Source organism: Mercenaria mercenaria, chromosome 17, assembly GCF_021730395.1.
Source record: "Mercenaria mercenaria strain notata chromosome 17, MADL_Memer_1, whole genome shotgun sequence".
Taxonomy (NCBI): Eukaryota; Metazoa; Mollusca; class Bivalvia; order Venerida; family Veneridae; genus Mercenaria; species Mercenaria mercenaria.
Window position 1 is genome coordinate 23,559,826 of NC_069377.1, and position 106,753 is coordinate 23,666,578.

Below are 106,753 nucleotides of genomic sequence, written 5' to 3' on the forward strand. Positions count from 1 at the left end.
TTTAATCCAGATAATCATTCTGACCAAATTTCATGAAAATTAATTGAAAAAAAAAACAGCCTCTATCGCATACACATGCTAAATGTTGACGGACAGACAGACGACAGACGGATGCCGGACATCGAACGATCAGAAAAACTCACCTGAGCAGCTAAAAAAGAAAGAAAAAGAAACAAGAATTTAAACTTAATTTGTATTTATAGGAATATCAAAAGCGATGTAAACCTTCTAGAGTTTAAATTAAGTGTATGCGACCGTTTCATCGCGGGATACTAAAAAGATAACCAGTGTACAACTTTGGTATTCTCCGTTCACCAATCATTAGCCGTCATTCCTATAGTACAAACCCGTAGATTCAGGAAGTAAACAAACTTTACAATGAACTGGCATGTCATATCAACAATTAATATTAGAAAATCATAACATGTCATGATGCGAACAATTATCTTTGTTTTTATAAGTGTTATTTTAGAATCAAGGGGATATGGGAAAATTGTTGGAGATTGTTCACCACAGGTAAATTTTAATTTCTTAGTCCAAAATATTAGACGTGTACATGTATGCTCATTTTACCTTCAGCTTTCATTGTTTTATTATTTTACATTTTGTTTTCAATTTGCATATTTTTTTTCAATCTAAAATAACTAATAGACGTCAAAATGTAAAAATACGTTATGTCAGGCCTTAGTCAGGTCGTTTTTTAGTTCGATGCTATTTTTGGGACACATGTATACGTATTTCAAAAAGGGGGTTTATTTTCTCCATATGTCAACTTGAATATTATTCTTCTACATCTACATCTACAGTGTACTACCCAACAATTAATTCTGATTATAACTGGGAGGCGGTTGTCTGGGGCTAGCCTTACTCATTTGGCTTATCGGGATGACATATTTTATGATCTGAAATTTTATCTCTACGGAGAGAGAGACAGCGACAGTCAAAAGTTATCACGCTGTCTCGAAATGTCCTATTATTTGAAACAAGTCTGGGACAGACATTCTTCTATATATGGCACCTTGCAAAAATCCCTAACATACAAAATTGAATGAGTACAACGATCTACAGCTCGATACGTATGTCACACACTATGGGTAACAAGCAGTGTCACTCAAAAAGTTAAATGCATTAAGATCTCATACTGGCAATCTCTTGAACAACGTCATATCAAAAATTCCCTTATTATATTTTTAAAATGAAGTACATATAGATATTTTTGTTTTGTTTTGAGTGAATATGGAATATATCTCACTGAAAAATGAGAAAATTTCAAATATTTTCACGAACGCGTAGAAAATTTTCTCACTTCGAGGTGCGATATATTCCATATTCACGAAAAACAAACAAATTTTCTTTTTATTTTATGCTTAATTACGTCGAGATGTGCATTTTGCAACACATTTAAATCTTAACGCGGGAAACAGACGCGCGTAAACAAAATAACGTCAGACGTGTTTGACGTTAGAAAGACGCACACAACATAAAGTTCCATTTTATTTTATTTTTGCTGCATACGTTATGAAATTCCATTAAGTAAAATAATTGAATCGAGAAATATACTATAAAAAACAAAAGAGCGACTATAATTTCCATTCTGTTTTAAACAAATAATTTGAAATTCATACACAAATTTACAAGTAGATCGGCATTTTAGGCTACAGTAAGTGATATGCAGTGAGTGATATGGATTATATCTCACTGATAAAGCACAGTATTTAATCAGTTATCATAAAAGTCTTTGATCATAACCATCTCACACCTACAAGTAACCTGAACTACTTGATACCACAATCTGATACGCAATACCATTCCAACTCCTTTTTTCGAAGAACAATTCGTTTCTGGAATGGTCTCCCACTACATGTATACAGTCCAGCCCCAGCTTGATTCTATTCATGGAGGGGCTGGCAACTTTAACTTTCTAATCTATATCTATGTTTTTAATCATAGTGATTGTAGTTCTTTATAACTTTGCACCTAATGAGCGCACACATCTTTTAATAGTCTGTCCTGAAAAACGCCTCCTAGTTAATAGCAGTATTGATTGTTGAGCAGTAACACTGTGAGTAATGTAGAAGAACAATATTTAAGCTGCCATAAGGAGAAATAAATCCCTTTTTTAAATATGTATACATGTGTCCTAAAAATAATAGATAATGATGTCTTGTTAAAAGGATATGTTAGAAATGATTCTTAATGTATGTCTGTCTGAGCTGAGAAAATCAGGTTACTGATCATCATTACCATATTGAGGCTCTTGTAAAATTATCTGGTGTATATGACAAGTTATCTTGAGTGTAGGACATATTATCTCGAGCATTTAACATCTTGTCTCAAGGGCATGACATCTTATTCTTGAAAATGCACAACATGTTATCTTGATAGCTTGACATCTTTAGTCTGTCTGACAGCATTCAACATTTTATTTCAATCACACATACAACATCTTATTTCAAGTGCACATCAACTTACCTTGAGAGCACAACATCATATCTGCAGCTCACAACATCTTATTTAAATCGTACAATATTTTATCTCGAGTGCTAGGCATCTTTCCTCAAGCACATTACATATTATTTGATTGCTCAACATCTTTCTTCCACGCCTGACATCTATCTTAAGAGCATGACATCTAAAAAATTTCGATTATTTCAAGTGCTCGACATCTTTTCTATAGTATTTCGACATCTTGCTTTGAATGCATGACATCATACCTAGATTGTATGACAACTTATTTTGATTGTAAATCATCTATTGTAAGTGCTCGACATCCTATTTTAAATGCACAACATCGTTATTTCTAGTGCAGAAATTCTTACCATGAGTGCACAACATCTTGATAGCATGAAATTTATCTTGAGCCGACAACATTTATGTTCATACTAGTATGATAATTTAATCTAAAAAGAAAACTTATAGTCCAAAACATATACCGCCATAGTTCAGGGATATAATTCTTTGTGAATAGATAAATAATAGCCAGTTTAGTAACGTGACTTTTATTTGAAGGTTCCATTCAATCTAAACAAATGTTTCTATTTCACCTAAGCAGTTGTTTGCATGTACATGTACTGACAAATAATATGTCATCTCATGATCATTTCAAAGTACAAAAAATAAGTCATTTGCTTACTTATGTTATCGATTTGTGTTACATCATTTGATTTCACAGCATTATTGCATCACCATTGCCGGATAGTAGTTGTTGAAAAATAGGTTTCAGACTAATTCTATATGCAGTACCGTGCTATCAAAAATGATATCTTTATAAGGGATATTGGGGCCTCCGTGGCCGAGTGGTTAAGGTCGCTGGCTTCAAATCACTTGCCCCTCATCGATGTGGGTTCGAGCCTCACTCGGGGCGTTGAATTCTTCATGTGAGGAAGCCATCCAGCTGGCTTACGGAAGGTCGGTGGTTCTACCCACGTGCCCGCTCGTGATGAAATAATGCACGGAGGGGCACCTGGGGTCTTCCTCCACCATCAAAGCTGGAAAGTCGCCATATGACCTATCATGTGTCGGTGCGACATTAAATCCAACAAAAAAAAATTATAAGGGATATCATTTGAATACACATTTTTTGTGGAGAAATATATCTCCATTTGTATACCTTTTCTTTGTTCTTTTATGAATGAATGGAAGCTTAGATGGACAAATCAAGCAACTCTGTACACTGAGCTACAACTGTAAATACTGTATGTTAACAACTGTTCTTCTACAGATTTCTACAGAAAAAAAAACAGGTTAAAGAAGAGATCTGCGTGCAAGATAGTTGTTAAATATGTGGCAAAGTAAAGTTTAGGGTATCAAAACACAGAAATATTTGATAAACGAACAACATCTTTAACAACAATGTACCTTACCATTACATGTTCTGCCTCACTGTTCCATACAATGGATACTTAAGATACTCTGAAAAAGTTGTCTCCTTTTAAAAACGAATGCCATTGTAAAGAAATGAATATAAACAATTGCGTAAATTTTACTACGTTTCACAACGTTATGTGAAATTTCAGCACGAGGACGTTATTGCAAATTCATCAAAATCAAACATAATTCGCAACAGTTCTTTGAAAATTAATGGTGAGGTTTAAAAGGAGTTGAACTGTCCCAAAGTGTGACTCCTTTATGCAGTCCTTTTTCGGGAATTCAATGGATAAAACAGTATACTGACACTTGTTTCGTAGAGTAATATACATGTTTTATATGCTGTTCAGTTTTCATGTTAAACAACCCTTTCTTTCTATGATTTGGTGTGTTGTTTGAAATGTTTTCTCAGAATGTAAGAGTAAACATTAATATGTTAATCTTCTTGTCTTATATTTTGAAACTGATATAAATTGATGTTTCGCAATGAATCTGACACTATAAATGATTAGGCCAGTTTTCAAATGTGACCAGGCTGGACTGTGTATCAAACTGAAATGAAATTAAACAGAACGATAATTCTGCCATGAGCTGAACTAGTGGACTTTAAGTCTTTAAGTCATATGGTATCCATTCATCTTATCACATATCTTCAATTATGTACTGTCATGCAATATATGGTACCCATATGCATTATAGATTAACCTTGCAAACAGTTTATGGCAATAACACAATACTTTGATAGCACCAATAGGATTCTGACTAGTATGGATGTAGAGAATTTCTATTCATTCTGCAAAGTTAATACTTGTCAGGCAGGGTACATGTAGGTTAAGAGGCAGAGCTGTATAAAAAATGTTTGTGCACTCAATATCTTACAAAAAGCTAAAAATGCAGTGTCATAACCCTAGACAATAGCGTTATGGTTTCAGTGATGCCTTTATTGCTGGTCACTATTCTCTTATGTCCTTAATTTGTTTTCTTTCAGGTGGACATGCCATGCACATTACATAAGCTGACTGGAAATGGTATGTAAGCCTTGAGTTTTTCATGTGAAACCTATTTACTGTCAAATCATTTAATTTTGTGGTCACAAGAGCACAAAAATTTGTGGTTTGCGTAAAACAGATATTTTCATATTGATATATTTGAATTTGTGTATTTCAGTTTTTATATAAATTAATGGGATCTATACTTTAACTTTGGCATTAAATTTCATGGTTTGACTCAGCCACTAAATCCATGAAATATTAGTGCCCCACAAACATAGATGATATCACAATATATTATAATATCAATCTGTTGTTGGGCATTTAACTCAAAACAGACATTGGTATGAGGGAAAATGGATTTATGTTTTTAATTTTAGACGTGAAAATATCTTTTTTTTCAACACCTAGATCTTGTGATGATATGTACTAAGTGAAATATATATATTTAAACATTATTATTATAATATAAGTTATTACTGTCCTTTCAAGCATCTTTCACTGTTTTCTTTTTTTTTCATCTTTAGTTGGACTAGAAAAGTCGTTCCCTAGTGTTCCACACCTAAGCTTTTTTCGTTGCCCAACATTTTATATCTTGCCTTTTATAGAATTGACATACTGTTATCAAACTTAGTGGAAATATTTAAGTTAAGTGTAGATCAACATTATGTATCGAGGCGTGCCTGCACATTTAGCTCTTAACAATACCACAGGTGGCAGTAACGTACCTAGGATACAGTATGGGTCCATGAGCCGTATGCATTTAAATTTACTACAATTATAATGTTTTCTTAGGAAAAAAATGACAAAAAGCCATTTTGAAAAAAATTTTGCTCCTGTGACAATGAGCAATGAGAAAGGTGATCAAGAACAGTTTGACATGTGCATTGCTTCCAGGTCCGTATTTTTTTTTTCAAAACAATATTTCCTTATCAATGATTGGCCGCCTTTTCGAAAAAAGATTAATCTTTCAGAAAAACATTACTTCAAAACCCAGTTCCAAACCGTTTACGCATCACGAGCGAGCAACGGCGTACGAAACGATAGTGATTTCTCCACCCGAATAAATCCCACACATTTTTCGCACCAAAGTCTCCCCCCTAAAACAAATCAAGTACACGATGTCAGTTAAAAGAAGCACTACAAGCAGTCAGAATAGGCTTAATGTAAACTAACAAGACTAAAAGTAAGGTTCAATTCTACTTAATTACTTACCAGTTGTTATTTATTTGAATTTGGTAAATAATCCTCGTGAGCCATCGCTGCTTGTTTATATTCGGGTACTCTTTGGATTTTATCGCTACGTTTGAAATACGTAAACTGTCTCCGCCAATGAAAACGTTCTTTACAACCGCCGTCTTGTCAACGGTAATCATGGCAGGCGAAGGTAATTTCCGAAAGCGAAAATGTTAAATAGCGAATTTGTAAGTAACAAAGTAGGACTGAACCTAGTTTTCGGTCTTGTTAGTTTGTGTTTAGTCTGTTATGAACGGTTATAACGTTATTTTAAACTCGCACTGTGTGCTTGATGTGTTTTAGGGGGGAAACTTCGATGCGAAAAATGTGTGGGATTTATTCGGGTGGAGAAATCACTATCGTTTCGTATGCCGTTGCTCGCTCGTGATGCGTAAACGGTTTGGAACTGGGTTTTGAAGTAAGGTTTTTCTGAAAGATTAATCTTTTGCCGAAAAAGCGGCCAACCATTGATAAGGAAATATTGTTTTGAAAAAAAAATACGGACCTGGAAGCAATGCACATGTCAAACTGTTCTTGATCACCTTTCTCATGGCTCATTGTCACAGGAGCAAAATTTTTTTCAAAATGGCTTTTTGTCATTTTTTTCCTAAGAAAACATTATAATTGTAGTAAATTTAAATGCATATGGCTCATGGACCCATACTGTATCCTAGGTACGTTACTGCCACCTGGGAACAATACTGCGGTAAACGACGAGGATAGCGGATATGTCACGCCTCGCCTATTGACGCTGAATTATAAAGAAGTAGTTTTTTAATGTATTTTGGGTCACTGTTACTAAAAATAGAAAAACGATTTCTGCTCAGTAACTTATGGAACTTGGAATTTAGCTAGCCTAATCAGACAGACAAATTTTGTGGCCATGTCAATGTCACTGTTAGGTCAAGGATTATTTTAACCTCCTTTTATCCAATGCTTTAACTACATGTAAGTTGCGGGGGCCTCCGTGGCCGAGTGGTTAAGGTCGCTGGCTTCAAATCACTTGCCCCTCATCGATGTGGGTTCGAGCCTCACTCGGGGCGTTGAATTCTTCATGTGAGGAAGCCATCCAGCTGGCTTACGGAAGGTCGGTGGTTCTACCCACGTGCCCTCTCGTGATGAAATAATGCACGGAGGGGCACCTGGGGTCTTCCTCCACCATTAAAGCTGGAAAGTCGCCATATGACCTTTCATGTGTCGGTGCGATGTTAAATCCAAAAAAAAAAACAAAAAAAAAACATGTAAGTTGCAGAATAGTAAAAATGTTCGGAAACTTAGCTTTTTGTGGAATTTTAACTGGTCTTTTGCTATGTTTTCCATGAGGTTCTGTTTCATGGATATCACTGTATTGAATAGGGTAAAACATCACATTGTTGCAAAAAGAAATTCTCTAATTCATTAATTTAGTTTCATATCTATTTTAGGTGTCTTGTAACATTGATAATATGTGTCACAGGGCTTTTATTTTTTTTTAATTAATAATTAAAGCTTAATTAAATGGCATGCCGTTATAAAATGGAAAGCAATAGCATGTGGTTTACGAAAGGTGCACAACGAATCAAAAGAGTTAACCTTAAAAATTATGAAGTTTGATGATTTTTTAAAGAATGGATAGTTATATTAAATTGACATTTCTCTTGAAGATACAATACTGATCAAAATATTTCGATATATTTAAATGATTAAGTCCTTAAAAGATTTGTAATGCAGGCTCAAGAATTTAATCTTTTGGCTCCGCCCAAGAGTCAGTGCAGTGTTTTTATCATGTGAGTGTTTTTAGTTGATGCAAAGGATTTGATCTGATAGTTTCATTGCCTCAATATATAACATTTGACCTATTCATAAATAAAACTGTAAAGAAGAACAGATGCAGTTGTTCAGTGGTAACACTGTCTGCTTATGAAACCAGGGGTTAGGAGTTTAGGCTGCTCTGACTAAATAATGTGAATTAAGGTCAGTTAATAAAATTTAGAAATTATATATTTTTATCTTATAAACCGGTACATTTTTAGAATCTTTTAAATCACTTTACAGATAAAACACAATTGATCATTTAACGCATACATGACTACAAAAACTTTATAGGCCTCTTATATGGACTAATATTTTTTTTTGTCTTACTTTTGAAATTTTTAACTTTTATACAGAAAAGTTTCTAATATCCAATTTATGCACTTAGTCCTGGCATGTGGATGTTTCACAGCTATTTAAAAAAAGGTTTGTTTCCATGTTATGACAATTATTTGTAGTAAAAGGGTTGTAACTCTGTCTCAGCACAATTATAAGGGCAATTAAAATATATTTGCAGACAAATATCAAAAGTAAGTTTAAATCAGATTTCACCGTCCCTGGTGTGTATTAGCATGCTATTTGCTTCTCCAGGAAACATGTCATTTTTCAGAAATAAAAACGTTTCTCCGCGCTTTGTTTGGTGTATGTAGGGGGAGCGGGGAGGGGCTTGTATTGGAGGGTAATAAAGAAAGATATATATATGTTGTGAGTATTACTGAGTGCTTTTCCTTAATGTTACAAGTGAGGATATAATTATTGCTCATAATCTTACTGTATTTATCAGTTGTTCAACATAATCTATATTAGCCAGTAAGGTGTGTGGCTGTCACAATTATATTTTATCAAGCAAATATATCGGTTGGTATGTCTTACAGATAGAACACATAACACCTTCGCTATGTTTAAACAGTAGAGTAGAATGGAATAAAGAATTCAAGTTGGTGGCCAGACTTTTAACTATGCAGCACAGCAACCTCTCCCCAATATAGTTACATATTTGATGTTGTATAATACTGTAAATGTCTGTTATCATACACTATGTAAAACCCTTACCCTACTGAATTTCTATAATGAATTTGCCCATTTTTCAATGTAGACAGTACTATTCCTTAATACCAAAAGATATTGACTGAATGGCAAAACAGTGAAGGCCATGATCTTGGTCTGCAGTAATCGCAAAGGTAGAATCCATTTCCACCAGTAGGCTAAAGGGTAATATTGATAGGAGATAACTCCTGAAACTGATAAAATTTTATATAATTATCTCCCCTTTTCTTAATCAAAGCCAGGTTGAAATTTTTGAAATACAAATCAAGTTTAAAACAAAACTCCGAATAATCTGTGAGTATAGCATGTCAAACGTTGCTTAATTATACATGAATGTTATTATTATTGTATGTTTGTTATTGTTATTCAATGTCGTGTCATTCATATTCTATGTCTTACCACTGTTATTGTATATGTACGACCATAAGAATATCGAACATACAATAAAAATAACGACATATACAATAACAATGTTAATACTTAGAATATGAATGACACGACATTGAATAACAATATCAAAGATACAATAAGAATAACGAAATATAGAATAACAATAATGACGTTTACTATAAGAATATCGAACATACAATAAGAATAACGACATATAGAATAACAATGGTAAGACTTAGAATATGAATGACACAACATTGAATAACAATATCAAAGATACAATAACAATAACGAAATATAGAATAACAACAACGTTTGACCTGCCATATGTGAGCTTTAAAATGAACAAAAAATTTATTTAAGGAAGTGACTTTTACCACTCCATGTTATTAAAGTTATAGTACGATAGGCGTTATTAAATCTTTTTTCGGGGACAGGGGGTGTGCTCTATGGCAGGGTAGTTAGTGGTTCTGAATTTAAATCACTTGCCCCCATTTGATGTGGGTTCAAATTTAATACTTCGGGCATAGAATTCTTCGTGTGAAGTCTAATAGGGAAGGTAGGTGGTTCTACCCAGGTGCCCTCCATAGATGAGAGGCATTTTGCCGTCCTTCATGAAGAAAAGTTGAAAAGTCTCCATAAATATTACCTATAAATATGTCAGTGTTAATTATTAATGTTATAAACCTGTTAAAAATCGTTTTAGTGCATTATTGCAGTGAATCATATATGATGAGTTAACAGTGAAAAACTATAAATTCTTATTCATCTTTCAAAAGATGATAAAATATAATTTTTTCCTGGCAAGACTTTGAACATTATACTGTAAATGAGCTCTGCTGAGTGAAAAACAGTATACCCTTGACGACGTCCATCAATATATTTGCCTTTTATGTTGGTTTCTTTTCCCTCGGGCCTCTATGCCGTTTTACTCTATGACGTAATACTTGTTGAATACGAAAATGATACAAGTCATGTTAGAATGTTTGTTTATGCATACAACTTGTAACAGTATGGGCCCAGATCTGACAGCACAGACGATGACAATATTACAGTGTTTATTCAAGTGTTACATGAAATAATGTTTAAAAATACTTTTTTTCCCAAACATACTTGATCGTACATATATCCAAATTAAGTATTTGTAAACATTATTTTTGATATATACTATTAAGTATGTTTAGGAAAAAAGTATAATACTGGTACAAATGATTTTTGTTAGGGTAACATACTAAAATCAGACAACACTGATAAAACTGAAACAACAATGAATACCATTAAATGTTGTTTTATCTTCCATAAGATTCTAGAATTCATAGGTTGTCATAAATTACGGTTCCCCCTCCCCCTATAGCCCTCCATGGAAATATATGGGGACAGTGTGATAAAAAGGGGACTAGATTAAATTGTCTCGTATTTATTATAATGACCCCACATGTTTCCATTTAGGGTCACTAACAAACCCAGTAATTAAAACTGATATACCTGCTACAACAAATAAAGAAATCTTTTTTGATCCGTTCATTTCATTTTCAGATTGTTTGCCAGTGAACCTGAGAACAGAATTTTCGTTTTTTGAAACAAGCACTGCGAAATTTCCTGGGAAGCCTGGATCCTTGGATGCAGTGGGAAGTTATAGAATGCACCCAAATAACAACTGGTATCCAGAGGTCAATTTAACGTTTACAACGCCGCAAAATGGTAAGAATATGGATTATACAAAGTCATTTGACTTGAAGTATCATACTCGTTATTGTATTAATTTAAAATATTATGTCTCCCACAGTGGTGTGGGAGATATATTGATTTACTCCTGTCTCTGTGTCTGTCACAAACATTGTCCGCACTCTCAGTCGAACATTTCTCATTCGATCTTCACCAAACTTGAACAAAATGTGTTTGCCAATAAGTCCTCAGACAAGTTAATTAACTAGCAAAATCGGTCAAGGCACCTCGGAATTATGGCCCTTGAATTACCGTAAAACGCTCAGGTCTTGGGACCTAAAAGGGCCACTATACTACTAATCATTAGTAGTACAGGAATCCTTTTAGGACCCTTTATGTGTGCTCAAAATCCAATCTTCACCAAACTTGAACAAAATGTGTTTGTCAGTAAGTCATCGGGGCACTTCAGAATTATGGCCATTGAATTACTCAAAATGGGCCTGTTTACTCTTCAAAGGTATATTTGTAGTGAGTAAGCAGTATGTAAAGACTGACTTACAATTTAGATGACTAGGCAGTTGTGGGAGACATGCGCTTTTCTCAAAAGCAGTTCTAGTTCTAATATGCTTTTCTCTGTTAAAACACTCTTACACTAGAATGACGTCACATAAACGTGCAGCCCGCCCGCTTAGCTCAGTAGGGAGAGCGTTGGTCTACGGATCACGGGGTTGCGAGTTCGATCCTCGGGCGGGGCGTATGTTCTCCGTGACGATTTGATAAAAGACATTGTGTCTGAAATCATTCGTCCTCCACTTCTGATAATTCATGTGGGGAAGTTGGCAGTTACTTGCGGAGAACAGGTTTGTACTGGTACAGAATCCAGGAACACTGGTTAGGTTAACTGCCCGCCGTTACATGACTGAAATACTGTTGAAAAACGGCGTTAAACCCAAAACAAACAAATAAACATAAACGTGCTGTGACGTCAATGTTTTTGTTGCGACCAAGAAAGAGCGCCACTTTATTTTATCTACTGTTTTAGATAAAGGGCATATTAGAATCGAAATAATTTATACCAAACCGTAATTTAACACTATTTATACACTCGGGTGGTAATACGTCGTACAAATAATTGCACTCGGGCTATGCCCTCGTGAAATTATTACATCCGACGTATAGCCGCCCATCGTGCATAAATAAGTGTAATACACTCTTTTGCTACAAATTATTTCTTAAGTATACTATACTGGTACTGATGATAAACTCGAACAGGAAAATGAGGTTTTTTACCTGTTACTTTTTCATTTCTGCACATTGTTATCAATGGTTGGTATCAAATTAAAGCTTAGCTCTTACTGAATAGTTTACCTTATTTAAATTTCTATTTAGCAAGCAAACTCACAAGAAGTGAGGCCCTGAAAGGGGTATGTAAAATGGGCACTGTACGAACGTTGACTGATGATAAATTCGACCACTTTGTCGTTTAAAAAAAATTCTCTATAGTATTATATTGAAACATTCCCAAAATGATGCAACAGTCATTCCCTATCAAGTAATGAAAAGTGACCCAATGTCAGGCCTTCATGTATTGACAGTGAGCATGCGCAATAAAACATCCTCTTCCCCAGTAATTTTGGGTAAATATTTTTCAAACAGATAAATGTAAGTCATTTATTTATACAGAATATTTACCAATTTTGTTTTTGTTTACACCAGTTGGTGTTGTAATGAGTTGCTATTAGACGGCATGATCAGTTATATATAAAACCAATTGCGATTGAATAATTTGAAGGTGGCCAACTTGTTCGAGTTTATCATCAGTACCAGTATAGTTTTGAAACAACACTACTTCAAAGTCTAGTATTTGAAAAATTATTTTGAAGAAACTTTTCGAATTTGATTTATGTGAGCAGGTATCTCATTGCTGACTAATGGGAATGGATTGAAACTTCACACAGTTTTCCACTGTGATGAGCTTACATGCATTGTACAGGTTCAGTAACTCTTTTTTTTGCAATTTTACAAAATTATGCCACTTTTTGTTTTTCATGGCCATTCAGTTAAAGCTTTCTTTAGTGGCAAGACTGTTGAATAATAGAGTGTTGCTGTCCTCTGACAACTCCTGCTTGATGTACAAAATTATTCAACTGACACAAGTATAGAAGCTATTAAAGTGATTTTATTTATTTTTATGTCACCCTTCGAAGAAGGTGGGGTGTATTGTTTTGCAATTGTCGACGGTCGATCAGTCTGTCGGTCGGTCCGTAGACCAATCGGTTTCCGGATGATAACTTAAGAACACTTAGGACTAGGCTCCTGAATGTTTATAGGGAGGTTGGTCATGACCAGCAAATGACCCCTATTAATTTTGAGGTTAATTGCTCAAAGGTCCAGGTTACAGTGATCCGGAACAGTTAAATGGTTTCCGGAAGATAACTCAAGAACACTTGGGCCTAGGATCATGAAAGTTGGTAGGGAGGTTGGACATGACCAACAAATGATCCCTATTGATTTTGAGGTCAGTAGGTCAAAGGGCAAGACCACAGTGACCAGGGACAAATAACCACACTTTCAGGACTATAACATGAGAACGCTTGGGCTTATGATCACCAAACTTAATACTAATGTCGATTTTGACTAGCAGATGACCTCTATTGATTTTGAGGTCAGTGAGTCAAAGTTGAAGGTCACAGTGGTCCGGAACAATTATACAGTTTCCGGACTATAACTTGAGAGAGTTTGGGCCTAGGATCAATAAACTTAATACTAATATTGATCTTGACAAGCAGATGACCCCTATTGATTTTTAGGTCAGTAGATTAACGGTTAAGGTCACATTGACCCAGAACAGCACCTTTTTTGCCAAATAATTAGAGAAAGTTTTAGTCTAAGGGTCCTTTATGACTGGTAAATGACCAATATAATTGAGGTCTGTATGTCAAACATCCAGTGCACATTGACCAAATATTTTTTGTTCCTTGTGCAATAACTGGGCATTTCGTGTTCTACGAGCTCTTGTTCTATTAAATTTGTTAAACTTTGCTGTCCTTGTATACAATGGAATTATTATGTAACAATACAGGTAGTAAGTTAGTTTCATTTTCTGAGCCACTTTCAGTGTAAAATAAAAATCTGAATTTTATGTAAAAGATAGAGCAACATGGAAGCATATGTGGCAAAAAGTGACTCGGCCATTTGTTACAAGAGCAGTTTTAAGGTAGTTGACCAGTAGTGACACTTGGCAATTTCCACATTTTTACATATTCTTGCTGGACGATGCGGCATTCTTCAGATTTAAATGCACCTAAACGTGGCTTCTCATAAAAACTGGAGAATCAGAGGTCAACAAATCCACTCGTCCACGTAGAAATTGGCTCCAGGCGACTTGCTGCAATATTTGTCCTGCAGGACGAGTGCAATTTTTTGCCAAAAATACAATTAATCCAGTAAAAATGGAGCCATGAAGAAGCCGGATATCAAAAATATCTTAAATGAAAGTTAATTTGATAATTGTTCCTCTCAAAACAGCTCTATTCCGTTACTGTACCATATTATAATTGCATCAGCTGAACACTTGATAGTCAAGAGCAAGATTCCGGTAAGTGCCGTTTTAAAGGACTTTAAAATAAACTCTGTGCCCGTAAAAAAACTGTGTTTTTTTTGTGAATTGCCGGAGAGTACAAATTATAGAAGGACGAGTAATCATTCTTGGCAGCTCTTCCTGAATAATGAGTTGCTTTCAAGGAATTTGTCAAGCCCTGTGAATGTCAAAATCGCAATTTGGGAATACATAATTTGTCGATTGTCATTATCGGTTCACTACCTTAATTCAGACTAATAACGTATTTTTCGGCCGTCTAAATTCGTTTTCGTTACCTATGCCACGTGACTTCAGTTTGCAAATCAAATTACTTGATAACGCATTATAGATAATTTATCAAAATGGAAGATTTATGCAACACTCTGCCTGATTGGACGAGAGTGTCAATTTCTTTCACTCTGTTGATTGTGCTACGCTGAGTGAAATGTAGACAAAGCGTTTATCCTAAACGACGCTGTTCACAGTTTTAAAGCTAACTTTGGCTCAGTATATTTAGCAAGAATATTGATATATCTCAAAATGATAAGTAAGTTTAATAAATATGATAAAAACCTGTTCAAATACCAACATATATCAAATTAAAGAAAGAGCTGAATACGGTCTGCGTATCACATGAATAAGGGTGTGATAAGAGTCTCTTATGTAGAGAAGTGCTTTTTAAAAGATTTTCCTTGTTACAATTGTCGTCTGTATATGAAAGGTTTCTTGCTTTTGTGACTTATTCAGATCGCATATTAAAATGAGTACTTGTTTGCTTTGATATATTTGTTATAAATTATTTAACTGATTTATTATATACGAATATTTTTCTTTAGTATGGTATGCAAATATTGAACTCGGTTGAAATCTGTTTTATTATATATATGCTATATAATGACTGAATCTCAATACACTGAAATGAAGGTACGCTGCATACAGTTTATCTATGTGATATGACTACGGTCAAATAATTACAATTGTATGTTTTGCTTGACCTTCACATTTTTATAGTGTGACGTCATTGTCCAAAGATTCATGAATAGCGAATATGCATTTGTTAAAGCGGGATCAGTTGGCCTATTTTAGAAATAAATAAAAATAATAAATAAAAAAATCCTTTAATTGATTTTTTCTCATGTATTCTAATCAAACTTGATTTGTAGCATCTTTATTAGGCCCGCAGCCAACTTTGTTCAGCTGGGACATTTAACCCCTTTTAGCGGCTGCTAGAGCTAAAACTAGAAATGCCTTTATACAGCGTCTCGTGAACAGCTTGGTGGATCTTTGTCGTACTTGGTCTGGAGCATCATTATAAGGTCCTCTTCCAAATTTATTTATATAGGAACTTGGGCCCTATTAGGGACCACTATAGCTAAAAGTAGATATCGAGGGCTTGGTGCAAAACTATTGTAAGTGTATATAAATAAAGAACAAGATACAATAGTTTTGCGCCAAGCCCTCGATATGCCTTTCTTCGCATTAAGGCGTAAAAAAAATTGTTTGTTTCCGGTATCCCGACCTACCCTAATTTTTTGGCCCGACCCTAAATGTTTTTATGGCCTTGGAGAAAATGTTTTTCAACTTTTTAATAAAAACTTGCAAAACTGCACTTTTTATGCTTTAAACATGTCCAGTGATGTTAGAAATCAACTTACTGATGCTCTGAAGGCATTACCCTCTTATTTACATTCATTTTTTGACACAAAAATAATTTCCAAAGAGTCTCCCTTAATAAAAAAAAATCAAAAAAAAAAAAAAAATTCCGACCTACCTACCCTATATTTTTTGAGCATGTTACCGGAAACAAAGAATTTTTTTGTTAGGCCTAACCACTAAAATGTAATGGATTTTGATCAAACTCGATGTGTAACAATATCGTAAGGTCTGCTGCTATTTTGTTACAAATGGGGATAGTGACCAATTTAGCTAAAAATATAAACACGTTTAATGACCTCTTCTCATGAACCGCTTCATCAAACTATTGCTGTAATTATTCGTCTAAGGATAAACGAAACAAAATTGCAGCCCTACGAAACCTTTGCGAAAAATTAAGAGAACCATTTAAATTGTTAAAGTGCGGTGTTTAGTTTTGCAATTTGAAAAATGTTAGATGAAAGATGAATGTTAGATGAAAAGTTCATAAACTTCTTTCCTTATTACAATTCGCCGATCATCATTTTTAAAGATATTTCTCGTTTATTGTTATTTTAACCTTCCCATTTGTTTCAGCTGGGAAGAATTATGTTAAGGGTTTTGAAGTTATTCGTTATGCTGCGTCAAATAATAATAGGCCAACTTGCTACATACTAGATCTATCAAACGTAACTTGGGATGAAAACTCTGTGGCAGACATGCATGTAAGTATAACATAAGATTTTTTAAATTTGATAGTACAAATACATTCTCATTTCAGTGTCAAAGTTCACATATTTAAATGCAGACATGCTTTGCTTTAAATATTTCGATCCACCTTTAAAATTACTTCAAACATAGAATGGTAATGCCTCCTTAAAACTCACATTAAGTGTGACAAGGGCCATTACTCTGGCACCAATATTTCATGTTACTGTCTCGTCCACTTTTAGTGGAAGCGAGGCTAAAGCAAGGCTAAACAATCCACAATTCCGGCAACGGCAACGGTGCCAGCTATTGGGAAATGACTCGGAAATCGTTACATGTATTTCTATCAAACCATGTTTGATGATTTAAAGCCTAATTTTACACCCCAAGGTGATTCCTAGATCCCTAGTGACCTTTACCATGAAGAAATCAGCAATGTTTTCAGAATGTTTTTGATGCCTTTGAAAAATTTCAAAAATGACAGTTTCTCAAAAAACGTTTTATAGCTTTGAAATCTTGTAGGATGGTTAAAAAACTTATTTTACACCCACATGATGAGTCTTGGTCCCATTCTGAACTATAACTCTATTCTTACATTCTGACCAGCACTTGCAGATGAGCGATGGCACCCGTAGGCAGTGCTCTTGTTTAGATTTATTGATGTCTTTGAAAATTCACTATAATGACAATTTCTCAAAAAGGGTTACACAATATCATAAATATTATTGCTTTGAAACCTTGTAGAATGGTTCAAAATCATTTTACATCACTACAGTGAGTCTTGGCTCCCTAGTGACATTGACCTTGAAGAAATCAGCCTTTGAAAATCCACAGAAATGACAGTTTTTTACAAAATTGTTACAAATATAGTTTGAAACTTTGGAAGATGGTTTTGCACTTATTGCATGAGTCGAAGCTCCTGTCGGTGAGACACTTTCAGACGGTGGCCCTGTATATAATGTCACGTTGATGTTCTCCCACTATTAAATTGAAATTACAAAAAGTCGCAGAAAGAAGGATTTTCGTCAAACTTTGAACAATTGTTTTTCATCATTTGTGTACAAGGGATTATCATGTTGCTGGAATAATTTGAGAACGATTAATTGATGTGCATTTAATCATAGCTTTTACAAACTTTGAAAGACTTAATCCAAATGATTGTATTGTATGATAGATTGAACCTTATAGCCTAGGATATCGTGAACCCAAAATCTAATTATAAGAAGAGAAAAGAAAATATTTTTTTTCTCTTTTCAGACAAAGTTCAGACTGGACTTGTATCCCCTATATCCAACAGATCCTAGATATTTTGCATTTGAAGTATATGCTTTGCCGAAGCAGCAAAATATGGATGACAAATTTGATCAGTATTTACAAACGTTTATTCAGTTTCCAGGTTAGTGCCAGAAGTATATTCATAGAGAATATTAATTTGAACTAAATTGTTGTAATGTTTACAGTTAGCTCCATGCAGGCACTGTAGGTCCAGATCTAAATATTATTTTTCATGTTAATATCATTAGAGTAACAGAGTATGTTTGGATAGAATTTTTCATGTGAGGAAACTATCCATATGTAGATGGTTCTACCCAGGTCCCCGCCTGTGATAAAATAATGCTCGTAGGGGCACCTAGGGTCTTTTTCAGCCTTTAGAAGCTTGAAAGTTGCCATATGATATATAAATGTGTCAATGTGACGTAAGCATGCCTGTTTGAAACCAACTTTTTTAAGACATCCCGGCAAAAAATTAAGGACACAAACCTATCTTTTTATTGAGTTAGCTGTATAAGTAAATCTTGACACTTTGAAAAAATAAGCTTTCAAGTCCAACTCTAAATTGCAGGAAAAACCCTTAGCGAAATGTTATGGCTTAAAAAGCATTGAAACTACACTAAAACCCCATTGAAGTACCATTTTTTCAGAGAAATCATTTAAAACCCATTTATCCGGACTGATTTCAACGCCTTTTTCTCCATTAGAATAGCATTTTTTCAAAAAATGGAAAAATAATGGATGAAATCAATGATCAAAATAACACTTTACCATTTAAACACCATTGTTTTTCATTGCAGAATATACTTAGTTCTTTTATATCAGTTGGTCCATTGTTTTTCATTTAAAAACCATTGTTTTTCATTACAAAATTTGCTTAAAATTTGTTTAATCAGTTTGTTCCATTGTTTTTCATTGAAAAACCATTATTTTACCACTTCTAAATGTAGTAACTGAATTTCATGATCTGTAAATAAAATAGCACCTGTTTTGGCGGAAAAATGATGATGTAGTGTTTAAAATTCTGGCCCAGATTTATCTGAATAGCATGATATCAACTATAGTAAGTGTCTTTATAAATGTTGAATACACAAGAAATTTAAATGAATAATGAAATGTGATATTTTTTCTGTTCCTTTGATTCATATAATTCTAGTCAGATGCAGTCATATTTTTGTCATTGGTTTTCATGACTATTATTTTTATACACGCTTGATCAGTTCTTGATTTCCATGCTTCTTACTTTGCCAAAATATGTATTTTTGTCACCCCACTATGAGTGGTGGGGTCATATGATTTAAGTCTTTTCCGTGCATGTATGTGTGTCCGAAAAAAAAAAAGTGACGCACCTAGCTCAAAAAGTATTTGATATAAATTGATGAAATCTTGTATAAGTCTTTAACATGATATGAACTTGTGCACCTCCTATTTATACCCCAACAAAACGAAGTTTTGGGGTGATATATATAAATATAGGAGTGAGCTTGGCGGTTGGTGGGTCCTTTGTTTTTCATGGTTACCGGATGATAACTCATGAAAGGCTTGACCGATTAAAATAATTTTTGGTACACAGATGTAACATCAGAAAATACAGGTCAAGTTCGACTTTGGGTTCAGTAGGTTAAAGGTCAAGGTCACAGTGACGCTGAACAGTTAAACGGTTTCCGGATGATAACTTGAGAATGCTTAGGCCTTAGTCTCATAAAATTTGGTACACAGGTGTAACATCAAAAATACAGGTCAGTTTCGACTTTGAGCTCAGTAGGTCAAGGTCACAGTGATTCGGAACAATTAAACGGTTTCCGGATGATAACTTTAGAACGCTTGGGCCTAGGATCATAAATTGTGGTACACAGGTGTAACATCATAAAATACAAGTCAGGTTCGACTCTTACATCAGTAGGTCAAAGGTCAAGCTCACAGTGACTCAGAACAGTTAAACGGTTCCCGGATAATAACTTGTGAACGCTTAGGTCTACGATCATGAATTTTTGCACACATGTGCAACATGATAAAATACGGGTCAAGTTTGACTTTGAGGTTAATAGGTCAAAAGTCAAGGTCACAATAACACGAAACAGTCAAACATTTTCCGGATGATTAACTTTAAAACGCTTGGGCCTAGGATCATGAAAATAGATAGGAAGGTTGGTTTTGACCAGCAGATGAGACCTAATGATATTGAAGTCAGTAGGTCACAGGGCAATGTTACATTGACCCAGAACATTTAAACGGTTTTGGGACAACAACTTCAGAACGCTTGGGACTAGGATCACGAAACTTAATAGGGAGGTTGGTCATGACCAGCAGTTGACCCGTATTGATTTTGAGTTCCAAAGGTCAAAGGTTGGAGTGACCAGGAACATTTACACCTTTTTCGGACAATAACTTGAGAACGCTAGGACTGAGGATCATAAAACTTCATAGGGAGGTTAATCATGAGGTTGATTTTGAGGTCAGTAGGTCAAAGGTCAGGCATGTTCGGCTTTGACATTGGCTTTGTTCTGTGACAAGGCCATATTGTGGGGCTGTAATTCGTCACTCCTGTGACAATTCTAGTTTTTGTCTGTCTCTGCCCCCTATTTCTAGAGTTATGGCTCCTGAAATAGTCAAAAATGCTCATTTTCATCTTGTGGTGCACCAAGCTCTAAAATTAAAGTATTTGATATAGATAGATGAAAACTTGCAGGAGTCTTTATTATGATATCACCTTGTGCACATCCTATTTTCCAGCTGGCACCACGTCCCCCTTCCAATTTCCAGAGTTATGACCCCTGAAATAGCGAAAAATGCACATTTTCATCTTGTGATGATACACCTACCTAAAAAAGAATTTCATATAAACCTTGAAACCTTACTAGAGTCTTTAACATGATATGAACTTGGGCACCTCCTATTTTTCGTGGCTCAACCACTTATTCCCAGAGTTATGGCCCCTAAAATAGTAACAAAATGCACATTTTCACCTTGTGACTCACCTAAAGTCTTTATCATAATGTAAACTTGCACATCTCCTATTTTACACATGACATCAACATCCAGTTAAAAGCAACAATGCAAGATATATCATGTATATATTTACCTAATGCAATGATTTAAAGCTACTTTCAGTGGAATCGCATGGAATCTTATCATTTGTCTATATCTTCTTTATGGTTTAAGACTATGCAAATAGCAATTATTTTATTTAAATTCCATTTTGTTACTTTGTAATCGCTTATTTCCTGGGAGTTCCGAAACCTATTTTTAGAACGTGAAATTGACAAAACTAGCTGTCGCTTTTATTTTTAGATTTGGATTTTCCAGACTGTTCCATTTATTAGATAAGGGTTTGAAATATATTTGAAGAACACTGATAAATCGGAATCTCCAAAGTCACGCGAGGAACTGAAGTGTGCCATTGGGAATAAGACATACTTTCCTAATTCTATTTATTGTTCGTTTGTAGAGAGTGTTGAGTGCCATTTTCCTTGCCAAACTGAGTATGGCTATTTTCTCAATGTGGCAGAGTACGTAATATGCAAACGATAAAAAATGTTATCCTCGTAAAGTGCAAGTACACACAATGTTGAATAATTCACAATCACGAAGATATTTGAACCTATATTATATGCGAAAATAGCAAATTGATACTGGCAATGCAATTCAAATACATATTTAACATATCATCATTTTATAGTGTATGTTAGCAGAATATTAAATGAAAAAATATCAAATGAAAAAAAAAACCAGATTGATCTCCGTTGGAATTCGAACTCACAAAAGTTAGATCCTAGAGCCGTCACGCTTACCACTGCACCACGGCGTCTTATTATCGAAAGAGGCAGTCATTTAAATATTTATTATAAAAATAAGTTATAAAAAGTTAGGGTACCCCTTTGCTGAAGTGGTTTATTCCAGTAACCTTTCAAATCTATAAATAAAAGCCACAGCTAGTAATTGCTTTGCTATTTTTATAACTGTTAAGTGTCGTCGACGACAGTTTGTGGTTTACCACTGAAATCTTTGAAAGTACGCCAAATTTAACAATTATCAGTGTTTCACTATTTCACTATTGAAACCAGAATTATTTGACCACGTACAAGTACAATTACTTTTTTCTATAACGAAATTTAATGAGACTGTGGAAAGCAGCTTTAAGTCACTTGATAAATGAATATCCGCCGAAAGACAGGCTCTCTATATTAAAAGCTACAAGGGTTACTAAGGCCACCTGTCAGAATAGTCATCTGTCCAATGTCCCCTAATTGCCCGCCATGCAGTTGCAGTGGGAAAATGCTGTCCATCCAGTGCATTATTCACCATTGAATTTCATTCTAAGATATCATTAAAGTACCATTTGTATCCATTGATTTACCATTGATTTTCATTACATATATTTTTTTTCCATTGATGTACCATTGAAATACCATTTATTTTCCATTAAAATTCCTCCATTGAAATACCATTAAATATCATTGAAATTTCATTTTTTAAAGAGAGCTTATTTGTATATTTCGGCCCATTTCAATGGTATTTAATGGTTTTTTCTATGGTGTTTCAATGGTGTTTTGATGGTTTTTCAATGATTGCACTATAACCTATATGCGAATATAAATGGTATTTCAATGGTTACTTTCCCAAAGAATAAATGGTAATTCAATGATGTTTCAATGCCATTGCATTTCGCTAAGGGAAGTACTGATCCAATCGTACAGAACTATCTTAGGAAGGTGGACATTATCACCACATTATCATATTTTCCAAATCCTGGAAAACTAAAAATTTAAGGTGACTGATTTTACTACGGACAGTGATTTTGTAAATGTGTGTGAAGAGGGATGTACCCGGTTCATAAACTTGTTAAATGGTATTTGTTTAAATTTAAGATAAGTTGCATTATTGTAGAAAATAAAAAAATATGTTAAATGATACTGTTTTGAAAAGAAAGAAACAGTAACCTGTATCTTTATTGGCCATATTTTCTACTGTTACACAGTATAAATTAATTTGGCATAAGTTTGGAGGAGAGATGCTGGAATTTTTAAGAATGGAGCATTTATATGTTAGTATATGGTAGTTATGTACTTATTTCAAGTCATTCTATGAAACCATAAAACATTTTTGTTAACAGGCTTTATACCAGTAAATGAAAGTTCTCCAAGAAACTGGCTTGCAACAATAGATTTCACACAAGACAGTAATCTCGGAACTATAAATGTAACAATAGAACAACCACCAGCTGAGTATAGTTTCACCTTGTTTGAATACATTTTGGTTCATAGTGGATCTATAGTGCCTTTCATTCTGGAAAAATCAAAAAACGTAGGTATAGTCTCTGAATTAGTTTGAGATCTAGTGACTAACATTTACATTATAGGTCATACTACAATAAGTAATATTCCCTACATATACTACATAATAACTGACATATTTAAAGAGCCATGCCAAGTGAAAAATATAGTGTTCAAAAGCCTATCCGCCATTACGCTACACGTGACAGGACCTTCCTATACACCGGAGGGAGGTCATAGCCTGTATTCGTTCAGCGAATAGGAAGGTCTTATCACGTGATCATCGATCGTCACGTGACATCAGTCCGCCCTGAAGAAGGTTCCAAGATGGAGCCGAAAGCTAGGCAAAGCTCAACAAAAAGTCTCAGATAGGTAGCTATCATCACTCATCTACGAATGGCTGAGACAGGAATCAAACTACATTCCAAGTTTAGAAATCTTGGTTAAGTTTTTCGTACCAGTTCACATTTTGTGTAAAGTGTTTGACTTATGGATTTGAAACTTTTATTTAATTGTTTATTATAACAGTCTCTATCTGTAGACAAGAGTACATAAGTCTGTCAACTATTTTGGCTGAATTATGGCCCTTTCTGAACTTGGAAATCAGTTAAGTTTTTCATGCCGGTGTCGCGTGAATATCACACGCGTGGTAATATTACCATGCGTGTGATAATTACGCGGCGGCGTGAGAATCGCACGGTTCCGGGTATAGCCGTGATAATCGCACGGGCAGTCTTAGCTTTAGATATATATACCAATATGATACATAAAATTATTCAGGAATGATTTCTGCATCAATGGGTATAAAATAATTGGGTGTTCAGGCGCGTATCAATTCGGGGTTGTACATCAAAGCCACATACTTTGAAAAAAAAATGGGATTTTTTTTCATAAATATAATCAAGTCTTTCTTTTTAGAATAGTTTCAATATTTTATCTGAATTGGACTGATATGAATATTAGGAATCCGGGGGCGGACAATGATGGGGAAAACACGTGCGTGCATACTAAAATATAATAATATTTTGGTAAAATTTTTATTTAAGGGAAACAATTATATTCTGTATAAGCGGACTATTTATGTGCGTGGAAACATAAGTATAGCATTGCATGCTCTCCTTTTTTGAAAGAAATAAAGAAATCTACCTATCTTCGAAATCAATTATAAATATGTTTGTGTACTGCAATAAAACGAAATGTTTAATGATGAGCTTTATAGAAACCAGGGGCGGATTATAACTGACGCCTTTTTGATAGAGAAATATGACGTACAGAGTATGTTAAAATATACGGGTGTTGTTAGTTTTAGACATATATACAAAAACCACGTACAAGATTATCAAGAATGATATTTAATATTCAGGTGCGTAGCAACTCGGTGTGTGCATAAAAGCAACATAGTTTTAAGAAAAAGGAAAGTTTTTTTTTGTTTTTTGTTTTTCATAAACAAAATGATTCAGACCTTTTTAGAGTAGTGTTAAATTGTTAATACTTCTCCGTACATTTATTTTTAAACCGAATATTATGAACTGATACAATCTTTAATAATCCAGGGGCGGCTAGTAACTGATACGAACTTTAAAAAATCCAGGGGCGGCTAGTGAGGAGTATACTACGATAAATGTCTATGCGGGCGGCGTATATATGATATACCTATATAATGCAAAAATGATTCAGAATGGCTTCTGCATCTATTTTTAAAACTTTATTTTCCAGTGCGTGGCTTGAGGCCATCGCAAGGGTGCACACTAAAATGTAATAACGTTTTGATGAAAATATATTTATTTCTATTTAAAGAAAATAATTATTCTGTATTGAGCAATTATCTGCGTGGTAACAGAGCATCCTGTGGAATTAATTTCGAAGTGATTTTTCCGTGTAGTGCATTAAAATCAAATGTTTAACGACGAGTTGATTCTTAAAAGAAACAAGACAGAAGCGGTTACTTAGCATTTTTGCGGTTCGGCGTGTGGCCGTTAATATTAAATGGACGTTGTTAGTCTAAGTTGGAACAACTGATACGTATTAGACCTTCCTGGTTTAAGACATGTATAAAATACGAGTACGATGTATTAATTTTTTTCAAGAATGATTCCAGCATTTAATGGCGTAATTTTTTTAATATTCAGGTGTGAAGAAACTCGGGTGTGAGCACCAAAGCAACATATGTTAAAAAATGGAAAATTAATAAAGTATTTCATATTAAAATTTGTCTTAAAAGGTTTCCGTATAAGATAAGATAAGATAAGATAATCTTTTATTATAGTGACTTGTGTTTACGTACATAATAATGAACAGGCATATATACAATAATAGAGAACACCCGGTCCATATTTTGCCTAACCTGTTTGTCATATGGCTTTGAAACTTTGACCACTTGTTTACCGTCATAGTCTATATACCCACTAGGACAAGGACTTTAGTTCAGTTATGACTCTTTTTTGACATAGAAATTTATTAAATTTCACATACCATTTGATATTTTGTCTTTAAACTGTTTGATATATGGCTTTGAAACTTTGAACACTTGCTTACCATCATGGTCACACATTACTATATAGTGCAAGACTTATGGACTTCAGAATCCACAAAATAATGCCGGTACATGTACATTGTTTGTCTTATCCTTTTCCTTTTGTCTGAAAATCTCTGCTAATATTTTGACCCTATACTTCTATCAATGCTTCTAATAGTCTAGCGTGCTGCCGACAGACAGCCCTGGTTTACTTTATTAGAAAAAAATGCAACAGCCAACTGCTTTTGTCATTCATAGCTCAGTGACATAATTTGTAGGCTTGCAGCTGCCATATACAAAGGTGACTGGTTTCGTAAATTGTATAGCAAAAACTTAAGGAAATTTCATATTTTGGTTGTATTAAATTCTGTCTGCTTGCAATCAAAATTGTGTGAACTCGTTTTTATTAAAGATATTATTGTGATATGGATACATTAAAATTAGCAGAAAGTGAAACTGAGGAAGCTTTTAAGAGTCGTCACTTGTTAGGATGAAATCTAAGGAAAATATTTGAAGAAAATATGAATAAGAGTATAAACTTTTTGTATTTCCATCTCAGTGTCAAATTAATGTGAATATTTTTAAATCTCCATGTCTCTCTGACCAAGTACATAGTGGTAAGATTGTAGACATTGAATCACCTCCACCCTCCCTCCCCCTCTCCCCTGTCCTTCTAAGCTCTTTGCGTTTGGAGGGGTGAAGACTTCTATCATGTGGGGGTGCGGGAGGGTTATCTGAAGGTTGGTGTTACAAGTTGTCTGCTGTATCTGTAAAAGTGCTGCATACCTTCTCCTTCCAACTATTGTATTTGTTTTGCAGTTGAAGTATTTGTGTATTGACATTGATCCGTTATTCAACATGTTCTATATCATAAATCACCTTATCTGTAATGTTTACATACTAACCGTTGAACATTTTTGAAAAACAAGATATTAATAAAAACATTTGATTGATTGCGTTGTACATACCTCCTTCAGAAAATAGCTAAAGACTTTGGTCTTCATATGAAATAAGTACAGCTCAAACTCGACATGCGCAGGAATTTTTTTCCAGTTATCAGTAGTTTGAACCATCAGACAAAAAAACATTATATAGATGTGTGCTGGGACCCGATGGTGAGTTCAAGTAAAGGGTGGTGTCTGATTTATCCTTGCTTGTCCGAGTTCGAATGAACAAAAGTTTACTGTACACCCAATAAGTTTACTAGAAATACTTTAAATCTGACCAAAATGAAACGAATTCACAAACTGTCCATTCGGAATTGCAAAATACCTCTGATATTATAAATAATCTTCTGAAAGTACGGCTTGTATTTTTTAAAACAAATATCACACATGGGGAGTATATGGAAGATTATTTATGCAAAAATTCTATTATTGTATTTGATCAAACGCTTTATGATTAATGACAACTATTATTGCATTTGGTAAAGTGCTTTATTGTTGATGACAAACATTATTGCATTTGGTCAAATGCTTTATGATTCATGACAAACATTCAATTGCATTTTGTCAAATGCTTTATGATTGTAGACAAATGTATGTTATGTAACGCAATTTTGATGAATATAAACACTATATGCTTGGTGTTTGACAACATACTTCCTGCATAGCTCTATATCAAATGTTCGCATGCATATACTTCTATTAGTCTGATGCACAGAATAAATCAACTGTTTGCATGTATGACCATACTTTGATTTTGTAAAGTAGCTCTTCCATAATGCGTTTGCATTAATTACAGTTTTAAATAGGAAAAAAAGAAATTTCGACACTTGGCACAGCGACAATGCACTATCCACCATACACTAAGTTCCTTGACTTCAACGAAGCCGGGAACCGGCAAATTTTGATAAATTTTAACGCTAGGGGCGCCACATGTCCTAAAATTATAAGGACTGATCCCCAGGCTTGTTCAATTGCTATAAAGGAACAACAACGAACAAGTTCTTTTAAATTGCCAGTATGTTTTAAAAATAAAAATTGTTTCTTCACTAACTTGCTTACAATCTATCCAAACAACATATAGAGTACCTTCCATGTGAAAAAAAAACTTACAGAAAATGTCATAATCGTAAAGGAAAAAAATGTGAAAATGAAAGTAAGATAGATCTCCGGTTCTAAATTTAGCGCGTTCAAACGTGGTTATTAATAAAACCCGGCCCGGCCCAAACCACGGAAATAGCCGATTCTGATTGTACGGAAACCACCGGAAACTTACGGACGGATACGAATGATATCGTGTCGATATCAACTTACATATTTAGAATTTAGTAAAAAAAAAAAAACCACTGAACTTTATGATGCCCGCGAGGAACTTCTTTGATGAATGGGTTAAAACTGCGTGTTCTTTCTGGTTGCAAAAACGTCTTAATATAATTTGTAAACTTGTACACAGGAAATCGTTATACATAGCGTTGTTTTGAAGAGCCTTCTAATTAGTTCCCGATATTTTGTATCGTTATCATTATATACTATCTTATAATCACGTTTTGTCCAAAAAGTTGTTATATTTCGAAGAAAGGAATTCCTCTCGGGCCACAAAGAGTTTTTGTTTCACCTGTGCATTCCCAAAGCCTAAATAATTCTTTGTGTCCGGTAACATGCCTAAAAAAATAGGTAGTAAAAAGGCAGGACTTTTTATGGAAATTATTTTTATGTCAAAAAAAATGAATACGAATAATTTCTAATATCACGGACAATTTTTAGAGAATAGAATGAGCATTTTTTTAAAACTTTTTATTAAAAAGTTTTTAAAAAATCTCAAAGACCATAAAACAAATATATAGAAACAAATAGTGAGATAGGTTTGTTCACAGCAGATTCTGAGTATCTCTTGAACTAGTCGACATGAATTGACGTACGATGAAAGTCACAAATTGAATATATTGTGGTACATTGCAGTTTGTGGCATAATCGATTTCATATTCGGCAGGTTCCTATAATGTTTTAATATATATATATATATATTTTTTTTTTAAGTTTGCAAGTGATCTCTGAATAAACTGACTTACTTAAGTTATATTCAAATTAGTTCAAAACTATATAGAGTAGAATCGAGATACAAATTTTACCTTTTTTCATTTTTGTACAGATGTCTCCTAAACCGGAGGTCGCGGGGTCGAATCCTGTCAGCGGATTTTGACCATGACTCCAACAGTCCCTTCTTTCGGTGCGAGTACTGGTTACTTTCCAGGAAGCAGTCATCGAGTGTATTTCACATTAGTTGGTGAACCAAAACTCGACGCGAAAAAGAAATCTTTTAAATGGGAACAAAATTCCCATTAAACTGCACTCAATATACAGAACGATTCACACTGTTTCGTGAAAAAAGACCAAGTAAACTTGAACTTGTTAAGGTTCGTTTGGATATTTACCAATGCTCTACACTTTCAGATTATGAATTTAGATACTTCAAAATTAAAGTTCAATGGTTAGACATATCTTGCAAAACTTTGCAATTTATTTAGGTTGATTTGATATATTATTGTATACAGAATGCCTTTTCAGTCAGTTTGCTAGTGCTCGGCATTTTTGATACATAACAACTGAAGGATCGTTTGAGCCCGCTAATCATAATTTACAAATAAGTCTCGAAAAAGCAAAATAAAACTTTGAACGGATGTTGTTTCTTCAAATCTCACAAATTTCTTCATTAAGATTTTTTTTTGTAAATTTATCAATATCAAAATGTACTGCAGACGATTTACTCTAACACTGCTTACTTTACTATGGTTACGTGACCACACCGGAAGTGAACTGTACTTGGATCTATATTGAGCAGCTGTAATGCTGTCGCATTCTGAGACCTTACGTTTTGTGAGTTTTTCATTGGTAGAACCAAACCTATTGTAATTATGCAAATAAAACTGTTGCTCTTCTTTTGTATATACCGAGTAATTGTACGATAGTTTGCAGTTTTTTACGAAAGATCTGAGTGTAATTTTTCAGCTATAATTGGTTTGTTAAACTGCCCATGTGTGGCCAAATCCATAAAGCATCTCAGAAAAGTTTTAACCTTACACTTTTTTTTTTCAACTTTACGGTAAAGAAAGTGTAATGAGCGGGATTTTCCAGAAACAGGTTGCATCTTTCATAACTTGTTTAAATAATAGTAAAAGTTGATCTTCACCCGATATTGCATTGTATTGAAACTCCTTACGCAAATCGCGTCGAGAAATCACATTTTAGCTCAACCCTAAATATATATAGTTGTGACGGTTCTGTTTTACGGAGATTAATTTATTTTTTGGGTTTCCATTATATCCAAAAAGTAATTATGTTTCATTTGGTATAGCAGGCCCATTATTAAAACCTATATGTTTTCAAATGGAATGACTAAGTAGTGTGTTCTTTTTTCACAAAAAATAGGCCGGGTTCACACATGTATGAACACAAGATAAAGTAATTTAATCCTATGTATAAATAAGCGCATCGTCTTTTAATCAGTACGAAAGTATCGATCTCTCATAGGGAGACACGAAAATGTAATATCACATGCGCAGAAAAACAAAATAGCGTTGTTGCGCATGTGATATGAAATTATTGTTTTATCATTAAATCTATATTTATAGTCCTTTCCATTGTTCTAGATGTAGTCACATGTTCAACGATAAAAAATCGTGTTTTCTCGAAGGCGAAGCCAAACACACATATTGACCTCCAGCTGTGACGTCCACACGTTATTACGTTAAAACAATGCGACGTCGTATACAATTAACCACGAAAGATGACCTAAGGCTGCAGACATTTGTATCTAATGTTTATACTTATGAGTAGGCTGGATTTGATAATAAAACAATTGTCGTTTTTATGTGTGGTCGATATGTGGATTTATCGACCTGTTAAAGCGATATCAAGTCGATAAATTCGCTCGAGGTTGATATTGCTTTTATCAGGCCGATAAATCCACATATGAGCCAAGCCATGAGAAAACCAACATTGTCTACTGCGATTAGTTTTTAGTTTATACAAATTTGTTTTAGCTCGATTGTGATGAAAGCTTCAAGCTTATTGTAACCACTCTCGAGTCCGCTTCCTGGAAAAACCAGTACTGGTGTCATATGAGAAGTCATGGTCGTGACCCCAGTGGGGCTCGAACCCACGACCTCTGGATTGAGCGGCCAACACCTTATCCACTAGACCACCGCTCCCTATTGCGATTAGAGAAACCGTTAGCAAACAGCATGGATCCTGACCAGACTGGGCGGATGTTGGTTTTCTCATGGCGCGGCTCATATCGACCTCACCAAAAGGCAATTATTGTATAATATCACATGCGCAGAAATTGAAAATAACGATTTTGCGCACGAGATATAAAAACGCTTATGATATATTATTCAAGTTAAACTAATGGGAAAAGTGCATTGGACATTGTGTGGGGTATAATAATTTAACATCTGAATTGCACACATTTGTAATCCATGCTTTAAAATGTTCATTTTAAAAACAAAAAAGTTAACATTGTGTGAATAGTTGTATAAGCATATAGCAAAAGCATAGTTCGTAGTCCGACCGGACCGGTTTTTTTTTAATTCTGTGTTAAAAAGATATGCTAGTATTATTTCAAATATAAAAGAAAGAGAAATCAAAAATTAAATAATCTAAAAACAAAAATAACGTTAGCAGTAAATTGTTAAAACATGAAAGTTCATTGCTATCACTACCCTCCCATTTATCCGTATTAGATATTTACCGTTTTTTATTGTTTTGTTTTAAACAGACTGAGCGGACATGTTTCGGGGTGTGTGTGTGGGCGGGGGGGGGGGGGGGGGGGGGGGGGGGGGGGGGTCCGGGTTCGAAACTTTGCGACCGATCTTTCATATTTTATACTCCAGTTCATTTATTTCTACAACTTACTGTAACTCCGGGTATCATCTCCATACAAAATCACCCGGTTTTGTTTAAAGCTAAATCATATGATTTATCATTTGAGCAACATTTTGTGATATTTTGTTTTCAGTTTTCTTGTATTTCAGGAACAAAGACCTATTACATAGAGTTATACCTCTTCTGGAAATGTTTACTTTGATATTTTTTATGAAATTTTGTAATTGCCTCCCTTTAATATGAAAAAAAATGTAAAAAGTGGACTATGTTTTTAGATTTTGATATAATTTATTAGTTTATTTAGTTTTATATTCAAATTTGAATACTTCAACAACCTGAAACAAATGGCAAGTATGAAAACAGCGCATAGCTTCGTAGTTCATCTATTTTCGATCTATCTTGGTTGCGCAACCGAGATAGGCAAAAGGAGTATAATAATAATTTCATAAACTTACATTTCTAGTTAATTTTCGTAAAATGTGTACTTACCAATGCAAATCTTTGACAACCTTAATATAAGAGTGTTTATATTCATATCTTCCCTAAGACAAGATATTTTCATTAAATTAAAACTTAATATGCTAAAACGCTATCTTGGTCGGGCAACCAAATTTTATAAATACTTCCAGTGCACGGTATAGACCCCTTCGCCTTATGTCACATCGTTAGGTGTGAAATAACGACGTACATTTAACTAGCCTGTCCAGTTCTGTTGAAAGTATCCTGCAAACTGCTATCTCGTGTCTGTCCGGTACACAAAATGACACATCGACTGCCGAACGTATTACTTCTTTGATTGAGTGTGATTCAAATATCTTGTTATTTTAGGTCTTCGCTTATGTCAAGTGCAATACTTCATCAAACATACGTATCATCAATATCAAATACTTTGCTTCTACTTTTGTAATAATGAAATAAAATACACATAATGGCCTTGATAAAGATGACGGTATCACCATTCGTAATTATATTAGCCTTCCGTCCGTAAGTTTCCGGTGGTTTCCGTACAATCGGAATCGGCTATTTCCGTGGTTTGGGCCGGGCCGGGTTTTATTAATAACCCTGGCTACCTCTTTCTACGAGAGTTTCTTGAAGGGATCAGCTATTAACTGTATTCTCAAATAAGTAAGCTGGAGTTATCGTTCTTCATTTAAACGAAAATGGACCCAGCTAACAAAATATGAAGACATGAAATTACGTATATGAATAAGCATAAAGCGCAATACAGAAATCGTTGCTCTCTTGACATTACACAAGTACTTAATGACATTACAGTGTATGCATGTAATAACTGTAATAAAAACAGTTGATTAACAATGAGAGAACGTATTTGCTAACATTTAACTAGTCTCCAATAGCCCAAATCAAGTAAATGACTACCAGTTCTCTTTTGGCACTTGGCGTTAGAAAAAATACTTTGAAAAATTATCATGAAGCTATACATAAGATACTAAGGATTTTGGCATTTAAAGTATTAATTGGTTTACTTATATCCATATATAAGTGATCTAAATTGCAACATGTAGCATGCGTTTGTCATCAACAATAAAGCACTTTACCAAATGCAATAATAGTTGTCATTAATCATAAAGCGTTTGATCAAATACAATAATAGAATTTTTGCATAAATAATCTTCCATAGGAGTATCACTGAATCTGTGTCCTACGTCTGTAAACATAAAGGATATTGTGAAGTTTCACAGACAAACAAATTGAAAAGAGTTCAAATTTGAAAATCATCTATGGCGTTATTGTGTTATTTTGTGTAAGATGCATAAAGGTATATCGAGGGCTGACCGGGAAACTATCGTATCTGCATTTTTGTAAATTTTACAGGAGAAAGAAAAAACTGTGTATTTTCTTGAAAACACACCTTAGTAAATAATTTATTCGCTTTTAAAATGCAGTCAAATAATTTATTTTTAAGATTTATCAATAGTTTCACATTCAAAATGACATAATTGAATTTAAAAAGTTACCGTGAAACTATTGTATCTGCATTTTCACTAAAAACTATCTATAAAATTCATATTGCTTTATGCCTAGAATTATTGTTTTTACTTATAAATAACATAAATTAAAGATATACATAAAAATAGTGTATTTTTGATGACTGGGAAACTATTGTATCTGCACTAGTCTTGAATTTATTTTTTCATTGTTTTTTTTTTCATTATTTTATTGAATTATCTCTGATCTTTATTTATCTTTCTATATTCGTTGATAAATTGGTAAACATACCGTATTTGTTAAAGCTCTGAAAGTAACTAAACAATACTGTAAGCCAGTAATAATGGTCAAATATAATAAAATATGCTTGTCATTACCTTTAATCTTTTTATTTTTATTTTTTTGTAACCGTATGCATTCATTGACTGTACATATTTCATTACATCCAGATATACATTTCATACAACAAATTAATTTATGCTAAAATGAAGCTATTCAGCGAAAATTCAGTGATAAATGAGCCGCAGCATGAGAAAACCAACATAGTGCATTTGCGACCGGCATGGATCCAGACCAGCCTGTGCATCTGTGCAGTCTGGTCAGGATCCATACTGTTTGCTATTGCAACAGAGTTTGAAAACTAACAGCATAAATCCAGACTGCGCAGATGCGCAGGCTGATCTGGATCCATGCTAGTCGCAAATGCACTCTTTTTTTTATTTTCTCATGCTGCGGCTCAAGTTAACTAGATAAATTTAATACGGACCAGTTTCGCCCCTACCACACCTTTAACAGGAATTTAATTTTTCAGGACAGTCCGTGAATTCCACTTTCATTATTTCAGTAATGTTACAGAAATTTTGTAATCTTTTTTACCTATAGCCAGTATTGGTGTGCAGTGGCATGGTTCCAGAGTCCTGTTGCTTTTGAAGTGACTGTGGCATAAAAAAAGAAATTGTTTGTTTCCAGTATCCCGACCTATCCTAAATTTTTTGCCCGACCCTAAATGTTTTTATGGCCTTGGAGAACTTTTTTTTTCAAATTTTTAAAAAAAGTGGCAAAAACTGCATTTTTTATGCTATTAACTTGGTCAGTGATGTTAAAAACAAACTTATTGATGCTCTAAAGGCATAACCGCCTTATTTATATCCATTTCTTGACACAAAAATAATTTCCGAAAAGTCCCAATAAAAAAAAACAACCTAATTTATTTGAGCTTGTTACCACATGTTTCTTTTTTTGACGTTGCCAAATGTATTCATATACACTCAAAAATATGTGACAGAAGAGCATAATCAGGGAGGAGTCACAAAGGAAACAAGATAGGCCATTTGTCACATTACAGACTGACACATGGCTGCATCCATCTTCTATATTTTCATAAAAATATGTACAAAATTAAGTCCATAGCCATTAAAGTGTAAGCCATGACTGTATGAATTTACCTGGTTATAATAGAGCCACGTCACACTAACAAGTGCCTTTGGAAATCTTCAGGATGTTGCAAGCAGTGTGGGCCCAGATCAGTCTGCGCATACATGTATGCGCAGTATGATCAGGGTCCACACTGTTTGATAATAAGTCACGAAGGACCTATACTGTCTCAAGAATTTCTGGTCCTAATTCAACATCATAGATGCACAGGAAAACCTGGATCTACACTAAGTCTTGTCAAAAATTTACAAAATGTCATAAAGACACTTTTTGCGCGACATGGCTCAATTATATAATAGTATTCAGCATTAATTTTCAGCAAAATGGAAATAAGCTTTGAAGCTTACAAGCTGAGGTCTTTCTGAAAAAAATAATTGCAATTTTCCAACAATAAAAATAACTTGAGTATACACAGGGTGATGAAACGCTCATCTGAGTGATACAAAATATAGAAGCTCTCGGCAATTTGGTTTTAGACTATATTTTTAAAATCTTTTCCCACATAAATGTGGTTTGTAGAACAGCTTGAAATATCTTGGCAGAAACATTTTGGTAGAGGGTCACCTGTGAATCAGTTCTGGACAGGTTTTATTTAAAGAGTTCATGCCTAGCATCTGCGAAAGAGGACTTTGGCAAACAATGAAGACCAACATCAGACGTATCTGAACGCGACATATGTGACGCACCATGACATTTTGGGTCCAAATTCGGCGTTACGTCATTTGAGAAAACATCGATTAAAGTTACGTCACAAAAAATGGTGGACGTTACCACGTGTTCGCGGCAATTAATGCAGTATTATTTATAATAATACTCTACTTTGCCACAAGAAATACATGAAGTGACATATTTCCGTGTTTTGCAATTCCGTTTCTTTAAAACTTTTGAATGATTGATAATTTATCGCCCTTTGAATCGACACGCCATTTTTAAACATCGAAGGTCGCGGAGAAAATGAAACTACCAAAAACAGTTATTTGATGATTTATTTCGATTGTATAAAGAATGACAGTTAACGAATCTCAAGGTAAGTAAGTATTTAAGCGATGTGTAGGGTTTAAAAATATTATTTGAGTTCATATCGACTGTTTTGTCCGATATCTTTTCGAAAAATAGCCCGGATTTGACACTAAATTGACTACTGTAATGACAGTTTGGAGGTAGCCCAATTCACATTTTATTTACAAGTGGCACTGTATTGTAGACTATATATTATTTACTAAATCTGCCATGAATTATTATTCAGTAGAATCAGTAAGCAAGACAATTAGATTCTATGCAAGAAGACTTTGTCACAAGTTTGTGACTCTGGTGCCAGACAAAAACAAAACAGTCAGTCATAGTGTTTAGTTACATAATTAAAGCCCTGATCATTTCATATAGCCCTGCCATGAAAGTGACAGATCAGGAACAGTTGAAACACATCTATTGACAGTATTGTCAGCTTCAATTACTTATTTCTTACTTGTAATGTCAAATCAGTCCATACATAAATTTTCTACAAGGCATAAATATTGTTTTTACTTGGAATGAGACAGTTTTTTTTTGGTTAAATTTGCATACTGTTCACTTGGCCATTATGTCTGGATTCCTCCCCATTTTGTACTGTTCTTGGCAAGTCACAGACAACCACTTTGTAAAATGAATTAACTTTTATTAGATACATTTTGTTTTGAAAGTCTTGCCAGGGATTCAAACCTATTACTCTTCTTAAAGAAGTCTTCTTTGTGCTCAGTGTACTGAGCTAACTGCCCAGGGCATTTTTATCTTACATTTCAGCCTTTTTCAGTATTTTTTTCATTTTACAGATCAACCACTTAGGATTGTTTGGCTTGATGCAATGACCTTAAACAGTTAAAGGATTTTCCAGAAAGGTCTATACACCACAAGCTGGATTTTTTGGGGGTTAGTAAATTTCTTCATACATTTTTACAGTTACTATAAAGCTATTCTATCAAGATAAAGACATTAAAGTAACATAAACATAAATGATCTATTGTATTCATAACATTTTAAGAGAAAAGATTTTAATTATAGACCCATTCAACAAATATGTGTTAGTATATTAAGAAGTGAATTAGTAATGATGTATAATAATTAAATATCTCATGTATGTATGTTTATGTATTAAGTATGATTGCATGAATTGTATGTCTAGTCTGTCAGAATCTTAGCTAGCTTATGTATTCTTGAAAAGCTACATTTTCTGCTTGAATACTGTAAGATTCTTGGATGAGTTTATTAACTTATCAATTCTGCTTTCATTCAGCTTTTAACAAAAGGACTCTCTTAAGCTTAAAAAGATGCTTTACAGTCTTATATTCTGTAACCTTATACTAACCTTAAAATAAAGTTCTAATGTTGTTGAATTTTTGTTTTGCAGTGATACTGAACTATGAGTGTGTGAATGGGAATGGGAATGAAACAGAAGGAATTAATATTTTCTACTGATCATCCAGCTGAAATCATGCCTATGGAATAGAGTGCATGTCACAAATACTGATATGAGCAAATAACTCCATATTGCACAAATAAGGTCATGTTTTCTGCCCTCATGACCAGAAAAAGTTAAACATTCTAATTCAAATTACAAATGTATTTCAAGAAAAAGTAAAACTTAGTCAACTGTGAGAAATATTAGGTAAAAGTATTTTATAAGTGTTTTGTTGCCATGACAGCTGTGAAGTGGTTTGAAAAGCACTATCTTAATTGTTCTAACAATACAGAATTTAACTTATGAATTTTCCAAAACTGCATGCATGAAATACTAAGACATGTCTGCTGAATGAATCCTAGTTGTTTCAAAACTACAACATGTGCGACATTTAAAGCACAACCTTTGGATGAAACATTTTTACAATCAAAACTGCCTTGCCAGTGTGTGTGTATGAAGGATTTTCCCAGAAATCTCCAAGACAGAAAACTTCCAATATAGCAGAACATATTTGTTACTGGCTAAATATAATATATTTTATTTCAAGAATTAATCCATGGTTATAATTGTGTTAAACGATATTTTTACATGAACTTTGCAGAAATTGCTAATTTTTGTTGCAAAACATTGTGAGTTGCCATGGTGACACAAATTTGACTTAAATTTAGATTTGTTTGATTATGTAGACATCATGTTTCTTGTTTATCTCTGCTAATCAGTCTATGTTCTGCAAGAAAATATCTTTTATATGTAATCATTGCATCAACAAAACATGTCATAACACAAATCTGCCATAAAATGGCAGAGTTGTAATGCAGGTAGGCATATCAGGAAAATATGTAGTTCTCAAAGTCAAATTATATTAAATGAAATATGTTTTTTTTTTTTGTTTTGTTTTTTATAAATGATCACAATTGACCATTTGTGGTGTAAAACAAATGTATACTGAACAGATGCTAAATGAATGTTCTGATTCTTTCTGGAAAATTTACAAAATACTACTATTTTAAGAAAATAGTGCATTGTTGCCATGGAAACATTAATTTGACTTTTAAATTATTTTGGATATCATCATATGTAAAAAACATCTTTCTTGTTCATATGTTATATTTGTTAAGCTGTATTATGTTAGTGAATATATTTTCATATGTAATAATTACATCAGCAAAGCACTATGTTATCACATAAGTGTGCCTTAAAATGGCAAGAGTTGTAACTGAGGGAGGTGTATCCGAAAATTTTGTATTTCTCAAACAATATTACATTAATTTGCATGGAATGATGTCTCTTACTTTTAAATAAGAAAACAGACAGCTTTTGATGTAAATATATGGAAAAAACACTTCAAATATTCAAATTATTACAAAAAAATTGACAAAAATGTTAGTATTTTTGTAAGAAAATACCACATTGTTGCCATGGTAATGTTAGTATTTTTGTAAGAAAATACCACATCGTTGCCATGGTAATGATTCACTGAATAGTATATCTAAGTCTTCTGAAATTTTAGCAAACTCACAGTTGATAATAAAAGTCTAATAATTATATCTTCTTGCCTGATTTTCTTTCTTACTGTTTAATAGATAAGGTGTCTATAACAATAAGATTAATGTCCTAGTTTTTGGGATGTTGTCTCATTTGATATCAAATAAAGTCTGTATTTTGTTCAAAAGAATGCCATAAAACAGTTGTCTGTAAACTGTTTGCACACTAGAAAAAGTTAATTGTGTATTTATTTCACATTCTATGTAATGTATTGCTAGATTCATCAAAGGACTGTTGAAAAAGAGGTTAAACAACAGTGTTGCTATAGAAACGATTTTTAGAACATAAATATTTTTATACTACATGAAAGAAAGGGATAAAAAGAAATACATTCCATTAATTGCATGTTGCTTATGTTATTTTATCATGTATTTTATCTTGATATTATTTAAATATGGAGTCATTATTAAGATATACTGCCTCAATTTTGATACAGTTAGACAAAAACATGGTGTCCGAAAAGTGGTAATATCTCCATGACAACGGCTGATTTTTGTTGTCAAATTGAACATTTTTACTCAGAACGGGTCAATCTGTCAGATTAGCCCAAAACTCCATTTTTGACCAAAATTGCATTTGGACCCAAAATCTCATGCTCTGTCACATATATGATCAGGGTCTTCATTCTTTGCGTAAAGGTTTCACTTATTCTAAGTAAATCAAGACCTGACACCCCCATACAGGTCTGCGGATACAACATTTTATTTTATAACCAGTGTCTTTGCAGTTACCGTGGAACTATTGCATCTGTATCACATTTTGTGAAAATGTTAGTATACACTATTATTTATTTTAGTTCTTTAATATTCACATAAAACCTTAACAACAATTACAAGTTTTCTCCATGTTGGTGTTTCAATTACAGACCATAATGTCACAAATAATTTTTTTTTTCAAATTGAGACTGTAACAAGAAATGTTACCGGGAAACTATTGTATGTGCTAGGAGGCAGATACAATAGTTTCCCGGTCAAAAAAGTTGATGGTTGCAAATACAATATTTTCACATTATTAAAAAAGGAACATGATATTGTTGGAAAGTTTTTATAATATTTTTGCAGTAGATGCATGACAATAAAATGCTTAAGAAAATGCAATAAAACCATTTTTGGTCAGAATGTCAGATACAATAGTTTCCCGGGCAGCCTAGACTGCGCTACTAGTTATGATAAACCTCTTACATTAACTGTTAAAGTTACATGCCTCCAAATTTATGGTAATCTTTTTAAGTAAGTAATTATAATAGAAAGAAATGTTTAGGTGACTCCGTGAATATAAGAAACTTTTTACATTCTTTTAATCAATAAAGTGTGTAGAATACCCTCAAAAAGGCAATGCTTGAAATTTGCAACAAAATAGACAGACTGTATCCTACACATGACTGGCTATAGCAGCTCCCTCGCGTGATGTAGCAACTTCCTCACTGGCTATAGCAACTCCATCGCTAGCTATAACAACTCCTTTCGCTAGCTATAGCAACTCCCTCGCTTGCTATAGCAACTTCCTTTTTACCTATCCCAACTGCCTTGCTACCTTTTAGGTCCAAAGGAAGAATTTAATGCTGCAAGAGCCTGCAAATGATTTACACAAGCATGGTTTATTTCTGTAAAATCATTTATATTAATTTGTAGGGGACAAGTTTTCGTTGATTTCATGATTACCTCAATCCACGAAATTAAGTCCTAACAAACCAGTGATTTTATCTACAAAATTTGACATGGACAAATTCATATCCCCACAGAATACAGGTAGCCATTTTTGACAAAACCAAGACATTTCATACTCACGAATTTAACTGATCGCACAGAATTTAAATTTCAGAATGGATTAGGTTATACCCTCGAAGTAGACCTTAAATTGCACCAGAGCTCATTCTGCTATTAAAAGTTTTTTTTTTTTTTTTTTTTTTTTTTTTGTGGGGTGGGGAGGAAAGGGGTGTGGGGTGCAGCAGTACCCTTTGATGGTACTGATTTGTGAGTACAAAATGCCTGCACATACATTCGGCCTAGCTACATCTCTGTCTTAATGGAATTGGTTATATTTTCTGTTTGCAAGCCCTCTGATAGAAAGATATCTTTGTTTCTATTTATTTACTATGTTAGTTATTAATGTTTGACCTGTTTAGTTATCAGTAAAATGTATCATGACAGAAAGATAAGTAATAAAACAAATTTAAATACCGCTGATATATATCAATTCCAAAAAAAGTAGTTGATTAGACTTAACTCTAGCGCTGCACAAAATTCTTGGTTCAAGCCTGTAAGTATAGTCACAGTCATTAAAGTGAGCTCACAACATTTGCCTGAAATAAATTCAAGTATCAGCTTAAATGGAATTAGGGACCACAGTGGCTGAATGGAACAGATCATTGGCTTTGAATTACTTTTAGGATGCTATTCAGCTGGCTTGCGGAGAGTGCGTGGTTTAAAAGTGCCTGTGATGAAAAAAAATACCAAAATGGGCATCTTGGGTATTCTTTCAGCATCATAAGCTGGAGAGTCACTAAATTGTTAGCGCTTTAAAGTTGCTGTGACGTCAGATGCAACAAAACTATACGTCTTTATTATTTATAGCTGTTTTAACTATTGTCATATTGTTGAGTATAGAGGCAGAATAGCTTGTAAGATACGAAATTACTTTATCACTTTCGTGCGTTGAATTTTAAACCTGTTCAACATTTTATCTCCATCGTAACAGAAATAAAAGAACTTTACACAGTCATTAATTTCAATTTCAGACATGGTACCAGTTCACAAAAGTACCGACTGGCGTGTATCAAATTTGGGTAAGTTTATTGTAGAAAAAACTTTATTTTATACCTTTCAATGAAATTCTGGGAACTCAATTAGTGAGACAAGTCAAATGGTTTATCGCGGCCAGAAATTTGTACAAACCGGACAGAAGTTGCGAAATTGTCATTTGTGCAGGAAAGAAGCGTTTATCATAATGTCCAGTACTGGACAGGTATAGTGACCATGCACGGACACAGCCAATTTTCTCAGAGGGGTCCGATCCCCTGCCCCCCCCCCCTCCCCCCCCCCCTGGAAATTTTGAAATTTAGCACTTCATTTTTTGCATTCTGTGACAGTTTTATGGACTAACCTGTTAAATTTGGGAAAAATGATAAAATCAAGCTTTCTTGAAGGTAAAATTCTTAGTTTCTTTTAGATAAATAATATGAATTATGTCGGGGTCGTATGTAGCAGCAGCCGCATATACTTTACATGCGGTCCTAATGTTGCCTTTTTCGAAAAACATTTTCTTTCCTTCTTGTCTTCTTTCCTTTTTTAAAGATTTTCCAGAGGGGGTCCGGACCCCCGGTCCCCCCTCTCTGGATCCGCGCATGGTGACATATCATGCTTTCTGTTTATGCATGTAAACTTGTGTTTGGTTAAATTTCAACAGAGCACAATTGTCTGAACAGTGTACAAACTCATTACTGTTTTTTCAGGCAAGGGTGGAAAAAAAGTGGTAGAAAATGAAAGCAGTAACATTTTTATTAAAAAAAAATAAACAATGAGACAAACATTTCCAACATCTTTGGACGGTTCAAAAATCCCATGTTAAACATACGATAAAGCCCGAAACGCGTGAAAATGTTCCGAATGTAAATCGGGTGAAGTAAGCGCTCTATGTATGCGTCTGGATTGATTAAACTGGGCGAGTCTACTTACTTATTACTTGAGGATGAAACAAACGTGTTTTTTAAATGTTGCTCTTAAACAAGGGTGGCGGTTGAACTACTAAAAGTACAACAACAGTTAATTCACAACAAATCGTACGGTATGTTTTATAATCAGTAGAAGCTAGTCGTATTTACGCTTATGAGACCTGTTTCACCCACAAGTAAAGAATTCACAGGTCCATCATGAAATATTTTCCCCAGCACACATATACTTGTCCTATTCAAAATGATCGCGGCCTCATCAATAAGAATCCATATAAGTCATAATCTGAGTGATATAGCAACTTTCATGAAATTTGGATCAAATTTTCACCTTAACAAGACATATTAATGTGCAGAGCCCATGAGTCAGCTGTGTCGGGTCAAGGTCACAACTCATGGTCAGAGGTTTGAACCTTCCATATCGTGACTGCCCCGTATCTCCTAAACGACTTGAGGGAAATCATGAAACTTAAGTTAAATGATCATCTCATCAAAATAATGTGCAGAGCCTTTGAGTCAGCCATGTCGGCTCAAGGTCAAGGTCACAGTTCAAGGTCAAAGGCTTGAGCCTTCCATTTTGTGTCCGCTTTGTATCTCATAAACCCCTTGAAGGATAATCATGAAACTTGCTCATCAAGACGATGTGTAGAACTAATGAATCAGCCATATCGTCTTAAGGTCAAGGTCACAAGCCAAGGTCAAAGGTTTGAGCCTTCCATTTTGTGTCCGCCCTGTATCTCCTATCTCCTAAACCTCTCAAAGAAAAACATTGTATATCAAAAGTCCTTAATATATGTATTATAATTGTACATCCTGTAATACACAAGTCCGATAATGTCAGTGGGTAGAGCACATGCCTGTGAATCAGGAGGTAACTAGGTTGATCACTATTTGTGACTGTTTAGCATAAGACATTTAGTCTGAAGTCACTTGTCCTCCACATGAGAATCATGTGGGGAAATTGTCAATTATTTGTGTAGGAAAAGACTTAGTACTAGTGCAGAATCAAGAAAGGTGTGTCAGGTCATCTGACAGACACAATTTAACTTTAGTGAAATACAGTGTTGAATTCATTAAACACAAATAACCCTTTTCTGGCATTCTTATTAGAGAGGTAGTGATTTCATTTTTGTACAGGTAAGTGTACGTGTAATAAATCCCCGTGCATCAAAATATATGTGGGCTAACATTGTCAGATAAGTTTAATTAAATCACTCTGTACATTTCAAGAAGTTTAGGAAAAACCCCAGTTAAGGAAAAGAATATCCTAGACAATGCATTGAATATTTATGACTTTGTAAATATTATGTATAAAGGAGTACTGCCGTCATGTTCGCTCGCAATCGTCATGTCAATATTCACACAGCATCTGCTTAAGAAAGATAATTTTGATTGAAATTAAAAATGATAGAATATGTTCTCAAGTGTTTTATATTGAATGTTATCAGTATTCCATGATAGGAAGTATGATTAAAGTCAGTCAGTGGGTTGACATATTGATTTACCCCTGTCTGTGTATGTGTTTGTCAGTCTGTCAGTCTGTCACAAAATTTGTGCGCGCTCTAAGTTGAACAGTTCTCATCCGATCTTCACCAAACTTGAACAAAATGTGTTTAACAATACGTCCTCGGCCAAGGTTGATAACTACGCAAATCGGCCCAGGCACTTTCGAATTATTGCCCTTGAATTACCAAAAATACTGATGCCAGTGATAGAGGTCTTGCTGCATGGTTGACTCAGATACATGGAGAAGAAATGCCAATCTAGATGATTACAGGCAGATGTGGGAGGCATGCGCTTTTATCAAAAGCAGCTCTAGTTTTTAATACTTTTAAAAATTTGGGAAAACACAATTCAGAATCTTACATATTCAGTTCATGTATATATAGAAAAAAAAAATGGTGCCCATGTTACTAAGCCATTCCAGTAAGGAAACCTTCAAACTATCAATCCATCCAGGGATAGTCTGTTTGAGCCTTAGAATAGACAAAACTCTATACCTTTATAATGCTTTGACAGGAAGCAACTCTGTCCAAATATGTGGAGAACAAAAAATGTTCTAAAGACACTTTACAAAACCTGACATTCTGTGAAATATTGCATTTAACTTTTCTCAACTCAGCATTGATTATTTTTATGCTCCGTAATTTACACAGTACAGTCAAACCTATATTAAGCAGCCAGTTAAGCAGGCAACACAGTCTGGCTAAGACAGGTGGTTCAGATTAAGACAAGTTGAAATTACTGCTGCTTAAATCAAGTGGCTTTTTAATATAGTTGGCTGCTGTGGCAGGTTCAACACTATATTGTTAAATATCAATCATCAACATGTCATGTTTTAGTTATGAAAACTGTAAACACAAAATTTTTATTTTGTTTTCTAAAATAATCTGGTCATACATTCCATTATTATTAAAAGGCTCAGGCCACTGGCACCAGACCAGAAAGAAAATGACTCTGTACATGTTATACCCTACCCCTAGGTATTCTATAAGAACCATGGTCGTGAACGGGAAAATATACTAACCTATTTCAATCGAACATTTCTCAACTTAAACGCGCAGTTCGCTAAATGGGTACCTAATATAATGAACAAGCGATAATTTATCTACCATCGTGTACAGGTCACATTGTCTCAATATTCCATATTACTGAGATTATCAACATATTTTATGCTTTCATCAACGTTACAGAAAAAACTTGCTTGACCTTCACTAATGAACATCCGGTCTAGAGGTCATAGCAGTGTGCACATGTTTGGCGATATGTAAATAAACAAAAACAGAATTTAAAAAAAATCACAATTTTACACTAAAACTTGAAATGATGAATGAAATTCATCTTGTATATGATCTTTTATTTGAAAACGTACATTTGTCTGCATCTGTTTGTTTATTTTACTCATTTTACACATTTATGCTGCATTTTCACATTTTAGCAAACACGTAGTAAAATGACGATTGACATACATTTTCACAACAGCCAATCAAAATGGTTTTGTAATCTAGAACGGAACCTAACCAGGGAAGTTCAAGGACGTTTTTTGTGTAACGTTGAAATAACTATAAACTACGCGTTGTTTTTCTAAGATAAGATGCATTGAAGAAATGTGACCGGTACATAATGGAAGATAAATTACCACTTGTTTGATATCCATAGTACACATTTACTGAACTGCGTGTTTTAGATATGAAATGCGCGACTGAAACGGGTTAGTATCTGTTCCCGTTCATGACCATGGTTTTTATAGAATACCTATGGGTAGGGTATAACGTGTACAGGGGCATTTTCTTTCTGGTTTGGTGCCAGTGACTCAGGCCAAAGAGGTGAGAGCAAATGATTCTAAGTCGGCAACATAAATAATCATTCAGACAGTGATGTCCCCAAAATAATGCGTAAGAAATAATCTCATATTACCACTGCCTTACAATTGCTGGCTTTTCAGACCTTCACTTTTTGCCAGTTTAAGTAAACGTTGTTATCTTTGAATTTCATGTTCAAACTTCGTTCATCTTTAAATTGGTAAATCAATAATCATTAAATCATTGGCAAGAACTTCTGTTCTGGGAATATTTTTTCTCCGTCATATCAAGACGAACAAAATCACCTGAAGTTAAATCCGATTTTTCATAATCTTCCAAGACAGTGCTTCTGCGTTATTAAAACAAAAGGGCACATTTTATCAACCTTTGAGAGAAAAAAAATCATCTTAAAGGTATCACTAAATCGCTTTAAGTACAATTGTTTCCCCATGTGTACTTGCTGATGTCATTGCATTCATACAGTTTTTTTTCTAGATGAGCCCCCCCCCCCCCACCTAAAAGCAGCTCCTGTATTTCTTTAAACTATACTTATTCATCACAAATATAAGGAAATACACTGATATAAAAGTAACAATTACACATATTTACTTGCAGGTGAAACCTGCGAAGGATGAGGACCACTGTCCATGTAAAGATGTAACTGGCCTAGTCTGTGATCACTGCACGAATACGATGACAAAGAATTTCTCCTTTAACTACAGTAAGTATTTTACTATATCTTTGAATAAACCAGACTGAATACTATCTATTAAATAAGCATTGAGTACAATTTTGGCCCATACCTAGCATTCATCATCCTGAATTTAAAATTTCAACAAAAATGGTATGTTGCTTGATAATAATTTTAAGAAAACCATGCATTTTAGTGCCTACCCCCACCGCTTCCCATCTGGCTGCACCATGTCTCTCCTACAGCATTTCAAAATATCTAAGTTGGGCCATCTGAGAAACAAGTTTTTAAGCTTTCAACATTGTAATGAATCCTTTTGCAAAATATTTATTCAATGGCTGATAATTTCTTAAGGGCTCATTGTTTTTTTTTCTATTACACTGTTGCTACATGTAAGTAAGCAGTGCATTTGCATACTATTGTCTTTTTTAACTTTCAAACTTTATATCTATATTTTGGCCTGAAAATAATTGGTGGTTTCGAAAGCATATTTCTTGTTAAGGAAGCAGAAATTAGATCTGCATGAAAAAAGTGACAAATATAACAAATCTACACATCCACTAGCCTATTAGTTCCGTAAAGTTCAAGGTCAGCTTTATACACTATAGGCTTGAACCTCTAAAATCTGTAATGACTCGCAACGAGTGGCTGTCCAGATTTGTTAGCTCGACCATTCAAAGAATGTAGGGATAATACACATTTTTTTTGTATTAACGTCTGCAGAAGCCCGCGGGATTGTTTGTGACCGAGACCGAAGGTATGCAGGATTTAATACACAAAACAAACGTGTACTGTCGCTATTCTTGCATAAAATACATTACACGACGACTAAATGCATTGTTTCATATGTGATGTTTTTACGATTACGGTACATTTTTTAGTTACCATTCGGTTGTTCTTTGAAAATTTGATTAACAGGAACACAATTTTAAGAATAATAATTTTACATTCGAATTATTTTGAGTACGAACACATTTAGAGTACGGATGAGTACGAGGGTAGCGACTAGCTTTCGAGGTTTATTATATGAATTCTGCGAAAAATCAGGTAAAAACAAAAATCATAAATATAATACCTAAAAACGAGCAATAGCACAGGTTACACGCGATACTTATTTATTCACAGCCATTTACAATAACTGAACAGACGCTTTGTAAAGGGAGTAAACTCTAAGAGAAGCTGGTGCGTACATTGATCGGGCCAGTACGTTTGGGGTTGGAAACTGATACAGCTAAACATACTATTGATTACGTTGTATCTATAATGCTATTATGGAAGAAACAAGACGCAGATGCCAAATATCAGTCTGCGCAGAAATACATACATACATGTACGTCCCTGGCAAAGCATTTTAAAAATAAAAATCACATCAGCACGTGAATTGCCTTGTTTGCACACGATTTTCCTCCCGTTTATACATGAGCGGATCCAGTGAAAAATTAGTTTTATGCAAGAATGGACGTTGGCGTCGGCGTTGGCGTCCGCGTCCTGATTTTATTAAGTTTGTGTATGTAGCTGGTATCTCAGTAATCACTTATGGGAATAGATTGAAAATTAAACACTTATTCACTGTGATAAACTGACTTACATTGCACAGGTTCCATAACTCTATTTCGCTTTTTTTACAAAATTATGCCCTTTTTCGACTTTGAATTTTTTGTTATGGTTTTATATGTAAGCTGGTATCTCAGTTTCCACTAATGGGAATTGATTGAACGTTCACACACTAGTTTGTTTATTTGTTTTGGGTTTTAACGCCGTTTTCAACAGTATTTCAGTCATGTAACGGCGGGCAGTTAACTAACCAGTGTTCCTGGATTCTGTACCAGTACAAACCTGTTCTCCGCAAGTAACTGCCAACTTCCCCACATGAATCAGATGCGGAGGACTAATGATTGTAGACACAATGTCGTTTATCAAAAAGTCACGGAGAACATAGCCCCGCCCGAGGATCGAACTCGCGACCCCGCGATCCGTAGACCGACGCTCTACCTACTGAGCTAAGCGGACGGGTTACTCACACACTAGTTCACTATGATGATTTTAAATGCAGTGCACCGATTTCATAACTCTACTTTGCGTTTTTACAAAATTATGTCCCATTTTCGACTCAGCTGTTTATGGTTAAGTTTTTGTATGTAAGCTTGTATCTCAGTACCCACAAATGGGAATGGATTGAAACTTCACACACTTGTTCACTGTCATGATCTGACCTGCAGTACACATGTTCCATAACTCTACTTTGCATTTTTTTACAAAATTATGCCCCTTTTTGACTTCTTTTTTTTGACAGTTTTTTGTTAAGTTTTTGTATGTAAGTTGGTATCTCCATACCTTGTAATGGAAATGAAACTTCACACACTTGTCCATAACCCTGTTTTGTAATTTTACAAAATTATGCCCCTTTTTCGACTTAAATATTCAGTCCATTGACAAGACTTTTGAATAGTCAAGCGTTGTTGTTCTCGGACAGCTCTCGTTTGTTTGGCCAATAACTTTGTTTCGATTTTTTTCATGTTTTGAAATAACATGGCACATAATCAGAATATACATCGCATGCAAGACATGACCCTTAACTCAGAAGGACTTTCAAATAACATTGCACAAACATTCAAAATATATAGTGCAAGCAAAACATGACCCTTCCCTCAAGTCAGGGACACTTAAACAGAGTTTTTACTTTCCTGTCCACACTATACTTTTAAATGTATTGATGGACTGAGAGACGCTGACGTGTTGTGACTAAGATTAGAACCTCTCATAAGGTAGAACTTTGAGGTCAAAAGTTTTGTCAGTTTTCCGCATGCATAAATAGTCTTTCACTTGTTTTCTTTGTAATTTATATTCAGCTGGTCCGCCTTTCCCAAGGACTACATCCCGACAAGTGGAAATTGTCAATCCTGTAAATACGATAACAACAACTGGTTTGACATCAAAAACTTCTGGAGGTGGAACAACTACTGAGAGTATGGAAAGATTGTCAACACAGAGTCCCGAAGTCTCCAAGGCGCAGGTTGCCATGGCAGCAGTTGGTACGATAATGGGTATTGCATTGGCTTTAGTTGCATGATTCATATATTATCGTAAATGTAGGCATACTGAAGGTGAGTAAAAATTACAAATAATTCATAATTTCGGGTTTAGCCGATTCACACTTAAGATAGATCTGCACGTTTTTGATAAACCGGAAGTAACGGCGTAACGTCATTTATCATAGAAAACGTAGAATAAATCCTGGATTCGGCATACGGAAATGAAAATCATTTTAAGAATTAATCGAAACTTGTGAGTACATTAATTACAATGGCACTGTTGCTTTATTTCTAAAGTCAAAATATGATGTTATAACATATGACACGTTAAAATATTCAAACTAATGTCTTAAAATTAGCTTAAAATGTACGGATCTTTTTAATCATGGTCAAATATCTCAAAAATAAGTACACGGACCTATAAATTTTATTTCACCAAATTATAGGTCCTGTGTTTATTTACAACTGTAAGAGGTTTCATCAAAATCTATATTGTAGAAAACTTTCAATTCGCGAATATGTTATGAAAGTTATGATTTTCCCATAGACACCCATTATGAAATATTGTGTGAGGTCCAAATTTTTCAAATCAGTCTAGCAAAAAAATCAAGCTCACGATCCTATCATTTTTATTTGATAATTTTTCTAGGTATATTCTGAAGTTTTGAAAAATCAGAGTTTAATCAAATTCTACATTGTAGAAAAAAAATTCGTTCCAAACGTGCAGAACTACCTTAACAAAATTCCTAACGTCTCCTACCATAATTTCTCAGTGTCATTCATAATACATAAAATACATTTGCAGATTTGTTCACATGTGAATAATTAATAACATATTAAGTTTTGAACAAAATCAAATAATTCAATGATACCATTTTGTTCACTGATCAGCCTCTACCCATTCTTAAAACTGTTTCAAAAAATTCACATGAATGTGTTCTTTTTATTAAATGAACTTTTATATGGATACTGAATTTTCACAGAAACATTGTCAAATGTCCAATCATTTTTCTTTTTGTTTCAATGACGATAAATTTGAGATAAGTTGGTCTGCAGTTCGTAGTTTGCGTTAAAACTTTCCAATTGCAAACTGCAAACTGGTCTGCAGTTCACCTCTATGAGAATGCAAACTGTCGGCTGGTATGCAGCTCTAATTTCCGGTTCAAATTGTGATGTGCAGTTCTTAGTTCACGATTCGAATTGCGATTCAAAATGAAAGTATCTTGGAACGTTACCCTTATAATCTAAGTAGTAAGATAGTGGTTGCTAAATCATTGTTTATGGTATGCACTCCCTCCTCCTCTGTTAGAATTGCAAACTGTTGGCAGGTCTGCAGTTCTTAGTTTCCGGTTCGAATTGCGAACTGCAAACTGGTCTGCAGTTCACGATTCAGGATGAAAGTATATTGGAAGGTTACATTTATAATTTAAGTACTAAGTAAGTGACTGCTAAATAGAGATAATGGGTATTCACTCCCCCCACCCCCCTCCCTATAAGAATTGCATATTGCCGACTAGTCTGCGGTTCTCAGTTTCCTATTCGAATTGCGAAACTGGTCTGCAGTTCACGATTTAGAATGAAAGTATGTTAGTATAAGTGGTTGCTAAAAAGAGGTTATGAGTCTGCACTCCCTGCCCTTAATTAGAACTACAAATTGCCGGCTAGTCTGCGATTCTAAGTTTCCGATTTGAACTGCGAAAACTGGTATGCCATTCACAGTTCGAATTGCAGACTTCAAAGAACCATGTATGATAAGGCACAGTTTTAGCCCCCAAATTTCGAAGAAAATGAAAGTAAAAATACATCTCAACGATATGGATTATTTGAAAGATAAAGGATTAATCTTGCATTTTTTGAAGAGAAAATGTATCAATTTTGCGTTAAAAGTCATGATCCATGGTCTAGTTTTATGTCATCAACACAGATTTTGTACATTTTAGACATTTTCATGCACTTTTTCACCAAGTACGATACGAGCGCAGGGGAGAACAATTTTAGTTTTTGGATATGTGTTGAGGATTACAAAAACACGGAGAATGATACATGAGAGAAAATTGTTCCGAGATGCGCTCGTAGTAAATTTTGAACAAATACGGTATTTTGTCGGAACATTTTACTCTAAAAATAGCCATATAAAGGGACGAAACTCTTGATTTACTTGAAGAGCTTGGCGTAAAGGTAAGTAAAACATGTTGTGACGTCATGCGGAAGTGATTTCGTTTGCTTGAAAAATGGATTTTTCTCAAATTACAGGTAAATTAGACCTAGACAGTATTTGCATAGCACTTTAAGAAGTTGTCATTATTATATACCTATAATCCTCGATTTATTTCAATGCTGTTAGCGCGTCATAAATATTATTACTTGATCAGTCGGCGGAAATCTTTCGTCAAACTCGTCCAAGAAAATGATTCTGTAAATTATATACTAAATACGCGTAATATGAACCAGATCTAAATATTGCGGTACTAACTTGGTCACACAAGGGAGGAACTTGTGTAAGACAGCCATTCAATCAGAATGGGCTATTCAAGAAAATATCCGTCTCACCCCCGTTGGAACATTTTGAGGGAACTAGGGAAATGGGGGCGGGGGGGTAATTTACAGATAAAGGGAACAGGGAGTGGGGGTTCTTTGGAGTAACACAATGTGGGGGGGGGGGGGGTGTAGGGTATTTGGGATATTTTTAAGGAAGGAGAGGGGGGTATTTTGAGTTAAAACCGGGGTGTGGAAGGGGGAGAGGATAGGTAAAATGTCTTCGAGGGGCTGGGTACTTTTTTTTAAAAAAACTGCTTCCAAGGGGAGGGAGGGTGCGGTATTTGAATTTCTTGAATAGTCCAGTTATCCAAGATTCATCTTCGAGCCCCAGCCCAAATTGGTTGCACATTCTTCTCACTTTGAGCTTAAAATACCTTGTTTGAATGTTTGTGACGTATACATTTTATAGCACACCCAACATGTGAATGTGTCATAACTGCTTGTACAGTTTTACGACAGGACATAATTAATTAAACTATGTCACGTTAGAATATGGAAGTGTCTAGCTGTCTGGTAACCAGCGCCTAGCCAGTGTTCTAGCTGTGAGGTAACCAGATGTGTCTAGCACATCCTTAAGTGGTTTTCTCGTCGTCTGGTTACATCTGATAAATATTTTTGTTAAGAAAAGTGCTGCTTATGAAATTGTAATTGTCATTGTTTAAAAGCGTTCCAGTCATGTTTTTGTTGTTGTTATTTTACTACTTTTGTCGAATATAAGATTAAAAGATAATGTAAAGATTAAGAGTTGCGTTTGAAGATTTGATACACAGAAAGTAATGAGAATTGTGATAATATTCACTTTCACTTAGTTTTAAGCATGCTTATGACATGAGCACTAAAACAAATTTGTTTTTGTTTTTTATATAAAATGTCATTAAATATGATTCTTGGCAAAATATTATTGGTTCGTTACACTTTCACAATACTTATAGATAAGTATTTCTTTTTCAGTGAACAAGTTATTGTGAGATAGTCTGACTGTACTGTGGAGCTACCAGATTGTGTATGAATTCCTGAAGAAAAGCCTTTCAACAACTTTTTCATGAACCGTTGAAACTTCATTACTGAATTGTGTGAGTGTATACATTTGCTAGAATTTATTTTATGAACAAATTTGGAAGCATAATACTACGCATTCTTTCTGTAACTTCCGAGTGGGTATGCCACCGAACTGGGAAATATGTACAGACACACTGAATTTTGCGAAGCTACGTCCGTGACTGCTGGAATGTATTCTACAAGAAATGTGATGGTTTTCATGTCTATGACAAGATTTTCATATCGAAACCGAAAGTAGGCCTTAAATGTGTTGACAAGAGCCGATATATGCATCTTTTAAGGTAGCAGACCACCACGGACTAGCATTTCAATAGGAACTATTCAACTCCCTGGTTTCTTTCTATTTATTTTTGTCAATTTGTGATTGTAGAACTTTCATGAAAAGTCTGTGTAACAAGAAGAAGAGATGTTCACTAAAGATACATATATAAGATCTGAAATGTTTGTAGATTATCACAGGTGCCCGTCCAGTCTTGGTGCCCATACAGGTGCCGCCCCAGCAAAAAACAAAAAAAAAAAACAAAAAATATATTGTCAAAAACCACTATTTATATCTAAAACGAAAAAAAAAAAAATTTGAAAATTTTTTTTTTTCATATATACTCTTACATTGAAAAGGTACCGGTCTTGTCGTAACGCTATGGAGGTTTACTAGGACACGCTGTGGAACAACCGAAATGTGCAGTTCAGTACCAATGCAAGCACCCTGCTGCCGTTTACACATCGGGCATTTAGGAAACAGTAAACAATCCTATTCTACCTAGTTTACAGCCTAAAATAACTTACATTTTAACCCCAAGACACAAACTTGTTTGACACTTCAAAATAACTGTGACGATCGGCCATTTTGCTGCAAAACGAAAGTAGAAAACTTATGCCGTACTGTTTCCGCGCTACTGGTTCCCGATGATGACGTTTACTATACAGATGAAAACGGTAACCATTGAATTTTTTGTTTACTTTTTGAGCGCTTTTTCAGACAAAAATCAAAACCAAATATGAGTGCTGTAAATTGGTAAGTAATTTCTCTAGGAAATTGAATTTTATACCGAAATGTAAACAAAGGTACTCTTGTATCCAAGGGTGTTATAAGTAGCAATGTCAGTATGCAGGAAAGGGCCCAGGGCATGTCACCACGCTAATATTTCTTTTTGAGTAGTTGGGGGTGGGGGAAGTTTCATTTGACTTACGTTTTTAATTTATTTGAATAAAACTATTGCTATTAACGCTAGACGCAGTGGTCCACTGGTAACTTAAAGACTGTCTGTACATAGAGGATAGTATCCCCGTTCAGGATATAGCCAGCATTGGGAGTGAGGGAGAGGAATTGGGGGTGGGGGGCAGCAGCACCCCCCCCCCCCCCACACACACACACACACATCTTACATTATCAAAAATATGTTTTAACTTTTTTCTATGCAATTAAAAACAAAATTGAGCCGCATCATGGGAAAACCAACATAGTGGTTTTGCGACCTGGATTCATGCTGTTCTCTTTCAAAGCCTATTGCAATTAGGGAAACCATTAGTGAACATCATGGATCCTGACAAGTCTGCAGATGCACAGGCTGGTCTTGATCTATGCTGACCGCAGTTACTATGTTGATTTTCTCATGGCGTGGCTCAAATGGCATTAAAGGATTTATGTGCTAATTGAAATAAAAAAGAAACAATGTTCATGATAAAAGAAATTTATAAGACATGTGATGAATTATCATGAAACAGAAAACATATCGGTCCATATAAATGATGTACAAGTATACGCACCGGGTATACAAAGGTTTTACGCATCTACCTTGAAACTAGTGTTTCAAACCATTTTGACAAACAGGTATATATTAAAGTTACCCTATAGTTTTCTCATTCAACAGTGTTACTTTTTTCAAGAACAGTCAGAACAAAAGAATTTCGCGTTCGGTCTAGATATTTTTTTCCATTCAGAGTCAGACTTAATTTTGGCACATGTCCGATGTAGCCACCCGTCACAATTTGTGCAACATATCCAATCCGTACCGATTTCCCCTTTGAAACACACTTTACATAGTTCGTCAATATCACTGTCTTCCATTGAGTGCGATGTGGAAGGCTGTGGTTGGATGCCTACGCTACAGCCAGACGTGGACGGTTGAAGTTCAATATTATCACGGGAGTTAGATGTTGAGGGATGCGGAGCAGAATGTACAGGAGAACCAGTTCTTTTCGTACTAGGAATTCTGAGCGATGATCCGCTAGATGAAGATAATCCCGATTCTTGAAAACTGTGCATAGCAGTTTCTACATTGCTTGATTGTGATTTGTCAGTTTTATCTAGCACTGCTGAATTTGGCATGTAGTCGCACTTCAGTATGGCATTTTCTAGATCGTTTATCAAAATAGATTTTTTGCTGCTCGATTTAAATTTAACATTATATGCTCGCAAAAGATGTTGTATTTGCAACTTTGTCATTACGTAAAAGACATCAACTTTGCTTAAAGCTAGACCTTTCAGGATAGAATGAGACATTTCTCTGTTTTCCGTCTCATCATTCTGTATGGTTGAAAAAGTTACTGTCTTAACTGATGAAGACTCTTTCTTTTGTTTTTTTACTTGTATCTGTTTTCTGTGTGCCATAGTTTTTGCCACAGAAAACGATTGTAACATATCTTTTCTAAATTGATTGAACATGACCATAAAAAACAACTGAGCAATTTCTTCAAATAGATTATGAATCAACGAAGTGGGTGTGTCATGTACATCGCTGAATAAGACACTTGTACATTTTCTACTTCTCACAACGCACGAAAACTCCTCAAACAAGGTAGAACACTTCATTAGTTCAGCTAAGCAATAATTATGCATATTTTCTCCATGTACTTGAAAATTTTCTTCATTTAACACTGAAAGGCATTTATGGCTTAAATTAATGAAAAATTCAAATAAATCGTCAGATATGAGAAATAATCCTCTGTTCAGATTTTGCTTTCTCGTTATATCTATCAGAGAGCTTGGTACCGAAGTTACCTTTTTTAAATAATTTTCCTCTTCTCTTAAGCTGTTTAAGGTAGTTCTGCACGTTTGATAAACCGGAAGTGATGGCGTAACGTCATTTATCCGGAAAACGTAGAATAAAGCCTGGATTCGGCGTACGGGAATGAAAATCATTTTATGAATTAATCGCAACCAGTAAGTAAATTTATTACAATGGCACTGTTGCTTTATTTCTAAAGTCAAAATATGGTATATTAAACATATGACACGCTAAATAATTCAAAATAATGTCTTAAAAATAGCGTGAAATATCCGGTTACTTTAATCATGGTCAAATATCTTAAAAATAAGCACACGGACCTATACATTTTATTATATCAAATTATAGGTCATGTCTTTATTCACAACTGTGAGAAGTTTCATCAAAATCTACATTGTAGAAAAAATTCTATTCGCGAAAATGTTAAGAAAGTTATGATTTTCCCATAGACTCCCATTATGAAATATTGCATGAGGTCCATATTTTTCAAATCAGTCTTGCAAAAAATCAAGCACACGACCCTATATTTTTTATTTGCTGAACTTTCTAGGTATATTCTGAAGTTTTGAAAAATCAGAGTTTAATCAAATTCTACATTGTAGAAAAAATTTCGATCCAAACGTGCAGAACTACCTTAAGATATTTACCTTTTCGGCAGCATCATCAAATTCCAATTGCTTCTCGGTACTCTACAGATACGAGGAGTGTTCGATATGAATTGCTTATTGTCCTCTAGCTCGATATCCACGTGGGGCACTAAAAAAACCAATACCTACCTGTATAGGGTTATTCAATACCTACACAACGGTGTATAAATGTACATGTTAGACTAAGTGTAAGACATAAAATTTGCCATTTGAATACACGCAATCATTGACCACTGTAGTAAAAATGATTGGTAGAAGCGTCGACAAGAAAGACGAAATACGGGCTTACATCAAAGCTCGCTCAAAACTTGGTTGTTCTTTGAAGCAGCTGATGACTGAACTTTCTACTGCTTATGGACCTTCAGTTCGGCGGTGGAAAAAGAAATTTGAGTCTGGTGTAGAGTCCATCAAAAATGCACCGAAATCAGGTAGGCCAAAATCTGCATCTCGTAAAGAAATCGTTTCCAAAATAAAGGAAATCATTGAAGGAGATGCCAGATTTACAGTTCGTGATATTGCACGAAAGGTAGGCATATCACTATCAACGGTTCACCTTATTTTGAAGAAGCATTTGAAAGTCAGAAAGATTTCTGCTAGATGGGTGCCACATCTGTTGACTGATGAGCAAAAGAGGCAACGGGTTAAAGTGGCCAAAAAGCTGCTTCAAATGTTTCCAAAATATGACAAAAAGCAGTTTGCCAATGTCGTCACAGGTGATGAAACCTGGGTCCATTATTTTGAGCCCGTCAGAAAGGTTAGCAATAAGAGCTGGGCCACTAAACACAGCAAACGCCCAATAATTGCCAAACGTTCTTTGAGTGCAAAGAAGGTTTTGTATGCAATCTTCTTCTCTGGTGAAGGAGTCGCAATAAAAGTGCCGGTGAAAAAGGGCAAAAGCATCACCGGAAAGTACTACAGAAACTGAAAAAGTATTATCAGAAACGACGCCCTGCCACTGGTTTTAAACATGTCCGTCTTCTACATGACAATGCCCCCGCTCATACCTCCGCAATAGTTACGGCGTTTTTGAAGAAAGAAAAAGTAACTGTTTTGCCTCACCCCCGGTATTCCCCAGACCTTGCCCCATGTGATTTCTTTTTGTTTTCGAAATTGAAATCATTCCTTGCTGGGCGGAAATACCAGTCCCGACAGGCACTTGGATCTGCCATTCTTCAGTACCTTATTACTGTGCCCAAATCAGCGTACCGTGACGCCTTCAAGAAGTGGATACATCGGCTGAAACTTTGCATTTCTAGCCACGGGGAGTACTTCGAGGGCATGAAATGAGCCCTTTTGGGCTAACTTGAAATTTGAAGTCTCTAGATAGAAATAAGCAATTCATTTCGAACATCCCTCGTACATGCGCGATCGTTGCAATCTCAGATATTTTTGCGAGACCTTACTCAAACAATATCCTCCAACATAACGGATTCTTGCCTTCGAACCATCAGTCACGGTTCTGGTTGAACTTTGGCGGGTACTTACCGGAAATAATTTTGATTTCTCCTTTAACAGAAAATTCCTAACCGCAGAAGTTATTTTGAAACAGATATGCGAGTTAATTTTACCGAAGGCCTGAAATAGCATAGCGCATGCTATCCTGTATGAGTCACTTGTTTGGTGAATATGACATTGTCTATAAAATTCCGTCATGGTTTCTGCTTTAACATGCGACGGTTCGCGAACATCCATATCATCCACAAGTTTTCCAATACTTTTAAACTCTTTCTTACAAAATTCGTTCACTTTCACTTTGTCTCCCTGAATCATTTGATTTATAGCATCATTCATTTCTTTTTGCATAGGAGTTAATGGGTTTTCGAATATGCATTCCTTTAAAACAATATCTATGTTAAAACTTTCGGGAAGCTGGAAATTAATATCAGTTTCCTCTAAATTGATGTCTGCAATGACACGATCAAGTTCTTCGTCAAACTCATCATCCTCAATATCAATCATTTCTGAGTCTTCATCATCACCAATAACAAGAACATCTGGTCTTTCTTCGTCGGTCCTTCAAATACAAAAAAACATATGATTTGATCATTTTGAGAGGGGCATATAATTATATATACAATTATACACTTTATGAATGGCTTGACGGTCAATAATCAAAATCATTTAGTTTATACTAATTTGTTTTAGCTCGATTGTGATGGAAGCTTCAAGCTTATTGGAACCACTCTCGAGTCCGCTTCCTGGAAAAACCAGTACTGGTGTCATATGAGAAGTTATGGTCGTGACCCCAGTGGGGCTCGAACCCATGACCCCTGGATTGAGCGGCCGACACCTTAACCACTAGACCACCGCTCCACCGCCCGAGGTCTAAGTCATTTGAAATGTGATTAACTACATGACATCGAGATTAAGTTATCAAAGATATTTCTTATTCCTTAACCAAGCATACAGGTGCTGAATGTAGACCGGTCGTAAAACACAAGCACATTTTTTTTCTGTGCAAAATTCAAAACATGAAGAAGAAAAATTAGGAAAACACTTATTTCGGATGTCATGTAACAAAACATTAATATTGGAGATCAGTTTTTTACTATTGACTGGCAAGGCATTCAATAAATGTATATCATTACATGACATTTTATATAAAAAAGCCGGCCCATAGCTTACGCTAGTGACCCGTATATAGGTCAACACAAGTTTTCACTGAAGAAATGAAATGAGCCGCGCAATGAGAAAACCAACGTAGTGGCTTTGCGATCAGCATGATTCTATGCTGTTTGCTGACGATTTCTCTACTTGCAGTAGTCTTTGAAAGCGAACAGCATGGATCCTGACCAGACTGCACGGATGTTGGTTTTCTCATGGCACGGCTCAAACCTTTGAAAACTTGTAAATGATGTCATGTAGATAAAACACTTCATGATTGGCTTGTTGGTCAATAGTTAAAGAAAACGGATCACGGGCTATAACTTTGACTATTTACCGGCAAGCCATTCAGTAAATGTATAATGTATCAAAGTACGCTAAATTTGCATATGTAACGACGATTTACGATCATTTCCGTGCTAAAAGATGGTAGGGTTAGTATGCGCCGTCATAATAAAATTATCTTTTCTGTCTGTTTCAGGCTTCTTGATCGAGTTCTGGATGCCGATGGAAGAGAAGATATGACTATCTTATATGAATCGTACCGACTGGAAAGTATAGACAGTGGTTATGAAATTGAAATGGATAGGAGGTCCTTTGTCGATATTTTCCTAAAATTATTTCCAAATGCTATAAGAAAGAAGGTTCGACAAGGACAGTGTGTACAAAATGTGTATGAAGGCATCAAGCTTAAACCACTAGAACCTGTGCTTACTTCTACTGCTACGCACTCTTTCGAACAGTTAATAAGTATATTACCGTGTGATTTTGTAGTGAAAGAATATAGTGAAGAGCGTGTTCTATGCAACCTGGATACGTTCTTTAAATCAAATGGCAATACTGTACAGAAGAATGTCACTTTTCATAAAGATTTGATATTTTCTGTTAGTGTTGGACAACATGCAGTTGATCTTAAGCAGTTAGGTATTTCTAACAGATTTCTGCTCAACCAAAATAGTATAGACCTTGTGTGTCAAATTGTACGAAAAATTGAACTATGTCACGGGATTGAAATGAAAAAGACCGTCAAGTGTACTCGTTTTCATACGCTGGATGCTTGGAGAAACGAAAACAGTAATGAAACAACCAAGCGTATCAGATCGGTTCTGTGTTTAAGGGTTGCTAAGTTTACATCCAAGACGAACGTTTTGAGGATATGTCAGCATATGACCATGGAAGTAAAGACACCCGGAAAAGAAAATCTGCAGATAAACGATCCTTCAGGCAAAAACATTACAAAAGAGCAAGTGAAAAAATTAATACCCGGGGCTCCAGAAGAAATGGTGGATTTTTTAGTAGCCAGGCAAAGAATATATGTAAAACCCCGAAGGGCAGGCGATGGAGCCAACCTATAATGTCTAAATGCCTCCAGTTATACGCCAAGAGCCCTCATTTTTATAAGCAGTTAAGAGACTCTAAGCTGGTAGTTCTCCCTTCTCCTGGTGTGATCGTTTTGTACAAGAATCGGGTAAAACATGCAGTTGGATTTCAAGACGATATTTTCAGGTAAATAAAAATTCCGTTTCTGCTAGCGGTTACATACACTTCAAGACATTTCAGTTAGAAAGTTCAATCATTGTTTCATTTTTTTTTCACATTTGTAATTACTTCCCTTTAAATAAAGTCAAACTTGCTTAAGAGACCACTTGTATTAAGCAAAAGCCCGTGTAACAATACCATTTATTCTAAGCTTCAATTATGGTACATTTCATATAGATTTAACTTACTTAAATTAAAATACCATCTGTCTTATGAGACCACTATTTTGCTTTTCCTTAAGTGGTCTGTAAAACAAGTTTTACTGTATATACAGCTGTGTACATGAAAATTTTAATGACACTTCACGCATTTGAAAAACTGATATATTCTCCTTCTTTTGGTTTAATTGAAATGTATCCTTCCGTGTGCTTATTTCAAAGACCTGTGCTCTTGATTAAAGAGTCCCACTAATTTCAAGCTGTTTTTTATCACCTTTTTTTGGATTTTTTACGTGTCAGAAGTTTTAATAACATATTTAATCTAAAGAGATATAGAAACGTTGCCGAACTTTAAAAAAAAATCTATATAATTGTTGCCATTGCTATGGTTTTACTTAGTCTTCCTTATCTCGGGTCCGGGCTTTGTTCATGTTTTACGGATAAATGACGTTACTTCCGGTACCTTAATTAAGGACGTAGAAGTATATTTTTATGCCCCCGGCATCTACTGATGCGGGAGGCATGTAATGATTGTCCTGTCCGTCCGTCCGTACTAGGTTAACCAAATGGGACCGTTTCGTATAGCATCAATACCCCTTACTAGAATGACTCGATACTAATGCAGATGTAACCTGTGACCTTCCTCATCTTCAGACATCACCTGACCTCAGTTTGACCTTGAACTTGACCTCGTTTTGGACTTAGGTTGCTTTGTATCGACAAGGATGCCACCGGGGGCATCAAGCGTTTATTGAACGCAGCTTCTTGTTTTAAAATTTGTCTTTCTTCTTACAGATGGATGCACTGTGAAGCTAGACGTCTTGAAATACCAGAAGAAAGCTGGGATGGTGGAATTCTTGTGAATGAAATGGCAATACAAGAAGATATCCAAATTAATAAACATGGTGATATTATTGAACTCACAGGATTTTAAAACGTTTGACAGGAAGCAATGACATGTGGCATTCTAAGAAAGGGAAAAAAGGAAATTACACTTGGAAACCACGTGCTACAATTCATATTTCTAGGCAATAGCGGATTTCGTTTTCCGTTCGCTCATTTTATTTCTACAAATATCCAAGCGTATGAATTAGACACCCTTTTTTGGGAAGCCGTTTATCTTTTAAAAATGTATGGCTTTAATGTTTTATATGTATGCATGGACGGTGCACAAAGTAATCGTACGTTCATGCATATTAACATTGGGGAAAATGCCATATCTTTGATTGCACACAATCCTTGCGAACCCGAAAATCCAGTGATATTTTTAATGGACTCGTCTCATGTTTTTAAGAAAATTAGAAACAATGTGATAAAGAGTGGAATTCAAAAAGGTTGTACGCGACATCTTCAACTTCCCAATGGTGATATCATTAATTGGGAAATATGCCATTGGGCAGATGCATACACCTGGGATAAATCTAACGCTCTCCAGTTACACAGGAAATTGACAAACGAACACATCTACCCATCACCACAAAATGCGAAACCATCTCGCTGAACAGGCATTAAATACTGAAATGCTACATCTTATGCTACAATATCAGTTGTCTTTAGGTAATAAAGGTAGTATCTTAAATGGCGCAACTGAATTTCTGAAGAAAACTTAAAGACTGATTGAATTATTTCATGACACAAGACCAATACGACTGGTAACTGATGAACGTTTACAAGAGCTGAAATGCATCAGTGACTGGTTTGAAAACTGTACTGACGGTATAAGAAGTGGTCCCGGATCTTCTGCCGAGAAAGCACATAAACTTATATCGCAACAATGCTTAGAAGATATTCGGTCGTGTATAATAGGGTTTTGCGAATTGTGTTACAAGGTTTTGACTGGAAAAACCACGTACATTATTCCAGCTCTAATTAATTCAGACGCAGTCGAGAATCATTTCTGTCAAGAACGTAGTACCTACAATGGGGCAAACACAAATCCCAATGCACTTCAGTACCGGAACAATTTAAATTCTATAATTCTCGGCCAAAATATTGTTTCTCACAAGTGCAACACTGGAAAATCACTCAAGTCACCAGCATTGGCATATAGTCAAAGCAACAAAAAAACAGTTAAAAGAAAGAAAAGTGATTCCGCTGATAGCAATCCCCCAACATCAATAAAAGTCTTAAGAATGTAACGTATTATGAATATAATGCAAAAATGTAAGAACAATTTGTGGCTGTACATGCGAATGATAATTATATTGTACCTTTTGTGATGTCTACAACAGTTTAGGTTATTGTCCAGGTCCTGTGATTTCTGTGTAATAAATGCATGTATTTCATCAGGATGTGACAAGCATACGCTTGGGTGAAAGTTGACAATTCGTAATCCGTCCGGTTTTCTTACTCTTCCCATGGCGACACCAAGTTGACCAGGTTTAAAAATCTGTTGACAGTCGACCGTCACCCTGGATACATGTAACACATGTTTATATGATTAGTTGTTTATTTATTATATTGATTAGATCTTTTATAGCTAATCGATTTGGTAAATAAAATGATGATATAGATTACAGACATTCTAATAAAACTGCAGATAGACAATGCTACAGTTGTATGAATTTCAACTTTTTATTAGTTCCTTTATGTTTATATTATGATTATATATACTTTAGAATAAGATACAGACATAATATTGTTTACATTACCTGTCTAGCGTCATTCCTTGCGCCTTATGAATCGTTATTGCATACGCCAGCTTCAGTGGTACTTGCACTCTAGTAGCTACTGTCATGTTCTTATCAGGATTAAATACTGTAATACACAAAGACAATGATTGTAAACAAGAAATGTTGTATTCTCCTTCCATTCCGTTAGTGTTACAACTTATTCCTGTAAGAAACATCATCGGCACAACCGTAAAAAGATAACATTTATTTAAAGATGTGATATGATTTCATATACAACCTTACCCGCCTGACATAAAAAAACAAGCACGTAAATTCACAAGCACCCCCCGCCCCCCCCCCCCCCCCCCGTCAAAACACACATACAAAAATATGTAGAAAACGGCAGAAATTGGTGGTCTGTATGAAATGTATCGAAGTCGATACTTCTGTCATTGATAACTTATTGTAATCAAGTTAAAAAAAAAGTGTTTTTTCTTTTTTATTTATGAATTCAAGAGTATCGTTAGTAAAAATATATGAGAACAAGAGTGGCATACTGTCACAAGATATGCCCGTCATCAAACTTGGCCTAAAGTCAGAGGTCATTCCCCAAGAGCGTCTGGCGCGACTTGACCGAGATATTATGCCCACAAACATTGTCAGCAATTTTGATGAAGATCAGATAAAAACAGTTCGTCTTAGAAAGCGGACAAGGCTGAATTCGCCCGTTTCAAGAGATTCAAGGGCCATAATCCAAGATTTGGCTGATTATAGAATCTTGCCGCGATATTATACGCTCAGGAACTTTGTCACCATGTTTGATGAACATCGGATCGAAACTGTTTGACTTGGGGCGGATAAGGCTAAAATTGCAAATTTTTAGTAAATAAGGGCAATAAGTCGGGAGTTATTTATGCCCATAAACATTGTAAGTAAGTCTGATGAAGATCGATTGAGAGCGGGCATGCTTTTCGACGCCGACAAACCGCCCGCCACGGGTGTTCACATAATACGCCCCGTTCTTTCTGAGACGAGCGTTTTAAGAAGCACTTCTTTAAGCTGCACACGTCCAGTTTTATGCCAATTTGTACTAAAATTTAGAAAATTATTTCATTAGTAATGCAGTTGAAAGGACGCATATACCTTTAAAGGTACTCGTGTGCCTTCGTGGCTTAGTGGTTAAGGTCGCTGAATCCAAATCACATGCCCCTAATCGATGCGACTTCGAGTCTCACTCTTCATGCGAGGGCTTACTGGGTCTTCCTGTACCAACAAAACTGGAAAAGTCACCCTATGACCTAATATTTTGTCGGTGCGACGTCACCTTCCCCCTCCCCCACAAAAAAAAAATAGAGGCGCCTACTCGCTAACACATTTACGGCGGAAAATATATTCGCTCAAAAATCCATAAAATGCGAGTACATGTACTTAAAAAATGACTAGAGGTACAAACGTACTGACATGATTTTTGCAACATATCCAATAAAAATATTGTGCATAAGGTAGTAAACTGTTGCGATGCTTTTGAACAAATGCAGGAAAATCCTTTTTTCTTTCATTTCCCAAACCGTGGGTATTTTGCTTTTTTTTTTTAAATATTTGAAATACATTGCAACATGATATAAAATCAAAGCCTTAAGATGTCTGGTGGTTGCGGGTTTTGTTAGATTTATTTTCTGTTTAAATAGCAATCTATAAATATACATGAATGAAAAACAAATACAAATGTGCCTCATATCTAAGATGAACTCTGTCTGACCTAGCTTGTGATGTAACTATGGGCTTGAAAACCTATTCATTGGTAGATCTTATATAATCTTAAACAATCTATGAATGGATACAGATTGAATTAGAACTGCTTGATCATTGATAATCAATCCGCATTGTTCATGAATGGGACTATTTTATGTAGCACATGAACATCCTTTAATTGGATGTGATTTGGAATCAAATAAAGATGCTATATGATTGTCAGAATTACACTTAACTTTTGTAGCGGGTAAACCCGCAACCAATTATGTAATATTAATGTTCTTTTGCAGGCATACCCCTTTAATATCTACACTTTGCCTTTACCTTCATTTGACTTATTTATGTGTACATATCAATAGGTTCTTAAATTAATCATTTACCTGTGAAAGATACTTTCTCAAGTTTTGTTGTACAGCTGATGGAAGGGAAGTGGACTACGGGACAACCTTCTTCAAAATCCACAACTTTGCCTTGGAGTCCGTTGACAAGTGTGTTGCTGAGATTCCTGATTAAAATTACAGGGCATCCTTCTTTCAACCATAAACGCGGTGGCGCATTACTTTTAATGAGGACGCGTATGTCACCAGAATCCTCTGAAACTAATTCTCGAATTTGTCCAGGACATTTAAGAATTTCACGTCTATTATATACGTTGACTAAATCATTATTGGAAAATAACACTACACTACTGTCTGAGCCAACAGGAAAAGGTCTTTCTAATGTCTTGATAAATGAAATTGTTTCAGGGGAAACAGTGCCCTTGGACACTTCATGAATTGCTTTGATAAAACATTCATTGTCTTGTCTAACTACTTCTGTTAAAACCACTTTGTGTGACAGCACCTTTTCAAACAGAGGGCTTGTAAAGCACATGGCGCCCTCATCTTTGTACTCCTTATTTGGCACTGGTGCCAACTGGAAGAAATCTCCTGAAACAATAACCTGAATGCCACCAAAAAGTCTGGACGGATCTTTGATCGAACATATCGCACCTAACTGCTCAAACAGCTTTGCACTAAGCATCGAAATTTCATCTATAATCAAAACATCTGCCGATACTATACATTGAAGCGTTTGGCTGTATTTGGGTGAATGTTTTATTAAATTACAAATCTCTTTTGAAGTATATCTTCCATCTTCCAAGCCTGCCCACCTATGTATCGTTTGTGCATGGAGGCCAAAATTAGTACATGCAATGCCGGTAGTACATGTTAGGAAGACGGTTTTACCCTGTGCTTTGAGCTCGTGATAAATATTGTTAATTACATACGACTTCCCGGTACCTGCGGAGCCAACTAACATAAAATTATGCCCTGACAATGCCGTTTGCATGGCTTCTCGTTGCTTTTTGATAATTAGGCCCGTCATTGTTGATTGCTACGCTCAATATTATTGTTATTGCGCAATTTAAAATGGTTCCCGCATTTTACTTTAGTATACGTAATACGCCGGGAACCATTATTGCGGAACAGTACGTCATATGTTTTTTTACTTTCGTTTTCAACAAAATGGCCGATCGTCACAGTTATTTTGAAGTGTCAAACAAGTTTGTGTCTTGGGGTTAAAATGTAAGTTATTTTAGGCTGTAAACTAGGTAGAATAGGATTGTTTACTGTTTTCTAAATGCCCGATGTGTAAACGGCAGCAGGGTAGCTTGCATTGGTACTGAACTGCACATTTCGGTTGTTCCACAGCGTGTCCTAGTAAACCTCCATAGCGTTACGACAAGACCGGTACCTTTTTTTTTCAATTTTTTTTTTTCGTTTTAGATATAAATAGTGGTTTTTGACAATATTTTTTTTTTTGCTGGGGCGGCACCTGTATGGGCACCAAGACTGGACGGGCACCTGTGTAGATTATATGTCATGAAACGATGAAGTGATCTTTAACCTGTATATAGTACTCTAAAACTGGCCTTTACGGATTATCCGGACAATGAATTCATAAACATATTATTTCTTTTTCAGAGAATCAGTCATTGTGAGAAATTTTGATTACACTTAAGAGCTGCCAGAGCTAAAACAGCTAATAAAGAAGCTTTTGACAACTTCTTCTCATGATCTGCTTAATTGATCTTCACATTGAATTGTGTGAGTTATGAATTTTGCTAGAAACGGTATCATAAATTCTCTTTCTTATAAATCTGTAAGAACCAGCTGAAAACACAAATATTAAACATTCCTATGATTATTATTTTAGGTCATTTGACCATATAATTCTATTTTCATTTACAAGTTCGTGAAGCATATATTAAAAAATAAGTATCTATATTAATCATTTTAACAGATGGTTTCAAATACATTTCAGCTGAAGGGAGCAAATAATTTAATAACCAATTACATTAAAGAAAGTGAACAATTAAAAGTTACTTAACTACCTTGAATTTCAAAAGCAGTTTACTGAGCTGTAAATTCATTTTTCAGAAAAATATTGCATATTAAATTTGGTAACTCTTTTTGTTTTCAGCAACCTGTGTGCTACATTGTATGACTTTGGGCAAATAAAGATTCTGTAATCAGTGTTATAACTTTCATTAAACAGTATGATGTTTATGATAATATTATAAATTACTTTACATATATTTTTGTCAAGCCCGCTTGCGGAAGCGAAAACATAGTTGTCCAAATGGCTGTTCAGTGTATGTGCGTTCGTCCGTTCCTCCGGATTTGTTTGTGCGGCCCATAACTTTGACATGCATGGAGAAATTATGTTTATATTTGGCATGAATGTTAACCCCAGTGAGACAGAATGTCAAGCACAAACCTCAGATTTCTATCTCAAAGGTCAATGTCACAGTTGGAGGTCAAAGGTCATGTCAGATATTGTCCGGCCTATAACTTTGACATGCATTGAGAAATCTTATTTATATTTGGCATGGATTTTTAACTCACTGAGAGGGAGTGTCATGTGCAAAACCTAGGTTCCAGCATGGATGTTTAACTCAATGAGACGGAGTGTCATGTGCAGAAACCACCCAGGTTCCTATCCCAAAGGTCAAGGTCACAGGGTCAAAGGGCATGTTCGACCTGTTGCCCATGGGCATCTAGATAAGGAGGCTTATTGCACTGCAAATCTAGGTTATCCATGCAGAGTTCTGGTTGCCATTGCAGCCAAAAAGGAAACACTTTAAAAATCTTCTCCACAGAAACTGCCGGTCTGATTTTAAATTCTTTTTCTCTAAAGATTTGATATTTGGCATGAGATATAAGGGTTTGACTCTCTACCATAATTGTCCAAGTTATTGCTCTAAGGTCAAAAATGACCACGCCCCTGTGTGTGACATGTACTTCCTATAGGCTTAAGTTATATATAAGAAATTTTGAAAACGTTCTTCTCTGAATCAATAACAGATAGAGCCTTGATATTTGGAGTGTGATATCAGAATTGTACTGTCTACCGTAATTGTTCAAATTATGGCCCTAGGTTCAAAAATGTATGTGACATGTATATAATATAGGCTAACATAGAAGAAGCCCAACTCTGCACTTGTAATATTATACAAACACTTGAAGTCTTGTACACAGGTGAGCGCTTTAGGGTCAGTGACACTCTTGTTTTCTGGTAATTATTTTTGCAACTACTGAATGATACATACACTTCCAGTATTTGCAATTAACTGTTTTAATTAAACAAATATTAAAATGATAATGTGCACATCAGTTAATGTTTTTACTTTTTATTTCAGAGATGAATCGGTGTTACAGAAATGGATAACTTACAGAAATAAACAACTTCAGGCTTTCACAGAAACCACACATTGTTTGTGACTATGAAAATGTTTACCTTCATAAGGCCTAATACAATTCTTTGTTTCCGGTAACATGCTCAACAAAATTAGGGTAGGTAGGTCGGAAATGGTTTTTTTTTTTTTTGGAATTTTTTGTTATTAAGGGAGACTTTTCAGAAAATATTTTTGTGTCAAAAATGAATACAAACAAGGGGGTTATGTCTTTAGAGCATCAGTAAGTTGATTTTTTAACATCACTGAGCATGTTTAAAGCATAAAAAGTTTTGCAATTTTTTGCTTAAAAGTTGAAAAATTTCTCCAAGGCCATAAAAACATTTAGGGTCGGCCCAAACATTTAGGGTAGGTCGGGATACCGAAAACAAACAATTTTTTTACGTCTAGTGGAACTCATACCACAAAGAAAAAAACTTTATTTATCTTATTTCTTATAACAAGTCCTCAAAGACATACCCAATTAAACTACAACAGGAAAGCGAACAAAGTTGATTCAGGATTTAAAATGGAAAAAAAATTGAGTGAAAACAGTGGACAAAAGGAATTTAATTACAAGGATTTGAATTAGTGTGTCAAGGAGTGATTTGTTTTTAATTCATAACATGAGTTATTGACAATGCTCTAAAATATAAATAGAATGTGTGAATACAGGCTCTCATTAAAAAGCTATTGTATAATATTACTTGACTTATCAAATATCATTTTGTCAATTTTATCACGGTACTTATCACTGATAATAACTCTTTACAATGTTTCAAGTACTCATCATCTTCAGCTATTTTGAAAGAATTACAGGGTTTATATTATATCAAATGTGTTGTTATTAGTCCCCTTACTTTTGAAAGTGAGTTTTCTTAATACATATAGGATTCTGCTGTATCCGTCTGTCGGCCAGTCCAGTAAACATTAACAAAACAAAAAATGTCTAAGAAATGAAATAAAAAATAATAATAACAAAACAAGTTAAAAGTTTGAAAACATTTTATTTGTTTTGTTAATGATTGCTTTTAATTCATTTTAGGAAGACATTTTCATGAACATTTTCACTTTAAGTGATATAAACAAAACTCCATTTTGTACATGCCTTTATTATATTAAATTTATAAATATATCTGTTTACTATCCATGATGGTTTGTTTTTATTTTCTTTCTTTATTTCTTCATATCAATTAATTAACAAACAAAAGAAAGTCCTTATTTATATTTTGTATGCAATAAATCTGGAAAACTGTTTAATGGATTTACTAACTTAGAAAGGCAGCGCTTTTGATAAGCCATACCTACCGCCGCTTAACAAATTACTTTGGCAGGTGTCCTTGAAAGCTTGGTTGATTGGTAAGAAGTCGGTTTCAGCCATGATAGTATGAAGTATACTAATGGTCGAAAATAAGGATAACGAGTGATTTATTATTGATGCAATATGTTATCACAGAATGATGTCAGAGTAAAATTATAAAGTATGTAAAATCTCTTCATATATACATTGTACATGTAGATAACTTGTTGCCTGTAAAAAAATCCACATTCCAAATGTTTGGCCATTAGGCATTCCATTGGCCGTCAAGATAAAGATAGTTTCAAATGATGGAAAAAGTAAATGATCGGTGTTATAAAAATATAATATATTTCGGGGCGTAACAGCTTAAACAAAAATGAATAATATTATAAATAACCAAGTGGTGTCAGCAACAAATACAAATTAGACTTTTAATGAGTATTTAACTAGTTTACTTCGGAAAACCTCTTCTGCATCTTTATATCAGGAAATAAGATATTACATATTTTACAACATGCGATGCATCAAGAGCCAATACGTGATTTAAAAGTTCGTTGTTCCGTTCAAGGGAAACCAGTCATCTCTGTTGACCTTAAATGATACTTAAGATTCAGTATAACCAATATACAAATAAGTTCCTCAATATACTTCTTATATATCGAGAACAATTCACTAAATTTGGACTTTTTCTTTCGAAAAATTCGTGATCATTAACTGGAAGTAAGGGCTTTTAAACACAATGCATCTCAAGGGCTGGTGTCCTATCCGTATTTCAAATGTCCTTATGACTAATTATCTTTAACAATGACAAATAGTACGACAAGGAAGATAAGTGTGGTATTCTAAGGAGAAGAAAATTGAACAATTAAATATACTTAAAAATCGCGTCACGCGGCACTTGAATAAAATGAAAGACAATGCAGTATGTATTTACAGCAAGTCGTCTAGTTTCAGCCACTTATTTCAAACGTGAATTGCAACAGGAAGTAAATGGTAACGTATTTAAGTATGGTGTTTTACACCACAAGATGGGTCAAGTGTTTATTTTTTGTTTTGTTTTTTGTTTTGGATTTTACGTCGCACCGACACATGATAGGTCATATGGCGACTCAAATGTTTAAGTGATGTGTTTCAGTCTCATATTGTTTATGTATGTTTGTTAGATTATTGAGTTTCAATGTATAATAGGCAGAAAACAAAATATATTTGATACCTTGTTACTAATATTGTAAACCTTTCCTGTCTTATTTTTCATTTTATAAAACTACACAGCGCCAAGGGCTTGGATTGTTTAATTATGTCTATTTTGAAAAGTTAAAATTGTTATGTAAGATCTTGTTGTACCCTTGGATTTGTGTTTTGAGCGAATTTTGGCTAAAGTCACATGAACTCCTTTCATATTTTTGTCAGGTCCTGTTCTAACCGATCGTACAAACTATTTTCCGATACTATCTATCTTCCGATACTGACCAGCCCTTTACAGGGACGTAGACACTTTCGTGCGCGTCAAGCCCCAAAAACTGTTAGTAGAAAATAAAAGAAAATCGAGCCAAATAAAAGGAAAAGAAACATTTGTTAGTGATTAAATAAATAAAAACAGGGAAGATTATGGTGAAGTATGTTCAATGTTGCAAACAGCGGTATTGAACTGCTCAAGGGTTGGAAGCAAGGGAATGTCATGTGGAAGATTATTCCACAGGACTATAGTCCTGGGGAAAAAGGAATATTCGAGGTAGTCAGTGGTAACAGAGATAACCCTGTAAGACAGCTAATGATAATGGCGTTATTGCCTTGTTAAGGGGATGAGATAATCTTCTACGGGGAATGCAACCATTTGATTTGAGATTTTATACATAAGAGAGAGTCAAGGCGCCGGAGATCTAGCCTGCGCCATTGTAGACTTTATAGCTTATCAGTGACACTGGAGTTGCGGCCAAAGTCAGACATAGCCCAACGTGCTGCCCGTCTTTGGACCGCTTCTATTTTGGTCTATTTGGGTTTGTGTGTATGGAGACAAGACTTCGGAACTATATTCCAGCTGTAGTCTGACGAGGGTCTGATATGCCATGGGGTTTGATTTGCCTATTTGGTTGACCTATTTATATGGGCGTCCCACGACAGATCGTTTGAGATATCCACGACAAGGTATTCTGTTGAGGCGACAGATTTTAGTAATGTATTATGCAGGTGGTATTGTGAGGAAATAGAATATTTCCTTCTTTTGACGCGGATAACTAGACACTTGGAAGAATTGAATTCCATATCCAAGTCCAGCTGACACTTTTCGAGTGTTTTAAGGCCGTTTTTGAGGGTATTTGATTGTCTGACAGGTAAGAGACATGTATATTGCAGTGTCATCTGCGAATAAACGCACGTTAGACTGCGGAATTCCAGGAGAGACAGGTATGGGCTCTGAGCTTGTACCGTTTACGATTGTTGTCCAGGAAGCTCTTAGTCCATTTAAAGGTTTCACCACGTATACCATAGTTATGCATTTTAAACAGGACTTTCTCATGGCTTACTTTATCAAGTTTTGCTGAAAACCTAATATTATCAGGTCAACCTGCTGTTTGTTTTACACTGATTTGACAAGGTCATTTACAAGCATAATTAGTTGTGCCACACAGGATCTTTCGCGGAAACCATGTAAGAGATGGTACAGAATGCCAAGGTTTGCAATGTGTTTTGTAATTGATGAGGACACTATATCCTACATGGTTTTGCAAAGTACGCATGTAAGAAATATGGGCCTATAGTTGGCTAGGTCTGAACTGTCGCCCTTCTTGTATATGGGGGTTATATTTGCATACTATTATAAATGCCACAGTTTAGACGATTTTAATTTACATTCACAGAAGATTCAACGGATACACATTTGTTGGTTTCAATGCTTGTGGCAGTATGCAATGAAATATAAAAAAGGCAGTTTCACATTTTTCTAAGTAACGTGATCCCAGCCCGAAATATCAATTTATATGCATATGACACAAACCGTAACGAATCGTGCCACAATGTGTATAGCTCATAAGATTCTGACTCATAACAATACCGGGAAGCTAAAACTATATTGTATAAAGAAAAGGGGGATCAAAATGTTTTGTGTCTCCCTTTGTTTCAGCAGTAAAGAGATAGTAGTATTTTAATGTGCGTCGGCATCTTTCCGCGTCCGCACCTTAGTTAAAGTTTTGATACACTTTCTCTTTATCTCTGTAATTACTTGATGGATTTGTTTCAAACTTAAAATAGTTATTCCTCATCATCACCTACATCATATGGCACAAGGGCCATAACTCCTACACTATTTTTTCATGAATTATCCTCCCTTTTACATAGAATTTCATGTTAAAGTTTTGATGCACTTTCACTCTTTCTCAGTTATTACTAAATGGAATTGATTCAAAAAGTACAAATACAAATAGTTGTTCCACATCATCACTAACATCATATGACACAAGGTCCATAACTCTAGCAGCAATATTTCATTAATTATTCCTCTTTTTTACTTAGGATATAAGGTTAATTTCGATGCATTTTACTATATCTCTGTTATTACAGAGAGGATTTGATTCGAACTTAAAGTAGTTGTTCCACATCATCACTCACATCATATGACACAAGGACTATAACTCTAGCACCAGTAATTCATGAATTATCTCCCCTTTTTAAAAGTTAAAGTTTTGGTGCACTTTCACTCTGTCTCAGTTATTACTAAATGCATTTGATTCAAACTTAAAGTAGTTGTTCCACATTATCACCCACATCATATGACACAAGGTGCATCACTCTTGTACCAATATTGCATGTATTATGCCCCTTATTTGCTTAGAATTATGCTTATTTAATGTTTTGATACATATTATCTCTCTTATTTCTTAATACTTTTAACACAGACTCAAGCTATTGGCCAATATCTTCATCCAAATTGGAATATTTATACACTCCAGTGACAGCTCCATGGAGTTTCCTCAGATGTGCCCAGTTTAAATATCCAGCATCAAATAGTCGAGCGCGCTGTCTCCTATGACAGCTCTTGTTGATGTCTTTTCGATTACATTTTTGTGTCCACCGAGAGGCATATATAGTGTTTGAAGTATTGTGTACTTGACTCGTACAGTTAAAATTAAAATGAAACTTGGTATACATTATCAAAATGAAGTGTTATGTCTGAAAATTAGTTTTTAGCTTATCAGAGCATGTAGTGTTAGGATCACTGGATGTCAGTCCATAATTTCTTTAAAAAAAAACATCATTCTCTTGAAACCACTACGCCAATTTCAATTAAACTTCACAGGAATGTTCCTTGTGTGGTTCCTGTTCAGATTCCTTTAAATCATGCTGAATTCTGGTTCCTATGGCAACCGAAAGGAATAACCTCAGGAATCAAAGGCCCGATATTGAAATAATTTTACAGAAGTGTTCCTTTGGTGACTCTCTACCGACTTCAGATCATTTTGGTTCTATAAAGAGGGTAAGACTGGTTTTCCTATATGTCTTTATGGAAAAAAATTAAAATCTTATCCCTTTTCCTCTCAAATTGCTGGTTCGATATTAAAATAATTTGACAACAGTGTTCCTTAACCATGTACCAGATTTCTTCAAGCAAAGTTGGTTTGTTAAAAAACATGGCTGCTTAGGGATGGTGTTAGTTTTCTGTGTATGACTAAGGACAATTTTAAAAACCTTCCCGTCTGCTTTTTTTTTTCTTTTTTTTTTTTTGTTAAGTTTTTTTTTATATTGTCTCTCTTAGTATCATATGTTATCCCCTACACACACCATACCTGTCCATATCTATTTGGTGGAAACTTTTACAACCATCTTATCAGAAAAGGGTCTCGCCCTATTTCAAAACAAATTGACAAATATTTCCCTTGCATGACCATCTACCAAAACTGTTCAAGCAAGCAGTGTATTTCAGGTGAGCAATCTAGGACCAGTATGGTCCTCTTGTTTTTATTTGAACCCCACAGACTCCATATGACACCAACACATTTGTCTTACTATAGTTTACCTATAGAAGTTTCTTTTTAATATCTCAAACCAAACTTGAGTAATTGAGTAGAAATAATGGATGCTTTTAAAAAACAATGCATAAAAAATCAATCTGTTACCATGGTAACAAGTCAGTAGATTTGTAACCATGACAAGTTCTAAACTTACAAAATAAGATAAAATAGATATAAAAAAATTAACATTTCTTGATGATTTTTCTCCCTTTATATTTTTTTCTTCAAGCGTTATAATGGGTATTAAATGACAAAATGAATTGCACACTGTATTAGCAATGAATGATCAGGTAAAGTTCTAATTTAAGTAAATAATAACTTCAATATGGCACTTTTTTAAGCATACCCCTTCATAAACACACCTGGACGCATGTTTATATAAATCAGTTGTTTTTTTTTAAATACTGACTTTATTCAGATATTTGGCAACTAAATCAAGAAAATAGACATATTGTATAATCTAATGAACAAATACATTTAAAAACAAAGTTGGATCGGGGGCCCAAAACATTACCCCTTATCATACATGGTCCTTTGTCTACAATTTATAATTCAAATTTAAAAGAGCAGTCTGACAAGTACTGCCCTGCAAACTGCAGACTAGAATGCATTTCACAGTTCGAAGGTCATGGCTTTGGAATCGAATGGCACACTGCAGAGTAGTCAACAGTTGGCGGTTCGAACTACAAACTCCAAATTGGTCTGCAGTTCATGGCTCAAGTTGAAAGTACAAGGACTTGAACTATTATAATTTTAGTACTTAGTAAGTGGTTGCTAAATAGGGGTTGTGGGTCTGCACTTCCTTCCCGTCCATTAGAGTTGGAATATGCCGGCTAGTCTGGGTTTTCATTTTACGATTCGAATTGCGAAATGCAAGCTGGTCTGCAGTTCGCAATTCGCAGTTTACGATTCGAAATACGAGCTGCAAACTGGTCTGCAGTTCACAATGCAAATGAAAGTATATTGGAACGTTATATAAGTGGTTGCTAAATAGAGGTAATGAACCTGCGATTTCCCGTAATATTTGCGCACTGTCGGCCAGTCTGCAGTTCACTGTTTACAATTCAAATTGCGAACTGCAAACTGGTCTGCAGTTTACGATTTAAAATGTGACTATTATAGGAGCGTTACTCTTATTAGTACTTAGTTAGTGGTTCCTAAATAGGTTATGGGTTTACACTCCCTCCCCCTGCATCAGAATTGGACTGCCGGCTAGTTCGCGATTCGCATTTTCCGTTTCACGATTTGAATTGCGAACTGCAAACTGGTCTGCAGTTCACAATGCAAAATAAAAGTATATTAGAACGTTACTTTTATAATTCTGCACTTTATAAGTGGTTGCTAAATAGAGGTAATGAACCTGCAATTTCCCCTAAGAATTGCACACTGTTGACCAGTCTGCAGTTTACAACGCGAACTGCAAACTGGTCTGCAGTTCACGATTCAAAATGTAAGTATTAGGAGCGTTACTCTTATAATTTTAGTACTAAGTTTGCGGTTGCTGAATAAAGGTTATGGGTTTGCACTTCCCCCACCCCACCCTCCATCAGAATTTGAAACCGCCGGCTAGTCTGCGATTCGCACTTTCCGTTTCGAATTGCAAACTGGAAACTGGTCTGCAGTTCGCAGTTCACGATTCGAATTGTGAACTGCAAACTGGTCTGCAATTTGCAATTCAAAATAAAAGTATATAGGAACGTTCTTGTTCTGATTTTAGTACTAAAAAGTGGTGGTTAAATAGAGATTTAAAGTTATAACCTGACAGTTCGCGATTCATATTTCAAACTATTGTCTGTCAGCATTTCCCTAGTCGAACTTTGAATTGAAGAGTAGTATGCTGTTCACTGTTCGCCGGGCACCGTTCAAGAATCGCAAAAATATATGGATAAAGTTCAAGCTTTTTTATAGGTTAAAGAGTCAATAATATTTATTTCAAAATAATCAAAATCTGATTAAATAAAATGCCGAAAATAATCCTAGTGGAATGTGCCAACGATATGAAAATCTACATTATATGCTGGTCATTGCCTTCAGGTTGTAAAGACCCGCGCTTAAGAATTTAACAATAATTTGTGACAACCCGGACAGTAAGACAGTCGGAAAACAATGCATCTCCCTTGAATTGTCAGTGGAGACTAATAGTAAGAGGACCTTGATGGCCCTAAAGCACTCATCATAGTTTCACAATGAAAAGGGTAGCATGTGTGTCAGAGAGTCATGAAGGAGTCATTTCTGTACTTTGTTCTTTGGCCTGTAGATTCAGAGGAATTATACCATATAGCCAGAAAGGGAAATATAGCCATGTCTTTCACTAGTAAAGATGGCTTTAGTAATTTTGGTAAAGGTTCATTAAAGGAAATACCTTTGAAATGATTTTAAAATTTAGACACTTTCTGATGTTTCTGCCTATGTATGTATATAGGGAAATGCTACCACAGACTCTGAAGGCCATGCTTTGTACGAATTGGACTAATTTACAATTCTTGGTTAATGGTAATCTAACGAACCATGTCTGTATAAAATTATTTACAATCTGGCCATCAGACGAGGAGATCTTTCAAGTTACCGTTATGTACATACAGGAAAAAGTGATCGCGCCCTCTATCGGCCATGTTTTTGCGAATCAAAGAAACTTAACAGTACCGATAGAGGGTCAAAATTAGCAAACATTTTATTTGAAGACTTTTTTTCTTGCGGTAGACTTTACATTGAAATATGTAAATTACATGTCACAGGGCTAACATATATCAACTCCCGGTGTAGGTTCATTAACCAGGTTTTCAACGAAAACCTGAGCTATTAGATTGGGGTAGATGTCGGTCGGGCGGCGGCGGCGGCGGCGGCGGTGGCGGCGTCAAACTGGTGTTTCCGGTCAATAACTTTTGTTTCGGTAAAGCTATTTGAATAAAACTTGGTATGTTTGTAGCTTATATCAAGACAAAGGCTGGGATTGATTTTGGGGTTTCTGGGGTCAAGGTCAAGGTCACTGTTACTTAAAATAGAAAAAGGGTTTCCGGTCAATAACTTTTGTTTCGGTAAAGATATTTGAATAAAACTTGGTGTGTATGTAGCTTATATCAAGACAAAGGCTGGGATTGATTTTGGGGTTTCTGGGGTCAAGGTCAAGGTCATTGTTACTAAAAATAGGGTTAGGGTTAGGTTAGGGTTAGGGTTAGCATATCTTCTACATGCATGGAGGGATTTTGATGAAAGTTGGCACAATTGTTCACCATCATGAGACGGAGTGTCATGCGCAAGAACCAGGTCCCTAGGTCTAAGGTCAAGGTCACACTTAGAGGTCAAAGGATACAAGAATGAAAACTTTGTCCGGAGCATGTCTTCTTCATGCATAGAGGGATTTTGATGTAACTTGGCACAATTATACACCATCATGAGACGAAGTGTCTTGCGCAGTTCCCTTCTTTAGAATTACTTCCCTTTGTTGTTACTATAAATAGCTTATATTGTAACTTTTTCATTACTAGACGTAGGGAAAAATCGAGACCAATTTTCTGTAGTACAACATGCATGTTACATCCAAGTTTGAGGTGTATTTTGACCAATCTCTACGTGGTAAGGATTTCTGTGTGGACTTACAATTTTTTTTTTTTTTTTTTTTTTTTTTTTAAGATTAACTTCCCTTAGTTGTTACTATAAATAACTTATATTGTAACTTTTTTATAATTGACCGTAGGGAAAAACCAAGACCACTTTTCTGTGGTACAACATAGTTGTTACTTTCTAATTTTAGGTGTATTTTAAGGTATCTCTACCTGGTAAGGAGTTTTTTTGTGGACTTAGAAAAACAAAAGAAAAGGGTTTCCGGTCAATAACTTTTGTTTCGGTAAAGATATTTGAATAAAACTTGGTGTGTATGTAGCTTATATCAAACAAAGACTGGGATTGATTTTGGGGTTTCTGGGGTCAAGGTCAAGGTCATTGTTACTAAAAATAGGGTTAGGGTTAGGTTAGGGTTAGGGTTAGCATATCTTCTACATGCATGGAGGGATTTTGATGAAAGTTGGCACAATTGTTCACCATCATGAGACGGAGTGTCATGCGCAAGAACCAGGTCCCTAGGTCTAAGGTCAAGGTCACACTTACAGGTCAAAGGATACAAGAATGAAAACTTTGTCCGGAGCATGTCTTCTTCATGCATAGAGGGATTTTGATGTAACTTGGCACAATTATACACCATCATGAGACGAAGTGTCTTGCGCAGTTCCCTTCTTTAGAATTACTTCCCTTTGTTGTTACTATAAATAGCTTATATTGTAACTTTTTCATTACTAGACGTAGGGAAAAATCGAGACCAATTTTCTGTAGTACAACATGCATGTTACATCCAAGTTTGAGGTGTATTTTGACCAATCTCTACCTGGTAAGGATTTCTGTGTGGACTTACATTTCTTTTTTTTTTTTTTTTTTTTTTTTAAGATTAACTTCCCTTAGTTGTTACTATAAATAACTTATATTGTAACTTTTTTATAACTGACCGTAGGGAAAAACCAAGACCACTTTTCTGTGGTACAACATAGTTGTTACTTTCTAATTTTAGGTGTATTTTAAGGTATCTCTACCTGGTAAGGAGTTTTTTGTGGACTTAGAAAAACAAAAGAATTACAATGATTACTAAACAACCACAAAATTAAAATTACATCTGCAAATACAGGTGCTAGAGTAAAGAAATTTGCTGTGACGGGCGTATATTGTGACATTCTGGCACTCTTGTTTATTCTTATGAAAAGTGTTGAAAACCTGGTTTCGTGGCATTGCCGCGTTTCTTGTTCTGTTTTATTTTCCATAATACAAAATGTCTAAAACATAATAAGGATAAAATTAGCAATCGTGATAAAATAAGATTAAATAATACAAAAATTGCACAAATAATAATTCACGCGCTATGTAAAGAAATATAGAATACACTATTAACGATATTTCAAAATATTCCTTACCACAGCGACTAGTGAATTAATTGATAATCGACAGAATTCTAAATAATTTAATGAAGTTTTTTCTGTATTTTAGCGTTTTACTCGTAAGAGTACATTAACCATTCTGAAGGCAGAAGGAATTTGGCGGTAAAAGTGCGAAGAGATTAAAAAAAACAACACCAGTCTATTTCTTTCTCTCATTCTATCTCTCACTCATACCCGTAAGACAACCAAGAAGATTGGCCATACATGACAAGAATTCACAAAGACTGTACGGACAAGTACATGGATGAAGTGCCTCGGAAATCTCCGTTAATGTTCGTGATATAACGTACATTACCGAGGATATCCGATTCAATTAAACAGCAGATGATACAAACATAATAAAACCTGACGGACGCAGTCGGAAATTTGGCTTCATGAGGGCAAAGTATTAGTTTCCTGCTCAAAAAAAGACTTAATGCATGGCGCATGTCACCACAGTACATAAAATGTTACGACCCGTGACAAACACACTATAATTTCCACATGTTTTCCTTGTTTATATATAAGCTTATCTATATTCGTCACCGGTAATGTTAAAAATTTCATTGGAAAAATCCTGCAAGATACAGAGGTCGCTCCACTTCAAGAATCCTCTTTTCTTCTTTACTGTTCTAGATGTAAAAATCCTGCAAGATACAGAGGACGCTCCACTTCAAGAATCCTCTTTTCTTCTTTTCTGTTCTAGATGTAAAGAACCTTATCCAAATGTTAGTAACCTGGTTTCGTAGTTAGACAGTGGATCACTGCGTCCGCTCTAAGTCTGGTTTGTTTGCATTTAAATTTATTTATTGTCGCCAATAGTAATCCATATAGGCGACTCCTTCGGAATATAGACAAGTAATTTTAGTGGGAGGATACGGCCAGATAATGACATACGCTTCCCTGACTCTTTAGCTTGTCGTATGTAAAACACACAAAAGAACAAATGACCATTCAATATACATGATAAATTGCAAAATAAAAAACAATGTTATGCAATTGGAATTACAAAACAATAAAGTGACTGGAATCTTTAATTTTAAAGACAATACCAATTTGTTGTGAGAAAATGAATCTCTGTACTGCATATATCTTGAACCCCCAAAAAATTAAAAAAAAAAAACAGATCTAAGTTTGTAATTCGAATCACAAACTTCAAACCCCTATAAAGCTTGCAATTTGAATCATAAGCTGCGAACTGCAGACTAGCCGTCTGTTTGCAGGTATAACGGTGGGGACCCCTTACCTCTATTTAGCAACCACTTACTTAGTACTAAACTTATAAAAGTAACGTTCCGATACACTTCATTTTGAATTGCAAACTGCAGCTCACAATTCAAATCCTAAACAGCAATGTGCAGTTCTAAGAAATTGCAGGCCCATTACATCTATTCAGCAACCACTTATTAATCACTTGCCCATCATCGATGTGGGTTCGAGCCTCACACGGGGCGTTGAATTCTTCATGTGAGGAAGCCATCCAGCTGGCTTACGGAAGGTCGGTGGTTCTACTCATGTGCCCGCTCGTTATGAAATAATGCACGGAGGGGCACCTGGGGTCTTCCTCCATATGACCTATCATGTGTCGGTGCGACGTTAAATCAAAAAAAAAAAAAAAAAAAACTCACTAAGTATTAAAAGACAAGAGTAACGTTCCAATATACTTTCATTTTGAATCGCGAACTGCAGACCAGTTGCAGTTCTTAATTCGAATCTGAAACTGAGAACCGAAAACTAGCCGGCAGTTTGCAATTATTATGGAGGGGGAGGGAGTGCAGACCCATATCCTCTACTTAGCAACCACTAACTAAGTACTTAAATTATAAGGAAAACGTTCACATAAACTTTAATTTTGAATCGTAAACTGCGGACCAGTTTGCAGTTCGCAATTCGAATCGGAAACTGAAAACCCGCTGACTAGCCGGCAGTTTGCAGTTCTAATGGAAGCAGGGGGAATGCAGACCCTTAACCTCTTTTTAGTAACAACTTGCTTAGTACTGAAATTATAGGAGTAACATTCCGATATACTTTCATTTTGAATCGTGAACTGCAGACAAGTTTGCAGTTCGCAATTCGAATCGTGAACTGTGAACTGCGAACTGCAGACCAGTTTACAGTTCGCAATTCGAATTGGAAACTGAGAACCGCTGACTAGCCGCCAGTTTGCTGTTCAAATGGAGAGGGAGGGAGTGCACACCCATAACCTCAATTTAGCCACCACTTACTACGTACTTCAGTTATAGTAGTAACATTCCTTATACTTTTATTTTGAATCGTGAACTGCAGACCAATTTGCAGTTCGCAATTCGAATCGTGAACTGCGAACTGAAGACCAGTTTGCAGTTCGCAATTCGAATAAAAAACTAAGAACCACAGACTAGCCGGTACTTTGCAATTCTAATGGAGGGGGAGGGCGTGCAGACCCTTAACCTTTAGCCTGCTAAATTTCTATAATGGACTGGACCATCATTCAATTGGGGCAGTACCATTTACCATTGAAGGGGTGTTTACTGAAAAGGGCTTGGTTCACTTATGTACCTAAATGGCACCGAATTTAGCCATATTATACATTCCTTATTCTACATTGATACATATGCTGTCCGTAACAAGTAAACACCATGCTTCATATATAAGTAATAAACTTTGAAAAATAATGTGTTGTTGTGTTTATATATTACTCCAAACATGCCCCACTTTCCAAAAAAATGTGAATTTTCCATGAAATTTGAGACTTTATTTATGATTTTCGCCTTGGCGGCATCCTTTACCAGTCTTAATATTTTAACCACTACTTCGTACATTAAAAACCAACAAAAAGTGCAAAAATCATCGCTGGTGAGCAATGCCGCCATATTCAAAAACGAAAAAAAAAACGTCCGTATCAGAGACACATTTTTATCCGAAATTACACAAGCCTCGATTTCGGTAAAATGACGTTGATCAATGTTGACGTCACTTAATTAGATGTTTATTTTTCATTAATTTGTTTTTCAAGCAACAGCCATTAGTGTTAAAATCAATAATATCGGACGAAGATTTTTAAGTTTAAACTTTAGTTATATCGCACTAGCCTAATGAGTGAATTAGCGAATTGTTTCCCTTTGAAATCAACACGCCATTATCGGTGGATACATGTCTGAAACTGGGTCAGAGAATACATGCAGTTATTGCTCTGAATATACGCGGATATTTAAAGTGCATGGCGGATTTATTAATTGTTAGGGTAAGTGTTAATTTTCATTATAAATTTATTCGTAATTAGAGGCAAAACAAAATGGACAGACCGCTTTGTTTGTTGACGTATCGAAGATACAATTTTGCAGCGAAGAAATAATAGCAGTGTTGACATTTCGATTTGACTGTGTGCTGTCAAATACTTTTATTTGTATGTTTTCATGATGGCAGAATATACTTGTAGCCGAGACAGTTGGGCATCTACTATGTTAAGTACATTCTGTATGAAAGTTTCTATCTAGAAATAGAATCCAGTAAAGAGGTAAATGAACAGGAATATTACAAGATATTTTAGATCTACATTGATTAAACTGTCACAGATGTGAACAGTTTAAAACTTTAATAATTACATGGTCATTATGCACAGTACAAGCTATGAAAATTATAGTGGTGTTTTAAATTGTCAATTTTTGTTGTAATAACAACTAAAATAGACCTCCTGAAAATTTCATAAAAATTCTACATGCAAATTACAATAAAAACTACTTTTTTTTTCATTATCACTACTGCCATTACTGGTAGACAGCATGCTGGTAGGCTACTAAGTAAATGAGGATTTTTTTTTATATTTTTCAGGATAACCTCCAGCAGTAATAATATAGAGGCTCACTGCAACTGCTCAACAAGTATTGACCCCATACTATGCTCAGCAAGTAGGGCCCTTGTATTTCTGTGAATCCTCATGCAGGTATAAGATTTTGAAGTTAGTGCTTACATTCATAGCAGTGTCAGTATCCTCAAATGCACTTTTTCAATATCAATTTTAACTATGGAATTCCATATATCACTAAATTAAATTCCATAGTCTTCAAACAAATCATGACTGTATGAATAAAAGCTACAGGCCTGCAGTGCACATTTTACATTTACAATTATAGTGACACCTTTGCAGGAATTTTGTCAAGTGAAATTATCTAAAGGAAGTTGTGTTTTGTTAAGACTTGATTTTACTAATTTCTATTTTTTTTCACTGAACATTCTGTAAATCCCTGAAATTGGGTTGAAAATACTGCATTACTTTATAATAAAGATGCTATATTATAAGCACTGTGAATTGGAATTCAATTAAATTTTGATAAATACAAGTTGATGTTAAGCAATATCTTTAAGAAAGGATGAACTGTTTGGTCAGTGTTGATTCACTCCATTTTTGATGAGAATTTAATACATTTCTTATAAACTGTTCTTGTTTTTGTATGAAAAGTACAGTACTGCTGTTGGAAGAGGAGCAAACAGTGTGGTATCTATGGTCCAGCATCACTTCAAGCATCATGGCTATGGAGAAAAGAATGTTTCATTACATATGGACAATTATAGTGGACAAAATAAGAAAAGTATTGTAATAAGGTAAGAATTCCCAATAAATAAAGAAATATGTATTAATCACACAGAATTTGATGTAGAAATATTTAATTTTACAGTGTGTTCATACACCAGTTTGGAAAGTCACTAGTTTCCAGTTTATATATATAATGTGCATAATTTTATGTAAATAAAAAATATATTTCCACTGATAAACATTGAATTACAATTTGAATATTGCATTACTTACACAACATACTGTATTAAGACTTAGGTGTGTATGTAAGAAAATTAACTGTGTAGCTGGCATTTACTTGTTTTAATAAAGTGATGCTATGTTATATTCAAAGGACTCACTATTGCTACTTAGAAGTTTTTGTTTAAGAATTCATTGTTTACATATACCCCTTATTTTAGCTATGGAATGTGGCTTGTTATGATGGGTCTACATGATGACTTGGAGTACAACCTGATTGAGGCCCGGCATACATAATTCAGCCCTGAACATGTTTAGGTATATATTTGGCTTGAGCCTCTTTAATCAATTACGTTTTTTTATTAATAATCAAGTATTGATAAAACTTACTGCAGAGATCATGTCTGTAAAGAGGCCACTATTAAAATACCTCAGTTTCTGTTTATTTTTGTGTTGTTAAAGAGTGTCTAGCTCACTGCAAGCAAGTTAAACAGAAATAACATAATTCTAATAAAGATACTGTTTTTTCTTAACCAGGTTAAAAAACTGCTTGTTAAAATGAGATCAAAATCATGGCCCTTACTTGATGTAGAATATGTGCAATAGTTGAATTTTTTCATTAACAGAAGTTATTACGGTAATAAAATTCTAAAATGTTATTTAATGTAATTAAGTGTGGGCTGTCGTTTGGACAGCTGTTGTTCAGGATTTATGAAAAGGTTATGTGTTCTTTGTCTTAAATATTGATACATTTATCATTACAGAATGTCTTCTGCATGACCTAGTATAGTATTCTTGAAGGATTATAACTTCAACACAGAGACGGAGATTAATATTTTTAGGCAGGGGGTTGGCATGACAAGCAAATTCACCAACCGTATTACCACTCCTGAGTTAGAAGCTAGTCGACAGTGGTACCTGTATAATGAAAAAGTGCCCCTTTGCAGCAACAGCAATGTATGCTCAAAACCAGCAGTGTCAAAGCCATTAAAATTGAGAACTCGAGTCATTTAAAACGAAGAATGAATGGAAAAAAGTGTTTAACATTTAAAGTAATACAGAGAAAGAGCTCTGAAATTTTGATTAATTTGAAAGTGTTTTTGATTAATTTGAAAGTGTTTTTGATTTTTTGAAGATGTACTAGACCCAAATTCCATATATTTGAAAAAAGAATAAATGATACATATAGTTTACAGTACTATGCATTTGTTAAATATTGACACACTATATACATGTAAGGCTGAACACAGTATAAATGTGAAATTCCTCTAAAACACTGGAAGATTTTTCAACAATAATTGTAACATATATTGTAGTAATATACATTTTTTTTCATTACGACAGTTGGACTATATAGATCTACGAATATGTTCTGCATGTAATCATTTCAGTCGGCAGTATCATGTTCATTTTCCCTTTTCATGAACAATTAATTTAACATGTCTGAAATCACAATATGTGTGTAATTTGTAAAACATACATTGGATTATTGTGGAAACAATTTAGTTTTTGTATGCCTAATTGTTATTGCCGTTAGTAATCTAACTCTTTTAATATGATCAAGCAATTTAAAAAGGCAGTTTTCTTAAACTATTACTGTGTGTTAAATGACATTATGTAGTATAATGTTTACGGAATTAACTGCGTAACCATGGAAACATTTTTCTGTTATTCTATATTATGTCTCGAAAAAAAAACATTGTTTGAAGAACACCTTTTAGTGATGCATTTTTTTATTTTTACATGTAATGGTAAATGCTGAGTGTTCTACAATAACTTAGCAAAAACGTCATTGTTGTCTCATTGAAGCATGTACTGCAACTCCATTGTAACCATAGCAACAGAAATATATTGTATTATTTATGAATAATGATCTTCACAAACAAATTACATATGTTTTTTTTCTAAAAGAATGACCTAAATTGGTTTTATTCCACAAAAAACAGACATAGCAAATATTCTCATTTTTATCTCCGTTTCCATGGCAACCATATTTCTTTTTGCCTGAAATTATAGGCGTTGCTTAGGGTTATATCTTAGCATATGTGAATGTTAATTATGCATTCTGATGTAATTGTTATAAGCGATTTTCATGTTTCCATAAAGAAAATCAATCGGTTGCCATGGCAACAGCACAATTTCAAATGAATTAAAATATGAGATTTTGCATTCTGAGTTGTTGATCATTCATTATAATAATATTTCAACAACATTTGATGTTGTGCCATTTTCACCTATAAGTGAACCAAGCCCTTTACTGACTGAATAGCGAACAGTGCAGACCATGATCAGACTACATGGATGTGCAGGCTGATCTTGGTCTGCATTGGTCGCAAAGGCAGAATCACTTGCCGCCATCAGGCTAAAGGTTAACATTTATTTAGCAAGTACTAACTAAGTACTGAAATTATAAGAGTAACATTCCAATATATTTTCATTTTGAATCTTGAACTGCAGACCAGTTTGCATTTCGCAGTTCAAATCGTGAACTGCGAACTGCAGACCAGTTTGCAGTTCGCAATTCGAACCGGAAACTAAGAACTGCAGACTAGCCGGCAGTTTACAATTCTAACAGAGGGTGAAGGGGTGCAGACACTTAACCTCTATTTAACAACCACTTACTAAGTACTATAATTAAAAAAGTAACTAGTAACATTCCTTGTACTTTCATTTTGAATCGTTAACTGCAGACCATTTTGCAGTTCGCAATTCGATTCGGAAACAGAACTGCATGTTAGTCGGCAGTTTGCAATTTTTATTCAGAGACAGGCGGTGCAGACACTTAACCTCTTTTTAGCAACCATTTTCTATGTATTAAAAAGTAAGAGTAACGTTCGAATATACTTTCATTCTGAATCGTGAACTGCAGACCAGTTTGCAGTTCGCAATTCGAATCGAAAACTGATAACAGCAGACTAGCCGGCAGTTTGCAATTCTAATAGAACGGAGGGAGTGCAGACCCATAACCGCTATTTAACAACCACTTTTAAGTACTAAAACTATTATAGTAATTTTCCTTGTACCTTCATTTTGAATCGTGAACTGCAGACCAGTTTGCTGTTCGCAATTCGAATCGTGAACTGCAAACCAGTCTGCACTTCGAACTGCGAACGGCAGATCAGTTTGCAGTTCGCCATTCGAATCGTAAACTGCGAACTACAGACTAGTCTGCCATTTGCAATTTTATTTGACCCTCGAATTGTGAAATGCATTCTAGTCCGCAGTTTGCATGGCAGTGCTGATCAGACCAGTTTGCAGTTCGCCATTTTGCAATTCGATTCCAAAGCTATGGGCTTCGAATTGTGAAATGGATTCTAGTTCGCACGGCAGTGCTGATCAGACTGCACTTAAATATATGAATCGTGAACTGCGGATCAGTTTGCAGTTCGCAATTCGAATCGCGAACTGCAGACCAATCTGTAGTTTGCAATTAGATTCCAAAGCTATGGGCTTCGAATTGTGAAATGCATTCTAGTTCACACGACAATGCTTATCAGACTGCACTTTGAAATTTGAATCGTGACCTGCGGATCAGTTTGCAGTGCGCAATTCGAATCGCGGACTGCGAACTGCAGACCAACTTAACTCAAATAACTTAAAGGTCAAGGTCACACTCGGAAGCCAAAAGTCAACATGACGTTTTTTCCTGTATGCTCCGTAAGGGATTTTACTTTTACTTGGAACAAAAATTAATGTTCCTCGTATAAAGGCGACGTGTCATGGCGATCCACGCTCAATGGTGAAAATCACACTTTGAGGTCAAAAGTTTGCAGTGTCTGTTTTGTGTCCGCTCCATAACTTTCCGTTTTCCTTTCTGTTGCCATAGTTATCTTTTCTTAGTTATACATAGATGATTTACATTGATATACATGTCTTCATATAACATAACATATTTCCATCACGTACATGCATTTAAAACTAATATTGGCATGAGGCTCATTAGTCTCGGAAAGTTCTCTGTTGTTATGTCATAGAGAGCATGATAAACACCCAAAGGAATCGAAATATTTTTGATGCAAAAATATAAAGAAACTTAATTCACGTCGCTGAAATTCAAACCAACACGGAAAGAGATCTCTTTTGAACATAGTTATTAGGCTTTTTATAATGGTAAGTTTGACAAATAACAAAATGTTGAATTACATATGCTTCATATTACTCTATTTATAGTTATGTTTGTACACATCGCGTTTAAAACATCGTTGGAGGTCTTTACTTCATTTACATGTTTATCATACGTCATACGGTGTTTGGACAATTTTTGGTGGGTGGAGGGAGGTGGGGGGGGGGGGGGGGGGGGGGGGGTGGATATTCGAGACGCACTTGTTTACCTGGATCTGATGGTAATTTCAGTTTTAAACATCTTTATCTAAAACATCATGTGCATTATTATATATGCTTTAATTACACTGTAAGTATGTCTGCGAAATGTTTTTTCTTTCGCATTTGTGCGCGATATGCATACGAGGAGTGTTCGATATGAATTGCTTATTGTCCTCTAGCTCGATATCCACATGGGGCACGATAAAAACCAATACCTACCTGTATAGGGTTATTCAATACCTACACAACGGTGTATAAATGTACATGTTAGACTAAGTGTAAGACATAAAATTTGCTATTTGAATACACGCAATCATTGACCACTGTAGTAAAAATGGTTGGTAGATGGGTCGACAAGAAAGATGAAATACGGGCTTACATCAAAGCTCGCTCAAAACTTGGTTGTTCTTTGAAGCAGCTGATGACTGAACTTTCTACTGCTTATGGACCTTCTTGTGTGTCTTATGACACAGTTCGGCGGTGGAAAAAGAAATTTGAGTCTGGTGTAGAGTCCATCAAAAATGCACCGAAATCAGGTAGGCCAAAATCTGCATCTCGTAAAGAAATCGTTTCCAAAATAAAAGAAATCATTGAAGGAGATGCCAGATTTACAGTTCGTGATATTGCGCGAAAGGTAGGCATATCACTATCAACGGTTCACCTTATTTTGAAGAAGCATTTGAAAGTCAGAAAGATTTCTGCTAGATGGGTGCCACATCTGTTGACTGATGAGCAAAAGAGGCAACGGGTTAAAGTGGCCAAAAAGCTGCTTCAAATGTTTCCAAAATATGACAAAAAGCAGTTTGCCAATGTCGTCACAGGTGATGAAACCTTGGTCCATTATTTTGAGCCCGTCAGAAAGATTAGCAATACGATCTGGGCCACTAAACACAGCAAACGCCCAATAATTGCCAAACGTTCTTTGAGTGCAAAGAAGGTTTTGTATGCAATCTTCTTCTCTGGCGAAGGAGTCGCAATAAAAGTGCCGATGAAAAAGTGTTACGGATACATGAAAAAACTACATAGTTCAGTTCATAACAGTATCGCACATAACGATGTACTGAAATGCGATTTAAAGAAATTACTTTATATGGTTTATCGCATATTTAATAATGCTTTATACAAATAATGTACATCTGGCATTGTACATTTCATAACCTTTTAATTATAAACAAACTCTGGTAAAAAAAAAATGCAGTCTGCTATTGAACTGACTGGTTGCAATCTAAGATACCAAATGATATTGTTGTGTATTCAGTACATAATGTTGTTTTGTAAATGTGAAATTATAAATACTTAGATGATTAGTCAGTCAGTATCTCAATAACACTAGGTAGTGTCACAACTCAAATCATATTCTCAACATTATTTTAGATTCACCAACGATCGACCTCATAGCAATTAAAACATATACAACAGGACAAGGAGCTTTGACCCTTCGTTGTACTGCAGATTCTAATCCCGCACCTGACTATGTTTGGCTACTGCCGGATGGATCAGAGAGTATTGGATCTCATTTGGAACTCACGAATCTTACCGTTGGAAACTCGGGATTCTACATGTGTATTGCTCATAATGTTTTCAAAGGTGAAAATCATACAACAAATACAACAACTTATATACGCGTTGAAAAAGCGCCAACACCGAGTACAGAGGTCACCACTACCACACCTTCTTCGATTCAAACAACATCTGGTGAAGCTTGTAAGTACACACAGTTACAATATTTCTTCTTGATGCTTACTAAAAACCTGTCTACAGAAAAAGTTTGTTTGGTCACGTGGAGGAAGGTCACGTGGAGGAAGATCCCGTGGAGTCTTCGTCCACTAATAAACACTGGCAAGCGCCATCTGACCTGAACCGCGGTACTTTTAAAAACTTAACAAAAACCAACAAATAAATAAGGCAATGCTAATGTAATGTTTCTGTAAACCACCACTGTTCTAGTAACTATTTATTTAAAGTTTGCTCTTTACAAACCTAAAGGAAAATCTAAATAACAAATATTAACGATTTATTTTTCACCCAGTTACTCATATTGATTTATATTGATAATGGAACAGATAATTATTATTAGTTACACTACTTGTTGGTGTAAGGATACGCGATATAAGCTGTGTAACGATTTGTTATCTTGCCAACTACCCTTACATGATATAATCGATACATTTTATATTAACAAAGCTGCTTACAGTGCAGACTGGAATCCTGTAGTCATATGTTTGGTCATCATGTTTTGTTTGTATTTGATTAACACCAGCCATAAAATGCACAATGACCTGTATTTTGATTTAATCACAAAACACCAAAGTTCATTTACACAGGTTATGATCAGGTTTAGATCAGAAACACAAAAAAAAGCTTTCTGTTCCAACTTTTCGAAAACCACCAGATTTCACGATGTCAGAAATGTCTTGAAACTTTCGGCTTTCATCACCTGTTACATCCTTGTTCTTGCACGTAAATGATCCTACAACAAACTGCTGAGTAAGAAACAAGTTCCTTTGTGTTGCGATGATTTAACTTAAAACAAGATTTTAACATTCGTGTCTCCCATACAGAGTTATTCCGCTTTTTACGGCTAACTTCTGTCAAACTTCACGAGTCTAAACTAAGTAGGAAAATGAAAACGACAAGAAAACACTAAATTTACTCTCGGAAACGATGTCTATCACTGGAGCTTATTGATAATCTGACTTGATTCTGTTACGCCAGCGATGCGGCAGCCATTTTGTTTTAATCAAAATTCATATCTGAAATGTACTTGCTGGATATGGAATATATCCTGTCTCCACGTGACGTCTACTGACCAATAGAAATGCAAGAAACTTGTATGAGACAAGATAAAACTAGATCTACAGCCACACATTGTTTTTATTTCTTCGTTTGTATGCCTACTGCTATTACCAAGATAATCATATCAAAATGATTTACTGCTTTATTGTTTTTATCTTTATACTTATTATTCCACGTACGAGAAAAAAAACAACACCAGTATTCCACCCTGCCCATTGATTAGAGATTAATTCAAGCACGGTATGGACGCATAACAAACATTTATACAACTGACAATTATATCAGCTGCTCTGCACTATCACTGTTTACAGATTACAGCCTGAAGGGAGCTATACATGTGGTATGCACTAACTATCACTGGAATATTACGGTAGAAATGGACAAAATACGACATATCTACCCAACAGCAAGGGCATCTGATATATACCTTGGGGAGAATAAATGTAAAGGTGTGCAAAATGGTGACCTTCTGGTATTTCAACATGACCTTTCCGAATGCTTAACTAGTGAACTGGTAAGTTTACCAAGAACTAGTTTTATAACTGTTTCAGAATTGTAGACACGGCATTTGGGTTCAATGTCTGTCTGGGAATTCGTCTTGTATTGTTATATGATAATAATATTTTAGCCGAACCCTGAATTAAAAGAAATTTAATGTGTATCTAGATGATTTTGTAAGCCCTTAATTTCAAATGTTTGACAACATAATAACACCATAATAATATAACAAGTGGTACTTTCTTACTTTGAACAGCCTGTCAACGGAATTGAAGTGTACAACAACGAACTAATTTATGCGGAGCACGATCCTGTATACCTGTTTATAGTGTTGCACTATAACTGGACAGTTGGAGTAGAATGTGACATAGGACAAAACGGAACTGCTATAGGTATGACGGATTTAAAACAATTTCCAGTTGATTTCAAATAGTTTGTCTGGAAATTTAAAAGCTTTTCGAATGTTTCTCAATTTGAGCACAGCGTGAAAATGTGTGCACGTGACTAGTTCGAGACCATTGTGGGTTTAAAGATATAATAATAATGATAATAATAATAATAATAATAATTTATTTTCAGAAAGTTACATACTAAGAGTACACAAAACACATACAATTTATTTCTTGTATGGCCTTCGATTTAAAGGTTAAAAATTTAACTGACAGTTACACAATACGCAGAAAACACACCAGTCCTAAATAATACATAATTTTAAAATAAAATAATCAACGACGTGCATGTACATTCAAATACTGAATCATTAGAGTTGAGTGACCTTTGGTCTATTTTAAACACTGTTGCCTCATTGTATAATTTTGATTGTATGAAATATATCTTAATAATGCTCACGATGCATATAAAGTGTGGAATTATTCGTCTGATTTCTTATCAGAATAAATCGATACTAGTGTAGTTCTTTCTTTCATATAATCTCCTAAATAGAAAGAGTCATTTTCTATTATTATGTCATTATGTTTAGTATCTCGGAATTCAAAATTTGGCTTTACCCTGTGCGTCTGTCTTGTCTTTTAACTGAAGAATTTAAAGAGTGAGTTTTTTTGCCAGGCCAGCAACCAAGTTTAAACTCAACAGATATGTTTTTGTCCGAGGCGATGACCTGTGGTTTTCCATCTTCCTGTATGTTTCTGTTTGTCTGTTACATCTATCTTATTAACTTCATTGGTTTTATAGGTGGATTTTCTAGTAATGCGACCAGCGCGATAGCTCATAATATCAGTAGTCCCCAATACCCCGTCAGCGTGTCCTTTTATAAAGATCAGGATTTCATCCACGAAATAGGTAAAGGAAACCCTTTGCATGCTCAGATAGGCTCGCACGTCTACGCCAAGGTGTTTACAACAGTCACTGACTGGAACATCAGGATGCGGGTCCACACGTGTTACACAAAACCGACTGAGCAAGTGCATGACCACATGAAGTACTTTCTAATAAAGGATGGGTATATACATTGATCAACTAATATCATATCTAGATACAAAAATGTTAACAAATTAAGAAAACAATTCCTAGTTATCCTTTGGATAAAATTTGAGAGCAGTATTCCAGAAAACATTCAAAAGTTAAAATAATGCAATAATAGTCAGCGTTCCTAAATTCAATTTGCTGATGTAATGAAACGAGATACAAAGAAACAACTATATTTTTTTCAAACTTTACTGTTTCCATATAAATTCAACTATTATTTGTCTTACAGGTGTGAAGTAAACACGAACACCCACATAATTTCCCAGTCTACGCATGAGACAAGATTTGTGTTTGACAGTTTCGAGTACTCAAACAGCCATGATGGGATCTATGTGTTTTGTGATGCCCTATTCTGTGACTCCTCCGACTGGTCGGCCCAGTGTCGCCAAACGTGCAACCCAGTCACATAAGGGAATTCTGCAACCTGAAAAGCAGAAAACTGATTTAATGATCACGAACACATTTCATAATGTAATCGATTCTAGTTTACTTGTTATTTACGGATTTTAAGTAGTTATTTCAATGTAGAATTTCTTAACATGATTATTTATCAGTTTATAATACCCCTACAAACGAAGTGAGCTTGTCAGTTGGATGGTCGGTCTGTCTGTCGGTCCGTTTGTTTTCATGCTTTCCGGACAATAAATCATAAAAGGCTTGACAGATTTAAATAATTTTGGTACACAGGTGTAACATCATAAAATACAGGTCAATTTCGACTTTGTCTACAATCCACCATTTTCTGACGTAGTTATGGCCCCTTTCCAACTTAAAAATTGCCAAACTCATGGTTTTAGGATGAAAGGCATGACAGATTTAGATAGTTTTTGTAACATCATAAAATACAGGTCAAGTTCGACTTTGGCTACAAACCACCAATATTTTGACGTAGTTATGGCCTCTTTCCAACTAAAAATTTGCCATACTTCTGCGGCAAAGCTGTATTGTATTGAGGGGGTATTATTCGTCACTCCTGTGACAGTTCCAGTTTAAAAATCTCTTTTATTCATTTGGAATGTCATTTTTCGTAATAGCTTTTCAGCATGTTCAGGAAATGAATTTAGGAGAAAAGACATGTGCATGTATTGGAGCGGAAATATAGATAAGATACCTCGGGAATTTTTAAATTACGGTTTTGATTTTCATTTCTAATGAATCATATGATGTTATGGAGGATTTTCTTTTTTTCATGTTCAACATTCATTTAACAAGTCATTTTATTTGCTGAAATTCTAAAATAATCTAGCATTGTCTAGAAGTGGCAAGAAAAAAGGAAGATATTAGTATTCTTTTATGTTCTACTTTTGGCTGGATTCTATTTAAAATCTTTAAAAAGATGACAGATTGATTATTATTGTATGTTATCTCTCATTGTTTCTTCTTTCTTTTATCGTTGGACGTTTGACAATTGATTAGCGATGCAGACACACCGGTGTTTGACAGTCACTTTGCCCTTATGTAATCTTAAATCTGTGGACTACCGGTAAAGATGGCGGTGGACGTGTTTTCATTTGCTCTGTGCTACATGATTTATTGAAGTTTTGGACGTTTTTTAGACTTTGAAGGATAAGTTTGCACAGACTATGTGATTTTGCATATATCAATAGTGTCAAAATAAAAGTTGGATTAGTTACAAAAGGTACTTTAACACTTTTTTATAATCAAGGTACGGTATTAAATGCGCCTAAACCAAGTACGGTATTAAATGCGAGTAGTCAATGCACGGTATTAATGCGTATTATCCAAGTACTGTATCAAATGCGCATAACCCAAGTACTCATGATACTGCCTAGAATAACAAGAGAGATCGTTATACATAATTTGCAATTAATCATAGAAAACAGACAACAAGTAACATGATAGGCCTGTTGAGAGCTGAAAGGTCATTTGATTGGCGAGTTTGACGACGTGAAACTGTCGAACAGAAAGGGAGAGAACAGCAGGAAAGTCGGTTCATTTTGACTAGATTGGTATCTTTGCGAGACTTCGGCTTTCCGTTACAAGTAAGAGCATGTGTTTGTGAATAAACTGAAATTTTGATATCACTTGCACCGACATGTATCATGAAACCTAAAACTGCAACACCCGACGTTACATAACAAAAATACTGTCGAAAAACGGCGTCAAATCCAAACAAAACAAATCAAACAGCAACATATGTGGTAATTTGACAGGGATTGGACAGACATTTTAGGAAGGTATAAAACGTGTAAAATATAAAAAAAATACCGTTACATCTCCGTTTAACAAAAAAGAAACAGAAATCAGAACGGGAGCAATTTTTATATCTTTTTTTTCAGTTTGGTTTAGAGTAATACCGATACGAAACAATAAACGTCATATGTCAAATTTTCCAGCTTTTGCTGGTGTAGAAAGAACTTAGGTGCCCTTCATTTCATTGTTTCATGTGTAGTCGAGCACCCAGGTAGAACTACCGACTTTTGATCAACCTGCTGCAAGGGCTTTATCTCAAAGAATTTCACATCTCAAGTGAGATTTCGGTCCCATGTCAGAAAACGAAGTCAGCGACGTTGACCACTCGGCCGCGAAGGCACCTATGTAAGCAAAGTTTGAAATATTCACACTTGTGTAATTCTCACGCTAATTTTCAAGTCAAACTCATGAAACCATTCGGATATTTATAGATACATGGATAGCAAAAACTTAAAACCATCGGAGAACACCTTTTCCAGGATTATACCATATTAAATATCCAGACACGGTTTTTATAAATAATCTTAAAACTTATAAAGTGAGTGTTAACAAGGTCTTGTCACATTAAAGTACATTCTATAGCCAAAATATCGACATTTTAGTGCTTGTCTTTACAACCATTTTGCGAGATTTTACTGAAGAATTCAGAATTTGATGAATGAAACGCCTATTGAAATTGATTAAGCTCTCTTTTGAAGTATATATCTTGAAAAATAAATGCCAACTTTTACCTGAAAATCCGGACAGAAGACAGAAAAAAAATATTTTTAGGAGGTCATGTTTTTTTCAAAATCGACAGCTACTACACGCAAGCAGTATTCTGTTTAAAATTGTGACCAAAGCCTACCTAAATGAAAGATCTACTTCCTGCGAGCAATCATTTTTTAAATAAATTTGATGAAAAGGCCTGTTAGAGTCGATCATTTCAGATAATTTTTATTTTCTCTTTTTTTTTCATACAGACGTCATCAATTCACTATTGATTTGAATTAAAAATGTGTATTTATGATAAAAATCCATAATATCATTACAAGGCCAATACACATAAAAGTCAGATGTGTCAATTTTATTTTTAGAAACCGTTGCGGTCACAAAGTAATTGACAGAATTAAATGTAAATTTCAGCATATTTTTTCACACAAAAATGTGTTTGTGCGTAGAAATGTGATCAGGCTGAGCACATGGCCTTATGGATTACATAATTTTCGGCGCTTAACGTAAAAACAGTTTCAGGACAGGATTCACAAACATTCAATTTGTGCTTAAATGTACATGCGATACATTATGCATATGAATATAGATCACTATAGTATCACATATGGAAGTAACTGGAATAAATCTGGACTATTTCCTTCGGATGTTTACATGACTGTGCTGTCAAAAGGCCTCCCATGTGTTTACATATTTTGACAGGTCGAGTTGCTCTTGCAGGAACGACGATATTTAAGGTAAGTTTATGAATTAATTATTTTGCAACGAGTACAAAACAAGGTTGATAATCAGTCGTCTGTATTTCAAGACCTGGAAACGATTTGCCCAGTCATGTAAACGGGTGGAGTACATAGCATACCGGTATTATGCATGCAGCCTACTGTCACCAGAGTTTCTAAAGATAAATCATTAGATGCAGAATTAACGCATTGACCCATTTTTTATACTCATAGATAGTAAATCGATCAGAATGGGTCATTGTCATAGCAAATAAAACGTGTATACACTTGTTGCATTCAAATTGACATAATTTGAAACTTAGAAAAAAGACGGCCAGAAACACTTTGTATAAATTAATACATGTATGATTGGACATGAGGCTGAATCATACGGTTAGCTATGACGTCTTGTGTTGTTTCAGATGAATACCTGCACCGTGGAAATATTGTAGATCTAATTTGTAAACTGTCTTGGAACCCGTGTTCGCCTCGCACATTTCCTATTGAACAGGAATGCATGATGGAGACCAACAGTACAGAAAGGCAAATGTCAATATTCATAGAGTCTACAATATTCTTGTATGAAAAAGAAACGATGTCTGTAAGTAGACAAACGAAAGGATACCTCTGCATAGCTGAAAACGTCAAGGGTCTGAATGAAACATGGTCAATACTTAAATATTAACAAATAGATACAAGTTGACTGACAATAGCATAGATTACACCAGATTAATAATTTTCAAGTTATGTCATGCATGTCAATGTCTGTACTATCTGAGTATATTCTAATCGTGTATCGTCTGTGAGTTTAGTCTCTAAAATCATACTAAAATTCTTTACTATAACAACTCGAAGTTCACCTTTACGTCTTTTTAAGATAAATTCACACGAACTGTACTTGTTTTATTTTCCTATAGAATATGAAATTCTTTTAAATTAAATTATCTAAATTAGTCGCCGCAGTTTGATAATTAACGTTTTTGCCGTTATTGCGTGCGCGATAAGTAAATGGAATATAAAACTGAATTTTTATAAGTATACAAAATTAATATTGGTGAAAACAAATCCTACAATATCCACATATTCGTGTAATTATCATATAAACATATATTTTGCAGATAATACTGGAAGGAATAAGGGGCAATATTTATACTGGTGATATAGCAGTATATGATGTCAAACTTACGGATGGGTTTTGTAGAAGTCAGATTATAGGATAAAAATTTACATTTTTGTATAGACAGAAGTGTAAAAATACAATGTAATGCATAAGTAAATTATTTGTCTGTGTTGTTCGTGGGCATTATGCCTTTTGCTATTAGCTAGCACTTAACTAACCAGTTCTCTCTGATTATATACCTGTATAACGATTTTTTTCGACAACAGTATCTCTTAACAAATAAAACCTTCTTCATATTTCTTAAGCTTACAAAGAGTTGTACTAGATTCTACAATGTTTGCATTGCTTTACTTTTTCTATATTTAATTTTTCTTTTGTTAAATGAAAAGAAATCTTAGAAAATTAGTTTCTTCTGCATCGAGGTAATATTTGCACACAAATTCAGTCTTAAATTTAACACATTGATCTGATTTTGATATGTTATTTATACCAAAATTCCAGCTGTGTCTAAACTGATCTCGAAGATCAGCATAATGAGTAAGTTCAAACGTCAGCATTTTCCAAAAGATATCCTAGCCTAACATATTCAGCAAAATGTTAATAAATAATTGCGTTGTGCTCAATTTAAAAATCTTGGAAAACCAGTACCATTATATTGTATACAGTAATCCTATTACTGTTGGTAGTAAAACCTGTTTAATGAGTATTCCAAAACCTTTTTCTTTTCACAGTAAATATAAAGATACCTTCCTTATTCATCAAAAACTAAGACATAGTGGTTTGTCTCGTTTTACAATCTTTTCATGTGAATTCTATCCCTGAACAATAATAAATTCGGTTCAACAACACTAAAGATAATAAAAAAAATGATTTTTAAACTTCATTTTAGTCTAAACAAGAGCACCGCCTGCAGATGCCGTCGCTCGGCTGCAAATGCTTGACAGTATGTAAAAAAGAGTTACGGTGTAGAATTTCTAAGTACAAAAAGGGCCATACTTCTGACAAAATCAATAGATTTTACCTGGCACTTTTTTCAAGATGTCTGTCCAATCCCTATCAAATTACCACTTATGTTTTAGTTTTAAATCTTACTGCTGCATGATAATGCACATGATGTAATGGAAAGACAACATCTCGCAAAGATACCAATCTAGTCAAAACGAAATGACTTTCTTGCTCTTCTTTTCTCTCTCTTTCGGAAAGTTTCCGTTGACGTCAACACGTCATACTGCATGCGTATCTGCTGCATATCTTTGAATTAAACATTGACAAGTAACCATAATTTTTTTTTTTGATTCTTGAAATCATGATTAGCAATTTCATAATATTCATGTGACAAAAAATAAAGGAACACAAAATTAAAAAAAGTTAATTGCCAATAAACCCTTTAGTCACTAATGCCATTTTAACTTAACTTTTGACAGTTTTTCTTGACTCAGTATTCAGTGAATTTGGGAAAATGCCGCCGTACTGTGTAACGTTATATACATTTTGACTGTTGCGACAAATTCAAATGATGCAAAGCACTCCATTAGTTCTAATAGTATCTTTTTCTGTGTCAGTTTTGTGGGTGGCTTTCTTTACGGTGTGTGGCTATAGTTGCAGTTGGGTGTGGTAAATATTTTCATGGTTTCTGTTCTTTCATTTTTCCTACACTAACATTAAGCAGTGTAACATTCTGCAACGTATAACATTGATCCAATGCGACAAATAAATTGCGCAGCAGATTCAAGTCCCTCCTGGAGTAGTTTAATTATGATATCTGATGTAGTATCTATGAAGTTAAAACTGTGGAATATTTGGCAGCTATTTGCTATTTTTCAGTTTAAGAACAAACACCTTTTAACTATGAATGGGAGCCTCCGTGGACGAGTGGTTAGGGTCGCTGGCTTCAAATCACTTGCCCCTCACCGATATGCGATCGAGCCCTCACATTAGGCGCTGAATTCTTCATGTGAGGAAGCCACCCAGCTGACTCATGGAAGGTCGATGGTTTTACCTAAGTGTCTGCTCGTGATGAAATGATGCACGGAAAGTCACCTGGATTGTTCCTCCTCCATCAGAGCTGGAAATTCGCCATATGATCTATAATTGTATAGATGTGACGTCAAATCCAACATAAACATATGATGGTTATAATAAGAATACACTGTTTAAGCTTGGCGGCTTGAAAAATATGTTTTTCTACAGAATTCAAATGTTTATACACTTAACATCAGACGTGGCATATTTGCAAGTGCACTGAAAGGTTTATGTGAGCGGAATTTCAGCATCGTGCGTTTGTGTATTTAAAAGTTAGCGATAAGTTTAAATATTGCTGATCAAGCATTCAGAAATTAAGTTATCACATTTTTTCTGAAATACTGCACAAGGTTGCATATTTCTTGATACACGAATTCATCAAATGTTTACTGAAAAGGGCTGTCATGTTGAACACCTGGTGTAGACAATGTACATTTCAAGCGCTCTGTACAAAAATCTATCATAAAATGAAAAATAACACATGCAAAACTAAAATGTTAATGAGCTGATGAACAGGTTTCACACATAATTTCACTTAATTTGGAACTAAATGAAGATACTTGGAGCATAGCCTACAGTTTGATTGCTTTAGGAAACAACGGGCCTATTTCTCTATCATTTATTGTCAAACTGTAAAATCACGTCCGGTAATCTCTAGAATCATAACCAGATGTATGGAAATGCTTCTGCTGTGATTTCCGTTTAGGATGTATCCAGTATGAAAAACATGGACACTGGTAAGCAAATCTTACGCATTTGTCTTATATAACTGCAAATGAAAAATCAGTGAATGCTGTTCGATGTCCGATTAAACAACGATTACATGCATTCATAATTTTATCATGACATCACTGAATATAAGGGGTTCTAACTGACTAATCGGAGAGCTGCATTTTTAAGTACCTGCTAGTTTCCACTTGGGTATGAGGAAGTATATTTACAATGAAAATATAGTGACTTTAGAAGTAAATATCACACTACTTTAGAAATCAAATTTAGATTTTTCACTGCACAAGTCCCAGATGATGCTACAAACAACAAAAATTTGAAGTTTCATTGAAATAATATATGGATTGAGTACCTTTATTTTAGTTTAAAATTTGAGATTTTACACAGGGAGTCTATGATAAAGTCCGAGTAAAATGTAATCAATACCCAAGCGAAATTAGTATCATTCCACAATGTTTTGGACATGTTAAAATTATGAATACACAATTTTTAGTGCCAGGACCGACTATTCCTGTAAACTTTTGAAGTTTGTTTCATCCAAACAAACCAGTTAATTTCACTAGTAAAGTAATAACAATAATAATGATAATAAGTAATTAATACCTTTCTTCATGTATAAATTTTTAGATCGCAGTCACAGGATTTTACAACAATAAAACAGATTTTATATCCACATACCGTTTTGCGCCTAGCCTTTACCGATATCTTTCCAGCACTCAGCCTTCTCATTGTTTTTGAATGCTTAAATGAAAACAGAATTTAAACATATATAACAATACCGTAGTAAAGTATGTTATAGCACCGTATGTTTTATTATAGTAAATTGACAGTGCCCCTTGGTATTAATACAAAGTCGCAAAATGACTTTGATTATGAAGACGTGACTCTAAGCCAACAAATATGATCGAAATACGCAAATAAAACCAGTTATTGTGCTCGTCGGTGAGATTTTCTCTCCAAAAGTTGTAAGCTAAATTAACAGTTTTTATACTTTTGTTATGATACAGAATAGACAGTCCTTTGTAGATCTAAGTAATGCTGTAGATAGATAGATAGATTTATTTCGGTAAGGAGTGCACATACATGGACAATTAAAAACAACATGTATAGTAATTACAACATAATAACATAGTGCATACATGAAATTAAAAATAGCCATGACAGGCACACCGTCACCAAGGATTACACAAAAAAGAGAAAACTCTTATTTCCATTGTGTTCCTTTGTGTTGGTGGCATGACATAGAGAGGCATAACAGAGTTTACAGAATTATGTCACTAGATGGAAATTGAAGTATGTGACTAGATGGAAATTACACAGCTATATCAAATAAAGAATTATGTGACTATATGGAAATTGCACAACTATATCAAAAAGTAAAATGCGAGCTTAAATTAAAATGTTCATTCATCGAAGGCCAAAAGAATAGTTATTAAAAGACATTAAATAGTTATTAAAACACATTAAAGTCATTATGCTAAACTGTCTAGTAAATAATTCTTTACTAACATTTTAAAAACAGGTAATTTCTCAGTCTGTGCTATACTAGCAGGCAACTTATTCCATAGGGAAATACCAGAAAAGAAAAAGGACTTTACCCCAAAACCTTTGACCTTTGGAACAGCAAAAGCACCTTTGTGACTTAACCTTGTCCTATATGAATGAACAGTATCCTGTGGGATAAAATTGTCTCCCATGTAGTCCGGGGCTAACCCATTTTTTATCTTAAAAACATAACACAGGATAATCTGGTCTACACGTTTGTTGACTGGTAACCAGTTGAGAGATTTAAAGTGCTCTGGGCCAATGTGCGACCTAGTATCAAGGTCCAGAACAAACCGCATTAACTTATTCTGTGTGGTTTGGAGCTTGGATTTAAGTAACTGAGTCAGACAATGGTACCATATAGAACAGGCGTAATCAAAATGACATTGGATTAGGGCCATGACAAGAAGTTTCTTGGTGTGTTGAGTAAGATAACGTTTCTTCCGATATAGATATTTTAACCTTGCGTTAGCCTTTTTTAATATGGAGCGAGCCATTGAATCGAAAGATAGGGTCTGATCAAGGGATGCACCAAGATATTTGACAGTAGAAGTTGGTTCAATAGTTGTACCATTACATGTAATGTTGGATTTGACCTTATTCTATGTTTAGATCCAAGTAAGATTGACTCAGTTTTACCTAAATGAAGTGACAATTTATTATCTACCAACCATTGACTGACAAGATGCAGGTCATCTTTCAAAGATTTTTCTACAGATGACTTAAATTTATCTGAAACAAGTATACCAGAATCATCTGCATATAACAAAAGCTTGTTTTTAACCACAGCTGACATATCGTTGACGTAAATTAAAAATAAAAGAGGGCCTAGTATGGACCCCTGTGGAACTCCACATGTAATGGGAGCAGAAGCAGAATGAGTACCAGAGACATCCACCAGCTGTTGTCTTCCTGAAAGATATGACTGAAACCATCTTAAAATGTCATCACCAAGTCCCGCTGAACGAAGCTTCATAAGAAGAATGGAATGGTCAACTGTGTCGAAAGCCTTTTGGAGATCTAACAGAATCATACCTACTACATGACCTTTATCCATCTCCATCCTTATATAATCTGTTAAATGAATTAGACGTGTGTCTGTTGAGAAGCCACTTCTGAACCCAGACTGAAATTTGTACAATAATTTGTTTACCTTGAAATATGATTCAACTTGGTCGTATACAACCCTTTCAAAAATCTTGGATACAATACTCAGAATTGAAACTGGGCGATAGTTACCTACAGAAGTTTTGTCATTCTTCTTAAAAATGGGAACAACCCTGGCTAATTTGAGATCATCTGGTACCACACCTTGAATGAGGGACAAATTTATGACATGAGCAAGAGTTTCAGCAATAATGCAAGCTCCATCTTTTACAAAACGGGAAGGTATACCATCTAAACCTGTAGCTTTATTAGCACCTAGCTGAGTTAAGTATTTCAATACCTGATTTTCAGAAACTAGTGAAAAAGAGTAGTTATTCAAAAGCACACCTAAACTGGCATAAAATTTTGTCACAAAAGATTTACCAAACTTATTAACCCTAGCCGGCAATTTTTCAACAAGTTTTGAGGCAACTGAAATGTAGAATGTATTGAAAGAGTCAGTAATAGTTTCCTTATCAAAACAAATATTACCATCAATATTCAGACATATGTTGGAGCTTGAAGAAGATAACCCTTTCTTAGAAGGTAAGCCAAGATTTTTAAGGATAGCCCAAAGTGATTTGGAATCATTTTTATTTTCTTCAAGACTCTCGGTAAAAAAGCTTCTCTTTGCCGAATCAATCAAATATTGTGTTTTGTTACGTAAAGATTTAAAAGTACAATAGTTCTCATCACTTCTGACTTTTCTATATTGCTTAAAAGCTAAATCTCTCTGGTTTATTGCAATAATATATTAGCATCCATCCATGGCTCTGTTTTTTGTTTGATACGCAGTTGCTTAACTGGTGCAATATTGTTAACAACGGACATAAAAATGTTCTTAAACTGTTCCCAAGCTTCAGATGCATTGTCACAAGTAATAATACTCTTCCAATCCACAGCTAACAAGTTTGCTTGAAAATCTTCACTACTATAGTTTTTCATGGAACGTGTTGTAATGTTATTATGCGATCCGATGAACACTTTTGAAACCTTTCGCGTACAAAATATCATGTTGTGATCACTAAAACTGGTTTCTATGACTCCAGATTGAGAAATATTTTTCGGGTCTGACACTAATATCAAATCTATCATAGAAGATGTTAAATTACTTATCCTTGTACAATCAGTTATCAGCTGTGTGAAATTAAACATATCAATAACAGAACTAAAAGCTGAAAGTAGAGAACACGATTTTGAAGACTTACAGACGTCAGTATTAAAATCTTCCAATAAAATTGTTTCATACTCAGAAAAATGACTAGATGATGAACACACACTGTCTAAAATACTATAAAAGTTTGATTGATGAGGCGGTCTATAAATAACTCCACAGAGAATAGGTTTGGATTTTGGCAATAGCACTTCCAGCCAAGTTGCTTCAAGATCTTCCTGGTCTAAATCGCTGCGCTTGTTAAAAGCAAAATGGCTGTATGCCATGTAACGTGAAAAATGTTTCTAAATGTAAAAATATACTATTTGCATTATCCACACTATGCCAAATAAAAGACATCTAAAAATTGCATTTTACAAATAGTCATACCAACCATTTGTGTATTATATCAGCATCTTCAGAGTTGTTGCAAAATGACTGGGTACAGCAGTTAGGTCTCAGATCTAAGCAAAATGTGACTGAATCACGTTCGGAAGTTTATCGTTTCAATAATTTTCGTTTACATCGTTTCACTTTTGTTTTATTTACTTTTATTTTATAACGTGACTTCAATTTGCTCTAATAATTCTTTTCTTCTGTAAAAAATTCATAAACGTTTTTCCTTGTAACGCAGCTGTATTTGTATTTTGTCAGCAAATTTTACGAATGTGTGCTGATGTTATTGTGGGCATTTTTACGAGGATGATTACTAATATAACAAAGCCCGCCCGCTTAGCTCAGTAGGTAGAACGCAGATCTACGGATCGCGGGGTCGTGAGTTTGATCCCCGGGCGAGGCATATGTTCTCCGTGATGA

At 34.9% G+C, this 106,753-nt stretch overlaps 3 protein-coding genes and 2 long non-coding RNA genes across 5 annotated transcripts; 4 read left to right on the forward strand and 1 right to left on the reverse strand.

Annotated features, from left to right (window-relative positions):
• The first annotated feature begins 375 nt into the window (after nucleotides 1-375).
• On the forward strand, nucleotides 376-95,927 carry LOC123536870 (uncharacterized). The gene is made up of 14 exons (XM_053529265.1): nucleotides 376-516; nucleotides 4,856-4,895; nucleotides 10,857-11,021; nucleotides 16,795-16,922; nucleotides 18,163-18,301; nucleotides 23,291-23,481; nucleotides 41,894-41,941; nucleotides 46,741-46,846; nucleotides 49,666-49,848; nucleotides 91,174-91,503; nucleotides 92,907-93,109; nucleotides 93,350-93,485; nucleotides 94,285-94,552; nucleotides 94,808-95,927. The coding sequence occupies exons 1-14, from the start codon at nucleotides 430-432 to the stop codon at nucleotides 94,986-94,988; spliced, it is 2,205 nt and encodes a 734-aa protein (XP_053385240.1). The 5' UTR covers nucleotides 376-429; the 3' UTR covers nucleotides 94,989-95,927.
• Nucleotides 60,213-63,827, forward strand: LOC123537566 (uncharacterized). The gene is made up of 2 exons (XM_053529266.1): nucleotides 60,213-61,210; nucleotides 62,197-63,827. The coding sequence occupies exons 1-2, from the start codon at nucleotides 60,861-60,863 to the stop codon at nucleotides 62,333-62,335; spliced, it is 489 nt and encodes a 162-aa protein (XP_053385241.1). The 5' UTR covers nucleotides 60,213-60,860; the 3' UTR covers nucleotides 62,336-63,827.
• Nucleotides 64,049-67,141, reverse strand: LOC123537568 (ATP-dependent DNA helicase PIF1-like). The gene is made up of 2 exons (XM_045321384.2): nucleotides 66,146-67,141; nucleotides 64,049-64,158 (listed from the first exon to the last, which is right to left on the reverse strand). The coding sequence occupies exons 1-2, from the start codon at nucleotides 67,131-67,133 to the stop codon at nucleotides 64,049-64,051; spliced, it is 1,098 nt and encodes a 365-aa protein (XP_045177319.2). The 5' UTR covers nucleotides 67,134-67,141.
• On the forward strand, nucleotides 67,239-70,631 carry LOC123537569 (uncharacterized). Its single transcript, XR_006683563.2, has 4 exons — nucleotides 67,239-67,333; nucleotides 67,733-67,855; nucleotides 68,232-68,305; nucleotides 69,451-70,631. It is a non-coding gene; the product is annotated as an uncharacterized LOC123537569 (long non-coding RNA).
• On the forward strand, nucleotides 83,265-89,746 carry LOC123561240 (uncharacterized). The gene is made up of 5 exons (XR_008368241.1): nucleotides 83,265-83,967; nucleotides 84,555-84,666; nucleotides 85,183-85,325; nucleotides 85,698-85,794; nucleotides 86,241-89,746. It is a non-coding gene; the product is annotated as an uncharacterized LOC123561240 (long non-coding RNA).
• Nucleotides 95,928-106,753: the final 10,826 nt, after the last annotated feature.

Excerpts from the sequence above, each read along its gene's own strand:
- LOC123536870 (XM_053529265.1), top strand. The coding sequence starts at position 430 with ATGATGCGAACAATTATCTTTGTTTTTATAAGTGTTATTTTAGAATCA. Across the intron at positions 91,504-92,906 it reads AACAACATCTGGTGAAGCTT|ATTACAGCCTGAAGGGAGCT; the intron begins GTAAGTACACAC and ends CACTGTTTACAG. Across the intron at positions 94,553-94,807 it reads TACTTTCTAATAAAGGATGG|GTGTGAAGTAAACACGAACA; the intron begins GTATATACATTG and ends TTTGTCTTACAG.
- LOC123537566 (XM_053529266.1), top strand. The coding sequence starts at position 60,861 with ATGTCAGCATATGACCATGGAAGTAAAGACACCCGGAAAAGAAAATCT. Across the intron at positions 61,211-62,196 it reads TTTCAAGACGATATTTTCAG|ATGGATGCACTGTGAAGCTA; the intron begins GTAAATAAAAAT and ends TTCTTCTTACAG.
- LOC123537568 (XM_045321384.2), bottom strand. The coding sequence starts at position 67,133 with ATGACGGGCCTAATTATCAAAAAGCAACGAGAAGCCATGCAAACGGCA. Across the intron at positions 64,159-66,145 it reads TGAGAAAGTATCTTTCACAG|TATTTAATCCTGATAAGAAC; the intron begins GTAAATGATTAA and ends TGTGTATTACAG.